The sequence below is a fragment of the Meles meles genome, chromosome 11 (assembly GCF_922984935.1).
Source record: "Meles meles chromosome 11, mMelMel3.1 paternal haplotype, whole genome shotgun sequence".
NCBI lineage: Eukaryota > Metazoa > Chordata > Mammalia > Carnivora > Mustelidae > Meles > Meles meles.
The window spans coordinates 89,501,565-89,645,743 of record NC_060076.1 but is presented as its reverse complement, the minus strand read 5'-3'; the positions used below and the strand labels follow the sequence as shown (position 1 = coordinate 89,645,743).

Genomic DNA, 144,179 nt, shown 5'->3' with positions numbered 1-144,179 from the left:
TGTCAGCTGTGGTAATGGCATTCTCGTCATGGATGAATATAGCCATTCCTGGAAGGTGTTTACTGACACACGTGAGGGGGAATTGATATTACTTGCCTTAAGCTCTGAAGCTGTCACCATGACAGCCGAACCATGGCCGTGTGTATTTGGGGTTCACTATTCTCTGTGTACATTTTTTGTTTCATAGTAAGAAGGTATTTAATAATCAAAAAACAAAAAGGCACGCCTACCTCTGTGACAGTCTGTGGGACAAAAGAAAATTCAGTAGGTCAATGAGATCGTTTTCAGCTTTGATGGGAAACACCCACAACCGGTAAGGGACTTCCATCAGGGTTAAGTCAAGACCCAATGTCCCCCTCACAAACCCCACTGCATTGTGTTTATCTGTCTCAGAAGGCCAGGGCGCCGCCTGCCTGGTTAGGACTGGATTCCGTGCCTCCAACCACCTCCAGTGGGACGCCCTATAAACAACTTACAGTTCGCCTAGGAACTTCACCCATGAATCCAGGTGGCTGGCCGCAGCGGGTTCCATCAGCTCTAAGCTGGGGTCAGGCACCTGTTCAAACCCAAGTGTTTTCCCCAAACGCCAGGAAAGACAGGCTCACTAGACGCAGAAGGCTCTGCAACATGAAAGATGCTCACCCTCTTTCATAACAGAATGCAAATGAAAACACAGTGAGATTTCCAGGTTGCGGAAAATCAGAGCAACCAAAAACATACTCGCTAAAGATGTAGGGACATGGATACTTTACTAGTGGGAGTGTAACCTGGAACCTGGATAATTTGGCAGCATCTAGTACAATTACAAACACATACGCCCTTTCGCCCAGGAATTCCGCTTCATATGAATTTATCCTGCTCACACTTGCTCCCACCTTAAGCAACATGTGTCTGTTACTCATTGTCACGTTGCTTGTACTGGTAGATGATTTGGAACTGAAACACCTACCAGAAGGAGAGTGTTAAATAAATTATGCGACAGCCACACACAACAGAATAATATGTAACTTTTTAAAAATGGAATCACGTCTATAATTATATCAAACCACCCCCAAGACATATTAAGTGAGGAGGGAAAAGCAAAACAGAGAAAGCAACCCTGTATATAGTACGCAATCATTTGTGTAGAGAATGGAAAAGGAATACCTCTGCTTGTGTATACAGAGAAGCTTCTAGAAGAATGCCCAACACATGAATGGTGTTGGTTGCCTTCAGGCTGCTGCCAGGAGGGAGAATTTTCTCTTGACTCTTGAGCTCTGTGATGTGTAAATATGACCTGTTCAAAAAGTAGAGATACAGTTAATTTCCTAACAACATAAAGCAAAAAGGAATCAGTTGACTTTCAAACCAGACTTCAGGCAAACAGTAGGGACTTGGATTCAGGGTGAGGCAGGGGCAGCGAGCGGGAAGACGTGCTGGAATGTGGGCCACCAGGCAGCAGACATCACAAAACACGGCTCAGGCTCCCTGTAGTGGCAAAACAGAATCCGTTTTAAATCAAATTAAAGTCAAGTCCATGTCGGGGCGCCCAGCTGGCTCAGTGAGTGAAGCTTAGTCTCGGGGCCATGAGTTCAAGCCCCACGTTGCGTGTCCAGATTACTTCAAAAAAAAACTAAAAATTAAGCCAAATCCCGGAGGCTGGTCCAATGATCCCAGTTCCATCCTCCACGGAGGCTGAAGTCTTCAGATGAGGTGGTCTCCAAAACCCAGGGGCTCTGGAGGCAGTCGTGGCCCGTCAATGCCCCAAAGCCCCCCGAAGTCCGTGCAAGCACCGGCAGAGCCCCCCAAGGGCCAGGTTCCATGCTACGGCTCTCAGGGAAAGAGGTCTCGTCCCCACCAGCCAGCTGTGTCACTGGAGGGAGGCACACGGGGACTCCGGGCATGGTGCTGGGCGGACCCTCATGTAAAGAACAAATTGTGAAACCACGAGCAGTGGGTTCAAACACAGACAGTACCTGTTTCTTTTTTTTTTTTTTAATCTATAAAACACAGACCTGTAAAAAAAAAAAATAGTAATTGGGAAAAAATACAGTATCCATCAGTGAAGCTGTTGTGAGTCCATGCACGTAAAAGAGTTAAAGTAAAGGTTAGCTATCCTGATCGGGAAGGAAAAGATGCAACTTGGAAATACTTAAAAGCCAGAATATCAGGGCACCTGGTGGGGGGCTCAGTCTGTAAGGCAACTGCGTTCAACTCAGGTCATGGTCTCAGGGTCCTGGGATCGAGCCCCACATCGGGCTCTCTGCTCAGCGAGGAGCCTGCTTCTCCCTCTCCCTCTGCTGCTTCCCCTGTCAAATAAATAAATAAAATCTTTAACAATTAAAAAAAAAAAAAGCCAGAGTATCCTGAGCATCCATTCTGCCCGGAGCAACCAGTCATCATCCCGCATGGGCCAGCAGACCTGTGACCCACACCCGGGGACCACTCTGAAGGCAGACAGGGTGTGGGACCTTGGAGCTGAGGGGGTGCCGAGGCTCATCGTGTGTCCCCTTTAGTGCTCACCGTGTGTGTCTCTCTGCTCCTTCCCGGACACACAGACAACCGTCATTCCCATCCCCTTCCCTTAAGTGAGGCCCCGCGGGCCGATCCAGCCAGTGAAAGCGAGCAGAGGCAGGTCAGGAAAAGCCCTTCTTTCTGCTCCCTCCTCTCCTGCCACAAAAGCCACGTGTTGAGACGGCAGAGCCACGGAGCGAAAGAACCTGAACCCGTGCGTCTCTACCCGTAGAGCCCATGGATCCAGCCTCGGAAATTCCAGAGTCTGCTGCTGCGGTGTCCCCGAGACCAACCTGACTGAGCGGGACCCCAGCCCCTCGCGGCTCGGAGGCTTACAGAATGTGTTTGCTTTCAGAGGGAATTTGATCAATGAGGTGTGGTGACACCGGTTTGCTGGTGAGCTCTCCGGCTGACCAGAGCTCGCAGGCTGTTGGTGGTACGTGTCATTTGCTCGGGGAAACGAGATCTTTCAAAACACTGGGTCTGCAGTGGCACGTGGTTGACAAAACAGAACTTTGGGTACAAAAAAACAACAACAACACAGTGTTGGGAAACATGGATTTACCTCCCTGTCATTTTATCCTATTTATTTAACTGACCTCTACACCCAATGTGGGGCTCGAACTCATGACCCTGTGATCAACACTTGCATGCTCCTCTGCCCAAGTCAGCCAGGGGTCCCACTTCCCTCTCGTTTTAGAGGTGAAAACAGAGACCCAGAGGAAGGGGTCAGGGATTTGTGCCACATCACAGCTCAGCCTTCTGAAGAGCAGGTTACCAGGTCAAAAGTGGGGGGTCGGAGAGACAGAGCCCCCCACCCCCAGAGGCACCGAGTCAGGGCCACAGTCACTCAGGGCTGCACGACCAAAGAAAACTCCTCCCCACCTAGAGCAGGATTTAGGATCACAATGTTGTCAATGAGTTGGTCCCAAATTCAGTTACAGGAACCAGGCACAAGTCAGTGAGCCCATCAGGGGACCCTAACCAGTTTGCTTCCATGCGAAATTGCCAGATCTCCCACTTTTGCCAGGAGAGCCCTAAACCCCAGCGTATAGGGGAGATCTGCCGGTTCTTCAGTGTTGGCAGTCAGCTGAAATGAAAGTAAAAACTCTATACTGGTCAGACAAAATACATCGGAGGGCTGCCGAGGCCTTCAGTCCATCGAGTCAAGGCTCTGACTGTTCTGTTTCCTTGACTGTAGAGACAGGACCACAGCCATGGCCACGGGCAGGCCACAGGAGCCCTGTTCTCCAGGTAGGGTCACCAGATTTAGCAAAGGGACACAGAAGACACTCAATCCCATTGGACTTCGGACAAACAATGAATAATTTTTAGTACAAGTATGGATAGGCAATACTTAAATTGCAGAATAGAAATATGGCCCAGGCAATACTCACAGTATAATATTGTCTGGGACACACTTAGAATCTAGACCGTGCGTACGTGTATATGCCAACATAGATACTGATACAAGTATCTCTGGGAAATACTTATGCTAAAAAAAATTACTCACTGTTTATGTGAAATTCCATTTTAACAGGTATACTGTACCCGGTGCCTGACCAAGGAAGCTCATCAGTGAGCTTTCCCTTCTCTGGTCTCGGTTGTCCCAGAAATCTGAAAAATAAAGTAGACTTAATCCCAGCCACACCGACACCCTCCCATGAGCAAGTGGGGACCTTGACCGCTGGATCTGGCTGTCTGGTCAGCAAGCTGAATTCTGTCCAGGTGACAGGCCTTCAGGTCACAGTGGGCACGTCGCTTTTTCCCTTGGATCCCCTGGGAGACAAGCCCACTGCTCATGGGTACGTTGTGTCTGCCATGAGGACTGAAGCAGGATGCCTGGAATTCCAATACACAGGTTTGCTCACCTCTACTGCCCTCTTCTGCCTAAGTCCTGGCAGGGGGGCCGGTGGTGCTGTGGAGTTCCGCTGGGGCTGTTCTAGTCTCCCCCTCCTACCCCCACAACCCCGAGAGAGAGCTCAGAAACCACCATCCTCCCTCCTTACCGTGAACCTCATTGTCTGACACTGTGCACGGTCAGGAAGGAAAAATTTTTCCTCTACCCTCTTATGTTCAGTAACCGGGGGTCTGCAGATTAAACTAACGAAAGGCAGATTAAGAGGAGAAAAGGCACATAATTTTAATTGCTATTTACATGCATGTCAAAAAATACACGCATGTCAGTTCACAGAAAACAAATGAAACTTGAAGAAGTGGTTAGGCTTGGGGCTTATATGCCTTTTTATAAGCGGAAAGAAAGAGGATTTGTGTGTCAAAGTTAATAAATTGCAGGGAAGTGACTAGGACGTACATAGGGGAAACTAACGGAAGACAAGGGCTATGTTTATGCAAGCTCATCTGGGTGTTGATTCCCTAATTGCAGTGATAAGAGGCGCTGTTCTATCCCTGAGACAGGGCAGCCAACTCCTTCGAAGGGAAATGTATGCCCTGCTTTTAGGCAGATACGGGGAGGGCAAAGAACTCCTCCTGCATCTGTTGATTCTCAGTTGCCTTCAGCTCAGTATAATCCTTGCACCAAAGTGGCCTATCCGGGGTGACACACTCTGATCCCCTTTGCCATCTCGCTCCAGGGAGGAGCTGGGTGGATGCCGCTGCTGGTCCAGAAGCCAAGCAGAGGTCCCAGACACTACCACCACCAGCCCCACACTCTGGCACAGACCACGGACCTTCCACAGTTCAGCAGGGTCTTCACTGCACACCTAAATGGGCAGGGGCCCTGTTCTGTCCCAGAGGGTCTCCATCTTCATTGCCTCCTTCCTCCTCTTCCTCCTGCCTACAAGGAGCAGAGGGAACCGTTGATCGCATCTGTTTTACTCCCACTGGCCTCCAGGGGGCAGCAGAGCTGGGAAGAACATTCATCAGTGCAGGCAGTGGGTGGCGGTGGGTTCAGCGAGCTGTCCTTGACCGAGGGACAGGGAAGGTCCTGGTTGTTCCACGGCCCCAGACTGCAGCCACAGCCGCATTTCCCATCTCCGGGGAAAACCAGGGAGCTTGGCAAAGAAAGGAACAGGAGCTCTAAAACCCCCTACAAACTCCGGCAGGGCGGGGGTGTTTGGGGGGGGGGTTGCTGACTGACCCTGTCTGTAGAGCAGGCAACACTTGATAATCCGGGTTGTGAGTTCAAGCCCCAGGCTGGGTGCAGAGCCTACTTAAAACAATTTCTTAAAAATAAAACCCCTGCGGGGCGCCTGGGTGGCTCAGTCAGTTAAGCATCTGCCTTCCCCGCAGGTCATGATCTTGGGGTCCTGGAATCAAGCCCCACATCGGCCTTATGCTCAGCGGGGAGCCTGCTGCTCCCACTCCCTCTGCCCCTCCCCCACTGCTCCAGCATGTGCTCCCTCTCTCTCTGATAAAAATAAAGTCTTTAAAAATAAAGACATAAACAATGAAATAAATAAAACCCTGTGAACCCCAAGCCCATAGAATGAATCCAAAGGAGTGAGCCCCACATCCACCGCTTCCTGGTAATTTTCCCTGGATAACTTACTTCCTTGCTTCCCCACCCATCAAAGGGGGCTAGGACGACTACTGACCTGATTTGGTTATTGACGGATGAAATGAGCTAATAGATGTTAATCATCATGCAGAAAAATGGCTAAAACAGAGTAAGTACTTTCGAGAGTGTACTTTATGAATGATCGCTCCTGTGTCCCTCTTAACTCCCAACTATTTCAAAATACTGGATTCTGGGTAGCATTTTTGGTTTTGGTTTTGGTTTTGTTTTTTGAGAGATAGAGCAGGAGGCAGGCAGAGGGAGGGGGAAGGAGAGTATGGGGAGGAAGCAGAGGGAAAGAGAGAGAGAGCGTGGGGGGGGCGGGCAGAGGGAGACAGAGAGAATCTCAAGCAGGCTCCACACCCAGTCTGGAGCCTGATGTGGGGCTCAGTCTTATGACCCAAAATCATGACCCGAGCTAAAATCGAGAGTCAGGTGCTTAACCAACTGAGCCACCCAGACACCCTCTGTTTTTAATAAGTTAATTGGCATTTGGATTGGCTCTAGATGTATTTTAAACTAATTAGTAGCATCTAACAGGTACTTTGAATTGTTAATTTGAATAAATCATGTTGGATTAACAATATTTTCTCTATGGGTATAAACAGATTTTTGGAACACGTTTCTGACATATGCACAGGGGACTCTGGGAAATCAAATAGTCCATTTAACAGGGAGCTAGACACACATCATGCTCAATTGCCAATTTTTAAAACCCGACATATAACATCTTTAAGACTAAACCACAAGACGCAGGTTTCTCGAAGAAGCAGGGTGTGCAGTGAACCCTGGACGTGACCGCATTGGAGAGAGGCAGCCGGGCTGGTTCTCAGAGCGGCCCTGAAGACAGAAGCTGCATCTCTCCCGGCTTGCTGCCAGCATTTTCATTCATCGGCTTTCGTTTCCCTACACTGTTGCTTATTCAGGCAGCCCCAAATGACATCTGTCTGCGGGGCTGCTGGTGGCCTGAGCTAATTTCAGAACCGGGACAACCACTGAGACGTCCTGGGGTCTGAATGGAGGCTGAGATACATGCCAGCAGTAGGATAACCCAATAAAGGCTCATTCTCCTTCCTCTCTGACATCTTCCTTCCTTCCTTTCTTTCTTATTGTTTTGTTTTGTTTTGTTTTGAAGATACTTATTTTGGGAGAGGGGAGAGAAAGTACTATGGGGAAGGGGCAGGGGAAGAGAGTGAGAGAGAGTGAGTGAGAGTGAGAGAGAGTCTCAAGCAGACTCCCAACTGAGCGTGGAGCCCGATGTGAGGCTCGATCCCCGGACCCCGGAGATCATGACCTGAGCTGAAATCAAGAGTCTGATGCTTAACCAACTGAGCCACCCAAGCACCCCTCACATCTCCCTTTCTAATCTCAAATGCAGCGAGCAGGATTTTTTCACACTTTAAATGACCTCCTAGTTCCTGAACAGGGACAGGCTGAGGGAGATGCTATGGCAAAGACATCAGTAGCGTCCACAGCTAATTCTTCGAATGCTCAGGCTGTTCACCTGCAACTCATTCACTCTTTTCCATTCTCCCTACTTGTCCCCAGGGTGCCCGCTACGCTTGACTCTACCTTCATGCTAAGTAGAAAAAGGCACCTCCCAAAACAGCCCCCTTTCTGCTCTGGCCAATCAGAAAAGAGCATGCATTCCAGAGCTGAATCCCCCCTTGCCCTCTTAGCCAAATCTCTGGTGCGACACACAAAAGGCACAACCACCCATGGCAGCCAACGTCACCGTGTGCTCCCTGGAGGCAGAAGCCAGCAAGGAAGGCCAGGGCCGGCTCAGGGAGTCAGGAGTGGCTGGTGAGCCAGAGCCCACGCGGATCGCCATAGTGGTCCTGGGTCCCAAGTCCCACCCACCAACCCTCTCTCCAGAGAAGACATCCCACATCTGGTTCCACCCGCGGTAGCTGGGAGAATCTGAGGTTCCTTCTCCCCAAAGGACCTTCCATAGACCTTTGCAATCTTTCATTTACATTGCAGTGTAGGGGCACCTGGGTGGCAGCATCCAGGTCTTGATCTCAAGGTTGTGAGTTCAAGCCCTGCACTGGGCTCCACACTGGGTGTGGAGCTCACTTTAAAATAGAAGAAGAAGAAAGAGGAGGAGGAGGAGGAGAAACAAGAAGAGGAAGAGGAAGGAGAAGGAGAAGTTGTTGTTGTTGAGGTTGTTGCAGTGTAAGTAAGTATGAGGTCAGGCTCTAAAACAACCAAGCAGCAGCTCAGGTCGTCTGGAGGTATCATTTTTCTGCGACTGCTAAATTTACTTTTGGTTCAGTGCGGTGGCTTTGCCCATGGGACATATGAAACTCTTGACACAGTCTAACAACCCCCACTGACTCTCAGAATCCAATCGCTAAAAAATCTCCAATGTAATTTGAGGAAAGCCACGACCCTTTTCATGGACCCTTCACACTGAAATCGCAGATGACACGGTGGGGACACTAAAGGCACCTCACCGAACCGACCACCGGCAAGAGGCAAGATGGCCCCTTGCAAGCCTCTGCCCTCGGAGATTGGACTTTGGGGAGGATGCACGCGGAGATGATTTTTTTTTCCGGTCATGACAACGTTCGGTCCCGCATAAGAAATGAAATTGAAGCATTGATCTTATTCTTCAAGTAGAGGATTGCTTCAATATGAAAATTAGCATATAAATTTAGCATCCATCTTATTTTCAACTCACTTCTGCTGAGTAAATGCGCATATAAAGAATGAGTGGCTGAAACAGTACGCCCTGAAATCAAGTCCATTTTTCAAACATGTCAGATCAGAGGCAGCCAGGGCCTGTTTTCTGGGGACCCAACACATGTTCCCAGGGTGCCCCCCTTCCCATCGCCCTGCACCAACCCATACACAGGGCCACTTGCGGACCTCGGACAATGAGTCCCGAAAGAGCAGACCCCATAACACATGACTGCTCCTTCTCTGAATTTTAAATGTTCTCAGGCTCTTAGAAGTCTGCAGTTAAATCCAACAGCCTGGACCAGGGGATCCAGAATCCCTGCCCCCTCTCCCGGTCCCTGTCACCTGTCCAGGCACTCTGCTATTAATTTCAACCACAGCCACGTACCCAGCTAAGAAATGCCTTGCTTCTAGAAACGTCTGTGCAACTACTTTTGTTTTTCCCATCATCAAGAGCACTGATTTTTCACAGGAGGACATCACCTCACACCTGTTAGAACGGCTATTACCAAAAAGACAAGAGAAACTAAGTGCTGGCAAGAATGAGAAGAGAAGGAAGTCCTTGAGTGGCTCCGCTGCTGAAGCCTCTGCCTTCGGCTCAGGTCCTTATCCTGGGGTCCTGGGATCAAGCCCCACATCAGGCTCCCTGCTCAGAAGGAGGCTGCTTCTCCCTCTCCCTCTGCCCCTCCCCCGACTCATGCTCGCTCTCTCTGAAACAAATGAACAAAGTATTTTCAAAAAAATAAAAATAAAAATTTTAAAAACAGAGCCCTTGTGCAACACTAGTAATTTGCAAACTGCTGCAGTGTCTCTGGCAAACAGGACGGAAGCTCCTCACAAAACGAGAAACAGAGCTGCCCTATGATCCCGCAAAGGCCCTTGAGGGTATATTTCTGGAGAAGATGAAGTCAGCATCTCGATCGCCACTCCCTGGTCCCTGAAGCATTTTTCACAATAGCCAAGACATGGAAACAACCAAAGTGTCCCTCACTAGACCCAGAGATAAAGCAAATGTCACATACTAACCGAAATACGCCAGTCACACCAGGACAAGTACTGTGGGATCTCGCTTTTACATGGAACCTAAAAATCCAAACTCACGGAACCAGAGTAGAACCATGCTTGCCAGGGACCGAGAGAGGGAAATGGGGACATGTGGTTCAAAGGAAACAAACTTGTAAGATGAGAAAGTTCTGGATATCCGAGTTACCATATGTTGACTATAGCTATTGTACACTTGGAAGGTACCAAGAGAACAAGACAGAGATGGTCTCACCACACACCCCAAACACACACACACACACACACACACACACACACACGTAACCTTCGTTACATGGAAATCATTCTGCAACATGTACACCAGTCAAATTGTCAGCTCGTGAACTTGACACAATGTTGTATGCCGATTCTATCTTAGTCAAACCGGGAGGGCGGGGGGAGGGAATTATTAATGTTTCTTACAACTCAGAGCTCCAGCTCCGGAGCGAAGCCAATTTCCAGGTGTCACTAGTAAACTTGGAATCAGGGCACACCAGAAGGGCCGCCAGCACTGGGAAATCCCGGAGCCTTAAGCGGCAGTCTCCCTGAGGGAAAGCAGAGTGTATTTGTGCGAAGATCAGGTGCTTTGCCCATCAGAAGTTTCCAAAAACAGGCACTTCTGATCCCAGATGTGTCCTCAAGTCCAAGTTAACCTTGGCCCCGAAGTTCCTTGAACTCCATGGAGGGCAGGGGTGAAGGACGCAGGCATTCGACCTCTCCCTCTGCCCCTTTAGGGCGCACGGACCTGAGAAGAAAACCTAAGGATGGGATGTTTTCCCGTCGCTGTGATTTAAGACACACCTGGGGAGGACGATAGAAATGGAGGTGCTGAGGCTCTCCGAGACCCTGAATTCGACAAGCAGGACTCAGGAATCTAAACTAGAAGGGGAAGACTAGGGGCGTGGGGAGCACACTTGCAGACAAACCTATAAAAGGTGACTGGCCCCTTCACACTCCCATTGTCGATGAACAAAGCATTTAAGACCAGCTTCTGGCCGGTTCTCACTAGCAGGGGAGGCAGGAGGCCTGGTTTCCTGTGCATTATCAAGCCATCGGCCAAGCACCCCAGAAGGAGCTGGCTGATTTGTTTCTCTTGTATGTGAAGGAGTAACTGAGCGCCCCTGGGCTACGGGTCAGAGCAGGGTGGTCTTCGAGAGCGGAGCTAGAATCTGAGAGGGGGCTCAGGCGACAGGACGGCGACTGTGGGACGCAGGATGCAGGATCTGAACCGATTTCGCCCATCTGACCCCCGACCACACTTACCCCCCAAAACAAGTAGGTCCTGCTTCAGAAGACTGTACAAGGATCGAACATACCTGCACTAGCCTAGGAGGTGGCTGCCTTACAGGTAACCCCACGCTGCCGGCCATTGTCAGAAGGAGTCAGTACGTTTGGCCATCTGTTGGGGGCGGGGCAATCGCGCTGGAGAGACACTGCACCTTAGGGCGAGGGCTGCTCAATCCGGGACCTTCACCCTGAAGAAGGAACAGCTGCGGACAGATTTTAGCCCCATTGGCTCAAGGGGACCTGTTACTGCAGTTGCGTGGGTTTTTTTGTTTTTTTTAAAGATTTTATCTATCCACTTGACAGATCACAAGCAGGCAGAGAGACAGGCAGAGAAGGAGGGAAGCAGGCTCCCTGCTGAGCAGAGAGCCCGATGTGAGGCTCAATCCCAGGACCCTGAGATCATGACCTGAGTCGAAGGCAGAGGCCCAACCCACTGAGCCACCCACGCGGCCCCGCTGTTGCTTGTTAAGTGAATGCAGGTAAGCGTTTCAGAGGAACACACCTTGGGAAATACGCTTGGCCTGGGTAGGCCCAGGCATCAGCCCATCACCAGGACATATAAACTGTCCCAGACAACAGGGGTCCAACTGTTTTCTTCTTCACTCCCTCACTTTCTTCCTTGACACATACGCTAATGTTAAGATACAACCCAAACAACAAGAGTATGTACTTTTAAACTCCCTGGTAGGGACCCATGTCCTTGAAATACATGTTAGTCCAAGAAACATAAGATTTTTCCCATCAGAGATTCTCATTCCCAAAGTGTTCCATAGAAATAGAGATGAGATGGGTTTTTGTGTGTTTTTTTTTTTTTTTTTTTTTTTTTTTTGTCCTAAGTATCTTTTTTATCCCTCGGGGACCCCTTCCAGGAGTGGCTGGCCCCTGATAGGAGCTCCTGTCCCCCAGTTGCGGGAGAAACTTAGGCCAAGAGGACCTGCCCTCCTCCCTTCCAGACTGGAGAGCCCTTCCGACTCCATCTGGCCTTGGGAACTCTTTCTTCATCCTTATTTCCTTCTCCTTCCACTTTTGTAAGTTTGTTGTCTGACTTAAGCAGTCATCTTTGCTTTCAGGCACTTTGAAGAACAGACGTAGCGAGAGAAGTGGCTATTGTGGGCACCACTGAGTATTATTGTTTGAAAACTCTCTTTTTAAAATATCTGATCAAGAATGCAAAAGCTAGTGAGCTCAATTAAAAGCAATCATCGCTCTCACTTACCAAGTGCTTTCTCTGTGTCGGGCACAGTGCTAAGTACTCCTCCCGTTGCAAATTGTTTCATTTTTACTTTTTCTTGAATGGGACGCTCCATTATCATCCCTGCTTACCTCGGACTCACGGACAGGTGACTTGGGTAACAGCAGACAAAAAGCATTCTCTTACGCATGGAACGTGGGAGGAGCGGAGGGACTGCTGACTGAGCTCTATTCTTAAACAAGAAATCCTCCGTCTTTCTGAACACAGCCCCCAAACTGTCATTCATATTTCTCAAGGAATGTTCCCATTCACCAGACCCCTTGACCCCCCACCCCCACCCCGATCCATGCGCTAGGAAGCAGCTTTTACATCAGATTTCTCTCTTTAGAGATCCTCTCTCCACAAGCAGAAATGACATCAACGAAGATGGTCTCCTTAGTTTATTTTTTTTTTCCTAGAGCCCTCAGCATGCTACATTCACCTGACAAAGCTTAACCTTGTGTTCATTTCACAATACATTTCATGCAGTTCACAGCTGGGATGGGCTTTACACGGACAGCACGCATGTTTCAGTTCAGCCATGTGGAAAGAAGAATTCTTAATGGAGTTTGTCTCTGAAAACTGTCCGAGCTTACATAAGCCTGTGAGCGGTTCTCTCCCTCCTGAAGGGCAGCGTCTCTCTAAAATGCAAGAAGGAATTTTAGCATAAGAACAGAAGGTCCATTTGCAACCGAAATCGCTTGCTTCCGTTTTTACAGATCCTGAGGAATCCTCTCACAAAACCGCATTCAAGTATACTGTTTTGTCGGACGTTCCGGGTTCGAGTTTGGGAGCAAAGCTGACCTCCAGCTTTCCCTCCCCTTGCGCTGGACCCGGCTTTCCAAAGACTACTCTTAGCATCAGACTCTCTTTGACAATAAACATTCAGCAGTAAAGCCACAGAGCAGAGCTATTTGGCATTTTTTTCCAATGAAGTGCAAGAAATTAAATAAGTTATGCTTTTTATTGCTAAGGTATAGAATCAAGCACAGTCACGTTGTCGAACAGAAGGAAAGGGTGGACACAGGGCCCGGGGTTCGAATGCACAGAAAACGTCACCTGGTCACGCCGCCCCGCAGGGAGCGGCCTTTAGGAGGACGTGTTGAGTATTCTAGAGTCTGAGGAGTCGGACCTCTCGTCATAGTCCTCCTCGGTGTAGAGGGGCTGCTTGGCCACGATCGGGCAGCCGTCGTCGGGGATGGAGATGCGGGGGTCGTCGGGGGCGCGCGCGGGGAGGACGGGCGAGCTCCGGAAGACGCCGGCCGAGTTGGCGGGGAAGGGGCCCACGTACTGGGACCTCAGCTGGTGCTGCTGCAGGGTCATGGTGTTCCACAGGGTCACGTCGTTGGGCAAAAAGGGGCTCGACTGGTTCCTGGCCAAAGTATTGCGCAGCATCAGCGGGTAGCGGGGCGGCTGGGGGAAAGGGTGCTGCAGGGGCACGGCCAAGGGCGTGGGGACGACGTGACTGGAGTCGGCGGAAAACCTCAGCGCGTCCGGGACCCTGAAGGCCGAGCCCACGGACCACTTGGAGGGGGAGATGGGGTAGGAGCTCAGGCTGTGTTCGAAGATGTGGCCGTTGGAGGGCAGCACCAGCCCCTCGGGCTCCGCGGCGCGGTCCGCCGCGGGGGCGACAGAGGAGCGGCTGGACAGCAGGACCTCCACGGCGCTCACCAGGTCCCCGCCGCAGCCCTTCAGGATGAGCTCCAGCACCGTGGGCTTCTGGGCCGGGAAGATCTTTTTCAACACTTCCAGGGGCGGCCGGTTGGCCTTCAAGCTGAAGGGCAGGGACACAGTCCCGGAGGGGCCCTCGATCAGCAGGTGGTTCTGCTCCCCGTGGTACTTGGGGCTGTCCGGGCGGCTCTCCGGGTTGCCTCCGTCTTTAGGCACCGCGTAGCCCGCCTCGTCCACGGACACGATCTCGGGGCTCTCCGGGGTGAAGCAGCCCTTGCTTTTGGCCACATCTGGGGAGCTCCTCTGGTCCGCGTCTTTGTCGCTGAAGGTCTCGGTGTTGTCGGCCGAGCTGCTGTCCCCCAGCCGTTCTTCCGTCAAGTCTGAAAACCAGAGAACAGCTGGGTTAATCCTGTCCCGGGGTGCGTGACAAGGAACAGGTGTGCTGGGCGAGAGCCGCACACAGGCCGTCTGGAAGGGCGGACACCACTGGGTGAGTGTCAACACACTGGAAGCCTTTATCTTTCCTTTTATTTTCTTTCTTTCTTTTTTTCTTTAAAGTCATCACTACACGGAACGTGAAGCTTGAACTCATGACCCTGAGATCAAGAGTCACAGGCTCTAGGACTGAGCCACGCAGGTGCCCCCTGTTCTGAAAGCCTTTAAGAAGAATCCAAACCACCTCATTGGCCAATGTGGGGGGAAGGGGTAGACTACATAAAAGTCTAGAAATTGGAGTGATTTCTCAGACTGATGTGCACAGAGAGGCTTGCCTTGAACACAGAACAGGGATACGGTACCTATAACCATAAAAGCTGTAGCTGTTATAGCAGTCACGATCCAAATAGGGACCTCTGTAGGGTTAGGGATCAACGCAGCCCAGGGAAGAATGGGAAAATGAGCTCAGGTTTGTCTTCTGGTTCCTTTTCTGCAAACGAGGTGGCTGGTGTTACCTGGGGACATCAGCAGGAGGTGCAGGACCCACATATCCATAGAAGGGGGTTTTCATATTTTAAATCCATTTCCTAGGGGCGCTTGGGTGGCTCAGTGGGTTAAAGCCTCTGCCTTCGGCGGCTCAGGTCATGATCCCAGAGTCCTGGGATCGAGCCCTGCATCGGGCTCCCTGCTCATCGGGCTCTCTGCTCAGCAGGGAGTCTGCTTCCTCCTCTCTCTCTGCCTGCCTCTCTGTCTAGTTGTGATCTCTGTCTGTCAAATAAAATCTTTTTAAAAAATAAATAAATCCATTTCCCATAGGCAGATTTTGCATTACACAGGTCTTGTGAACTAGTCCTATGTTTCTTCGGATTACCAAGTACAATAACTAATCAGTAGAAGTGCCAGAAAGAGGCCTCTCTCTCTTCACTGACATCTTTCTTACAAAGCCACTCCAGGGAGTGACAGACCTGACCGTCCCGCACCTTGCACTAGGGGTCAAGCAAAACCAGCTGTGAATTCTGAATGGCAGGGCAGGTCACAGGACAGGGAGGAAATGGCTGGAGAGATCTGTCAAATTGCACAGGGGCATGACCCACCCATGAAACAAGGAGCCCATAACTCCAGGACCGTGAGGGTAAAGAGGAAAACCATTTCATGAACTGTTATATTAGTAAGGTTCATGGAAAGGATTGAAAGACACCTTCTTGAATGATACCAAAAGGTTCCCAAGATTTCGGGGAAGATTTGCTGGGAACTAGAACAGCTCCAAATTTAGCGTTAGGACCTAAGACATTGCCCCCCAAAGGGCTGGAATCACAGCGCCAAGCAGGCAGAAGGGAGTAGCCTGGATTTGCTTGCAGTAGGAAATGCCAACAGACCTTTCTAATGAAAGGACGTATTCTTTACTAGCACGCTAGATGCAAGTAGATTTTTATCCTTTTGAAAACACGGACTGGCTGTCTCTACTCAGAGCCAGTGTAACTGATCTAAAGATGAAAATTATTAATGACCCAGTTGTCAGGTTGTAAACAATTGGTCTGCCTGTGTTTTCTACAGCCCAGCCTGAATGGCTTCCTTGTCGCCTTCTCTGTGGGCACACCTGACTGTACTTAGAAAGCCAGCGGTGACATTTCATCACTGCAGCTCCAAAAATCTCCCTCCTCCAATGTGTTGTTGTTTGTTTCAAAAGCCTTAAACAAAGGCCCATTTAGGAACATTCTCCTCATGTGGGATTTATCTTCAATATAAAGGAAAAACAAAATGTTGATTCTTCACAAAGCAACCGGTATGTGTCTGGCAACGTAAATGCATTTTAAAACAGGCTTAAACTCTTATCAGTATGACCTGCAGTCTTAAGTCCGATATAAATTCACACTTAACCCAAATCTGCATTTTAAGTAAACTACTGCTTTTTCCAATACGAGGTTTCTACGCAGGGGTCATCCGTGGCCCACACATACAAAGCCAACTTAGCTTTCTGCAACACCTCTGGGACGTGCTCAAGACCTATTTTTGTAAGAGAAGTTTGCCCTCTTCCCTCCTGCAACTCCCCAGGACAGGGGACCCTGATGCCATCTCCTCAGTGCACGGGTATTTGTTCTTAATCCAAGAGAGAAAAGCCACAACAAAAAAGCTTCTACCGATTCACATTCTAATAGGCAGATCTATCGACACTTTCCTGACTCGTGACCAGTCCATACCGCCTAGCGCTTACTCGATTATTAAACACTGGAAAATGAGTGGACAGGGACCATGTGTTCGCCCAGCACTGGCCTCAACACACAACTGGACTTCACCCCCTCCTCAGTGGAGCCTCGGAAAACAAGTCAAAGACACGCCCCAGGTAAATAGTAAAGTAAAATTGTGCTTTAAATACTGTGTACCTCTAAGTGGGGTTTTATATACATTTTAACTTTTTATTTATATATATTTATTATATAAATGATATATATTTATGTATTTATATATAATTTATGTAATAAATTTATTATATAAATATATATATATTTAACTTTAGCTTTCTTTACCTAGTCTTATCAGTATCAAGTATTTGCATCCCTGTAACATGCAAGATACTGAGGGGAACAGAAAAAAAGGAGGTGAAAAATACCAGGAAGTCTAAGACTTCCTCGTTGGGCAGAGGAGATACACGTACAAGGAGAAAGGCAAACACAGCCAGGAACGAACTTGTTTCCTATCCAGCACGATACGTACTGTACACAAAGGCTCATCGTAGCATCACCCACAGTAGCCAAAAGGTGGGAGCAACTCAGGTGTCCACGGATGGACAGACGGACAGAGAAAACGTGGTACGTATATACAGCGGAATATTATTCAGTCTCAAAGTGGGATGAAATTCTGACCCATGTTATGATGGCGATGATCCTTGAGAACACGCGAAGTGAAGTCAGTCACAGAGGACGATATTCTAGGATTCCACTTAGACGAGGTCCCTAGAACAGACAAACTCACGGAGACAGAAAGTGGAATGATTGTTAGCAGGGGCGGGAGTGGGCGGGGAAGAGGGACTGGGACTTACTGTGTCCCAGGTATGGGGCTTTGCGACCATGAGAAAGTTCTGGAAATGGACAATGGTGGCGGCACAACACTGTGAATGTACTTAACGCCCTTATGTTGTGCCCGAAAAATGGTTAAAATGGTCAATTTTATCGTATGTATATTTTACCACAATTAAAAACAAGAGAGAGAGAAAGAAATAGGACACACAGTGTCGCCGCAGTGTAAGAGAGGGTGACATTTTTTTGGAAAGCAAGAGAAACAACTGGTTCTTCTAGGAAATAAAAGGTACGTAAGTACAGCCAGGAAGCTCAAAACCTAGCTGGTTTCTAAATGAGGGAACCTAAAAATGGCTTCCTATGCTAAAAGATAATTTTTCCCAGGGTGTCTGGCCGGCTCAGCCTGGGGAGCACTCGACTCCTGATCTCCAGGTTCAAGCCTCACGTTAAGGGTAGAGTTTACCTTAAAAATAAAATGAAATATAATATAATATAATATAATGTAATTTTTCCCACCCCGGATGAGCTGCCAAATGGAAAATAAGTTTTCCATTTGTGGAACACGTGTTGAGTCTATCACCAAATTCACTGTTCCACAGAACATGCCAGGCTCCAGAAGAAAGTGATTCCAAGAGCAGAGGTTTGGCCAGACAGGAGCTGGAGAATGATGTTCTGGCAAATCGGACACATCCGTCATTTTTTCGAAATGGCCAAGGATACACTATCCCAGTCTCCTGGATCCTGGGTGACAGGTCGCTGAATCTGACAACGCCAGATTCCACCTTGGTACCTGTGTTCCTGTTCTGCAGAAGAGGCCACAGGACAATCGCATATGGGCCAGCTTGTTCACCAGCTGGGAACCCCCAGCCTGCAAAAAAACCCCTGCCTGTCTGACTTTCTTGGTTCCCAGTTGCCCCCTCTACAGTGGCATGCGGGAGCAGCACGTGCTTCTGGCTGCTTCTCTGGGCGTGGTGCTGACTCATCCAAGCTCTCTTCTCAGGTTTCAGTCAGGCTGGCCTCTCCAGCTCGGTGTCCAGGCTAGGGCCACAGGGTGAAGAAAGCGAACAGGGTGTCCTAGGAATCAAATCTACAGATTCAGGACATTCCAAGCACCTGAGCTCAGTACTCTCCATACCACCTTCAGAGGGAGGACAGGAGACCTTTGAAAATAAATTCTTGCCCCAGACTGTAGGGGGAGCAGAATCCCTGTCCCCAGCCCAGGCTGTTGGGGTTGCAAACCTGGGCAAGAGCAGACTAGCTTCTCACCTTGTGCCAAGAATCCTTCCTCACCACCACCATTTCTGAAGGGCAGAGCGTGGAGCCCGTGCGATTTTGTGGCACGACCCACTAGTGGTTGACCTGTTGGACCTAAGCTAGATGCACTGTACATTATTCTACAAATACAGACTTTCACAAGTAATTATAGAGGGTGGGTTTTGAGCCCAGCGATAACGTGTAATTTAATAACAGGTGTTGCTTTACATCTCTAGGGGTTTTTTCCCCACCAAATGAACTTTATTAAATGTTCATGTTGGTTTAAAACACAAAGGCCTTTCTAGATACAGAACTGTGACATTGCCAACCAACAGAATGAAAAGGGAAATGGTCCCCCAGACCCTTTACCTTCTTTGTTCTTGAAACTGACACACTAATTCCTAGAACATAGAGAGTAAGAATATACTCCAATGGATAACATTTTTACCCCTAGAATATGAGTGCAGATACCCAGACCTTCTACCCAAAAAGTAGAAAGAAACCAATTTCGTGGGAAATTCCAAATCCCCTACTGAAAGTGATACAGTCTGCTGTTTCTCAGGTTTAAACATCCTGGAATTTGAAAAATCTTACTACTCACTCTTCAAGTTCATATTTTTCATGATGGAGACATATTCCTAGCCACCCAGGAACTAAACCCTTCACTCAGGTCAAAGTATGTAAAAGAAGGAGATACTTGATTAAGAAGGAAACTTTTTCTATCAACAATAGTACCAACTTCAGAAAATACATACATCAGCCTGAAGATAGCTATAAGACTTCTTTTCCCTTTCACTACTGACTTTAACAAGGGAGAGAAACTTAACACTCAGGCAAAAGTAACTTCCAATCTAAAACTACAGTTTGCAAAATCTTTCCTCCTTTAGAGGACGTTTTTATGCGAAAATGTAGTCACGTATTTAAAAAACAAACAAACCTAGGTATTCTTTTCAAATATTTTGGGGAAGCCTACCACATATGTGGAATAAATATACACATAAAAATGGAGAATCTTTCAGATGTGAATGTGGTGGGTTTTATCCATTCTATTCAATCATATCTGCAAAACCCAGGGGTGCCTGGGTGGCTCAGTGAGTTAAAGCCTCTGCCTTGGGCTCAGGTCATGATCTCAGGGTCCTGGGATCAAGCCCCTCCCCTCCCCATCAGGCTCTCTGCTCAGCAGGGAACCTGCTTCCCTTCTCTGCCTGACCCTGCCTACTTGTGATCTCTGTCAAATAAATAAAATCTTTAAAAAAAACCCAAAATATTATCTTGAACGAAAATACAAAAGCATTGGTATAGAGAGGAATGTTTCCTAGTACAAAAGTCACTGAACTTTATTTTTTCCTTCTGAAATCATGTCCCACAGTTTGGAACATGGATTGGATGTCCTCTACTGTTGACGAGCTTTGGGGACACACCTTTAACTGTTCGCTGATGGGTGGTTTTCCAAGCACACAAATCTTACGGCAATGACAGGAAGGAGCCCAAGCAGGACGGTGCTTCTAGAAGAGACCAATGCCCCGTCAGAACGCTAACCGGAGACACACTTTTTCACATTTTCTGTTATCTTTATCTCGCAATGGAAGTGCTGACTCATTAAAAACACCCTGAGAGGCTGAAAATCTTAAGTACAACAGGGAATGAGTATCAATGGAAAATCTTTTTCTTCCTGGGTTGAGGGGTGGGGGGACTTGTGAAAAGTACAAAGTTGTCATGCTTTGCTTTTTAAAAAATCTTTAACAACACGGGATGTTTCCTCAGGATCAATATTTGGGGAAGAGGAACATTGGTATAGAAAAGTCAGACCTTAAGGAAATGAGACTTGCAACTGTGGACTTTGTAGGTCTTGCAAAAATTGAGTTTTGACCCCTTCGGTGACTCAGGAGCACTTTTCAAGAAGCAGGAGGAAAATGATCTATAAATCTCCAAGTTTATTCGGAACTGATAAAAATTCAGCTGGCTCTTCATTCATCCATCCATTTAACAAAAACCCTTACATCTCTTACTACGTGCGCAGGCAACGTATTATGTAAGATGAGACAGAGCTGATCAAAACATTGTGAGACGCTCACAGTATAAATCTTCTTCTGCAAAATTTCCACGTTATCTGCGTGGTTGGTCAAATTTTACATTGAAACACAGCCAGTAACTCAAAAGCCAGCAGCTGGGCAGACTACGGCGTATTCACAGAGTTCATACTGCTGTAAACATTCCCGTGTAGAGACAATGGTTGTAACAAACACACATAGTGAACTAATAAAAGCATAAACGGTGAGGGGGGGGAGCAGAAGCCTAATCCCAGCATCATGAAATGTACTCCTGCCTAGTCCTTGCCATCCAACAAAGAAATTAGAGATTCAGTATAGAACTGACCCATTCTGAACGTTCCGTTTTCCATAATACTGGTAAGTCGGTAGTTGATTGTGCTCAGTTTTAAAATAGCTTTTTAAGGATAAAATCAAAAGGGAACAAAAACCCATACAGGTTTTCCTTTCCCGTTAGTTTCTTTGGAGAAGTCTGCGGCGCTTGGACAAGCCTGTGGGACTGGAGAGTGACAGATGTAATCCCAGGGTGAAGGACCTGGGACGACCCGACCCGCTGTTCACTAGTCAGGCCCTGATCTCTGCCAAGAGCACGCACGGGAGCCTAGTTCGAGGCCCACGTGGGACGCGGCATGGAAATCCAGAGACCTGAGGTACCAGAGCAGGTTAAAAAGCCAAAGAAAGGAGGAAAACAAGAGGGGAGGAAGAGAGGACGAGAGGGAGAGGGGAGGCAGGCAAGCAGGCAGGCAAACAGATTAGGAGCTCCAACCTCCACACACACCTGTCAGGAAGGAGAGCAACATTTCCAGAATGGGGCTCCAACTCCTCCAGGGACCTTGATTTATGAAGATGTACTCACTTTCTCTCTGTAAAGCCGTTAGCAGAAAGTGCTGACTGGCGGCAGGAAGAATTTCTCATCAGTGCTCTTTGATTGTATTTTGCAAACAAAATGCCTGTTGCTTGGTAACATTTCACTTGAGCCTGACCTTCCCCGAAAGTTATTGCTATCGGATTCGATTTACACTGTCCTCCTGTGATTACTGTAATCTTTTAAACCCGGGAGCTCATCCATCAGGGACAAGAAAAGTTGGTTGTGTAAGTCCAGAGCCCGGCTATCCGCCAGATTTATAACCCGAGGAGCGAGCTGGGGTGGGGGGTTCGCTCCCCGCTGGCAGTGGCCCTGCGGTTCCCAGACGCGGACAACGCGCTCCTCTTCCCTGCCAGCTCTGTCCTGGTGCCGCCAGAGGGACAGGAGGGCCCCCAAGGACAGCAAGAAGCTGGTGGACGCACTGGAGCCACCCCACCCCCAGGGGCACTCTTCGGGGTGACTGGGGCGAGGGAGGGGGAATTGCCTGGGCCTAGGGTTGCCTGACAAAAGGGCAGGACGCCCAGTTAAATTTGAACTTCAGATGCTAATGGAAGTTTTTCAGTCGAAGTGTGCCCCGGGCAATAGTGACATCCTATTTTTGGTTTGCCTGAGTGCACGCTTTTGTGGCCCGTCTGGCAGCCCACCGTAGTCCGGGCGGCAGCAGGGAGGGAGCGGGAAGGGCGCGGAGGGGCCGCCTGCTTCTCCCCCGGCAGCGCGCAGCAACCGGGCCCTGCCCTCGCGGCCCCCGGGAGCCCGGAGGGAGCCCAAGGTGCGGCTGGCCTGGGAGCCGGCCCGAGCCGCCACCTGCAGTGTCCCCGGGACCCGGACCGGGTGGTAGGGGACAGCGGCCCAGGGCGGCCGTGCAGCCGCCGCCGCGCACACCTTTCCTGGGGTGCCCGTTCCGCTGCCCTCTGAGAGGAAAGCGCAGGCATGGGTGCCGCGGGGGGGGGGGGGACCCCTCCCGGACGCTGCCCCGGGCCCACCGCCTGCAAGTGCATGCCCCCCCCCCCCCCGCCAGCTGTGCGCCCTGCGTTTTCCTCCACACCCCCCTACCCCCCCCCCATCCCCGGGGAAAGGTTTGCGAGGGACCAGGACTAGGGGACCGCTAGATCCTCTGTACTGGGTCCGTGTTCCTGTTTCAAAGGGCAACTGTGAGTCAGGCTCCTCGCCCCAGGTCAAGCCTTCCTAAATAACCAGAGGGTCGCCCCCCCCCCCCCCCCCCGTCCCGCTTTTATTTAAATTCATAACTACGCTTGACGAATGACTTTGAAGCTTTTCCCTCTTTCTTCCTTTTCTTTTAGCCTATGATCACCAGAGTTTCCTATTCTGGCCTGGACCAGTGGTGGGGCAACAATCGTCACACTCGCAGGTGCATCAGTGTCTTCTTCAAATACATACATAAATAAATAAATAAAGTAAAATTAAATATTAGGAAGCAGATGGGACAGGACTCAATCAACCTGGGGCAAAAACACACAGAGCCAGCATTAAATTGCTAAGAGGAGCCCAGCAAGAGGTAAAATTATATAAAGACAGTTTTCCACACTGTCCTTTTCTCCCTACAGATCTCCAGTTTGCTCCTTTTCAGGAGAAACACACAGAAAAGGAGCTCCTTCTGTCCTATCCGATCCTGTTCTGCTCCTAACCAAATATGCTGTTTTTGATTTCTATTTCCTTTAAGAGCATTTCAAAGAACCTGTACAGCTACTTATTGTGTAGACAAATGGAGGAAGACTCGATAGCCACAGGTCTTTCCTTGCGCAGCCCTGGGGGGACCCAGGACGCGTTCCTGGGGAAAAGCTGGGGTGGGGGAAGGGAGGAGAACACAGGAATGTAACTTAAGCCCCTCACCTTGGTCATGACCCTTAACTTGCCTCAGCTCTGGAGCCCAAGTCCTGAAAGGCTGGCTTGGCTGGTTGAAGCTGCTGACTCAGATACACTAAGAGCTGAAGAAGGTTCACACTTCCCACGATCTTTTCATGGGAGGGGGGCAGGGGGAGAGGGTGAAGAGGACGAAGAGGGAATTTAGGAGAATGAGTGAGTCAGTGGTACAAAGAAGCTTAAATTAGAATTTGGGGCTCAATCAAAACCGAATGCCATGAGGTCAGTCCTAAACGATAATCAAGGAGCATGGGAAATGCACACCCAGAAGGAAAAAAGAAGCTCCAGTCTGGAACTGGAGGTCGTAAGGTTAGAGTATGCAAAGTCTCCCGAAGGCCATGGCCATATTGACAGGGGTGCTCAGCGTTCTCCACTGTTAGATACAATAACCCCCATCCCTTTGAAGAATCTGAAGCGGAATTTGGGGATAGAGATTTCTTTCAGCAACACAACTGAATTGTGGTGTGACCGTGTGACTCCCCCAACGGATGTTTTTCTTCCAGCAGTGCCCAAGAAACATACACTTCTCTAGGGACAGCGGGTTCCTCAAAGATTTCTGGAGAGGGAGAGACTCCTGAGTTTGTGCACCTGTGTTTGTACCCAACAGCAAAAAAGCCTCCATAGCTATGGAGTCCATAGCTATGCACTAAAGAGGCCCTTTGCAAAAAGAACCAGCGGCATTTTTGGCACAGATATCACAACAAACACATGCCTATAATGCACCAGGAGACATGGAGATGCCTAATGGTCTGTGAACTTAAAGTACACATGGACCTACTGTTCCAACAGAGCGTCTCTTAGTTCTCTAAATGCAGAGAGCTACTTGTCCAGGAGTATCCGGTAGGCTGCGGAATTCGCATAGTATGTTACTTACAAATACATTACAAGAAGAGCCGCAAAAAAGCATGATACAAACAGCAACCGGTCTCCACACTAGACAGTTTCCCCTAACTTAAACACCAAATGGGCTTCCTCCATATGAAGCAGTGAAGAGAACGGGTCCCTCTGTGCGCTTGCTTTCCTCATGGGAAGCATGCTCTGTTCTTCTCCTGCCTCCTCCCGCCTGTGGATTGGTGATCGGCTGCTTTTTAAAAGCATGGAACGATGGGGTCGAACCCGTTGAAAGAAGAGAGCAAAAGTTATATAAATGAATGTCGAAGCATGGAGGAGTGAGGAGTTGGAAACTGGGCTTTTAGTTCCTGATGTCTCAGGTGCCCCAAAGCCTGGTCTCCTTTTCAATTACTTGTTTTCAATTCGGAAGGCTCAGGCTATCCCCAAATAATTGGTTTGGAGGAAGAGGGAGTGCGCCAGGGCTGGTTTCTCCAGTTGAAATCCGTCTCCCTCTTTGACTCCCCCAAAGCTCACTACTGCCTGCCTGCCTTCCTGCTCTCATGACCCCTCCTCCCCCGGTTGTTTTGGTTTTGCGACTCTTTAGAAGCCTTCAACTCTGGCTGTCCTGAAGACCTGACCCGTTTGAAGCCCACAGGGTGTGAAAGAATCCCCTTTGGACACAGACTCCAGAACCCAATGCCCCTGGGGTGCCCCCGGGGCAGAGGGCCACTGCAAAATCCTACCAAGGGGGCGGACTTGCTGACTCCTGCCTGGCTGCTGGGGAAACGGAGACAGGGAAACTGGAAACGGAAAGGTTAAGAAAAGTTACTGGCATGGGTCAACTTCTAGAACTGTGACACAACCCTCCTGGTTACTTGTCCTAACTTAAAGGAGAAAAGCAAAAAGAACCTTTGTGACCCTTCTTTCTCCCTGCCCCCCCTGCCTCTGTGGCATATGCATAAATACAAAGAGAGGAGACGGACAAAAGATCGCCAAGGCATGGGGGATGGGGGCTGCTCCTTACTCGCACTTATGTTTATACCCTACTTTGGATTAAATATCCGCAAAATCCAAGTTCAGCAAACTGTCCTCTGTCCACTAATGCCCAGTCCTCCTCTTCACATAGATATTATCCGGGCTTCAAGCCTGCGGAGCGTAGCTGAGCAACAGGACAGCCGACAGACCTGTGCCAGCCAGGCCGCCGATCCACTCACCAGTGAGTCTGCCCCTGAATGCGTCTCTCCAGAAGCCAAGGGCAATGTCCTTTTGGGGAGAAAGGTGGTGTAGCCAGAAGCTCTATCAGAGGTCCACCTACAAGAGGCCTCTGGCCCTCCCAGGGCCTGCGCTTGACAAATTTCAGTATAGCCCCTACTCCCCTTCCTGGGAAGACGTGCTTTTTACCTGTGTACACTTGGTCGGGTCCAAGGGAAACATCAAACACGTGTCCACTGAACTCGAAGAGCCTAAAATCACAGGAGCACTTGCGCTGGGCAGGACAGCAAGCTAGAGATGCCCCAAGAGGAAAGAGGCTCAGCTGGGCTCGAGGCCCGGAGACAGGAAGCAGATGGAAGCAGGGAGGTGGGGTGTGGGAATATGTCCACCTCCAGGACCCCCCAGACCCCCCTCTCTACAGTAGCCCCTCAGAGGAGGAGACGACTGAAGGGGAGGTAAGAGAGCCCTCGCTCCCCATCTGCCGCGTGGCAGCAAGAGGCCCACAAGGCCCCGAGAATGGCGAACCCGGAAAAGGGCTGGACAGAGTTGTTCTTCTCCGCCGGAGGACAAGTTGTATTTGTACTTCTTTAGACCAAAGAGACCGCTGAGGGCAGCCTGAGGAACTGTGTTCAAAGATCTGAGATCTCTAAGAGCTGGGTGCACTGGATTAGGGGTCCCCCATACCAGTTCAGGAAGCTTTCTGGTGCATTTCTCTGAGCTTCTAAATAGGGCTTCCTTCCACGCATCACAAGAAGCTGGAAGCCATAGTCCGTGCCTTACTAGAAAGGCTTGGGGTTCACTCCAACTTCCTGGGGCCCGAGAAGCAGGCCCAGCTCGGACTCGGCCAAACCTTGGCCTAGGCTAGAGTGACCTGCCCCTGTCTGTCCCAACCTCCCAAGGCAAGGCCCACTATGGCCGCAGCCAGAAAAGCCCGGCCGCGCCGTGGGCTGTGTGCCCGCGTGGGTTTTAACTTGGTCCTGCTTGGACCTCTTTATTTACCAGCGGCGGCCGCCACGTTCCCCCGGGAAAGGCGTTCGGCGAGCCCGGCGCCCAGTCCCGTCCCCCGTTTGCCTCGCGCGAGGCGCCTTGCCGGCGGGTGCCTGGGCTGTGCCGGCTGCGGGTCGAACCGAAGGCCGGCCTGCGCCCGGACAGTGAGAACCGGCTCGGTGAGAGCTGGGCGGTAAGGCCTGAACACTTCCCGCGGGCCTCCCGGCCAAAGCCGCCGCGGCCGCTGCAAAGTTTTCGCCGACGCGCCGCGCCCGGCTCCCGCCCCGCAGACACTCTTACCTGGCTTGGCGAGGGGCGCCTGCAACGCCCCGGCCTGGGGCTCCGCTGCCCAGCGCAGCGCGGCGGCCGCGGCCAGCTCGGCGGCGGGCCGCGGTGGCGGCGGCGGCGGCTGAGACGGCTGCGAGGTCGGCGGCGGCTGCGGGGCGGCGGCGGCGTCCCCCGGCGGCGGGGGTCCGGGCAGGGCGCGCAGCGAGTCCGGGATGAGGCTCTCGAGGCTCTCGTTGGCCTGCTGCCGGCGCAGCGCCACCTGCGCGGCCATGACCCGCTGCCGCTCGATGATGAGGATGCACTTCTCGCAGGTGCAGTCCTTGAAGCGGCAGTAGCGCTTGTGGCCCTTGAGCCAGGACAGCACGCCGTGATTGCGGCAGCGCGCGCACTTGGGCGTGCGCTGCAAGGGCGCCCGCGGCGGCTGCGACACCGGGCCGCCCATGTACAGGTAGGGGGAGCCGTAGCCGTTCATGTCCCGGGCTCCAGGGAGAGCAGGCGGGCTGGCTGCGGCAGCGGGCCAGGGGGCGCTGGACCGCGGGGCAGCGAGGCCGGCTCCGGGGCGGCCGGCGGGAGGAGCGCTCCTCGGTCCCGCAGCCCCGGCGGCCGCGTGCGCTCCGAGACGGCGGAAGGGGCAGCCGCCGTCTTCACGGATCCCGCGGCGCCCGCAGCCTCAGCCTCCCAAGGGTGCTCGGCAAAACCACGCGCGTCGCGCCTCCGTCAGCGGCTGCCTCGGCCGGCACGTCCTCCCTCGCCGAGACGCTGCGGCGGCTGCGGGGAGCCGGCGGGAGCTCTGGCTACGGTCTGAGCCAGCTGGTCTGCAGCTCCCGCGCGCGCAGGCCGGCCGCAGCACCTCCTCCGCCGCCCTCCCCCCACTGCTCCTCCCTCCCACTGCCACCCCCACCCCCGGGGTCCCGATCTCCTTGCGCTCCCCACTCTCCACCCCACTCCACGCCTTCCTCCTTCCTTTCCGCTCGCGCCCCCAGAGTCCCCTGCACTTCACCTTCCTTGCCACCTGCAGCCAGGCCCCTCTGGCGGGGGCGCTCACGGCCCCCTGCTCCAAGCTGCCTACGCTGTGCCGGACCGCGGCGCTCCGGGACACCGCGGTGCCCTCGGGGCGGGTTAGAGGTGGAGCAGCCGCGGTGAGGGTGGGGGTGCCCGTAGGCCAGTGAGCTGGCGGCTCCCCTTCGTCCCCCCCCCCCCACCTCCCCCCTCGCCCCGCAGGCCTGCTCCGGCGGCACTCAGCCCGAGGCCGCTTTCAAGCCCACGCTTGGCCGCAGGGAGGGCTCCTCGAGCTCCGGAGCCTATCCGAGCGTTCTGGGTGCGCTCGGGACTTGGCAGGAGCCGAGAGGGTTTTAAATTGGGGCGAGTCCGGCCGTGCGGCCGCTGGCAGGTAGCATTGGGTTAGGGCGGTGGAATTGGTTCGGGAAATTTTGGTTTTCTTGATTTCCTTTCGCAGCATTTTTTTTCCTCTTTTGCTGCTGTGGAATAAAATGAATGTTGATGAAAACCTGCTGGCCCAAGGATGACAACCCATTTTGCAGGCTATTTCAAAAAAAAAAACAAAAAAAAACAAACCAGTCCTCCCTCTCTGGCGTTTGACTCTGTTTCTCTACCCTCCTCCCCAGGTTTTAGTAAAAAACAGCTTCTGTCCTGAAAGGGCCGAAAGTGCTCTTGTATAAGATTTGCTTAAGAGCGGGGTCTAACCCTTCCGAGAACCGACGGAGGGGCCACGTTCGCGCCCCACGAGTTAGCGGATGTGAGAATCCCCGCTCCGCTCTGCCCAACAGCCACAATGCCACCAAACCCAGGTCTGGAGTCACCTCATTCAAACCCCCGCAGACTCAGTGATTGAGTTAGGATAAGAGATGGGGCCGTTCTCCCCTCCCCCCACCCCAGCGTCTTTGGCTGGGACTGGAGGAGCGCCCGTGCACTCGGGGGCCGCATCACACTGTTGAAGCTTTTACCGGCGTGTCTCTGATCTACTGGTACCTGTTTGGCCTAATGCAGACGCCGGCAATGCACCGAGAAGCCTAAGCAAACACAAACACACGCAAGTAAACAAAGAAACAAACAAAAACAGGAGGGTGAGGCGGTGCAGGGAGCACAAAGGTTCCGTGCTAAGCGGGGGGGAGACGGCATTCCCGAGCCTTCTTTCCGCAGGCTCCTGAGAGGACACTCAGCTCATCTCTTGGAGGTCGGGGAGTCGAATTCGAGGCGAGTCGTCAGCAATGGCCAACCCTTCGGCGGCACAGCGCCCCTTGTCCCCTCGGGGAGGCCGTTTTTCTCTGCACTGCCCTGAAAGCAAACAAGCAACAGGAAAATGTCCCTCTGTGTTTGCTGTGAATTCAAGGAAAGCGTCCCCAGGCGTCCTGGCGGCCAACCCTCCGCCCATAGAGTGATTCCGGAGAAGGGAGGAGGATTATAAAGGGAACCCGGTTGGGTGCGTTTCCCTTGAAGCCCTTAGCCGTCCTTCTTTTCAGACTAGTCCTGGAGTTGGGGATCGCTGGATGCTAGCTTGCTGGTGGGGCGTGGGCAGGAAGCCCTGATGCTAGAGTACTACCCCTGGGAGGCTTCCCCCCAAAGCTGCGTCAGCGCAGACCCCTCGGGCGCCTCTCTCCCCCATCCCCCACCTCAAGCCCTCTGCTTCCAACCTTCGCTAGGAAAACAAACCCTAAAACTCTAGCTAGAAGGAACTTCATAAGCTCTCCGGATTGGAGGCAGAAGTCACCGGAACCCCTGGGGGCCGGGGGCTGGGAAGTGGGATGTTGGCAGTCCCTTCAGGTACAGACAAGGAGGGTCTAAAATGAAACTGAACCTGGGAACTTTCGCGCGGAAATCTCCGGGTCTCTTGGGAGTGCAGAGACCGGGGACTCTTTTCAGACAGGACTCCCAATTTTCTCCAAATGATCAGGGTAACTAGGGAGTATAAATAACTTGGGAGGAAAGGATTTTTTTTTTTTTTTAAGGAAATGAACAGCTCTCAAAACGGATTTTTTTGGGGGGGATCATTCCCACTACCAAGGAGACCTTCTTTCCTCCTTCAGTCACCTAGCCACCCGATCCCTTTGCCACTCGAACAGTCTGGCATTATTTGGTCCGGGGCCCCGTTTCACTCCAGTGCACATCGGGGACTGAGACCTAAATACTCATTTGATATAGCGCAATAATCCTTTTCTCATATTTGATGGGAATGTTTTCCATATCCCAGTATTTGACAACATCTCCCTATAGGAACAGGTTTGTATTTATGTTGGTAAAATGTCCCCTGCCTCCAAGTCTATTGTAACCCAACACCTGACAACCCCGAGTCCCATTTCTGTTTGCAGAAAGGGTTTATTCAAGCACATAATGGGATCCCAGCAGAAAGCCTTTCAGAACAAGGGGCTATGGTAAACTTCACCACATGAACTCCGTTTCCAGGGCTATTAAGCTTTTAATTGGAAAATAGCAGAGGAAATTTCAAGGTGACTATAACGTGTTAGCAGTTAGTGCAGAGAAGAAAAGCCCAAGCGGGAATGAATGTAGAAAGCATATGGTCTGAATCACGTTTAGGAGGAGCGGCCTGTTCTCCTCAAGTCCCCGCCACTACGCACTTACGGGAAAAATCATCAAAGAAATTGGAAAGGGTGGGAGGAGGATTACAAGTAAATGTAACCTCACTCGATTGGATCCACTCCTGTGCGGCTCTGGGTGGTGCATCCGCTCAAACCACAATTAACTACGTAGAACTGTGACAGTTATTAACAGCGGAAGGTGAAAGACAATGCGCGTACGCCACTCTTTCTCTTGGCGCACAGTCTCGTGGTGTGTGTATTTAAAAGCTGGGAATGCAGACGCCCTAGCTGAGAAGCCAAGGATGTTCTGACTCCAAGTCCAGGAGTCCTGGGGGACGTTCCTCCCCGCAAAACAAAACGAAACAAAACAAAAAAACAAAACAAAGAAAAAACCCCACTTAATCAAAAGGACAGTTTCACATTGTCCCGGATGTAGAATGCGGCAGGAAATTTTCTGCTTTGCTGGCTTCTCATGGAGGGGGAGGTCAGGGTTCTTACTTTCCGTTTTAATCGCGACCACGGTGACGCTGGAGGCCGGGGCGTGCAGAAAGCCCGGCGCATGCAGGAAAATGAGCCGCCTCTGCCCGAGCGTGAACTTCTCGGCTCTCATCCCGTCCGCGCCCCTAGGCATTGCTCTCTCTGGCCAGCTTCAAACTGAAAGTGGGGAACGAATGTCCGGTGAGGCGGTGGGGCAACCAGCAATTGATTCTTGAGGTGACAATAATGCCCTTGTTCTCCCTCAATTAAATGGGCAGGGACTCCTGCGCAGCTCCCACAGCATCCCCGTAGCCAATCTCTGGGGCGCAGGGTCGAGGGCAACCGCCAGGCGCGGCCTGGGGCGGGGTGGTGATGTTGAATGAACACGTCTGGCGGGCCTGGAGACAGGGCCGGGCACAAGGAGAGTTAAGGACGGTCCTGTCCCCACACCATTTTGGCATTGGACAGCCTGAGGATCCTTACGGGCCAAGGCTTTCTTAAGTTAATGGGGCGTAGACGTGCCTTCAGGCCCTGTGCAGACGGCAGGTGCTACTGCTGGCTCGGCGCTTCACGTTCTCGAACTTTCGAAACCAGCAGGGGCTCATGCCTGGGCGCCAGCGCTCCCACTCGCGCAGGTGCCTCAGACCCCGTCCAAACACTAGGCCGTGCCGCCGCCATCCTTTCGGGGTGCACTGGGGGGTGTCGCTCCAGCTTTGCTGCATCCGAGGGCGGAGCGCCCACCTCTGACCCGAGCTTCGCAGGGGGGAGAGGAAACGCGCGTCCTCAGGGCGCTCCCCAGGGGGCCAGACCCCGGCCCGCTTCCCCAGGAGGCCCCGGGTAAGGCCTCTCCCTCCTCGCGGGCGCGCCGGGGATGGGGCTCCCGGGCCCGGCCTGACCCACCCCGCCGGGCAGCAGGGCCCGGGGCGCCCTTGGGGCGCCGCTGCCGTCCCTACAGCACTTTGTCGACGGCTCGCGGTGGGCGGCCTGCAAACCCATGTCCTCCCCAAAGGAAATGGGAGCAGCGCGGGCCGAGGACATTCTAAAGATGTTCCCCCGCGCCTTCAGCATTCGAAACAACACGGAAAGGCCGGGGAAATCTTTTGAGGTACTCTGAGCAACACCGAAGGGGCAAGGAAAGTTTCTTTTCACCCGTGCTCGCTCTCGGGGCCTTGGTTCACTTCTTCCCCAGGACCAGCTGCTCTGCCAGGACACCCTTCTCCCCCCGACTCCCCTCTCGCCCCGCGGCCCCAGAACTAGGTCCCGCTGTGGGGGAAGCGCGCGGCGGCGCGGGATTCCGGGAAAGACGCCCCAGGGCTCGGGGATAGCGGGAAACGGCGGGCGCCACCCGCGCCCCAGGGGCCCTGGCGGCGAACTCCACGCACGGAAGGCCGACCAGAGGCGAGAGAGTAACACTGGGAGGCCGGGGGTGGCGGCCTCGTAGGGCGCCCCACACCCGGGCCTAGGCCAGGACGCGCGGCTCTCACCGCCGGCTTCGGAGCCTCCTGGGCGGGGCGACTTCCGGGGCACTTGGGGCTCCGCCCACCCAGCCAGCGCCCCGCCCGCTGCGCTCTTCGCCCCGCCCACCCGCTCCGGCTGCTCGCCTGCCGGCGGGGCCGCCTCTCCGAACCCGTGGAAAGTTAGCGGAGTGTTTTGCGGTAGAGAAGGGAGGGAAGTGGATGAAGTAGCGGCTGAGCGAGATCGCTCGCGTTTCTGTGAAGGGGCGGCCGGCGTGGGGCTGAGCGGGCAGCCGCAGGGCTCAGGCCGCGTCCGCGTGGGTGCGCGCAGAGCGGGAAGGAGGGCGAGGGCCCCGCGCCGAGGCCCGGGCAAACTTCCCGTACCGGCAGCCGGCAGACAGGGCCGAGAAAAATCCCTCTCTTTCCACCCGCTGCCTTCAGGCAGTTTTTGAGTCGCATGGGCCTTTCCACAAAGCTCTTTTAATACAACTTGATGCAGAACGTCAAAATGCGGGGCCGTGTGCGTATACGTGTGAGCCCGGTCCGGCTCCGAGGTTCCCGGGAAGCGGAGAGGGGCTCGGTTTTTAGGCGTGCGCAGCGATCTAGGACCCACGAGGTGCGAGGGAAACAGCGATGAAGGCTGGGCGGGTCTGGCTCACGCCCCTGCCCCGAACTGCGGTTTCCTGTGTGGGTTTCGGAGGGAGCCCCCGCTATGAAGGTGGCAGTAGGGACGTGATAGCGAGGAAGCAGTGTCATCAGGGTCGCCCCGGGCTTGTAAGGCAGCTTTCTCTGGTGCCCTAGTCCTGCAGCTCATTAGGATGAGTGCAGGGGGCACCGGAGTGGGGCGCCGCAGGTAGTGGGGGGGCGGTCGCCCTCGCCCGAAGCCCCTGCAGAAGCCCGAGGTGGCCTTGGGGAAAAGCGCGCGTTTCGCTTTTCCACTGCCCCACGTCGCGTGGCGGCAGCTTACCCAGCTCCCAGGAGGGTTAGGCTCGGCGAGCCTGCCTCGGTTTCCCCGCGATGAAGCAGCAGAAATGCCTGGAAAGGTTCAGGTCTGTCCCGAGCCACCGCCAGACGCACAGGGGATGCCCGACATGACCACACTTGCACACGCGTGTTGGGCACACTCGTACACCGCACACTCCATGGATATCACCTGCACGAGGAAGCGGCCTTGCCGTTACTCTCCGTACAAAAGGGTCAAAGCTTTAGAAAAGTGATTTAAATACCTGTATTCACATAGGTTTAAAACGCAGCCACGGGGGGGCCTTCTTTCTTTGCTCTACCTCGTGTTCAGAATTTGCCAAGTTCCTAACGCGGAGCGCATGCTGGGCCAGCCTGACTCCCTCCCTAGCAGTCAGAAATTAACACCACCAGGGGAGTAGTGGACCTGGGGCCCCGGCCTGGCCCTCCTGGGGGCAGGGTAGTGCAGGGTTCTGAGCCAGATTCAGCACTGGGCGCTGCAGGCCAGAGAGGCCTCTCTAAAGACAGGAGCTGCCCACCCGACCTGATCCCGAGGCTTGGAAACCGGAGCCCGGCCCAGGGTAGAGTGGGGTGGGCACCGGGGCCTAGAATAGGCTGGGCCATGTCTTGGACAGCGCTCTGGCCATGTTTCCCCAGGCTTCCCTGGCTTTTCAGAAACGCAGGGGCACTTAAGGGGCAGCCTCCACGAACCCCACGGAGGGGGTGTGTCCAGCTTCTCCAACAAAACCACCCCGCAAAATCCATGTGTTGGGGTCCGTCCTCTCTAGAATGGCTGAACTGGAAGAGTCCTGGATCTGCAGAAGCCAGGATTATTTTAAAAAATGTAGGGGGCCCGGGCCGTGGGCAGCAAGGGCACAAGGTATCTTCAACTTGGGAAAAGCCACCATGAAGGCCTTGGGAGGCGGTGACTGCGCCGCCAGGTCCCTTCCTGGCGCGCCCAGCAACCTCCTGGCGAAGCCTTCACAATAGCTACAGCCGCCCCGAAGGGCACACGGCCCGCAGTAGCAGCGGCCTGACAAGTATGATAAAATGATCTTCCTTAACTAAACTCGTAAAGCACTGGGCAATAAAACTCAATCTTCTGTAAAATCCAATTAAGTCATTATCTGACTGATTGTATCTTTAATTGAAAACAGAAGTGACAGTAAATTTCTGTGATATATCAGGATCAATCGATACCACTATACGATTCAGCCCCAAGAAGTGATTTATAATGTCAAACCTATATAGGTAACTCCACATTATTCTCTCTAAAACCACTGGTGGATGAAATTAAGAGTAAGTGCATTTAATAAAAAACAAGATGGTCAGGTTATTGATTACAACAGACGGGGGTGAAATCAAATAGATGTTTTCAAAGCACAGACCGAAGAAAATACAAGTAATTTCTTTTTTCCTGTTTAATACCACTCACCAAATATACACACAAGGAAATTCAGTCATCAATAACATTTTTATTTCAGGTACAGCTGCAACTACACAGAACAATGAATTTTTTTCCGACTAGTTTCATTTCAGGATGGCTTCTGTTACATAAGGAAGTACTCCACAAGCAATTTTTAACAAAATAATGAACTCAGAAATCCGTAGTAACTTTTAAAGATGTACTTATTTTCAAATCAGATTACAACCTAAGGTTACAAAATAGTCTAGATTGCATCCATTTTTTTCCCCTGTAGTAGAAAGAATGTGTAGGATAAACTCTATTATTCTAGAAACAAACCCAGGAATTCTGTATTGCTGAGGTTACTTGAAATTGCTTTGTTTTGAAATTACACCCTTTACAGAAAATGTAGTGGTATGTCTTTTTCCGACTGTATTTCAATCATGTTTTTGAGTTGGGAGGATGGAGGAGGATGGATTTTCCAACAGCAACACAAACATACAGTATTTCCAATTACTCTGACCTTCTACAGATTTCTAGAACGATCACTAGGTTTGCGCTCTTCTTCTCACTGGTCAGGTATCTGGTTAAATTTATATTTTTGCGGTTTTATTAAAATACTAAAATAGAAACGTCTAAGGCACCTAAGATTTCATTTTAAAACCAGAAGTAATATCTAATTATGACACATTTAGATGCAAAAGTACTCCCTGACTTTAGTGAATTATTGTATTTTTTGAAAACTACATGTAAACCAGAATCATAAAAAAAAAGGGGGGGGGGGAATACTACTATTTAACTCCGTGAGCAAAGCACTTAGTTCTTGCAGATGGTACTCAAGGATCCTAAACTACTCCAAATGTATTTTAGCCTCTGGGCTAAGCTCTAAGGAGTATAAACCAAACATGCTCTCAACAGTTAAGTCGACATGAGTCAAGGCAAAATATTAACAACAAACCCCGTGTCTAAATGGAATAAGCCTGCTATTCCAAGTGAAGGAAACAGCCAAAGGCACCAGGCATCATTTACTCGTCCTCTTCGATGACGGGAGTGACGGTGAAGTTGCTGGGCTCGGAGGCAGACTCACATTCAAGCACTCCCTTTGTGCTCTCGTTACTAATAGGAGAGCTGCTGGAGAGGGAAACCAAGCCAGAATCTTGACTGCTGGGCGGCGAGAATACTGGGATGTGGGGAGAGACAGGGAGGGAGAAGAGTATGTTAAAAGTGGCTAGTCTTTCCGCATTCAGTATTCAATTAGGTTCCAACAAAGATAGAGGCACTGTGCATTTCTATTCTGAGTTGAAAGTGTTGTTCTAGGCACTCATTAAAAACCCCAATGTTTCTTTAGGAAACACACACACACACACACACATAGTATTTCTGCACAATATCTATTCAGTTATCTGAGTTGAAGGGGAAAGTTAGGTGGCAGAGTTCTGAATTTACGTGCATAAAGAGGAAAATTTAAAAAAAAAAAAGTCTTTTCCCCCTTCCCCCGCTGCAGAAACTATTTCCTCCCTTCACTGAACCCCTCCCCTTTATGTAAAGGATGCTAATAGAACTTGTCTTGTCAAATGATCCCTCTGACAAATTACCCCAAGCAAGGCTCCATGCATGTGTTTCCACCCTTTAACAGGTAACCCTAAATTTTCTAACATGTAGCCAGCGAAGGTGATAGATTAATATACCTGGTATTTCTCTTGGACTTATGGGGCCAAACACTTGCTATTTACATAACTTTTGAAAACTAAAGAGTTTTTTTAATATAAAAAGTTAAAGGAATACCTTCACTAAAATAGGAGTCAGGTAGAGATTTTAAAAGCAAATCTATGAACGTAAAACTCTACTAGGACCTGACATTAAATATGAAGGATGATAATGTGCTGAGCAATTTCTGCAACCTTACCAGCCACAGTAGATACAAAATTTAAGCAAAAGGGTCTCTGACCTTCTTAACCTTAGCCGAGTTCAGACCCACCCCCAGAACTCCCTTCCTGCCTAGAGTGAATGTAATTAAGGGGAAGCTGCAGTGGTAATTTCTCTCCTCATTAACTTCCTGATTGGTTTCAGCCTCAGGATTCTGCCGGGCAGTAGTTTGTCACCAATTCCAAATGGCCAATCGTTAATACTAATGTTTGTGTAACTAACTGCCAGCATCTGCCACGGCTTCTTGTACAACAATAATGGTGAAAGGGTACATTAGTGCTCCTGTGTTAATTCAGCCTGTGTTCATCAATAGGGAAATCTATGATGTAATTAGCAAAATGCACTGGGAGCTGAGTGCTGGAGTCATTTGTAGAGAACTAAATCATAGTAGAAGCTGTACCGGGTCCTGATGTGTTTGCCATCAATACTTATTATGTTTGGGATTTAATAAGGTATATTACCATGCTGAAAAGAGACCTTTTTACAAGAGAACACTATTTACGCTTGTTATGGGTTTGGAAAAGGTTTGCTGCAGCTAGTGGAACCACACAGAACTAAAAGAACAGAGCTGGGATTTAAGAGGCAGACCTTGAACCACACCACTAGACCAACTTATTTCAGAAAGCCCCTTTCTTTTCATGTGACATACAGATGGACAGACAGAAGGACGGAGAGTTTTATATGACTACCTCAAATACCACCAATAAGGAAAGGCACAGATCTGAGAACTTAGTGAGTAAATCTGAGAAACAAGGCAATTTCCTGACCAGCAACTATCTTTGATATTGATAGTATTTGTTTAGTCACTTAAATCAAAAGCAAGAGTAAAAGTGTGTAAGCTCCTTTTTTAAAAAATTTTTTTAAAGTAGAACACCGTTAAATGTACTTCACAGACACCAAACAGCGTACACATGCTTATATAAATACATATGGCAACCAAAAACCCCCGTGAACCTATAAAATCTGAAGCCTTCATCTTATTGCAGTTCATAAAGGCTAAATTCAAATTTTCTATGGATGCAAAGTTCCCTGCAAATCCAAGATGATTTATGAATGGCGCTGTGTGCCCAGAATGCTACACACACACACACACACACACACACACACACACACACACACACAGGTTTTCCAAAGTCAGCAGACTTTGCTCTGACATCTTGTCCCCTACACAGATCTGGACAGCTAAGAGCCAACTGCAGAGTCCGCGGGCTGATCAGCCCACTGCCCCATCCCACCTCAAACCAGTGACAGAAGGTCCTCTGTCAGGAGCAATGGGGACAGGAGGGAGCCTTTACTGCCTACTTCCTGCGTGCCACAAACCTTAACGAAGTATGTAATGCTCCAACCATTCACTGGAAGAATTATTCTCAAGGGGTGACACAGGGGACCCTCTGGAAGCTGAAGGGCAGTGTGGCACCAGCCAGCCTGACCCACGGTCTCACTCTCCCTGCACTGTCCCCCACCCTTGGGCATCATATTTAGTGACTGGCCATGGAAATGTCCTAGTCTCTGAGTTTAAGGAGGCAAAATACCTGACCCTTGTCAGACTCAGGCAGCAGCTAGGAAGGGGTCAGTGAGTGCTCCCCTGACATGTCCTGGGCCCCCAGTCTGCCTCCTGCCTTCCGTCAGCGGACCTAGGGGTGCCCCCTCCCCATTACTCCCCGCCCTACACCATCCACTCACAGTTAACTGATCTGTGACCGAAAAGGGGAAGGGCAGGAATTCTGCAAAAGGAAGAAATCAGGGGGTAGCCCCCTTTGCCCTCAGTTGCCTTGTGGGTGTTTTCTTGGGAAGTACTCCTGAGACTCCGGCTCCAGAGACACAACAGGGTGTCACCTGCACAGACGGGGGCAGGGCTGCAGCCGCCTTCACGCGTGACTGCACTCCAGAGAAGATGCAAATAAATGAACGCAACCTGTTTTGAAAAATGCCAGTGTTTTTCACTATCTCTCTATGTTGTCTATGTTATTCTTACTTTTGTCGAGGCTTAGCAGCGTCTTTGCAAAGGGGGCTGCCGAAGTTCCGGACAGTATTTACTGAACTTAGTTTGTGTGGCCCCTCCCAACAGTAGTTACAGTCAAGATTTCCTCAGCGTTCTCTTGGGAGGAAAATGTCCAAACCCTATTTTACTGCCACCCTCAAAAGGACCCTCTCCATTTTAATGCAGCTTCATTAAATGTTGTTGGGGGAAGAGTAATCATTGACCACTGTAAGTTATTTTATACCGATTAAAAATTCAAAAGTCAGAATTATCTTTTCTGCCTTTTGATTTGATTCTAATGAGCCTGACACAAGGCTAATTTCAACTCAAAATGTTCCCCTTAATTATTTGTGGAAATGCTAATGCCTTGTGTCAGTGGGACTGTGAGAAAAGGTGCACTGTTGGTAGCACTAGAAATCGGTTCAGTCCTTCTGGACAGCAATCTAGGGACATGTAATAAGAACCGTAAAACTGTTCATCCCCTCTGACCTGGTAATTCCACTCTGGGGAATAAGCCCAAAGAAAGAAAGAATGATTGGCCCAGCGATGCTCCGCACACAACTATTTGCATCACTGAAGATGTCAGTGCTGTGCTCCAGTGCTGGGGGGTGGGGGTGGGGCTGGGGGGCAGCTGGGCTTGGGCTGGGGGCTGAGGGGGGAAGCAGCAAGCATTCACAGGCAATAAACAATTCAGGATTCTGCTACCCTTCCATCAATCATGGACAGGCTCCCAGCATTTCCCAGCATTTCCAGAAACTGAAGAAATGACTTCTGGACACCGAAGTGGGGACTAAAAATTAAGAAACAGAAAAACTTGCCCATTTGATTTTTTTGTGTGGGTTCCAATGAAAAGTGGGCAAACCTCTTCCAGGCTGACCCTTGAATGAACCAGCAAGCCCAGTATCTGTTTTCTCTCAAGTAGCCTGTCTGTCTAAAAAGCTAAAGGGGCTTTTACACTTATTTAAAAACAAACAAAAAAATCTTATACATAATCACTCTAACCAGTGCTGAGGGAAAAAAATTAAAGATGATTGCAGCGATACTATCTATCTTACTGCACTCCCCTCCCCCCCCAAAAAAACCCACCTCACAAAAAAACAAAACAAAAACCACTCTAACTGCTAAATCTTTCAACATCGCAAAGACCCCTGACTTTTAACTTGAATGATCTGTTGGAAGTCAGTGGGCTGGAACGAATAATTCTCCTCCAGTGATGTGAGAAAACAGGATATTCATGCTTGAGAAAAATTTTCTTCCTCTCTCTGTTAAACGCTGTTAAACGCCCACTAAGAAACCATTTAAAAATAAGAATATGAGCGGCACTCCTCAATTGTTAGCGGCTCCACGCCTCCGTGTGGACAGGAAGAAAACAAAAGTGCCGGCTTCTGGTCTCCTGAGTTTGCAGGCCTCAGTCTGATGAAAAGCTAACGAAAATTTCTCAAACAACAAATTCTTCCGCTCCGTGCTAACTGTCGTGTTTGGAAATAAAATCACGTCCAATCAACACCACTTAGCAGATATGTGAGGTTTCACAATGGGGCTCTTTTCCACAGAGGCACTGCTGCCCTTCTCACTCACGTCTAAAATAATTAGGATTATCGGAGCCGTCCAAAGCTTGGCAGGTTCAGTCTGTACTTTCAAACAGCATTAATTCTTGGCACTCGGAACAAGGGATAAAAGGTAAAGATATGAATGGAGATCTTTATTCAACCCGATCTATCACGGATTAGCTCATTCTTTTCCAGTTCATGCCTGCACTCTAGTTAAGGGCAGGGCTAAGCTGTAACTGATGTAATTAGAAACCACAAGCTGAGAAAAATAGCCCTTTATTAATCCCCCCCTTTACTATCTATTTGCTAAAAAAAAAAAAATATATATATATATATATATATATAATCTTTGAAACAATTGAATGTGTATTTCCTCCACCTACATGTACTGAAAGGGCAGTGGCAAAGTGACAAAGAGGGGGCTGTTAGGATTATGTTCTTGCAAACACATCTTCGGGGCAGCGGTAAAATCCAGCCCCCATTTTGAGAGGGGCCAGCTCTGCGCTCTGTGCGCTGTGGAGAGAAGTGGCCCAGCCCCGGAGGGGGGTCACTGAGGCAGGAAGCAGGCGCACAGCAGTCCTTCTCCCCAACAACCGCACCGCCAGGGCGGCAAGGGAGGGCCACTGCTAAAAACTAAGTGACCTCGCAGGAGAAAGAGCGTTATTTATGCACTAGTAACAGTACCCCTCCCCCTAAACTTCGTGTCTAACACGGATCCACGAATCACAAAGTCAACACCAGGACAACTCTTTGGTTCTCAAAATCAGCAGGAGCGGATCAGGCAGCCTGCGGAAGTGCGGTGCAGAAGCCTGGGGCGGGCTCACAGCCTGGCCTGCCTGTGGCTGCAGCGCACTGGCCTACTGCTCCAGGAAGTCGGGGACAACACACCAAAAGCACTCCCCTACCGACCTACACAGTCCAACAGAAAGGGAAGAATCCTTTCTGGATTGTTTTAATGTAGCGCACAAAAAAGGAAAAGCCAGGGGCGCCTGGGTGGCTCCGTCGGTCAGGCGTCTGCCTTCGGCCCGGGTCTTGATCCCAGAGTCCTGGAATCGAGTCGCACATTGGGCTTCCTGCTAAGCAGGAAGTCGGCTTCACCCTTTGACCCTCCCCCATCTCATGCTCTCTCTCACTCTCTCTCTGAATAAATAAAATCTTTAGGGAAAAAAAAAAATAGAAAGAAAGGAAAAGCGAGAAGGGACACCATTCAGCCTCTCACCCTCCACCCCCAACCTGGGACCCAGGTAGAACCCTCTGGGGCCAGAAGCCCTCCTCAGCTCCCCCCCGCCACCCCCTACAGGACAGACACTCCTGAACTAAGGCATGGCAGCCTCATGGGGCCCCCCATTCCTTGCTTATTTCTTAGAGGGGGGTCAGAAAACTGGAGTGTCAAAACAAGCCCATGAATAAGCAAAGCGACCCGACCACAGCCCATCCTGATGGGTGCTCAGTGTCTCCAAGGACCTTCCTGCTCACTTCCCTCAAGCCCCCACCCATCAGCAGTGGTGATATTGCTGGTGGCTCCCTGACCCCGAAGTGAAGAGACGTCTCTCCCTGACTCCTTCGTTCCTGATCTCTCTGAAGGGAGCAAGTGTGCACATGAGGGGTTCACACGTCATGATGGGCCCACAGACTTCTCTCACCCTGGGAGGCAGCATCTGGGGAGATACACCACCCAAACGTTCATGCTGCCTCACTGGGTTTTCACCAAAATATACGCAGTCTTAAAACCTACATATACCGTGGCTTTCACTCCTCTTAGGTAACAACACCCTGAGACAAATCCTCACGCTGGCCAACTCTGCTCTACTCTGCCCTTCAGTGAACCAGACACTAGGCTGACTCTGAAGAAATCCCCTGTATTACCTGGGGGATGGACATAAGCATCCTTGCCTTGGTTTCCCCATTGTGACATGAGGCTAACCACAGGCCACTGTGCTAATTAGTGAGTAACAGTAATTAGTTTCCTTATTCCATTGGTCAGCAGTCTACGTCTCGGTGTGTTAAAGTTAGAAAGTTCTTGCTTTTGAAGGTGTAGGATGTCAAGGGGGATTTGGTACAAGGTCTGCTCACACATACACGTGCCTTCCTCAGAGAGGGGAATGAGGAACACACCTGTACTTTACAGGGCCTAGAGCCTAGCCGGGGTGTCTCAACCAACCTAATCCTCACTTGGACAATAGGCCCCTTGTGACATAAGCTCTTGGGGGTGTGTGTAACAGGATGGCTGGTGTCAAATCAAAATCAAATAGCAGAACGTCTGTGGGCATGCTTTATAAACTGTACAAAAAATAGTGTTATCATCCAACAATCAAGGAAACCATCCCTTTAGACAGTAGTATCCGGAAGCAGGAAGACTCTCTTATGTTTCAGCCTAAGTTTGTCGAAGAGGTGGGGACTCTGGGAAGTAGTGGGCAGAGGCAGTCATGCTCCAGAAGTAAGGTCTCCCCATTTCCAGTCCACAGTGACTGGGTGCCTGGAGCCCTGAGAATGGAGGCTTGCTGGGGCAGCCTGAGCTGATCTGCAGACAAAGACAACAGGACACAGCCAGGGGAACGTGTGCAGGCGTGGTCATTTCCACACCCTATCCATGCCTCAGTGTTCCTGTCTGTAAAATGGGAACAGAGTAGAGCACTTAGTTCTACATACACTGGTGGGGCCCCGTAAAGCCCGATGCAGCTGAAAAGCCCACATTCAAAACACATAATGTGTCCCCATTTGGTGATCCGCACGTGGGGCCTGGCCACAGCAGCACCTTGGCACTGTCTAGGCTCTGCCCCTAGAACCACCTCCCAGCCCCCAGCCTCCTCCCTGCTGCCCTCAGACGCCTCTAAGAGAATGTTCCAGAAGACTGTGGGATCTGCCATCAGACAGAGTCTGGGTTTCTTTAATTGTCAGAGGATTTGTAAAGAATAATCATGTGTCTCACAAAGCTGCTCTAGGATTGAGATGACATATGACAAAACAGCTGGTAGACTTGAAGACTCTACACACTTGTCAGTCATTACACCCCACACTGAGCCTGAAAACTTCAGAAAAAGTGAGTCTATGTACGCCACTATCTACACAGAACGAAGAAATCAGTAAGATTTGTGGTAACACTGGTTGAGAAAGGAAAAAAAAAATGACATCACAGGGTTGCCTGGGTGGCTCAGTGGGTTAAAGCCTCTGCCTTCAGCTCAGGTCATGATCCCAGGGTCCTGGGATCGAGTCCCACATCGGGCTCTCTGCTCCACAGGGAGCCTGCTTCCTCCTCTCTCTCTGCCTGCCTCTCTGCCTACTTGAGATCTCTGTCTGTCAAATAAATAAAATTAAATTAAAATGACATCACAGGTCAAACTGAATGTTCTCAGATGGGGTTCAATTCTGATGTTCAAGGAAAGGGGACTTGTATTTTGTTCATTTTTTTTGTTTGTTTTAAGATTTTATTTATTTAAGGGGCGCCTGGGTGGCTCAGTGGATTAAGCCGCTGCCTTCGGCTCGGGTCATGATCTCAGGGTCTTGGGATCGAGCCCCGCATCCGGCTCTCTGCTCAGCAGGGAGCCTGTTTCCTCCTCTCTCTCTGTCTGCCTCTCTGCCTACTTGTGATCTCTCTCTCTGTCAAATAAATAAATAAAATCTTAAAAAAAAAAAAAAAAGATTTTATTTATTTAAGATAGAGCAAGAGAGAGAGAGCTCATGGCAGAGGGAGAAGCCAGATCCCCAACACGGGACTTGATCCCAGGACATGGGGATCATGACCTGAGCCGAAGGCCGATGCTTCATGACTGAGCCACCCAGGTGCCCTCTTTATTCATCCTTCTTTACACATCTGAAGACTGACAGTTAAAACAAATTCCAAGTTGAAAGCCGAGCCTGTTAGTCTGTGCCTTCTATAGCGCCAAGCTCCCAAGCTCGTTCCAGAGTCACAAGTAACATTTCCCAAGGTTGCGCCCAGGGGCCAGAAATGGGCTCAGCCAGCGGAGCCCTCAGGCCTCCTCGTGGCAGAAACAGGAAGTCAGCCTACAAGCTGGAAGACAAACATCTGGGAAACTGAAACAGGACAGCTACCATCTGTGCTCTAGCACTGTGCAGGGCACACAGCGGGTGTTTAATAAGGGATGAACGTGTGGGAAAGACCATGGCAGTCCGTCTTCGCAGGATGTGGCATAACCAGAGGACAGAGCTCACCCACACACCAGCAGGAGAGTCGCAGGCCTACTGCCAGTCTGGGGAACTAGAGCGTGCACGGGTTTTAGGTGCTTCCGTCTGTCTGTCCTGCAGAGACTCGAAGCAAAGCTGGGGCACACACGCTTCTGCAGAGAGAAGTCGCAGCAAACACACCCTGGGCCAGGCGGCGGACCTGGGATCTCAGCCTGGGCCAGGCCCAAAAAGCCTGGCTCCTGGGGAGCACATGGGACCCTGCTCCCCAGGGACTCTGCAATGCCAACAAGGGCTCGGGTCCACGAGCAGTGCCTGACCGGTGGAGGGGGTGGGGTGGGAAACACGCAGCAGCAGCAGCAAACACAGTTCAAACACGCCCATGATGGCATCTCAGAAACTAAAGCTGACCCGGCAAGCAGGATGCTTGAAAGTCATCTCTGGAGTTGATTTCCCATTCGATTCTGGGACCTGAGAAAATGGCAGGAATCAAACCCAGGACGCAGGCTGTGTGTGGCATCGATCATGCTAAAAAAAACTGGCCTGGCTCTGTCCAGATGCTCTGTAGCAAGAGAAGCATTTCACGGAGCCCTGCAGTTTTCTGTGCACTGAGAAGGAGAAAGGGTCACAGATGTTTCGGCCTTAAAGGATAATACGAGGCACCTTGTGAAGGCTGAGAAAAAGGATGCGAGTTTTGGAGGCAACACCTCTGCCAGGAGGGCAGGTCACAAGGAAGCAGAGTCCAGCACTGGAAGGAGCTCGTTTTCTGGCTAATCCACCAGCCTGAGGCCGCCTTTCACTTTGGAATCCTATCGTCTTCCATAAAACACGCTCTTTTACAAAACAGTTTAGATAATGTAGTTTTAGCCACATGCTTTTATTTTTAAATTTTTCTTATTAAAATTCTTATTAAAATTTAAAAATTTTATTGTACTTATTCATTTGAGAGCGAGCGAGCGAGAGAGAGCACGAGCAGAGGAAAGGGGGCAGAGGGAGAGACTTCACCCAGAACAGGGTGCCTGACACGGGCCGGGCTCCATCCATGACCTGAAGATCACGACCTGAGCCAAAGGCAGACACTTAGCCAACTGAACCACCCAGGAACCCCTAGCCACATGGTTTTAAAGAAGTTCTTCATTTAGAGATATCCTGACACTTTGCCTTTGAAATGGATATAAGAGAAAGTCTGTGAACCATTTCTCAAATAAAAGTCATATAAAATTTGCAGCTTGTAATTCAAAAGTAAATACTGTGCCCCAAATGCTGTGTTATAAACAGGGCAGAGGGTGGTGTTGGGTAAATTATTTCATCCTTACTACCAGGGGACTCAGTCCTTCAAAGGCAAATACATAGCCTCAGGCTATGTATTTACTGAGGCCTGATAGCCTCTGTATTGGCTATCATCCCAGGCCAGCTTTTCATTCTCCTTCCTAGCTAGCATTACAGGAAATCGAAGACCAGTAATTATTAATATTTTCCTCTGATACAGAATAAGGAAGTAGATGCCAGGATGCATCTAAAAAAATACACCAGAGGAAATCAATCAGGATAGAAAATTCCAGGCATTTCCGGACAGGAGGACACATGCCTGCTCAGAGCCACACAAGCTACTTTACCACCTGAATACAACACAGCCATCACGGATGGACAGTAAGTTCGGGTTACAGGAGCAAAAACACACTATTTTGGAAAGGTTCATGCTAAGGGTGAAGAGAAATAACAAAATAATAGAACAAACTGTACATTTTTCCAAAAGACAATTTCTATACCAACCCTAAGACCCCAAAATCTAAAGGAAAAAAAAAAGGAAATTCAATATACATATTTCCTTTTTTTTTTTTTTTAAAGATTTTATTTACTTATTTGACACAGAGAGACACAGCAAGAGAGGGAACACAAGCAGCGAGAGTGGGAGAGGGAGAAGAAGGTTTCTTGCGGAGCAGGGAGCCTGATGCGGGGCTAGATATAGGGCTCGATTCCAGGATGCAGGGATCATGACCTGAGCTGAGGATAGATGCTTAACCACTGAGCCACCCAGGTGCCCCTCAATATATGTATCTCTGAATTATCTCTGAAAGTAAAGTACCACCTTTTCATTTAGCCCGCAGGAAAGGACTTCCATCCTTTCTGTGGGTCCAGTTAATCTGTGAGTGACAGAAGGCATTCAGGGAGCACAATGGCGCCTTCTCCCCTCCAGATGTCTGTGATATGTTTTAAGTGTTTCAGGAGAGAAGAGTTCATGATTGGACAAGGATTTTAGTTTCCCTTCAAGAAAACAGTTTCCTGGGGCGCCTGGGTGGCTTAAAGCCTCTGCCTTCCGCTCAGGTCACGATCCCAGGGTCCTGGGATCAAGCCCTGCATCGGGCTCTCTGCTCATCCGGGAGCCTGCCTACGCCCCCTGCCTGCCTCTCTGCCTACTTGTGATCTTTGTCTGTCAAATAAATAAATAAAATCTTTAAAAAAGAAAGAAAGAAAACATTTTCCTTTTTCTCCTCAACTGCATCCCATCTGAAGCCAAAGTTGATAGCAGCCCGTGCTTGGGGGCTCCACAGAACGACCCCCTCCAGCCCCTTGGAGTGAGATGCTCCTGCCCAGGGACAGCTCCTGCTGGTCCACTGAGGACAGCTCGGAACTGAAGGAAACCAACCCTGGCAAGTAGTTACCAAAGCACGAGATAAATTGTTACTTCACTCTTCCTTACTCTGGTCAACAGGTTGGTTTCCCTTTCAGGATTTAGTTTTTGGGTTTGAATTTTTTTATTGTGGTGAAACACATGGAACACAAAGCATATCATTTTCACCATTTTTAAGTGTACAGCTGAGGGGTATTAAGTTTAGACATGTTGTTATGCACCTGCCATCTCCAGAGCTTTTTCATCTTCCCAAACGGAAACTCCATACCTGCTCACCAGGAACGGTCCTTTCCCTCCTCCCTCAGCCCTGGGGAGCCATCCTTCTGTCTGTCTCTGTGAATGTGACAACTCCAGGAAGCTCCCATCAGTGGGGTCATGCAGTATTTGTCCTTTCGCAACTGACTGCTTATTTCAGTATGCATCGTGTCCTCAAGTTTCATCCATGTTGTAGCATGGGGCAGGATTCCCTTCCTTTTGAAGGCTGAATAATATTCCATGGTATGTAGACACCACACTTTGTTTACCCGTTCGTTTATCACTGGATGTGCGGGTTGTGTGTGCCTCTGGCTACTGTGAATAATGCTGGTGTGATCGGTGGTGTTCAAATTATCTGTTCAATTCCCTGTTCATAGTTCTTTGGGGTACAACCCCAGAAGTGGGATTGCTGGACTATATAGTAATTTTATATTCAGTTTTTTGAGGAATTGCTAGACCGTTTTCCACAGCAGCTACACTGTCTGACATTCCCACCAGCAATGCACAGGGGTTCCAATTTCTCTGTATCCTTGCTAACACTATTTTCTGTTTGAATAATAGCCATCCTGAGGGGGACTTGGTCTTTTTTTTTTTTTAAAGATTTATTTGAGAGATAGCGAGCACAAGCGAGCACAAGTGAGAGAACAGAGGGAAAGGGAGAATCTCAGGCAGACTCCCGGCTGAGCATGGAGCCCGCTATGGGCCTCAATCTCATGACCCTCCCATCACAACCTGAGCTTAAGAGCCAGCCGCTTAACTGACTGTGCCACTCAGGGACCCCTGGTCTTTTTTCTATTACTCCCTTCCCTCAGTCTCTCCCCACACTTCTTAATGCCGACTTACTGTCCTGTCTCCACTGTACTACCACCAAACGTGACTGAAGAACTGCCCTCCATGTCTACCTGCTGGGTTACCCCTGGCAAACTGGTGGCCGTCTTATTCCCAGGCAAGTTTTCTTCAGGTCACCCATGACGTGCTGATCTCCGCAGCCCAGGGATGCTCCGGTCATCCTTCCTCCCTCAGGGGCACTAGACACTTAACCCTGCCCCTTCCCCTTCCCCTTCCACTGTGGCTCTCCCAGCTTTCTCTGCCTTCCATCTCTTCTCTAGCCTCTACCCTTCAGGCTTTCTCCAAACTGCATGCTTTGTCTCCCCCTTTCCACACAAACTTTAAATATCACCTTCTTGCAAATGACTTCAATTTTTATCTCTTGCCCTGATTTCTGAGAACTACTTCCGTATTTTCAGTATCTGCTGGACATCTCTACCTCATTAACTCCCTGCAGTGTAAATTCACTATGTTTAAAAGTAAACCCACCATCTTTCTCCACAGAGTAAACCCAACCCTGTTCTCTTGGGTCCTGAGCCCACCCACTTCACCTGCTGTGGCTCCAAGCCTCAGGATTACTTTAGGAAACTTCTCCCACCATCTTCCTCCCACCTCTAAGCACTGGAAAAGTCCTGCTCATGTGAGCCCCATGGAGCTCTTCCACGGATCTCTCCTTTCCATGACCCCATCTCTCCACTCCCCAGACTGGAACCCGCGCTCATCACCTTGCAGCTGATCTGCTAGCGTCTGGTTGTCCTGCTCAGGCCTCTCGCTTGCACTTCACCCAGGATGGCCCCTGTGTTTCCAGAGGCCCATCTCCTTTCCCCAGTCAACACCTCACGTGGTATCTGGAAACGTCCAAACCTGCTGGCCTGGCATCTGAGGAGCAGGCGGATTCCCCACATGCCCCCTGCACTGGAACCGTGTTCCAGACTTCTCCCGCTCTCTGCCCTGGAGCAGACCCAGGAGCATTGGATACGAGCTCGTGCTGATCCCACGGTCCCCCAATCTCCACACGTCAAACCCAGTTCAAAGCCACTTCCCTGGTCGCTCTCAGCAGAAACGATGCCCAGGCTACTTCGTTGTGGCCTTTCATGTGGTTCTGTCACTTCCACTTTCCTCTCCCCTTCCACAAAACGGACCCAACAACTCTCCCCATAGAATAGGGTAAGAGGCGCCTGGCTGGCTGGCTCAGTGGGTTGAGCATCTGACTCTTGATATTGGCTCAAGTCTTGACCTCGGGGTTGTGAGTCTGAGTCCCATGTTGGGCTCTGTGCTGGGCATGGAACCTAGTTTAAAAAAAAAAAAAGAACAGGAACAGGGTAGGATTCCACTTCGTATTTGTCTCTGGGGCCCTTTGGTGACCACCATTTAAAGGCCTTACATCTGGTAAGTACTCAACAAACAGTGGTTGATGAAGAAATGAGAGAATGAATAATTCACTGGTTAAAGCCAGCTGAGCTGTTTCCTGGACCCCAAGCAGTCGTGACTGGCACGAGAACAATGACCGAGAGGCAGCTGTCAAGGACAAGGGCAAAGGGATGGCCGCCGGCCCCACATCCAGGAAGGGGACGGGATTCCAAGGGAGCTGGGAGTCCAATTATAGATGTGACAGTGAACCCGAACCCTCAAGAAAAGTTCAGCATCCTGAAGGCAAGAAAGAAGAGAATCCATTTATAAACCTCCCTGCTGTCAGATGGTGGGAGGCAGGAACTTTGGCAACAGCAGGAGAAATGATCAGTCATTTGGGAAATTCATTTCTGCGAAACAGCTGATTTCTTGAGGATGGAGATTTAATGAGGCATCATAAATCAACTTTTTCTTTTTGCGGGGGGTGGGGGGGAATTGGGAGGTTGGGAGGGAACAGAGGGAGAAGGAGAGAGTATTTTAAGCAGGTCCAGCCCAATGCAGGGCTCAATCGTATGACCTGAGCCGAAATCCAGAGTCAGATCCTCATCAACTGTGCGACCCAGGCGCCATGTATCTACTCAGTCCTGGACACCGCCACTTTACTCTGGACACTAACCGAGATATCAGAACGATGAAACTGGAGGACAGGAAGGCATATGGGCACTTGTTTTCTCTGCAGTGAAAGAACCTTATAAAACTACTATCTTCAACAAGTAGGTAATGTGGTGCCATCAGGTAGGTTTTGGAAAGACTGCTTTTATTATCGACTGACTAAGATGTGAACACCACAAAAAATCGGCTTCATTCAACAGACCTACAGAGAACCTGGGCCTCAACATCCCTCACAAGCGGCCCTGACACACCCACAGGGGCCAGTGTGCAAAGCCAGGCTCGGCTAATCTCAGAGATGTCAATCTTCCAAACCTGGATGTCTTGGAGATTCAAGTCTGTAGTCTATCAGAATGACAACTAAGAGAAAAAAAAACCTTTCAGCTTAAAAAAAAAATGATCAACAAGAAGCATATAAATTTCACTGACTCCAAGTAACCCACAGGGCAGCATTTGGTCACAATATAATTGATTTCACCCTTAATGCTACTGTTGAAAGTCTTTAAATGCCCCAGCACTGACTCCAGCCCACACACTCCTCCTTGAGCCCCCATTCCAAGTAGATCAGGTATTTTCACACTTGGTTCATCTTCAGTGAAGACTGTAATTAAATCTTTAATTTGAAAACAAGAGTGAAAGTCCAGCACTCTGCATTATAAGCTGCCCTGGGAGCTTGGAGCAAAGAACAATCAGATAACGAATGGTGACCTCAGCTCCTTCAAGCTCAAGTAATTTGCTAATTTCAGAAGGTACCAGCTCATCTCAGTAGTGACCAATTTACACGTGGAAGTGCTTTCCACAGTTACCTGGCCAGCCTCCTGGGAATCAGGAACGTTATTTAAATTGCATAAACTGTCAAGTTTATGTGCTGCCTGGCCTTTTGATGACACCATCATTGTTAAAGCGTAAGTTTCAGAACACGTTTTATTTCACATCCAAGGGGTAGGAAGAGTTCTGTTAGGGAGCTGGGTGTTCTCAGGAATGGAACGACTCCTGGTCCTTTTTACTTCCTCACCCACCTCCAGAACTTGCTGAAACTCTTCTTAAGCAGAAGGCAAGGCAGTGTGGTGCAAACCGGTTACCTAATTCTTAGAGTATTTATAAGCATCTGCTCTGTGCCCTGCATGGCAGTAGCCACAGGGAATAGGGCCGTGAATAAAACCAGTCTCTGTTCTCATAAGGAAACCGCCAGGCACACCTGTAACCAGAGACACCTGGGACCGGATTCCAGCTGGGTCACTTACTGGGGATGTGACCGTGGGAATAATGCGACAGCTCTGAACCTCGACTCCTTATCATGCATTAATGAAAAACAATAATGTTAAAGCTGTTGCAATTAAAAAGAAAACATACCAAGTACTGGGTCGACATGAGTGTCCTCCCTCCCCTTGTTCCTCTCCGTAGTAAGAGAGCAGATAATCAGTACGGGCTGCAGGTGTACACTGAGGCATGTGAAGCAGAATCCGGAGGAAGGCGGTGTTCTCTTCTCCATTCTGCTCGTCTGAACCTTTGTGTGTTTCTCACCTGCTTGCACGTCTTCTCTGTTGTTAGGAATCTGTGGGCCCTGCCCCCTTCCCCGGTCTCCCCTCTGCCACATCACCCCTTTACCTCAACCCGCTCCAGAAACAGTTCTAGTCATTCAGGAACCACTTGGAGCTCTTGACAAAAAGCTCCCAATTAAATTATGAGGTAAATGCAAGCTTCATGCTTTGACCCTCTTGTCAGTGTTTTCATTTTCTTGACACTGCAGGGATGCCATCTGGGGACAGGGGAAATTTCTCGACTGCTGCCTATATGGCTCAATACCCAGAATGTACTGCTGTCAACTGGGTACATCTTGAGTGCCGCTTCGACTAGGTCAGGGTTTCGTACTGTGCCGCAAAGACGCTCTTGCTGAGCCAGGTTCTGGCCCGGCTGTGGCCCCTCCGGGCACGGAGTCACAGCCTTTAGAGTGTCTAGGGTGAGACACTCTCCTGCTGATAATCAGCTTCCCTTCCTGGAGCTTAACGAGAAAGAAGTCCTACGGCAAACCAGAAAACCATTGGTATTTTAAGAATCGAAGTTACAAGACAATTGCTTTCCACTAAAAGTAACTTTTCTAGCACTTCACAGACACACCAGAATCCTAATGAAGTACGCGTCGGACACTGAATAAAATGAACTTCTAATTATTTTTGTTAGGAAGTGGTGTTAGTTTTCACACTAAAGCAGGGAGAACTGAGAGAAAAGGAAAAGACACAAATATTAACATTAGCTAACTGGTGGCTTGGGAGGTAAGGGGGGAATTTATCAAGCTAAATCAAGGTCATCCATTTATGTAAAAGTACTTAGAAGCTTCTGCGTCAAAATAAGCTATCAAATGCCAAAGGACTTAAGTTTGTTAAATGTGTTTAACAAACACATTATTTTTGTAATAATAAAAAGTGCTATAAAAAGGCAGAAAGGAAGGATAAGAGGAAATGAAAGAAGACAGAGGCCATGCTGGAAACCCAGCCCCACCCCCGCGTGAACCGTAGGAGGGAGCTCCTTAATGAGCACAGGCCGTGGACACCGGGAGATGAAGCAGGGATTCTGAGGAAGGCTGGACCCCCAGCCTCAGGCACGGGCTGAGTGCTGACCTAGGTAAGCAGGCCTGTGAAATGAGCCTCAGCCCACATTATTTATTAGTATAATTATTAATAATAATCGCTATCATTCACTGAGGCCCTATCGTGTTCCAGGCTGTACTTTGCTTATCATCTGAACAAAACACCCTTTGGGGAGGTGGGTAGTAATAACCTCACTGGGCACATTTTACAAACTGAGGCCCAGAGATGGTGATTAACATCCAAGGTCACACAAGGGTGGAGTGTCAGAGCTAGAAAGTCCTCAGGCCTTGAATGGGGACTGACTACCGCAAGGCCACAGCACCCGACCAGCGGTTTGCTGTCTCTGCCCGCCCACTGCAGACTGCACCCGGGGGCCCTCTGCCTGCCAGCCATCCCCTTCTACATCGTCACAAAGTTGTTGCCTGAGTTCCTCCCCAGAAAGCCACAGTTTTCCCCAAAGAGACACCTCTGATGTCCAAGCATCACCTGAGCTGGAGCTCTGCCTTCTGAAAATGAATCCAATTAGCAATAATCGCGCCTCGGATAAACCTCATTGGCTACGATACTGCCACTGCGCAAAGCTCTGAAAATGAATCCAGGAAGAGGTAGCTACCCCGGGGACCCCAATTCCCGCATTTTAAAAATCTGTTTTCCAAGCAAAAGAGATTTCAGGAATCCATCAGGCGATTTGGTGGAGTGAAGGGTTGGGGACAATTTACCTGTTTGCGGCTGATTGTCAGATGCTGGGTGTTTCAGAAAATGAAGTAGGAATCACTTGGCAGAACCCTGCATTCTCTTCCAAGGCCACCTCCTGCTGAGAGCCTTGTGGGCCCCAAGCAGCGGAGCCGGAGGGGACAGTATGCCCTGGGCCAGCAGGGAGGCCGCCAGGGGCCATGGAGTGAGCACTGACTTCTACCAAGATCCCCGGCACCTGGGAGGAGAGTCTGACAAAGAACCTTAGGATCTGGGAATCTGAGAGCTATCAGACCCTGATGTGTCCAAAAAGTGTTCAAAGGATCTTATTTTTCCCAAGTTACATGTGTCTCGGGAGAGGAGAGGAAAGGGGGACAACAGACCCTTCCTAGTGTAAACGCTTGCTTTCCCCCGCCTCCAATCTAAGAGCACGTCGACCGCTCGGCAAAGCACACATACGAGCAAGCAGGGGTAGACAGGCGCCAAGGCAGGACACACCCCCACAGAACTCACGGTCCCAGCATGCTCCCCAAGCACGGACAGGCACAAAACAGCCCAATTCTGGGCAGATCCACAGAGGTGAGTGCTCAGGGTAGATAAGTAATTCTCTAGTTCCAACCCTCATGAGCTTTTGTGAAGTCAGGATGGTGACAGGGAAAAATGAAGCACCTCACGGTCAGCAGTATCAAGGCTCCTGATACATCTAACAGAAGTGCCACAGCGCCTGACCGGGACGAGCGGGCAAAACCTATCCATCAATGAAACTCACCCAGAGTTCAGGTCCTGCTCTGATCAGAGACCAGAGAGTCAGGAAATGGTTCATGGTACAATAATTCACTCCTGGATTCACACAACATCTGTCCTTAAGAGCAGGTCATCTATGGGGCCTCCGTTTCCATATCTTTAAAGTTTGGAGGTTGGGCTCACTGACTTGGGCCTTTTCTCCCAGAATGAAAATTCTGTGTTATGATTCCCATTGTGCTACCATTTCTCAAATCTGTTTCCTTTAAGCTCTAAAGGGTTAAGTGCCCACTCAAAGTCAGTTAACCGAGTACAAAACAGAGCTGGGGAGTTTAACATCAAGAGGTTACTTCCAAAGCAAGGAATTAAGACCTTTTCTCCCCTAATAAAGACATGAATATTTTCTGTCAATAATGGATGAAGAAGTTCTTTCCAATCGCTGGGATCTGACCATTAAAGGAGATGTTCAATCTCTCCAACCTTGTGCTGCTAAAGAAAGCGGCTTCAGGTGACAGGTGACAGTGTCTACCTCAGAATCAAACAATGATCATGTTATGATGACTCGGTGGAAACCGCATCAACTAATTTCTTCACAACCGGTCTCCTAACACTACTGGTTCTTCGGTACCCTGATGGACGGACTCAGTCTGTGAATCCAGTTCTCGAGGAGTGTCAACCGCTGCTCTTGTGGGACTCTCAGCTGTTGTCCACATGACCTCTTGGGCCTGGACACACACCCCTTAGCTCAGCGAGGATGTATCCTCAGCCTCTCCTACAAAGGAGACCGTGCATTTTCAGCTGCACTGAAAACACAGTTGTCTCTATACCACGTCAGCAAGAAGGCAGGTGGGATCACTTCCTCCTTCCTGTATTTTGGGCTGCCTATTAGACTGGGACCTCTAATGACAAGAAAGCAGCCACAGAGACAAAAATTGCTAGGGTCTTTACAAGCACTTCTGCTTGTCCCGGAGCTGGTGTTCTTATGCGACACTGACTGGGATTAGGAGCAAGCTGGCCGTAGACAGACCACATAGATGGGTTTGTCCTGGGATCTGTCACCTGCTCTTGTCCCTTCCCTGCAGGGAGAGGAGGAACAAAACCATCTGGTCAAACTGGCACCTCAGGTGTTGCCCAGATGCTAGACAAGAGCACCCCCTTCCTGCCAGGCCACTCAAGAGGGGCTCCGGTTCTGTGATGGAAATGAAAAGCCACCACTCGGCTCCATTCTCCACCCACCAGAGTGACCAAAATATGAATGTTAATAGTATCATGCTAGCAAAAGTTTGGGGGAAGCAGCCTCCTCATACAGTGCCGCTAGTGAACCAGCACTGCTCAGTGTGGCAGTTAATGGGACAGCATTTAATACAACCTGAGATGTAGGATTTCTTTGAAACGCCCCTTCTTAGTATCTCCCCGGAAAAACTGCAGCATGTGTGTCTAAGGTTCTGCAACACTGGTACCAAACAGCACGGCTGTCAATCGACAGAGAAGTTAACCAGTCAACTGTGGTCCATCTAAACCGTAGAACTGCATGTGCCAGTTAAAGAAAATAAAGCAGGCGTGCTGGGGTGGCCCCGTCGGTTCAGCACCCAACTCCTGGTTTTTGGCTCAGGTCACGAACTCAGGGCTTGTGAGACTGAGCTCCATGCTGCGCTCTGTACTAGGCGTGGACCCCGCTCACGATTTCTCCCTCTCCCTCTCCCCCTGCCCTTGCTCATGCACATGCTCTCTCTAAATAAATAAAATCTTAAAACAAAAAGAATACAGCAGATTGACATGAACCAACATGAAAGATCTCTAAGGCCAACTGTTGATTGAAAAAAATAGATGTTAGCAACAATGCCTTTGCTACAACCCACTTATCTTAAGAAGCCAAGCAAACTGCGTATTTCTACAGAGACTGTATCTGCACTGACTGAATTCACAGCTCAAAGTCTGGAAAGACATACAGTTAAGAATTTAGCTTTTCAGGCAACTGTTAAAATAAATGAGGAAAAAGATCACAACACAGCACACACGCTGAGACTACAACTGGCTGAAGAATATGTGTATTTAAAAAAAAAGACAACTTACAAGTCACAGACAAAATAAAAACATCAGTGTTTTGTTCATTTAGGAAAAAAATAAACTTATTTTATTTGTTCTCTCAGAACCATGTTCTGAGAAACCACAGTTTTCCAAGTTATTTTTAACTGCTTTCTTTTGAATCTGACTTAAAAAGGTAGTTTTTAGATGAATAAAGCATGAAACATAGCTGCGTGGCAAGTTCCATCTTGATGGAAGAATGAAATGCCTGATTGCAAACTATTTTGAAAGAAAAAACATCTACCTAGAGAGTCTAGTGATGATGTTCTTGTGAGCCATTTGAACCCATTTTGATTTTTGGAAATGCTACTTCACACAAGGACTAATATGCTGACAAAATCTGCAGCGTGTCATTATCACCAATTTGTTGTAAAACAGCAGGTCTTCATCCAACAATTCTAGGTAGTTCCTTTGGTTAAGCCGGTCATTTGGGAAAGTGTGCTTTAGGCAACTAGAGCTACTAAAGTATCTTGTTAACTTAATAACCTTCTAAAACACCATTTTATACACTTCCAAAAGCAAACGAGGGACTAGAATAAAAAATATACCGTGATATCTATGTTTGAGACATTATAGAATACTAACACTTTATGACACATTCCTTATTATTGTAAGAGTGATACTATAATACAGACACAAATAAAATGTTTGGAATAAAGTCAAATTTAAAGCATGCTAAAAACCCAGATGCCTGAATCAGACTTGGCTCCATGGACACAAAAGATGCAGTGACTTATGAACAAGTGATTTGAGATTCAGGGGCAAAGATTCTGTCCTCAAAATATACCCGCTACCCACAGACTGAAATACCTGAAATGCCACCATTAGAGATTCACTTCTTCAGAAAAAACTCTGATGTCCCCTGAAAATGCAAATAATCAGGAGAACTAAGACATAAACTGATATTACTGTACCATGTTATTTATCAGACTGTTTTCTCTCAAAAGAGGAGGGCCACAGGGGAGCAGGCCCCCCAACATAAGAACAAGGCCTAGATGTGTGTGTGCCCGGACTCTGTGAAGAAGTTGGATAGGATGTTGAAAGCCAACCCTACTAATCCCTCCATTTCTGTCCTGGAATTGGTCCTGCCTACAACACTGTCAACTGTAATCTTTCTAAGAATTTTGGCAGGCACAAACTCCATCAGGAACATAGAATTAAGAGCGTGGAGTTTCTAGGAAATCAGTAATAGTAACTACAATTTACTGAGCACTGGCCATATGCCATATGTGATAGTAATCCTTTGTCATACATTACTGTGTTCGATTCACACTAAAAAAAACTTAACGAGATGCATGCTCTCACCTGCAACTTACAGGTATAAAAACTGAAGTTCAAAGGAAGGAAGACACCTGTCCAGGGTCGTATGGCACTAAGTGACAACCCAGGTCAGGATGACACCAAACTCAATGCTCCATTATTCAATCGTGCCTCACAGCCACCCCCAAAAAATTACAAAGGAAAAGAAAGTAATTTCACCATGAATTCCAGTTGACCCCCCCAAACCAACCACCTTCTCTGAATGGTCACTCACACTTTTAATCTTTCTTTGAATACATATATTTTGGTTAAGAAAGATTAAAAGAGCTTCTTTCCCATGGTGCCTTTCCTGCCTTTCTTACCACAATAAATCATCTCTAGAATAGGATAATTCATCAGTAAGTTGGAAGTTGCTGATAAATCTTCAACATGTTAATTTCAACCAGTCTTTCCAGTCCCTTTCCCTGGTTGAAGTTCCCAGGTGGGAAGGAAGGCCGTTTGGCCATGGGCCATGGATCCCACCATCCCAGTGACTTCTGGACTTTAAGGAAATAAAAATAATTCACACTACTCAAATCCAGGAAATAAGGGTCAGGCAGCTATGTGTTACTTTCATGGAAAACAGAGCTAGATTAATTCGTTGTCCTATGTGAGCTGAAATGAGATTCCTATAAACAAACAGAACTAAACGCCTCTGGTACCTGACTTACACCCACACAACTTCATGTTGGCTTTTAATCCTTCCCTCACTCTTCCTCCTTGCAACTACCACACAATATACCATAGCACACCGGTCCTTGTTGTTTTGAGTTCTGGTCTTCAGTAGAACCCAAGTTGAGACAGACTTTCTTTATATTCCACCAGGTGTGAACCCGAAAGACAGTTCTGAGTTCAAATCCCGACTCTGCCATTCATTGGCCCCAACTTTTTAAAGATTTTTATTTGAGAGCAAGAGAGAGAGAGAGCGCGTGCAAAAGTGGGGGCCAAGGGAGTGGGTAGAGGGAGAGAGAGAAGCAGACTCCTGCCAGCAGGGAGTCTGACATGGGACTCCATCCTAGGATCCTGCGGTCATGACCTGAACTAAAAAGGCAGACATTTAACTGACTGAGCCACCCAGGTGGCCCCCCCGGCCTCATTCTTTGGGAAAATGACTTCTTGAAGGCTGTTGGCTTTATTACCACAAATACCCATACATATTTTTTGGTTGGGATTAAAAGAAAAATCTGGAAATAATTTCAAAAATCTCTTTAAGAACTTGAGTTGTGTCAACCAAAACCTATGCATAAACAAATAAACTTGTATGATAGTGCTAGAAATGACCAATAAAAACTGTGAATCTTTGAGAGATCTGACCATGAACACAAGAAACATACAAAGAGACAGTAGTGTTTTTAAAAATTTAAAAAATCATTTTCATATCATTGTTTCATCCTATCAGCTTATGACAACCGTGATGCAAGGAACATGAGAACATGATAAGAATACTACAAAAGGAGGCGCCTGGGTGGCTCAGTCAGTTAGGCATCTGCCTTTAGCTCAGATCATGATCCCGGGGTCCTGGGATCGAGCCCCACATTGGGCTCTCTGCTCAGCAGGCGGCCTGCTTCTCCCTCTCCCTCTGCCTGCTGTGCCCCACTGCTTGCCACTCTCCTTGCCTGTGCTCATACTGTCTTTCTCTCAAATAAATAAAATCTTAAAAAAAAAACCACAAAAAAGGAAAGTAGGTTGAACTCACTTAAGTACAGAAGTCCTAAAGTGAACCCAACAAAATGCATTAAAAAGATGACCAAGTAAGATTTATTCTAGGAATATAAGGATGATTTTATATTTGGAAACCCATTAGTGTGACTTACTACACTAGAGAGAAAAATCACATGGTTATTTTGATGGATGCCAAAAAGACATGTGATATAAAGGTAGAGCCCACTCTTGTAGGTATTCATGGGCATTACCACAGCACACACTGGAGAGGGAAAGAACAGAAAATATGTAAATCTATATGAAAGAAACGAAAAACCTTCACTCTGAAACTTCTGCTTTCCTGTATTTCCTGATTTCTGTATTATTTGATTTTCCCCCCAATGATCTTGTACTGCTTTTTGTAAAAATAATAATACTAATGGCCCCTCGAACCAGGAGTTATGCAGAGAAAAACCCAAAGCCATCTTCAGGCAGTTGTGGTCTGTAGTTAAGTGCCAATAAAGAAATAATAAAGTTCAAAGAACGAATGAGGAGAATATTAACAGACAGTGGTGCTTGGATGGTTCAGTCGGTTAAGTGTCTGCCTTTCCTTCAGATCATGATCCCAAGGTTGTGGGACAGAGTCATGCATCAGACTCCCTGCTCAGTGGGGAGTGTCCTTCTCTCTCAGCCCCTCCCCTGATCATGCGCTCTCTCTCTCTCTGACCAAAAAAAAAAAAAAAAAAAAAAAAAAAAAAGGAAAAAATCATTAAAAAAAAAAGAATTATTAACAGAATAGGAATAACTATTTTCAGCATGTGTGTAGAAGTTTCCTTCTCCAGGGACCAGGGAAAACTAACTGTTGCAATTCATTTTGGAACACATCGTGACCTAGGAGTTCCAGAACAGCTACTTCAAGAAGAGAATTCAGCCAATGAAGGTGCTCCCGGACATGGGACAACATGGGAGGTAGTTCCACAACAATGAGCAATTAAAAGGAAGTCCTTGGTAGCCTGTGGCTCAGCGGGTTAAAGCCTCTGCCTTCGGCTCAGGTCATGATCCCAGGGTCCTGGGATTGAGCCCCACATCCGGCTCTCTGCTCCGCAGGGAGCCTGCTTCCTCCTCTCTCTCTGCCTACCTCTCTGCCTAGTTGTGATTTCTCTCTGTCAAATAAATAAAATATTAAAAAAAAAAAAAAAAGAAAGATCTTGAACCATCCAGGACATTCATATGAGCAGGAGAAAGGTCAGGATCTGGCAGTTAAGGAAACAAAAAGTATTTTTAGGGGAAAGGGTCCATGAGGGACCCACATGACTGTGGGATCACTGATGTCCTGGGGGCATCCCTAGACTGCAGGGGCAGCCCAATCAGGGAGGGGTTTAGGGTGGGGGTTAGTTAGAATGCCACCCAGGAACCGACAACACCACCGCCCCTCCTCTCCCAGATCAAGGACTGCCTCTGACCTTGGCCTAAACTTAGACTGTTACATGACTCTATAAATATATATTTCTAAAAAAGATTATTATTTTTTTTTTTTTAGAGAGAGAGAGAAAGCATGTGTGAATGGGGGAAGGGCAGAGGGAGAGAGAGAACCCTGAAGCAGATACCCCAAGGCATGTGCAGCCTAAGATCATGACCTGAGCCGAAACCAAAAGTGAGCTGCCCAACAGACTGAGCCCCGCAGGAGCCCGATCCTGTGAATGTATTGGATGCCACTGAATTATATATTTTAAAACGGCCAATTTTGTGTTATATATGTGTTTAGCATCATAAGAAAAAGTATAATCACAAATAAACGATAACTAGTGCGTCACTGAGACAGGCGTTGCTGACACGGCCCAGCAAGTTCTATGGAAGAGGTAAATGGAAGAAGACAGTGGCCCAACCGAAAAGAAAACCGAAGAGAAGGAAGACAAGCAAAGGAGACGATAAGACGGTTCTTTCAGCTGCACCGACCGAGAGGAGGGCTCACAGAGCCAGAGCCGGCACCAGCACACCCGCCGAGTCTGCAGCTCCACCACGAAGGGCCGGAACTCCGATCACCTGAATTTGCAAAAGGACTGAACGCAGCCCTCTAAACAGGCTTCTCTGCGACCTAGGTAAGTAAGAACCAGGTAGCCTGTGCCCTTCATACAGGAAGTCGTGCCCAGCAACCCAAGGTGAGAAATGCGTTTTCCAAAGCATGGTTCTTTTGCCCAGGAAGGTCTGGGGTGAGACAGCACTCCCTCTTCCCGGGGCCCGTGCACCACTGGCTCACGGAGGCACTGGTCTGAGCAAGGCTGACACCCACAGCGGGAACAGTTACCATCAAGTGTTCCCAGCCCTGAGAATGATTTGGGGATAATTTCACTTGCTGCACGGGGTCCCTTTCCTACCTATCAATACCCAGAACAATGCACAATAAACCGCCCTGGTTTAACAGCAGCAAAGTGCTACTCACAGGATTAAAAAATGAGCAAATCATTTGCCTCCATTTCCTGGAGACAAACATTCGGTTTAATAAGTAAACAAAAAGTCATTTATACTGAGAAGACCACTCGCGTGGATATGAACAGTTCTGATTTACTCCAACGGGTCTGGAGGGGGTGTCATTTATTTCAGTCCACTTAGTGCTGTAACAACTGCTTTTCAAAAACCGACATTGATTCATGAAAATGAACGTACGGAGTCTCTTTGCAGCATAAACCCCGACAGCCTCAGGCGACAGAAATGTAGTACAAGGCGCTGGAGGCCGGGCTGAGGACGCGAGCAATTACGCCGGTATTTAACACAATCTACTGCTCATCAGAAAAGCGCTTAGCACAGGAGTCAGACCCAGACAGCCACTTAACTGTCCCCTCCAGCGATTACACTCTCTCAACCCAAGAGTGTGTCAAATTAAAACAACTACACATTGACTTTTCGCTTCTGTAGACATTAAGGGGTGATTGACAGCTTCTGCCTGCCGCCAGCCAGGCGTTAGCACCCGCCCTTCTGGCTTCTCTGCTCTGCACTGTTTCCTTAGGAAGATCCCCACGGAATGCCAGCGGGTTTCAGGGCTTTCCCCCCAGGAGCTCAGCTAAGGAGGGTCTACCATCTCTTACATAGGAAAGGCTTCAGATGACCTTAAGAAACTGGGCACTTTAAAATTTAGTATTTGTCACTATCCTTTACGAGAGTTCTACACACTTCCCTTTAGGAAAATGGAAAAAGAGCCAGTCTTTTTACCCACACCACTATTCTCACTGCTCTACTGTGATCCTGGTTTTGGAAGGATTCCCTTCTCTTATCTTATTCTCATTTCACAACTCTAAGAGGTAGAAAAAAGGTATAGTTGAAATAGCAGGTAAAGTAAACAAAAGTAAAAAAAAAAATAAGTAAGAAGATCTATTTGCCGCCGATATCCTGGTGAATCGGCAACTGGCAACTTGACAGGCGTGTTCTGCGCCGTCAACACAGAAGGCCTAATGTTCTCTGATGATCACAGAAAAAGGCCACAGACAAGTGTGGAGCATTAACCCTTCTGATACTTTTCCCTCTTGGTGCCAAGACCATTCAAAGGGCGAAAAGAGTCTTCGATAAGGGAAAACTGGATATCCACTGGCAAACGAGTGAAGTCAGACTCTTCCTTACCTTATACAAAACTTAACTCAAGATCGATCAAAGACCTGAATGTCCCAGCTCAAAGCCCAGTACTCTTAGAAGAAACCATGGGGGGTGGGAGCTTCAGGATGTTAGATTTGGCAATGGCTTCTTGGTCACGACCCCAAAAGCATATGCAACGGAAAAAAAAGATAAACTGGATTTCATCATGATAACATATGTCTTTTTTGTATCAAAGGATACAACATATAATCCACAGCGTGAAACTCACAGAAGGGGAAATCGTATTTGTAAATGGTACCTCTGACTGGGGATCCAAGCCACTTGTCCCCTCCTGCTTTTTTTTTTTTTTTAAAGATTTTACTCATTTATTTGACAGAGATCACAAGTAGGCAGAGAGGCAGGCAGAGAAAGAGAGGAGGAAGCAGGCTCCCTGCTGAGCAGAGAGCCCCATGCGGGGCTCGATCCCAGGACCCTGGGATCATGACCTGAGCCAAAGGCAGAGGCTTTAACCCACTGAGCCACCCAGGCACTCCACCCCCCCTGCTTTTAATGCAGGAATCCTTGGTGAGTCCCCAAAGACTCACATGTTCAAATCCCGCCCCATGGCCAGAAAACAACTTTTCCACCCATTCTTATTTTTTTTTTTTAAAGATTTATTTATTTGACAGATAGAGATTACAAGTAGGCAGAGAGGCAGGCAGAGAGAGAGAGGAGGAGGAAGCGGGCTCCCTGCTAAGCAGAGAGCCCGATGTGGGGCTCGATCCCAGGACCCTAGGATCATGACCTGAGCTGAAGGCAGAGGCTTTAATCCGCTGAGCCACCCAGGCGCCCCTCCACCCATTCTTGGACTGAGATCAACCAAGTTCTAGTCTACTCACTCGCTTTCACCTATTTAAAGTTAAAAGTGTGCAACACAGGTGAATCAGTATTTGATTATTCTTCCCCTAATTAGTCCTCCTCAACCCCACAGGTGATCTGAAGAAAGGCTGATGTTGCCACAAAAGTTAGGCTTCTACTACCTTTGCTGAATATTTATTTATTTATTTATTTAAAAATTATCTCTACGCTCAATGTGGAGCTCAAACTCAGGAACCTGAGATCAAGAGTCACACTCTCTTCTGACTCAGCCATCCAGGCACCCAAAAAGTTACCTTTGAAATGGTGTTTGTTGGACTTGTGTTATTCCTTTGTCTCAGGTTTAAACACCACGCTGCCCCTTCCATAACAAAATAGCCCCCACTTGTCCCAGATGGAACGATGTTCAAGAGAACACCTATGGTGACAGACAGGTCTTATTTCTGCATTATCCAACGTGGCAGCCACTAGCCACACATGGTTGCCGAGCACTAGGAATGTGGCTACTGTGCCCGAAGAACTCGATTTTAGATTTTTAGTTCATTGAAGCTGAAATGGCCCTATGTACCAGGAAGCTTCGATTAGATAGTTTAGGCCTCAGAGAGCAGGCTGAAAGCAAGAGTTGCAATGCTGACAGTCTGAGGTTGGACAGAGAGACATGGAGGCAGGAGACAGGCCAGGCTGTGTCACTTAGTGTCTACTGAGAAGATTACTGTGTTGTAAGATCAGGTCAGTGATTTTTGCTCTACCTGCCCATGGATTCACAGAAAGATACTCGGTCTTTGTCCCTGGTTCCTTACACAGGGCTCCTAAAAGCCCTGGCACTTGAGTGATAAAGGGTGACGGAAGCTTCTTTGATTCTAATAAGGTGGCGCTTGGTGGCCCCTAGACAGCTTTGGGATGGGGGCTGAGCACCAGAGAGAACCAGCCTTAGTTAGACGTTAGGAAATTCTAGCCATACCCCATTCAACATCCAGGGAGGAGAGAGGCACCAATGGCCAGTGAGATACCAATCATGCCTCACGGTGAAGCCTCCGTAATGACAGCATTCAGAGAGCCTCTAGGTTAGTGAACACATCAAAGTGCTGGGGGGGGGGGGGTTGCGTGCCCCTGAAAAGAACATGGAATCTCTCCTCCCACTCCCCATTCTTTGTCCTATGCATGTCTTCCACTTGGTCCTTATGGAGTCACATCCTTTATATTACACCAGTAACGATCCTGTGTGTGAAGGCCCCAAAATCTCACTTGCTGGGAAAATAAGCAAAGACTAATTTTGTAGGATCACCCCGGCTTGAGTTGTTTAAGGTCATCCAGAGCACTATAAGGGCAAAGAGGACAATGAATCAGAAATTATTTTCCCAAAAGTCAGAAATAGGAAAAAAAAAAAGAAGTAAGTAACCAAATTCTAGGGGGGAAAATGTGGGAAAGAAGAGCAACAATGTGGAAAAGAAGTGCCCCGGGTGAGTGGGGTGTGCATGACCATGGAGCTCTCCATCTCTGCACAACACCCCTGGCTCTGGGAATCTGACTGTTAGACGAGGGCCTGCCATGGGCTGGGCTCAGCATGTCGGTCTGGAAGGTGAACAAGCAGTCAGTAAATTCCACACATTCCACACGTGACTAGGAGCACACTGGCTCATCAGGTCTCAGCATCCTTCTGTGTCCCAAGAACCTTGGCCAGAGGAGGAGACAGACAGACACTGAACTCTTCAACAGTGTCACAGTCCCCCAAAGTCCTATATGAACCCCCTAGTCCCCCAAGGAGACTGCACTGGAAACTGGGCCCTTAGGGAGATTAAGTGAATTCAAATGAGGTCATCTGGGTAGAGCCTGGTTGGATAGGACCAGTGTTCTAAGAGCAAGACGGGGGGGGGGGGGGCACCCAGTTCGGGGGGAGGGCTCAGTCAGTTAAGCATCTGACTCTGGATTTTGGCTCAGGTCACCATCTCAGGGTTGAGCCCCAGTAAGGCCTCTGTGCTCAGGGGGAGTCTGCTGGAGCTTCTGTCCCTTTGCCCCTCCCCTCTACTCACGCACGCACTCTCACACACTCACGTGCACACGCGCGCTCTCTCAAATGAATAAACCTTAAAAGAAGAAGAAGAAAGGCAAAGGAGATGAAAGCTCTTTCTGTTTCTGACTCTGCCAAGAGAAAGGCTATGTGAGGTCACAGCGAGGCAGTGGCTCTACCTGCAACCGCACCTTGACCTGAGGCTTCCAACTTCCAGAACTGGGAGAAAATCAATGTGCTGTTTAAGCCGCCCAGTGTGTGCTCTGCTACGGCAGCCCGAGCAGAAAAATGTAAGTAATGTCAGCACAGAACAGGAAAACAGCACAGCCCTGCTTGTTCAACGTCTGTGCGCATGAGCTCCTCTCCTTCCACACAGTAGTCGGCTCTACTCATTACAGGAATTCATGTGTCGAGATGGAAGACTGGAGATTTACCAAAGTAAGACTACACACATATTTCACCTTGAGAATCTTGTGGTTTCACAGTTTCTGCTGGGCCTTGCAATACTTTTCCAGCAAAATAAACCCAATGGAATACTATTTTGCCACAGAAGGAATGAAGCACGGTTGTGTGGAACAATGTGGATGAACCTCAAAAATGTACTACTAAGAGAAAAAAGCCAGACGGGAATGGTCACATAGGATTCCATTTCTATAAAATGTCTAGAAGGGGCCAATCCACAGAGACAGAAAATAGAACGGTAGCTTCCAGGGGCTGGGAGAGAGGTGCAAAAGGAGGAGTGACTGCGTTTGGGGAACCCTTACGGGACGATGGAAATATTTCTGGGATTAGGCTGTGGTGATGGTTGCACAATTTTGTCAATAAACTAAAAACCACTGAACTGTATGCTTTAAGGAGATGAATTTTATGGTGTGTGAACTATGTATCAATGAAGCTGTTATAAGCAAACAAATAAATCAAGCCCCATGCCACCTCTGTAAGCATGTAAGTAACAAAGGCAAAACATGCCCAGACAGGACTGTGTATCTGCCCACACAGTTTGGCTCTAACCCTGGTTTCTCTAACTGAAGAAGACTACCTCTCCCTTGGGTTTCAAAAAGACCTCGACCAAGTCCCACGTAAGAGCAAGGCAGCCGGCCACATGGCTACACCCTTACAGAGCGCAGAGAGGGAAGGCTGTTCTCTGTGGACACGAAGGGAAAGGCATGAGTCTCCAGGATCTGCTGACATTTAAGGGTGACTGTCCCACGCTCCCTACCGTGTTCATATCCTAGGCATGACGCCGGTCCACGGAGAGCTGGCTCTCCAGTTTAGTACCTGTGTACTGACCGAGCCGTCAGCTTCCATCCTGGTGGGGGTTCAGGATGGGGACTCAGAGGACCCGGTCCTGCTAAGGATTTCCAGAGTCACTGTTCAGCCTGGAGAAGTTGTATGAGGACAGAACTGAACCAAATGCACAGAGAGTATAAATATCCATTTTGATTCTGAGCAGCAGTGGGTTAAATTTTGTTTGCTGCTATATTAATGGATCTAACCCATAAAACATGAAAAAAGAAATGTGTGGACCCATGAATTACCCAAACGGAGGAAGAAACACTGAGAAAGCCATGAGTGGCTTTAACCAAAATAAGAAACCCCTCCAAGCATCATCAGCCCACCTGTTGTATGATTTTGACAGAAACACAAATGAAGCAACTCTTTAAAACTGCTGAATATGCGTCCAGAAAGTATTGCTGTCTTCTGTCCACATTTTATTTTTGTCTTTTACCCTATGGCCTTAAAATGGTAGTTCAGAGAAGACTTGAATGGAGTATAAAATCGCCATATTTCCAAATAAAAACACAGGACTCTACGATTTAAATTTCAGACCAAATAAATAATTTTTAGCATAATAAGATACTGTGGACATAATTATATGAAAATAGTCGTTTGGGGATTTATCTGAAATCGAACTCTCGCTGGCCATCTCGTGTCTGATGGCACAGCCCTCCCAGAACAGGCACATCCGGCTGACTCGGGTCCCTTCTCTCCCTGCCCTGGCGGCGGAGCCAATGGAAGGCTCTGGCCCCTGTCCCATCTCTAGAGGCCAGCACCATAAGCCTGCAGTTGTGTCCTGTGCCGCTCCAGGAAGCTGGAAGTGGCACCGTTAATCAATCTCCAGTAAGAAGACACTGCAACTAAGAGGGAACAGCCAGAAAAAGAGCAGAGGGCAATGACGGGAGGGCTGTGTGCCCTAGACTTGCTGTAAATGGGGGAGAAACCCCGGATTCATTGTAGCACCAGACACGAAAGGGCCACAAAATGGTTCTCCTGACTTCCTGCTACACTGAAGAGAGGATTTAAAAATAAGTGTTAAGAAGATGACTGTGGGGCTGCAGGGCCTGAATATTATTTTTTATGGAGCTCATTTTTAATATCAACACTTTTAGGGTGAATGTAAATAAACCTGATCATGCAATAAATTCAGTGTGCTCTTTTATTTTGCAGATTTAAGTTAAAATACCATAAATCTTTTCTTGGAAGCAGCATCCTTCAAGATAACAGAGGCAGCACCCAGATTTTGATACCCACTGAAAAAACAATAAATAAACAACTGACTTTGGAGACCTCCCCAAATGCATCCACTCGGCTGACAGGCGAGGCGCTCGACAGCGGGTCGGATGGTCCTGCGGGGTTTCTTCACTTTGCCCTATATCACAGGGATCGTTCCCGCGCACCACAACAATCCCGGGAGAGAGGGTTCCCTGGCTTTGCAAGAAAGGATGGTAAAAATGACCACTGCACACGGAGCAGAAGCAAACCCACTCCTACGATGAAATAACCATCCACTCTAGTTCCCCCCGAAGAGGCCGGTTACACCGATTTCAATGAACCACCATTGGGCGGCACATAAATGCCGGCTGCCATTCTTCACAGCTGAAGCCCGGCTGGAAGCTGACCTCAGCATATACGGTGTACCCGTGTATATGTGCAAGGTGGGAAGTATATGCCCGTATATAAATACATATAAAGCTAACTTTCAGTGTTCGGAAAACAAAAGCTATCCCCATATAACAGCCAAATTCTGACATAACTCAATTTGGACACCTCATCTGGTGTGCACTGCACTCATTCCCAGTGTAAACCCCACCGCGCCGGGCAGTGATATACTGTAATGTCACGGCGCAATCTGGATTTACTATAAAGGGCCGCGGACGAGCTTCAGAGCAGTAAACATTGCGGCGAGGTGTATTTCACACTGAGCTGGTTTTTATGAAGAACACTTCACCGCCCAGGCACGGCACCTGGATGATGGATGGTGAAAGATGCATGACAAGCTTCATCATTGTTTGTAAATCTTAACTGTTCCTGCTCACTAACTCTGGAGGCAATTTTCAAAGACAGCGGCCGACAGAAGGACAGCACAGCTCTCCTGAAGGTTATTCAAGTTGTACTTGGCCAGGGCCGGGCCTCTGAGGAGCCAAGGAGGGAAAATAAACTCCTGAGTTGAGTCACACTGCGACCGAAGAGCATGGCCGAGGCCCAGCCGACTCAGAGCGAGATGAAGAAGCCTCCTGCATGAGGATATGCATTGTTCCAACCAGAGCGGCCACTGTCGCATCCAAGTTAATGCCCGTGGGGACGCTGCCATTCAAGAATTAGAAATGGTCCCTCAGTGAGTAACAGAATCGGCAAACTCGCTGTGTGATGTGCCCACAAATTTCAGGTTCCCTGCACTGATCAGGCAGGCTGGGGGCCAGACATCACACCTGAACTCCAGCGAGACAAGATCACACAGGCACCCCCGGGCAAGCACTGACCCCCAGTAACTGTGTGCAACTTCATTACATCAGGACATGGAGGCACTCCCAGGAGTGTGGTTTCCAGAGCTCACACTCGGTATGCTGCTCTAGACGGTCTTCTTTAGCTCAAAGGAAAACCCTTGCAAAGGCCTTGAGTTTTTCAAGAATAAGTTAAAGATGTAAAAGCAACCTCATAATAAGACAGTGATAGACTAGGCAGAACATAAAATACTGCCTCAAAAATTATCTGGGGAAAACAAACAGGCCTTTTATTCATCCTAATTTCTTTTTCATTTTTTAAGGATTCATTTATTTGAGGAGAGAGACAGGAAGCAGTGAGGGGCAGAGGGAGAGAGAATCCTCAAACAGACTTTCCACTGAACACAGAGCCTGACACGGGGCTCGATCTCATGACCCTGGGATCATGACCCGAGCTGAAATCACGAGTCAGACACTTAACTGACTGAGCCATCCAGGCCCCCCTCACCCTAATTTTAAAATAACACAGAATAGCCACAGAAAATAAAAACGACTATAGGAAAATAGTTAATTGTATTTCTATTTACACTTATAATTTCCAAGCTGGTAACTATTTAAATTTATTTATTTATTAATTAAAATTAAGTTATTTAATTTTCTAACGTCTGCTTCATCAAATATTAACACTCTCTCCTGTTAAATACAAAGAAAATGCACATATAACCACAAAATTAAAACTTGACTTCGCTGTATTAAGTCATAAAGATGTTCTGAAGTTTATATTAAGTTTTGGGAAGAGCACTGTGAATACGACGCCTGATGAGCTGGTGGGTTTTTTCAAGGCTGCTTTTCAGGGGTTTTTTTGTTTTTGCTTTTTCTGTGACACCAGCACACTATAGAAAGGCAACCCCAGAAGGCGTATTTCTGCAGGATACATATGTTAAAGGAGTAGTTTCTAGAATTTTATCATTACAGAAGAGTTAATATCACACGTATATCTTCAGACGCAGCAGAATGAATCCAAACCCCCAATCACAGCCATCATTTCCTTGAAAATACTTCATACACAAGAACGCCAGTCTGTTGCCCATGAGGCCTTAGACAAGCTAAGTAAGGCATTACTGGGCCTCAGTTTCTCTATCTGCCTCTTGGAAATGAGGACCTTTCTCCTCTCATTGTCTCTGTGCCTCAATGTTCTCATCCATAAAATGGGATAATTGTGCTACTACTATTAAGGACTAAATGAGTTATCCCCACTGAGTGCACAGAACCTTGTCTTACAGACACCGTAAGAGCTACCTGTTTGTGAGGAGAGGAAAAGGAAGGGAGGGAAGAGAAATCACAGGATACACCAGCAAAAAGAATGCCCAGGGGAGTGGTTGGGAGACCAGAGTTCCTATGCTGGCTCCTGTTCCCCAGCACCAGCAGTAAGGCTCAGAGATGTCACGGCACTCCGCCTGCAACTTCCCCACCCTGCCCCGGCCTCTCTGGTTAGTGTGCTTTGTAAGGAAGCCCCACTGGACCTTGCTCATAGGGCTGTGTTATTTGTCAAAAACCAGTATATGCAAAGAAGGAAGTCTTTAAAATTTGAGTTTTCCAAAGGGAATATACAGAATATTCTGATTCTGATATGGATCCAGGATATGCGGTAGCTTATGTCTGCCATGTCTGCTTTATTTCCATGCCTGTTTTGCTGGAACTCCAGACTCTGGGCCAGTGAGGCACAGTAGGAAGGATCCAAGGTTTCTTATTCATTCAACAACCATACACCATCCCAGGAGCCCTCTGGGAACACAGCAGGATGAGTGCCCCTGGCACCTGGCAAGGTGCAAAGCTGAACAAACATGATTCCCGCCCTGCGTGTCCGACCACAGCTCGAAGACTCTCGCAGAAGGGCTGAACCTCGTCCTTATGTGAGCCTGAGCCCCCTCACGTGGGCCCCCGGGCAGTGCTAGCTCTTTCCAGACTGGTGGTGGCCTTGTCGAAGGGCAGTGTTTTACACACAAGGCATGCTAGGGGCCCGACCAGTCTCAATCTTCCCACAGTTTGCCTTGTACGGTGCTCTTCTCATGGAGGGAGAGAAAGAGGTTTGAAGGAACAAGGGAAATCAAACGGCATTTCAGCTCGCCTTCAGTGCTATTTTTCAGCCACGAGGGGACCCGCTGGTGTCCTTCCACACTCCTCTTCCCCCATTCCCTCTGCTTTACTTAGCAAACACACCGCATGTAACATGTTAAGAGTACGCCTCCACAGCCGCCTGTTGCTTATTATATGCTTAAACTGATTATACTTCATCTTCCTCACTCGAAGACCACAATGTCTAGCTAATTTCAAAATCCCAATACACATATGATTAGTTTCAAACAGGGCCCCGTAGGGCTAAAAACAGGCCATCCTTAAGGGCTGTGGTATCATTTGCACAGCCCCCTGCCAGGCACTGGCAGGAAGAGAAAGATGTGTAAGACGTGGTGGCAGGTCTTCAAATGGAAATAAGGGAGTTGACAACTTCTGCCATGGCTTTTTTACGTAGCTTTTATGTAAAAAATTTTTTGACCCATATGTAATAGGTAAGGCTGTTGTTTTCTTTCAACTTTCCAGATAAGGGAAGTGAGTGAGGCTGGAAGAGACGAAGCGAGCACGTTACAGTCAGGCCCAGTGCTGGGGATCTGGGCCGGAGCTCCTCTCCTGGGGTGGGACCCATCGCCTTGCAAGCAGTGGCCTCCATGGTCATTGCCAATGAATCCCCCACTTACCTCTCTGTTCAAAGCTGGAGCTGAGGGCGCCTGGATGGCTCAGTCGGTTAAGCGGCTGCCTTCGGCTCAGGTCATGATCCCAGAGTCCTGGAATCGAGTCCCATATCAGGCTCCCTGCTCAGCGGGGAGCCTGCTTCTCCCTCTGCCCCTCCCCCCACTTGTGCACATGCAGCGTGCTCACTCTTTCTCTCTCTCTAAAAAGTAAAAAAAAATATAAAGAAATAAAAGCTACACCTGAAAATAACAAGGTCACTAAGGAAGACAGGTTTAGCAGTCAAGTGCTTTTCTTTGAAATTTAACCCATTTCCTGAAGAGTCTGACCTCCCTCAAATCATGTCCTAAAGAGAAGTTTAAGCTCAACATTCTATAAATGTTGTATAAAACATATTCAGCTTTCCTTAAAGCAGAAGAAGAAAAAGGTCAGTGTTTTTCTCCCCTGTAGGCCTGCCATATGCTTCAGAGAATATACACAAAAAAGGGAGCCCTCGGATTCTTTGGTCTGCTCTCCTTCCTGTCTGAGCAGGACTCTAAAACATTTCCAGAACATCTTTCTCCCTGACAAGAAGAACTGCCTGAAATGTCAACACACCCCTTACAGAAAGGAATGGTGGAAGTATGTACAGTATTTTGCCATCTCTTGCCATATTTGGTGATTTATAGAGCTTGTTCCCATATGGGACATGATTTCAGCCTCACAGTACCTACCTCCTCACCCTGCGTGAAGCGGTGAGGAAAGTAAGGGTCTCAGAGAAGAGTCTCATACTCCCAGGGCTACACAGTCGGGGAGCGGTGGCTCCACTCAGATGCTAAGCACAGAATGCTTCTACCACCCCAGCCAGGGGCGCTGGCAGAAGGTCACCTCACCTCACCAAAGGGCAGTTCTGGCCTCCTGGATTGTGAGCGAGGGGGACCTGTGGGTGGTTCCCACAGGGAGCGTGTGCCTCACTGCTCTCACCTGCAAAACTAGATGGATGGTCCCATATGCGGCACGAAGCAAATCCATTCCACGGAGGGAAAGCTTAGCCATTTAGTCGTGGCAATTCCGGGGGGGGGGGGGGGGCGGGTAGCATAGGCCGTCAGTGAAATCAGGCACTTCCAGATTCATTGGCTATACAAAATTGCTAATGTTGCATGGATTCGAAAAGCCATGTTTGGGAACACATGCGCTTCTGCAAGCTGCCCAGACATCACAGAAAGAGCACAAGCCCTTCAACTCAGAGAGGCCCTTCCGTTGACTTGGGCCATCTGACCTTTGGAGAAAACATAAATGCTCTGTACCCTGCTTCTTGGAGCTGCAGACATCCTATGTATGCTAAATGAGTAATACAGGAACAGCTCATAATACATAACGAGCACCTCAGACGGGTGCTTCTGGCTTCTAGCAAGAGCAGAGGTTGAATGTAAAGGGAGGGTGAGTTTGCACAGGGGCCTGCGGCTCTATGCATGCTGGAAAGGGCCAAAGACGGCAAAGAAACCGGCTGCACCAGCTCTAACGTTCAAACTGAGACTGCAGGATAAAGAGACGAAAAGATCAAAAGATGCTCGTCTTTCTCATTTTAAATTGAAACCTTTTCCCAGGTGCTGGCCAGCCAAGTACCCTCCAAGAACTTCTATGCAAGAATTCAACATGTAGAGAAAGATGCTTGTTTGTGACATGAAATGCCGCCCACCTGTTAACATGGGTGTATCTGTTAACACAGAGGCATGGCTGTGGAGATACCCCTCCTTACCCCGAGTGAAGAAGCCTCATTTCCAGGGTGCTCCGACCACCACTTTGTGAACAGGCATCTGTTACTATAAAGAGGCCAGATTCATGTGTAAGCCAGCCTTCCGTGCGTGCACTAGGATCAGTGCTTCTCAAGCTATCTGTGGGGAGGGACCTGCTTTGTTTTGTTTAAAATTTTAAGACTTATGTTTAAGTAATCACTATATGCAACATGGAGCTCGAACCCACAGCCCCAAGATCAAGAGTTGCAATGCTGTACCCAATGAGTCAGCCAGGCACTCCTAGAATTTTTTTTTGTTTCCAATCCACCAAGGTCTCCTACTTTCATAGGATACAACAAAAGTGAATTACTAGAATCATAATTTAAAAAATGGCAAGTAACATGAGATGGCTAAGGAAATAGGAAGCCTCACACACTGGCGGGAATGTATAATGGTGCGGGCACTACAGAGAATAGTCTGGTAGTTCCTCAAAAAGTTAAACACAGAATTACCATACAACCCTGCAATTCTGCTGCTGGTATGCTCACAGAAGAAACGAGCACAGCTCTCCAAACGGAGAACATGAAAGTTCACAGCATAGCTATTCACAATAGCCAATAAAAGGTTCAAATAATATAAATATTTATTGACTGAAGAACAAAAAAGCAAGATGTTTGGTTTATCCACAACAATGGAATCTTAGTGGGCCATAAAAAGGAGTTCAGTACTCATACTTGCTACAACCTGGAGGAAGCTCAAAAACGTTATGCTCAGTGAAAGAAGCCAGTCACAAAAGGCCACATATTATAGGACTCCATTCACAGAAAACATCCAGAATAGGCAAGTCTATTAAGACAGAAAGCCAATCAGTGGCTGTCAGGGGCTGGGGGAAAGGAGAGTAGGGAATGACCGCTTAGGTACGCAGTTTCCTTTTTGGGTGACGAAAATGCCTGTGAACTAGATTAGGTCACGGCTGCCCAGCACTGCAAAGGTCCGAGTGCTGCTTAACTGCACGCTTAAAATGGTTAACGGTTCATCTTATGACAGGTGGATTTTATCATGATAAAAAAAGGAATTCCTAGAAAAATGAAAGAGAAAAAAATATTCAAACCCCAATTTTCAAATTAGATTCAATACACCTTAAATCATGGTGTCAATCTGTTAGTAAGTTTTCCTTTATGTTTAGTTCTTTACTCACTTCCTCTTTAGACCACTAATGAAGCACCCACACGCCCCCATGCCGGGGCCCGCTGCCTGGACCCTGACTAGTCTTGCTTACTCAGCACCCCCGCTAGTGTCCCCAACACTGTTGACCCCTACCCCACACAGCCTGTGGGGCAAACCTTCCCTCTACTGGACCACTCCCAACAGCATACAAACCTACTGCGCTATCTCCTTCCTTTGAAAAAGAGGAAAAGATCTTCCTTGAACTCGGCTCCCCTCCAGCTGCTGCCCCATTTCATGACTCCCCCTTACAGCAAAACTCCTTGAAGAAGTATCTGTGCCCCGGCCCCTACCTTCTCTCCCACACACTCCCAAACGCAGCCAGGCTTTCGCTCCCCCGTCCGCACCCAAATGGCCACCTGTCCAGATTCCTCCATCATTCCTACCGTACAATAGTCGGTGGTTGATTCTAGCCCTCTTCTCATCTGACCTATCGGCTTCTTTGGCTATGTTCACTGAAATGTTTTCTTTGCTCAGCTTGCAAGACAACATGTCCCATTAGCTCTCCTCCTACCCCGCCGGCCGCTCCTCGTCACTTTAACCTTTGCTGGTCCTCCTCAACTGTGACACATGTCCAGACCCCAGGGGGCCCTGGGGCTCAATCTTTGGTTCTTCATTCTCCACCATCTACACTCAATTCCCCAGGGGCTCTCACCAGACTGGCTTCAACTAACATCTATGCACTGGACTCTTGAGCTTCCATTTCTAGCAAGGATGTCTCCTCTCAACCTGAAACAGACTTTACACATCCATTCGTATTTGATGACCCACTTGGAGGACTCATGAACATCTCCAAGTTCATGTGCAAACTCCTAATTCCCAAAAACCAGTCCCCATCCCACCATGGTCTTCTTTACCTCAATAAATAGAAACTCCAATTTTCTACTTGGTGAGGTCAAAAACGAGAGTCATCCCCTCACTTCTCCCTGACTGGCACATCCCAAATCCATCAGCAAATCGTGTTGGTTCTACCTTCAAAGCAGATCTAGAATTAAACTGCCTGTCAGTACCACCACACTCCTACCCTCCCTAGGTCACCGCCACCTTTTTGCAACGATTACTCAATGCCTTCTACTGGACTCCTTGCCTCCACCGTGCATTCCTACAGTCTGGTCTTACACAGCAGCCAGAGTGAGCTTCCAAATGCTCAGGACAGACAAGTCTCCCCGGCTGCCCCTTTGTTGGAAAGCCTGCAATGGCTTCTCATGTCACTTGAAATAAAAGCCAAAGTGCTTGCAATGTTCTACAGAGTGCTACATGACTGGGCCTCCTTGTCTCTCTGATCTACCTCCTGACACTTTTCAGGATATGGAAGGGGGAGGAAATGCCTCCGAGCCTCTTTACGAAGGAGAACATTAAGTAGTGACACAGCAAAAGGACTTTCCCTGGAATCCCTATGACATTCTATTTGCATGTTGCCATCTTCTGCAAAAGCAGAGGAAGACTGAGCCGGGACTCCTTTCTTGACATGGTAAAGACAGGTTAAACTTCTCTTAAAAGAAAGTGAAGAAATACTGATTTAATGGACAAATTTGTACTTTAAAGAAAACATTAAGCCCATGGAAAAACATTGTTTTTCAAATTACCTGCAAGTCCCCACTTAGATCTTCCAATCATAACTTATTTATTAAAACACAACCAACCCAAGGATCTCAACCCAAACCTGATGGAAGTGGCCAGTCTCTGTCACCTTGTCACAGGTGAATATACTGCTGTCCCTCTCCCTACCCACTGAGCCCTGCCACCAGCCTCAGCCCCACTCAACACAAGGGCCTCTGCTGTCCCCAACTGCCTACTTGTGTCAATGCTGATGGTAAAACTGAGGATCCAATGCTCCAAGAGATGACCCCGGAGGTGTCCCTTTGACCCCCAAACACAACTTCCTCTTCCCTTCCCACTTGCTCTGTAAACATTCCATGTAACACAGAAGTCCCATCATGCATTTGGAAGTCGTAAATCCACATTTCTTTAAACAATTAGCTGCTATTTGGATTTTCTATTTATTCATATTCTCCTCCATGGCAATTCGAAAGTAGACATTATGGAGTTCCACTAACAGCTCTTCCTAGCTAACTCCCTCAGGTGTGAGGCTAGTAGTGAGGGAGAGGGGCACCAGGAGGGTAAGCCTGAGGCCTCCTCACACTTTCAAACACACGTATCACCAGCGAAAATGTAAGCAATCCTCACTGCTATTCGCCCTGTCTTTCCTGGTGAGCACTGGTGCAGCCGGTCCTTTCTGTCCTGGACTGTAGCCTCTTTCCTTCTGAGCCTTTCCTGCCATAAATTCAAATGCCTCCTGCTCCTCTTATATCTGTCCTTCTCTGCTCTAATAAATTTCCTCTTATCTTTTTATCTTACTGCCCTGCTCTGAATTTACACCTTTCTCTCAAGAATGTGAGTGCTTCTGGAAATATTCCATTATTCCTGGAGCAAGAAGCTCAGGCAATTTCTTCCTGAAAGAAGGTTTCACTCCTAATTTTCTGTATGAACAAACGTTTCCTTAACTGCTTCATCGCTACATTTGGCACTAACTCCACAGACAATGGGTTAGGGTCCTGACCCTCTAGGCTGGTGTTTCTCCACAGAGTAGCAAGCTCACCTAAAAAATCATTCATTCATTCGCTCAACCAATAAATAACAAATAAAAGGCATCATAACATGTAAAAAGGTAACTAAGATGTGTTCTTTGTCCCGAAAGCGCTTAAAAGCCAGATAAAGACACAGAATCAAAGACAGTGTGAAAGAAGGACTGCATCGGCACACATTCTATGGTATGAATATTTATCATACGGAGCTGTGCTTGTCCATTCCTGACAATAAATGGTCATTAATGAAAGTCAAAGTGCAATCAATGACGGGCACTTCAGCCCCTCTACAGTTCAAACGGATCCATTCCCTTGTCCTCTACGCTCTGCATTAATGAAATCCTCTATTTCATTTCAGTATGGCAAATAAAGCATAACATGCCCAGCTTTTTTAGACTCTCTTATTCTGAATTTGGAAATCAAAGCATGGTTTTGATTCTCGTTGTCTAAACGCCTGCTTTACAAAGAAACAAGTTCTCCGTAGAGTGTCAACTTACTCAGAGAACAAACCTCTTCCTATTTACTGCAGGCCAAGGGCCAACCCTCAGTTTACTAGCAGGTCACACACTATTGCCCTGATTCCTACTTACAGCCTTGACTGTAATCTTCTCACTTTCCTTGATCGAAAGATAAAGCTTAAATATGAAGAATTTAAAAATGGGGCCTACAAACACAGCAGTCATAAAAGACCTGCCCATCCCCACAGTGTAAATGCTGGGGAGAAGGTTAAAACTGAAGTTGAGGAATTGTGTATTTCAAACCGCTTTGGTTCATTAAACAGTCATTTTTTATTTTAAAGCTATTACATCAGAGTTATTTGCATTGCTACTGCATAAACTCTGAGATCTATTATATTCAAAAATGTTTTATTAAGTTATTTCATTTCTTCCCCCAAAAGATGAATATGCCTTCAATTTTAAAATGGAAAAGTTTTCAATACAGTACAAGTATTCAATACAGAGAAATTCACCTCACCAAAAATATCAGGGTTTGAGCCACATTTTCCTCTGAACCTGTATTTCATAGTGCTCCTCCTGAAAATACAGGGTTTTTTTTGGTTCTGATGGGAGTCTCTCATTTTATTCTTGTCATTCCAGGTAGTCAGAAAAGACGTGGTATTAAAGTGAAAGCATTCCTTAACGAGATACCCTCAAGGATGCTCACAGAGGAGTCACATGGCAAGCTCCCATAAGCTCCTGACTTGCAAGACCTTGGAGAGGTCTAGGGACCCAGCATCGGCCACTCATCCTCCCTCCACCCCAATCCAAACTGTGCATCCAGACACCTACCACTGGCTTTGGCTTCTGAGTAAGAGGGGCCATCCTCGAAAGTGAAGATCTGGGACACGCTCTGGCCCAGGTAGGAGGGAGGCGGGTAGTAAGAATGCATCCTGTACTGGGAACTCACGGCGTGGCGGTTCTCCGGGTTTTTCATCTGCTTGAGAAAAAAAAAAGGAATGCACTGAGCCCAAAGTTGCATTTTACAATGATTACAAGAACTGCCTGACTTTTTTTTTTTTTTAAAGATTTTATTTATTCATTTGACAGAGAGAGATCACAAGTAGGCAGAGAGGCAGGCAGAGAGAATGAGAGGGAAGCAGGCTCCCCGCTGAGCAGAGAGCCCGATGCGGGACTCGATCCCAGGACCCCAAGATCATGACCTGAGCCGAAGGCAGCGGCCTAAACCACTGAGCCACCCAGGCGCCCAAGAACTGCCTGACTTTGTAAGAGAACAGGCTGTTGCTGTTGCAAGTTACTTTCGACCGTGAAAATGCACACCCCCCCCCAGCACAATGACCCTAGAAACTCTAACTGTGCATCCGTTAGGTGACTCTTCTATCTTGGGGTCCTTACTGAAGCACTCCTGAAGCCCCATTTGGTACGTGATACTCAGTTAACAAGCACTAAGGGACACAGCAATAGAGGAACAACACGGCCCAGGAGCCAACACGTCGCCTCAGCTCTGTCTAGTTACTTAAGCCATAAGCAAGTTATTTGCTTCCTCACTTTCCCTCACGCGTAAAACAGGCATCTCTTTTGTTATCTCACTGTGTTCATATAAAAAAGAACATTTAAAAAAAGACAACACGCAAAGCTTGTGTAAGGGTAAGCTGTTGCCATTTGTGCAATGACGTGCCCGATACTGTCCTCAACGTCTCTCCCCAGGCCCCTTCCATGCTCTCACTATAGCAAAAAACCCAAGTCTGGGATCTCCACTTCCCAGACCCTCTTGTCACCAGGGTCCTGAGGTGATGTGGATTCTGCAAACAGGATATGCAGGGAGACATTGAAGGCTGACTTTGCGGTCATGTAGACACAAGACTGGCAAATGAGACTCTGTCTTTGGGACACTGGGGCAGCTTTTATGTGTGGAGCAGCTCTCCATTGCTTCCTGACCTCTCATTTAAAGGTAAGGTGATGTGACCTGAAGACTTAGAAGCCCCCCACCCACTTCCGCAAAGTTGCAGAGCTGTTTTACTTCCTGCATGACTCCCGGCACAGACACTGAGCACATGATCCTGTCTTCCCAGCAAGAACAGCTAGACTTCAATTATTTATATGACATTAAAAAAATATATATTATTTATTTATTTGACAGAGAGAGATCACAAGTAGGCAGAGAGGCAGGCAGAGAGAGGAAGGGAAGCAGGCTCCCTGCTGAGCAGAGAGCCCCATGCGGGGCTCGATGCCATGATCTTGGGATCATGACCTGAGCTGAAGGCAGAGGGTTTAACCCACTGAGCCACCCAGGTCCCCCTATTTATACTACATTTTAAAAATTAAATTTAAATGGTATTAACTTTGTTTAAAAATTCAATTTAAGGGAATGTTCAGGAAAAATCAATTCAGTCTGAGAATTAAAGAGTAAGTTCAAAATCGTGTTTTTCAATCAAATAACGCTACTTGATTAAGAAACTCGTACTAACATGACAGAAGCTGGCAGGGCAAATTTACATACTGGGCTTTGCCAAGATTATCTATGAATATTAAATTTTGGACAATTTTCCAATGACTACAGGCCTGTATTTTTTTCAACCCTCGCAAGTGCTCCCCAGCACAAATGAATGCTGTGATGGGTGGATTACTTCTTCTTGGCAAAACAGACAACTGTATTCCAATTGATTATTTTCTCTCAATTGAAGTTTATCTGGCAAGCTTCTTTTATCCTTCCTACTCTGTTTTCTGAAGCATATTAATTGGTACCTCTTCCAGCTCAATCACACCATTTTCATCTCCTATCGTCACATAAATCCTTATTAAATAAGAGGCTGAGCACGTTATACTTGGAAGTAGCCAAAAGGGAAAACCTGCCTGCCCATAATGAAGAACCCCAGGTCAGAAGAGCCATTAAGGAGCCATGAAATCACTGAGGAGGGTAGGGACCACTTAATTGCACAGAAGCCAATATCGGTTAGACCAGTGCCTCCCAAGACTCTCTCAATATGTATGCAAATGGACTGGGGCTAAGCAGATTCTGATTCAGTTAAGTGTGTGGTAGGGCCTCAGTCTGGCAGAGTCCCAGGAGATGCTGATCCTACTGGCTCAAAAACCTCATGCTGGTGACAAGGGAGTAGAGTAAATGATCCTTCCTCTCATACGTCACACCTTCAGGGCCCCACAACCAAAATGGACCTTCTAAAAAACTCTTTTGATCCATTGTTCATCACTGCCAACTTTCCACCTAAATGGAGTAAATAGCATTGTAATTTTTCATGATTTTTCCTGTTATACATGAGATTCCTCAGAGCTAAAGGAATTTTCTCAGAGGTCTGCCACGATCTAAGACCAAACTCCAACTCTCTTCAAATGAAAGAGCCATTGCTGCCTCTACAGACCTCCCTGAAGTCCCCGGCAGTCTACGTAATGAACTTTGAGCGAGAAGCCAACTGTCAGCTCTAACACCCACAACATCGCAACACAAATGGTGAGGCTTCCCTGCTACCCACAGCAGGTGCTAGGCTGGTCACATCTTCTGGTTTGACATCTGCAAGTCAGTTCTTCAAGAAAAATGCTTTTCAATGTTCTGTGTACAAGTAAACTGACAGGTTTTAAGACCTGCAGGCTCTGCAAAATGCTAGATTTTTTTTTCTTTAACTCTGAATTTGTGTAAAGTCTCTTTTCAAAATGATGAAAAATGTTCACTATGAGTCCAGAGCAGAGATCAGCAAACGTTTTTGGTAAACAGCCAAACAGGAAATAGTTTAGGCTTTTCCACCCACAGGGTCTCTTGACAATCGGTAAATGAATGGGCATGGCTATGTTCCAATAAAACTTTATGTATAAAAAAGGTACACTGGTTCACCACCTTCACTCTCACTGGAGGAAAGGGAGGAGATCACCCAGCACTCAGGCCTGGGCTCCACCACTAGAGTGTCTGATTTCAGTGGTCTGGGAGGTGGTCTGGCCCTGGGCTATTTCAAAGCTCCCCAGGTAACTGCATATGGTACATCATTAGTTTTTGTTGTAGTGTTCAGCGATTCGTTAGTTGCATATAACACCCCGTGCTCAACCCAATAGGTGCTCTCCCTAATAACCCCCACCCGGTCACCCCATCCCCCCACCCCTCCCTTCTGTAACCCTCAGTTTGTTTTCTGGACTCCCTCATGGTTTGTCCCCCTCTCTGATTTCTTCCCATTCAGTTTTCCGTTCTTTTCCCTATGATCCTCTGCACCATTTCTTATGTTCCACATATGAAGGAAACCATATCATAATTGTCCTTCTCTGCCTGACTTATTTCACTCAGCAGAATCCCCTCCAGTTCCATCCATGTGGACGCAATGGTGGGTATTCATCCTTTCTGATGGCTGCATAATATTCCACTATATATGGACCACATCTTCTTTATCCATTCCCCAGGTAATACCAATGTGACATCAAGATTGAGAGCCAGTGACCCAGTTGTACTGACATATTTCCACACCCCCAAGAAGTATGAAACCCCAAGGTCCCCAGTATTAACTAAAAAATGCAAAAGGTTAAGTCTGACAGACAGGTCAACTGCTGCCAATCTCAAGTTGTATTGTATTTGCAGAGATTCAAATAAACTGTAGAGTTTTTTCCTTTAAACTAAAGCTTACCAAAAAATAAACAATTTCAACCCATGCATGTTAATTTTTCCCTTTAATTCCTTCTATTTCTAGAAAGCATCATATAACAAGGATTATTTAGAAGTAAGAGTTGAGGGATTTGAACTCAACACTGAATTTCCCTAATGAATCCCAAGATCACTGAGCTACAAAAGACTTCGAGGAAAAGAAAAAGATAGGAAGGGTCAGACTCCAATTGAGGTTATTAAAATACAAATTTGCTGAAGCCATTTATCACATCAGCCACATTCAACTTGAAGAATAATCCACAAATAACCATCCATGTGATCACCTCGACTGAAGGATGGTTCTACACACCGCTGACTCTTCAACGACAGAGGACGGCATCGACGTCCCCATGCAGTCGAAAATCCACATGTAACTGCTGACGCTCCCAAAATTTAACTAGTAAATAACCTGCTGTTGACCGAAGTCTTACGGATAACATGGTAAATTAACACATACGAACAGTATTCTTAGAATGAACTAAGCTAGGGGGATAAAACGCTATTAAGAAAACATAAGGAAAAGAAAGTACATTTACAGAACTGTATTATACTGACTAGGAAAAAAATTCGCATGAAAGTGGACTCGTGCAGTTCATACCTTTTCCTTTCGAGGGTCAACCATAGCATTTCTAAGCACGTGTGTAAGTCTGTGAAATGTGAAGCTAGTATCAGATTGCGACTTGTTTAGGAAAAGGCATGGCAGAATGCAATTTCAAATGCTAGGTCCCTTCTAGTTACCTTCTAACCACCACCCCCCCAAAAAAACAAGAAACAAAAGCCACAGTCCTGGCTGCTTTTGGATTAGACAAATGGATAAACAAGGAAATGTTTGAAACTTGCTTTACTTGAAAGCAGTAGTACTTACTGGGGGCAGTGTGTCCCCTGGGAACATCTGGTGACTTGGGGAGACACTTCTGCCGGTCACAGCTGGGGGAGGGCAGGCGAAGGGTGTGCTATGGGCCTCTAGTGAGCAGAGACCGGGGGGATGCAATGCACAGGAAGGCCCCGCACAATAGGAACTAGCCAACCCAGCATTTCAAGAGTGCCAAGGTTGAGAAAACTTGCTTTAAACACCCCTAGTTCCTGCTTATGCTCAGCCCCTCACCTCTGGCTCAAGCGGCCAAGTTCTACTGAGGACAGAACTTGTACACAAATGAGAGGCAGTGTTCTATTCTGCTAAAAGGATCTAATTTTTCCCCTTTATGCAGGGAAGCCTTGTTTCTTTGCAAGATTTCATTTTTTTATTCCTTTAAATTAAACAAACGAACCAAGTAAAACCTAAAAACCCAGTATCCAGTGAATTATGATTCCCATTACTATTAGCATGTGGTAGCTGGCAAGCAAGAAACATGTTTTATAATCTTATTACCCACTCCAAGTCTCTGAACCAGAGTGTGACCCACAGATAGAAACTGGGCTGGTGGAGAATGTGCATGGTGTTAGTATTAATCCCAGAGGAACACCTAAGAGCTTTGGGTTTTCTTTTATTAAACTGTTGACATACAACACAATAAATCTGAACCACAGGTTTCTTTTTATATACCTTAGTCACTCTTTTTTATAGTTACAATAAAATCCCAACAAAACATAAAAATATAAGACCCTACTTCCTTAAAAAAAAAAAAAATCCTAAATACCATTCCCTGGTTGTCTGGGGGCAGTGGGGCCGGGAAGAGCGTGATCTTGCAGAGAACAGCCCGCCCCAACCAGGCTGAGAGGGGTTCGTGAAGACCAGACCGTGGACTAGCTCTTCACGGAGCCCTGCTCAGCTGCAAAGCAGGCTGGCCAGGAAAGGAAACAGACTTCTGGAGAACCGTTTGGGATAAAATTCCCAAGTGCAAACCCTGATATTAAAACGAATAGTAAGAAGATAACCTTGGCAATACCATGTGCTTTATAGTCCTTTAAGGCGCAAAAGCCACATTTGGGATGAACGTTTATGAACAGAAATGTTTTTCTGAAAAAAAGGCAAGGCTCTTCGCACGCTGTGGAATTCCAGTCTCCCGGTGAAATGATGAGTGAAGGTTGGAGGCTGATTTTCATCCTCATTAAAGGATTTCTGTGGCTTTAATAGAAGCTTCTTTTCAAACCCTCGATGGGATGCCTGCTCCCACGCTCACCTCACCACACACTGTGAGCCCTCCTCACCCAGACCTCACCTGCGCACGTGCTTTACCCAAAGGGCAAGTGCCCATTCACCTCCTGAAACACACGCCTCATTCATCCTCTGGGATGTCACACGTCACAGCTGGAAAAGATTCTTAATACACAAGCTGAAAATGATGGCTGTGACGTGCACATTTCAGAGATGACTGAAATGTTAACACGGCAAATGCTGACTCTTGGGACACAGCCCGTCCTCCCCCTTTTCCCTCCTTGTCCCTTGGGTCCTCTGGTGGTCAGCTTTCTCTAACCCAGCTTCCTTAATGTCCTCTGCTCTGCTCACCTTGCTTTCTCTCCAGGACTCATGTTACCGGGATGCCCTCCACACCCCTTCTCAGTGTGAGGAAGACAAGGGGACAGCACGTCGAGACTGGCCTTGTGTCACCTCGGGCCCTTGCAGGGCCCTTCCCAAAGCCTGGGTAGATCCGTCCAGTGAGCCATGGGGGAAGGGGCTGGCTTGGAAGGTCAGCTGAAGAAGCTATGTGCCCAAAAACGGAAGGGAGGCTCCTCAGAGAGGAGGTGGGAGAAAAAACAGAAGAGGATGGCCACGCAGTAGAGCAGGAAGGACAATCAGTTAAGCAATGACACCTCTATGACACCTGAAACTATGTGCCCTGCAATTCCCCAAGCTCCAGGAAGTCTGTGACAAGACAGGCAAATGCAACATGAGACCTGTGTGAGGGCCTTCTCAGAAAGAAAGGAAGGAAAGGAGCTCGATGTCAGGTCTGGATTCACACCAGCACAGACACAAAACACAGGAAAACAGCCGTTAAGATGCACCCCAAGATGCGTCACGGAACAATAAGCAAGTCGTCTGGAGATACAGAACCAACACAGACTGTGAGAACATACAGCAAGCCTCCCTCGACTCCCAGAAATCCCAGAGAAGGCACGAAGAGCCACGCCACTCCCACACACGCTTTAAGGAGTGGACACTCCAACGGGGATCAGGACAAGCACACTTGTCACTAGTCTGTTATGCTTGTCCTTATACAAAAAATTTAAATAGGATTATTTCTACGTTTTAAAAAACCCAAATTAATTTTTAACTTGTGCTGCTTGGTTGGTTGTTTTCATCATGTGCATCTATGGTGTTGAGGAACAGGGTTTACTCCTTAGACAGTATTTTCCAAAACGCAACGCTGTGACTGCAAGTGACCTAATTCAGCAGGTGGCGATCAGCATTTTAAAAAAGGCGGGTGGGGGGAGCGCTTGGGTGGCTCAGTGTTTAAGCGGCTGCCTTCAGCTCGGGTCATGATCCCAGGGTCCTGGGATCCAGCCCTGCATCAGGCTCCCTGTTCAGTGGGGAGTTTGCTTTCCCCTCTCCCACTCCCCCTGCTTACGTTCCCTCTTTCAGTGTCTCTGTCAAATGAAACTGAATAGAATAAAATAGAAGAAAAATCTGAACACTATGGTATGAGGGAGAACTGTTGTATGAAGTGTTTCATTTTGTGTTTGTATGTATGTGTAAACATGAACTCAATCACAATATAAAACATTAAGTTCTTACTCTGGATCTCTGTCTAAAATGTTTGAAAGACATTGGTATATAAATCTGGTAAAAAGAAGCAAGGACTTTCAAAAAACAGGTACACACAAGAAAAAAACCCATTTTATAAAATGGTTCCTTTTCTGGACCCTGGAAAGATTCAGATGCACTTCAGGGGGCTCGGGTGGCGGGTGGAGGGGGTCTGCCTGGCCACAGTCCCTGCTACAGCCAGTCCAGCGCCTCCCTCGTCTTCCCAAGCCATGTATCTCTGCTGGATTACCCAGCTCCTGGGTCAGTATTTCCATCTGTTTTGATTCACGAATCTAAACCACCTGAAGTTTTCCAGAGCTAGACAGAAAAGCAAGCGTCATTTACCTGAAAACTAACAGAAAACACAGCTTCAGCAAAGTAGCTGGTGGAAAAGGGTGTGGAAAGTCTGCATTTTTAGAATCGGGCTGATAACTCTCCAGACACAGGACTCCCCGTTTTGCCGAACATGGTGAGTCTCTGAAATCATTATAACCCCTCTTCAGCAAGGCGGTGGGGGTTTGTGACGGCGACTTTCTTAAAGTAACTTTCTTGAGAAAATGTTGGTTCTTGACCACAGGACTAATGGACTTTCAGAGGAGGAAAGGAAAGTAAAATTGAGTAAATTCATTGAGAGATGCTAGAGAGAACTGTCCTGTGCTCTCCTGGAGTCCTCACAGTGAACTAATCATTAACATAAGAAGAACCAACTGCTCAGGGGGATGAAGTAACCCGCTTCCACTCATAAAGAAATTAAACAGAGAAGCAGGATCCAAACAGAGCAAGTCCACCTTGGAAGCTTCTCCAGTAACCCTACCCGCGCTGCCCGCTGTAAGTGAAGATGTCTGCTGATTACAAAGACCTCCTCACTAACTTTGGCTTTTACCAGTGCCTCCGTGTTTTCCCTGCTTCAAGATCAAATAAGAAACTTTTGGTAGGGGTTGTGCGGAGGGGGACGTCGGAAAATGAGCCTATTATCACACATTTGGGAACTTTGATTTTAGGACCGAAAGCGTTAGAGGCATCCATATCTGTTCCCATCTTGATGGACAAACTTAATTAACCTTTGCTACTCTGTTCCAACCTACTGTTTTAGACAAAACTAGTGACCCACAAACAATATGTTACCATCAGAATCTCAACGGCTGTGACATCAAGAGATATAGCCCTGTCAGCACTATCGGGAAATAAGCCACTTGGATTAGCTGCTCTAAGAAATATGGATTATATTCATGTCACACATGAGCTGTCAGAAACATTAGGATACTTTTAGCATAAATCAGCAGTGTGAAGGGTATCTTATGAGTACTGAACATGACAGACTGCTCGGAGGGCAAGGTGAGACTGTCTGGGGCCCGCTTCTACACGTGAGCACACACACAGACACATACTTCACCTGAGCTGGTATGAAAAATTCAAATGCAGGCTGCTGAGGGGTGATGGGTACACCCAACTCCTGCTGGGTTAGCGGTATGGAAAGGCCACTCCAAGACTATGATGGACAGCCCACCTCTAAGTAACCAAAATGACACAAGAATGACCAGAAATCTGTTTCCCTAAAGTGTACAGAAGAGGGAGTGGCAGGTGAGGGGACAGGGGAGCCACAGAACCATGCTTAAGGACCATAAACTCTGAGATTTAAATTTGGTTAATCCTATGAAGACATGGGAGTCTCCACTTTCTCTAGTATAACCAGTCTTAGAAAACATCACCTAAGATATGTTACATCCTCTAAGATCTGATAAGACATATCCTAAGATATAAGAAAACATCATATAATACCTGTGAAGCCTTCTTGCAAGGAAAACCAAGAATGTGAGCTGCCCTACTAGGAAGGCAGAGATATAAGGGAATAGACATGCTCTCTGCAGTCAGGTAAACCTCGGCTAAAAGCCAAGCCCACGCTCAGCAACTGTGTGATCCTGGCAAGTTACTTCCTCTCCCTGAGTGTCCATTTTCTTACCCACAGAGGTGGTAGCAATCCCTGAGGGCTGCCTGTAGGGGGTGAACAGAACAGCAGATATGAAGTGCTCAGACTGTAAGCTGTTCAACACCTGTCCTACTGCACCTTCTCCATCCCTTCCTCCAACGGGGCCTCCCTCTGTGGGTGCACTGGCAGGACGGCAATGGTCACACTCCAGGACCCCTCTTTTGGGGTGCCCTTTCCTAGGTGTGCCAGGGGTCTGCTAACAAAGAGAGAGACAGACAAACTTTTTATCACATACATAAGTTTTTTAAGTATATGGACCTTTTGCTCGGAATCTGAAAGAAAACTCCCTTCTCTGAATTTTTTCTACTTTTCAAATCTTAAAAATTTGGAAACCCCACTCCAGATGCTACCCTGCCACTGTTAACATACGGAGTGAGAGAAGAATGTGCCTTCACGTTTTTTGGAGCTCATACTATTACTCAAGATGGGATTATTTCGTCCTCCTGCGTTCTCCCAGGACTGGCTGACAAGAATGACTAACTGCCAAAAAGAATGCTCATGAGAAGGAATGAGATGAAAAGACGTGAAAAATAAAATGAGGACATAATCCCCTTTTCCCAGTTTCTCTGACTTCTTATGAACCTGCTCCCCAGAGGCTGTGCATGACCAGGGTGATGCCCACAGTGCCCTGGGAGCAACCTGTCCTGGGGGTGCTCAGTATGGGGTCTACTCTCTGCAGAGAACGGTTAAAAATTAATAAAAGTCATGGGGCGCCTGGATGGATCAGTCGGTTAAGAACCCAACTGGATTTTTGGCTCAGGTCATGATCTCAAGGTTCGTGAGAGCCCATACTGGGATTTGTGCTCAGCAGGGAGTCTGCTTGAGATCCTCTCTCCCTGCCCCTATTCCCCCACCCCCAAGCCCTCTTACTCTAACATGACTTAAAAAAAGGCGGGGGGTAGTAAAACTCGTTTAAGTCAATCTGCTTTGAATTGTCACCATCCAGTGGCCGTTCTCAACAGTGATGAGACCCCGGCCTCGCCCCATCCCCGCACACCACTGCACAGGGTTGATGTCTCCACAGCCCTCCCCAGGAGAGCTCCAGGCTCAGTCACAGCAGCATCTGAGAATTCCATGTGTCCTCTGATTCTCCTGTAATCCACTTCTCTGCGACTTATCCCTGGGGGGGCGGGGGGTGAGCGAGGCTCGCACAGCACCAGGGGCAGGGCTGGTACTCAGTACATGAATGGTAATGATGAATGGGTTTCTCATACACCTCTGTAATACGGTGGAGATTTTTTGGGGGAAGATTTTATTTTTAAGTAACCTGTATACCCAACAACATGCGGCTCAAACTTACAACCTCAAGATCAAGAGTAACACATTCTACCAACAGAGCCGGCCAACCAGGTGCCCCAGAGATGTTTTGTGACCCCGTTCTTTCAACTTTTCTACTGTCATATTCCTGATACAGGTTTCTAAAAATAGGGCAAACCAGCCTCTCCCATGCATTCCCTTGATTACGGTCTTTATTTCAATTAATGAGGGACACTTAGCAAGCCATATAAAATGGGCGCTCAAGAAGTATGAGCCTCACCCAGCCATGTGCTTAAACACTCTGAAAAGCAGCTAATTTTGTATCACATTCACATATGCTAAGGAAAAAATGTAAGCTAAAAGGGCAAACATAAACAGGTAAGATTTTGGCCACCAGCCCAACCAAATCAAACCTGAAAGCTTTCAAGAACTGTGATCTAATTATCTGGTGTTCAAGCAGATTACAGAATCCCCAAATGACTGGATTCTTTACTAACCTGGTGCTATTGTGTCAGAGATCAGGTTGTGTAAAAATCTCGCAACAGACCGGTAATGTACTTCTTTCTGCTCCCGACTGAATACAGAGCAGTTCCCGGGGCACACCAGCCCTTTGCAGGGTTTTCCAGCTCCGTGCAGATGACACTGCGCTTGTGTTGGAGTGGACATGACCCTGCATGTACCAGAGTCCTCCCAGGTCCCTAAACACCTGAGGTTACACTCCACCGGGGCTGCCTGGATGCTGCCGGACTGCTCCCCGCAGGCTGATGAACAGCACCTCAGGATGTTCAGGGCCCAGCCCCTGGTCAACACCGCCTGCCCGCGGGGCCGGGTTTGCAGCGGCCGCTTCTACTTTCTTCTGTCATGGTGCACACCTGCACCAAAACACTTGGCATAAATGCCCACCCTGGGCCCCGCCGCCCTTAGGAGAGAACCCTCAGCCCACCTCTCACCATCTGTCTGGGGTCAGCTTCCGAAATGCCCACTGCCTCCCTCAGCTCTGTTCCAGGCCCAGAGCGCCACCCCCCTGCCAGTGGCACGGATTCCTTCCCACACTGCCCTCGCTGCAGCCTCAGAAGCGTGCGGGCCAACGAAGCCTTCATCATCTGGGGGACAAACCAGCAAGCCCTTCAAGAAGGAAGCAATAAACGCCAGATGCTGGCCGCCACGCCCATCGCTGGTGACTGCTGCGAGGCAGGGAGTGGGGGCTGCACTCATGCAGGCCTCAGGGCTCCTTGGTCCCTGGGGCCCGGTGGCCAACAGAAGCCCGCTGCCTGCCGGAGCAGGACTGTGCTGTGAAGGCCCCCGAGGGCCGGAGCCATCATCCTCTCCTTCCAAGAGAAGAATCTTGGGAGGAGGTATGCTTCAGAAAGGTATAAATGCGGCGAAGATCTGACAGGCCTCTGAAGGGGAAGTTCACAGCAAAGGCAAGGTGGCCCCAAACTTGGAGAAGCCGCATGCCTTCCCTTCTCTGGCTTTAAACTTCCTGAGGTCTGAGGGGACTTCTGTGTTTCCTTAAAGAGAAGATTCTCCGAGACTGACCCTCTGACCTGGCCGAGTCCTGAGTCCTCACCGAGCCACACAGCAGGGCCTACTTGGGGTTCATGGGAAGGAGTCCCACAAAACGCTGGGCATTTACAGAGCTGCCGCAGAAAGGAAGAACGAGACCAAACCATCCTGCCTGCAAAGAGGTAAGCAGCGTGTAAAGTGGACACAATCCCTGAAAGCAGCAGCAGAAGACCCAGGGAACCCTGCTGTTGTCATGGTGACACACAGTGACTGATGCAGAGGTTTCTAGACTCCCCTGGACTGCAGGCTAGTAAGATGGAGAAGAGACAGAGACGGGGAGGGACAGGGTGGTGCTGAGTGAGGGCATTTACACAAAAAGAAATCCTGCCACCTCACAGAATCATTTTATTTTCACAAAACGTTGGAGAGCATAGTCTCAATAAAAACAATTAAAAAAATGTTTTGTTAAAGTAAGCTCTTCACGGAGTGTGGGATTTGAACTCACGACCCTGAGATCAAGAGTTGCATGCTCTACCGGCTGAGCCAGCCAGGCGCCCCTAAAAGCAATTTTTTGAATTGAATAATTGAGCTTTATGAAAAATTCCCTTGTCGTCCTTTTCTCATTTCTCTGTAAAAACCAGCACAGGTAACAACAACCCTCACGGACAGTGAAGCACTAGACACATTCCCAGTGAAATAAGATGACTCTAATATCCGCGGCAGGTATCGGAACTGAATGATGCAACATATATGAGAACTGGGGGCTTCTGGGGGGAAACGGCAGTACCAACATTTTTTTGTGTCTATCCTGGATACCCCAAAACAAGCAACTACAAAATGATCAAAACTACAGATTTCACGCAAGTGGTCAGATACGAAATAAATATACCCCATCTCAGCAGGACCTGTCGTACTTTCAATCAACATAAACTTACATCTCTCTAATTCCCCTTTAAGAAACCAAATAAAGGTTGTTAGCACTAACAGCCTCAGGCAAATACTGACTCTATTGTAATTACCTTTTCCTAAGGAAAGAAACTGCTAGAAATATTTTAAATGGTATCTGCCCTCACAAACTCTCCTTGTGTGTGCTGGCAAAATTTGCCAGTTTTTCTTTCTTGAGAAAACAGGCAGTCAGCGTCCATCCGCCAACAGACAGTGGCCAAAACCCAGCTTGCTCTAAAAGGAGAAGTCTCAGCTAGTTTTACCGGCTGGCAGGGGACAGTTTGGAGCAGGCAGCCCCGGCAATCACAAGACTGTTTGGGGAGAGAGCCCCTGACCAAGGGTAGAGGGCCCAGTGCTGGGTCCTGGCTCCCCTGTACCCAGATGCATTCCACTGATCCCTTCGGCCTCCTCAGGTCAGACCTAACCTGGAATCTGAGGTGGCCAGATGTGCGTCACCCTGGCGTCCCTGATGGTACAGCTTGGTGGCCTGAGGCAAACAAAGAATGGATCTCAAGTCTGTTAAACCTTAAAAGCTGACGTGGATTTTGCATTCTACTTCCTTTTCTCTGACATACTGTTTCTTAGGTTTAAGAGTATTTTAAAATACTGACTGTTAATGAGAACTGTCTCCCTGGGAACAAGAGCCAGATTGAAGCCACCCGCACCCTCACCAGGCCCTCCTGTGGGACTTCTAGGAGATGGGGAGGGGCCGCCGGCTGCCCCCACATAGCGCAACCTCCAGAGGTCATTTCCTCTTAATCTTTTAGCTAACAGTTGTTCTGAGCAACTCGAATGAAAAGAGGAGGCAGTGTGAAAAGGGCCCCATCAGGCTGCTTGTTGTAGGACCTAGACCATCAAAGCGCAGGGGCTTCTGTAAGGCCCTGTGTGGCCCTGCTGCACCCCTGCCCATGGAAGGTGCTAGAGGGCCATCCCAGGAATGCTCACAAGGGGGGCACCTTCTTCGAGCTCCAAGCTCCAGATGCCGGAATCAGCTTTCCTTCCTTCTTGTAGCTCAGTTTCAAACACAGGGCTACTCAGATGACCCTCAAGTTCGTCTCTTTGTCCAGGTGACAACGGCAGGATTCCACCCCAAGACCTGCATTTTGCATGTTTGTCTGATTCAGTGGCGGGTGCCTACCACACAGCAGGCTCTCTGCGCCTGCTGAGCGAACACACCCAATGAGAGGCATCAGCATACACGGCCGTACCTAAGACACTTCAGACTGAGCCCAAAATAACCACCTGAATGAACGAAATCATCTGCGTTGCCACCGTGACCACACCAGAACTGTGTTCAAACGGGAGTCGGCCTGGGAGTCTACACATTGGTGTCCCCAGCTTCTGCAAAGCAATCCAGACGCCGCCTGCCAGAGGGACAGAAAGGAGACCCCAGGTACAGCTCTGAGTCCTCCTGTATTTATTTCTGCTCACTTGATATGTACCTCTCCCTTGTCAACCTGGTACAACATGTTTATTTAAGAGATAATGTTGCTGTGGAGGAGTGCACAAGGCAATAAACAGCTTTCGCAGGCAATTAAATGCAGAAGTGAAATTGAGCTGCTGGTCAGCGGAACCAGCCATTCATCGTGAGTCTGTTCCAGCGTCGCAAATGTTATTCCTGTTTCACAGCAGGACAGGAATCTGGGATTGGGCCACAAATCTCCAGAGGCTGGAGGCAGACCCTGAGGCGATTACAGCAGCTCTCAGCATGCAGGGCATGAACACAAAAGAGGCCTGAGATGCTGGAATGTTGACCTACTATGCAGCTCTATTTCTTTTAGTAGATTTTGCACTTAGTAGGTGCTCAATAAATATTTGTGGTTCGCTTGATTTTATAGGGAAACGTACCAGAAGCCTCAGTTTTACAATAAAAAGTCAATGATTTCTTTCTGCAAATAACTCAATGCCCTCCCTACCGATCTCTTAGAAGACTAGCTTTAAAAAAATGATGCTGATCTGCACTTCTGTCAGTTCTTTCTAGGAGTCAAAAAGTCATCTCTTTGTTGAGAAACGTGTCCTGCATCCTCAAAACATACTGATCCCCCACGCAGCAAGGGGAGGAGGATAACAAACAGAACGGTGGCTTGCTTTGGCGAGGAGTGAGGAAGGAAGTCAGCTCCTAGCAGCAGAGTCAAGAAGGTAGATAGAGAAGATGCTGCCAAAGGTTTGGGCCCTTGAGGCGGAGCCAGGGTCTGACCAAGAGAAGACGCAGACAGGAGAGGCTAACGTGGGGCTCTCCGGATGCACAGGTGGGACACCTTCCACAAAGGAGATGAAGAACATGACGACAGGCATGGGAGCACCTACATGCTGCCCTCCCCTGGGAAGCTTCCACCAGGAGGGCACAGGGCATGGCCCAAAGAACAGAGCCAGGGCACCTTCCTGAAACTGTGGGACCAGAGCTCAGATGGCTGTTCCATACATGCCTGCCCTAACAACTTGGTTTAAGAAGTGAGTCGTCCAGGGCACCTGGGTGGCTCAGTTATTAAGAGTCTATCTTCTGGGGGCGCCTGGGTGGCTCAGTGGGTTAAGCCTCTGCCTTCGGTTCAGGTCATGATCCCAGGGTCCTGGGATCAAGCCCCACATTGGGCTCTCTGCTCAGCGGGGAGCCTGCTTCCCCCCCTCTCTCTGCCTGCCTCTCTGCCTACTTGTGATCTCTGAATGTCAAATAAATAAAATTAAAAAAAAAAAAAAAAAGAGTCTATCTTCTGCTCAGGTCATGGTCCCAGGGTCCTGGGATCAAGCCGCACATCGGGCTCCCTGCTCAGCAGGAAGCCTGCTTCTCCCTCCCCCACTCTCCCTGCTTGTGTTCCCTCTCTCACTGTCTCTGTCAAATAAATAAATAAAATCTTAAAAAAAAAAGAGTGAACGATCCAGTTCTTATAAATAGCAGTAACGCTTACTACTTGTAAGTACTGCTTGAAGGTTGTTCACTATTTAATTAATACTTCTCTATAATTTACACATCTTAAATGTATGTTGCGTCATTATAATCATTGTCTACGCTTTCAGTTTTCTCTTTGCTAAGTGGAACACATTCTTTCTTCCCCAACCCTGATAAAAATTATTCCCAATACTTTCATACTTGGCCCCTACTCACATATCAGTCTTTTAACAGCAACTAAAATGTGCCTTATGTATCCTGTATCTTGTTACAGAGGGGATCTGAGATAACTAAGTAAAATACGTATGAACAGAAGACTAAAAATGGGTAGATTTAAAAAAAAATGCTTAATGAAAAAAAGTCACTGTGGTTCACACTGGCATGGCCCTTGGTGTGCCCAGAAGCTTCCCCACACAGTAATCTCCTCACTGCAGGTGCACTCCCACTGCGTATCCAGGCAACAATGAAGGCAGGGCTACACCCACTTCACAGACCGAAACACAGAGATTCAAAGGATGTTTTGTATTTTGCTCAAAGCTTCAAGAATAGTTGAATCACAAATTAGAAATGAATATAGATGTTTCAGCACGAGACTCCAGGTTCCTCTAATCCAACAGACCTAGCTGTCAGTCCGGCTTCTGCCATCACTGACTGTGGGTACAGAGTGAATCCCTTCTGCTCCGGACCTCAAATTTTCCCTGCAGCAGGATGGGCTGAACTGGAACCAAACAGGACCTGCTGCAGCCCTGATCGTCACTGGCCTGATGGTCACCTGCCACTCTGCAAACTGATGGCTTACATCTCTATAGGCTCTTGCATTTTAGATGTTAGGAGTTCATTTCCAAAAGAACTACTTTTTGTGGGCCTAACACCAAAGTTATAAGTCAAGCTTGTGTTTATATCTGGTTATAAGGTTAATCCAGACTCCTATGGCATCAGACTTAGAGGGAATGGAGAAGCCATATGGTCAAGTCCCCTTGTTGCAATCATTAGGATCATTTTCTAGGTTACAGACACATTGCAGGTGCGCCTAAATATGCATTACTGATAATCACAGTCGAAGGAAAGCTGTATGCAGAGTCCAAAAACAACTTTCAGACCGCAGGGAACTCAGCATATTTTAAACACTAACTGCCAAGATGGCATATTTCAGGAAAGTTTCAGAGGTCCCATTCTCAGCCATCTGAAGTAACCACACATCAACACTGCTCTAGAAGTTTCTGCCTAATTCCAACCTCCAGGAGTGAAGACAGAAAATCAGAAGAGCATTCCAAGAAGATCCCCAATGGCAAAGCACTTAGGTAGAAATTCTAAGCCCAAAAGAACTAAACAGGGTGGCCTTAAGGTTCATATTAATTGATGGTGGTTCCCGTGGCCCTGAGTTTTTGGCAGACCCAATGGTTAACTAGTGCTGAGAAACACTGTGGAGCCAGAACTCCAGCTCTCCTGTCTGGTGGCTATGTGACCTTGGCTAAGTCAGCCCTGAGTCTCAATGTCCTTCTCTGTAAAGAGGGGACAACATGGTCTGCTTCCTGAGGCCATGAGGAGGACTCACTGGCCAGCAAAGGCTGGCTGTTGTCACTGGTGCTCTTACTTACTAAGAGGAATGGGAATCAACTACAGCAGCGGAAAAGGACCTGGTTCTGCAAAATAATTTGTTATATGAGAATAGATTACAAATGGCGACCAGCTAGGAAAGAAAAAGTCTTAAGCCCAGCCTCCTGGGAAAATAAACTCATATGCTACATGATGTCTTGGCATTTCTCCTGGGCAGCCAACCAGGGACACCTCTCTCCATAGGTGGTGGTGCAAGAGAAAGCACGAATAGCCTCAAAGCTGCCCGGCCCCACAGGACGAAGAAAGTTTGGGCCCGGTTCTTCCGCTGTGCTAGCCAGGCTGCAGGCACTTGCCCTCGGGGTACCCTCTCCTTGCACACAGCACCTGAGATGTCTCTCCAAGACCAGGCAAGGAAGACAGCAGAGAGAGCCTGTCTCCTCCTGCCTGTCCCTGGAAGGGAGGGACTTGGCAAGAGTCTTCCAAGGAAATCCAAGACCTCTGCCACCCCCTTCCCAGGTTTTCCAGGTGGAGTAAGAAGAAACATCAGGGTATCGAGCGTCATATGCTGCTGCCATCTTACGCCTGCTGAACGGATCTGATGAAGTAGATGTTGGACTTCGCTCTAAAGCTGACCGTGAGCTCGCAGGCTTTCTATCAGAACACACGGAAGATGTTTTTGCTCATCCGTTTTCTCATAAGCAACAGGTTCACCTTCCTACTTTATCCTTAAAGCCTGGAAGTAGGCAGGAAACCAGGACACTTCAGTAGTAGGCCCTGCTTCCCCGGAATCCACAGGCTGCACTGTGTTTTGTTTCGTTGTGGTTATTTTTTCAGAATTACAAGATACTTCTTTCTCCTTCCAGAGAAGAGAGTCTCTGATAGAAATCAACCTAACACCTGCCCACAGTAATGAGTCCAGCCGGTATGTGGAGAGGCTTGCAGGCTCCAGGCTGACTGATCCATAAATCACTGCATTTCCTCTACCTTGCGTTACTCTGAGTTCACACCCCCACAGGCTGTGAGGTCTCGTCTTAAAAAGTATGATTCTAAAAAATAAAATGTGGGGAGAACATGAAAATGTGTAGCTCAGCGGATTACAGCAGACATACTGATGGGCTGAAGAAGTCTGATCCCGAAGTGTAATGAGAGAATCCACAAAGTGGGGAAGCGTGAATATTAAGAACTTCCCCACACCTAAAAAATGCAAAACAGAATAGAATTGCTCAGAGGAAAAGTTCAACTCACATTTTTTTAAGGTGCACATAAGAACGTCACAGATTTGCCCTAAACTCCCAAATACGTCTGTCCATTGTGCTGGAAGCCCCACTAACAAAGCCTGAACATGGTAAACATACCCCAAACACGTTCTCCCACCATCTTAACACGGAGGTCAGAGGGGGGGCTTGGTGGGGGTGAGTGTCAGACTTGTGTGTCCACACTCCTGCGGCATGGGGACGCAGCCTGGGAATGCTTTCCCTGCCTCCACCTGCCTCACACATACTCCAGGATCGAAATGGTGAAAGCTGAAGGAGCATGACAGCTTCTGGAACAACACTCCTTTCCTGACAATGCAAAACGCTTTCTTTTACCTGAGATGTTAATTTTTTTTTCCACTTTTTAAATTTCTTTTCAGCTTAACAGTACTCATTGTTTTTGCACCACACCCAGTGCTCCATGCAATACGTGCCCTCCCTATTACCCACCACCTGGTTCCCCAACCTTCCACCCACCGCCCCTTCAAAACCCTCAGGTTGTTTTTCAGAGTCCATAGTCTCTCATGGTTCATCTCCCCTTCCAATTTCCCTCAACTCCCTTCTCCTCTCCATCTCCCCATGTCCTCCATGTTATTTGTTATGCTCCACAAATAAGTGAGACCATACGATACTTGACTCTCTCTGCTTGACTTATTTCACTCAGCATAATGTCTCTTTCACCGTACACAAAGATAAACTCGAAAGGGATAAAAGACCTCAACGTGAGACAGGAATCCATCAGAATCCTAGAGAAGAACATAGGCAGAAACCTCTTCGATATCAGCCACAGCAACTTCTTTCAAGATTTGTCTCCAAAGGCAAAGGAAACAAAAGCGAAAATGAACTTTTGGGACTTCATCAAGATCAAAAGCTTCTGCACAGCAAAGGAAACAGACAACAAAACAAAGAGGCAACCCACGGAATGGGAGAAGATATTTGCAAATGACAGTACAGACAAAAGGTTGATATCCAGGATCTATAAAGAACTCCTCAAACTCAACACACACAAAACAGATAATCATATCAAAAAATGGGCAGAAGATATGAACATTCGACGGACGAATGGATAAGGAAGATGTGGTCCATATACACGATGGAGTATTATGCCTCCATCAGAAAGGATGAATACCCAACTTTTGTAGCAACATGGGCGGGACTGGAAGAGATGTTAATTTAAAAGTTCTTGGTTAGGGGCACCTCGATGGCTCAGTCGTTAATTAAGTGTCTGCCTTTGGCTCAGGTCATGATCCCAGGGTCCTGGGATCAAGCCCCCCATTGGGCTCCCTGCTCAGTGGGAAGCCTACTTCTCCCTCTCCCATTCCCCCTGCTTGTGTTCCCTCTCTAGCTGTCTCTCTGTGTTAATTAAATAAATAAAATCTTTAAAAAAAAAAAAGTTCTTGGTTGTACACTGAGTATGACTGATGATCTTCATTTCCAACTTAAAAAAAAAAAAACCCCAACAATTTGGCCCAGAATGACAATGACCTAGTTCCTTTTCTTACCTTGCTTCCTTCCACGGAAACGTACAGATGATAATACTTCTCCCTCCTGAGGTGCTGATTCATCACTAACGTTACTGCCAGCCAGAAGGCTGCACCCACCATGTTCTAACATAGAAAGTGGGGATGAGCCTGGAGGAGGAGAGACCTCACACAGTGAACCCCTTGTGAATCTGACTCTACCCAATGGGGTCTTTATGTAAAATGATAGTGAAAAATGAGAAAAGTAAAATTTCAAATGCAAACGTATACAAGCATACTCCTTTACAATCCCTGCAGCCAACCTCTGGGGTTACATCATGGGAGAGTGAACCCCTCTCCACAGCACTGGCATAACGTGTACACACATGTGTGAGCTGGTCATGGGTACGTCTCTGTGCGCTCTCGACACATCCAGTCGCTCTGGGTAATGCCTTACCTGCCACTGGTTTCCTGTCTGCCCAGGCACATAAGGTGCTGGGAGACTCCGAAGGCTGTTCTTCACGGGGGACCCGCCAAGGGGGCTTCCCACGTCCCCAGAAGCGGAATCCGCAGCCAAGGCCATGGAGTACTGCGGGTAGTTGTACAGATTGTTGTAGTAAGGAAACAGAGACGGCTGGTAGAAGCTGCTGTAGTAGGTGGAGTCAGACACCAGGTCAGGTGTGTTCTCCACGTGCCCTCTGCTGGTGACAGCAGGAATATCCTGGATGACCATGCGTCCCTCTAGAAAGACAAAAAAGACCATACAGTATTAAATGCGGGAGTGGGGGTAGGGGGGTGGTCCACAAAACTTTAAGGTGAAACCCTGGTGACCTATGGCCTTCCTCATCTCCAAATGGGTAGGGGAAGGGTCTGGAACACGCTGCTTCCTCCTAGGGCTGAAATATAGGATAAGTGTCTAAGGCTGGCTGAACGAGTAACACAGCTGGGCGACCCTTGCTGGTCAGTTCTTTTTACTGAGAATACCAAAAACATTTTACTAACATAAAGCTTGACCAGATTTAACTTCTCCCCAGAGAATCCTATTCTAACATCAAGAAATTAGAGATCAACTCTAGTTAACTTGGCTGTCTGTATCATTTCTACAACAAAGTTAATTGTACTTCACTTTAAATAAACAGAAAAATCCCACTGCCCTAACTATGGTAGTCACACTGATATATCAAAGAGCCAAAGTGAAAGGCTAAGTGTTGAAGCAAACATTGTTTCCTTCACTTCCTTTCCACAGCTGATACTGTATCCTTCAGGAGTCTGGACAATGGTATGTACTAGGGTAGACAAACTTCTTCTGTAAAAGGTCAGTTCATAACTATTTCAGGCTTTGTGAGCCATTCAGCTGCAGAATATCCAGGTTGCTGAGTGGCTGTGTTGCAATAAAACTTTATTCACAAGCACAGACATTGGGCCGAAGCAACCTAAAGGCTACAGGTTCTCAACCCTGGGTCTAGATATTAAATTGTGTCCATGGCAATAAACAAGCAGAATTCTAAGTCATCTCTCCAAAGGACATCCGTTAAACAATGTTCAAAGAGTGGGTCCACGTGCCTGAAACGGCCGCAACTGTCAGGATGCCCCTTCCCAGGGAGTCTACAGTCAAGGGTGAAACACGTGACGGGATTACAAATAACAGCAAGGATGATTACACAGGAAGACCCAGAAACTTTTATGGAAACCCAAAGACTGGGAAGATGACCTACAGCCTAGAAAAGATTATAGAGATCTTGAAGAAAAAAAACCTGTATCCCAGCTTCCCTTTAATGGAGGAGCAGAAAGAGGTGGAAACAAGGACAAAAGACTGGGAGCAGGAAAGTGGGAGGGTTTGGGAGTGCTGGACAGAGCGGGGGGGTTGAACTGGGTGCAGGGAATGGGAAAAAGTGGATCTGGAGCGAGGGGTGGAGAAGCCTCTTCAGACCCTGCAGGGTACGGCAGGACCTCAGATGATTTCTGAGCCAGGAGCACATGGTCCGGTCTGTGTTGCAGAGTGATGTACCTGATGGCAGTCTTGGACAAGCAAAGGAAAGAGAACCCTGAAGTCTACAAACAGAAGTGAAGGACCCTGTGCCATGTGTGGGGAGACAGCTCAGCAGAACTGGAGGGGCGGTCTGGGGAGGGGAGAAGCCTGGTGTGGCAGGGAAGAGAGAGGTGGTGGGTTCTGCTGAATACAGGAGACGCTGGAGGCACATGCAGGCTACCGGGGAGGGCGAGAAAGTGCACTCCTGGCAGAGGGGAGGCTGACAGCAGGGATCCGGGCACCCAGGAGGTGCTGGCTCCCTCTGGGGAGAGGAGGAGGGAATTGTTAAAAAACAGTGTGTTCTGGGAGAAAAGAAGGGATGGGGGTAGAACTGGGAGAACGGAGGAAAGAACACAATGTCACACAGGCCAAAGTTGATGGGGATCCTGGAGGGGCCAGGATGCCTTGTCTTAACTGCAGCTAAGACATCAAGCAAATCAGTTCTGGAAAAGACCAACCGAGGACGACGAGGTAAGTCTTCAAGGCCTTGTGGTTTTTGCACAGTGGAAGGAGCAGGAGCTTCCAAGAGATCGAGGAGCAAGTAAACAATGAGACAGACCACATGAGCAGGCACAGAGCCTTGTCTTCACCTGAGTGCTGGTCCAGCAAGCAAGCAGCATGCTTCTGGGCTCACCTGCGCATCCCCGTACCTAGCGCAGGTCACGCAGTGGTCAGTATTTGCAGAAAGGATCAAGGCATAATGGTTTTCCGAGTAGCAAGGCATCAAAATAAATGTGAGGAAGACAGAGAAGCTCCTAATAAGATGTTATCTCATTTTTAAACTGCAGAGAAGGGTTGAGCATAGATAAGTGGGAAGAAGACAATGGACAGAAATTCCCCAAAGAAGTCAACACATGGCCCAGAGCAGAGATGCTCAGATGTCCACTGGCTAAATGTGGAAGGGGAAAAAGAAAACATAAAAAAGGTACAAGTTCTGTTTTACAACCTCATTTTCAAGTCAGTGCTAACGTCTCTTTTCTCTCAAAGAACACCAAATCCACCCCTTAAGCTCATGCCAATGTTCTGTCAAGCCGCTTGTTATTATAAATCTTCCCTTTCTTCTCTCTTCCCAGATGGTGAGATGAGAAATTCCAATTCTGTTATTCTACACTGCATCGAGAGAAGACCCATGCCTATTCTCTCCTCCTGAACTCGCCTACTTTTTCTTATTTTAAACACCAAACTCATGCCGTAACAGGTGGTTTTCAGTAGCTAATTCAAGTGTTTAGTGTTGTGTCTTCATTGTTTTCCTGATTAAATGAGCAATTTAAGTTTTGCAAAAATGACAAATTGTATGGATATTTAAATCAGAGAAGAAATGAATGACATATATTTTTTAAAATTTTTTCCTTAAATTCGATTTAGTTAACATATAGCATATCATTAGTTTCAGGGGTAGAATTTAGTGATTTATCAGTTGGGTGTAACGTCCAGTGCCCATTACATCACACGCCCTTCTTAACGCCCATCACCCAGTCACCCCAGCCTCTCCACCCACCTCTCCTCCAGCAATCCTCAGTCTGTTTCCTAGAGTTAAAAGAGTCTCATATGGTTAGTCTCCCTCTCTATTTTTATCTTATTTTTCCTTCCTTTCCCCCATGTTCATCTCTTTTGTTTCTTAAATTCCACATGAGTGAAATCATATGGTATGTGTCTTTCTCTGACTGACTTATTTTGCTTAGCATAATACCTTCTAGGTTCCATCCATGTCATTGCAAATGGCAAGATTCCATTATTTTTGATGGCTGCATAGTATTCCACTGTATGTATGTATGTATGTATGTCCGTACATACATATGTGTATGTATATGTGTATATATACCACATTTTCTTTATCTGTTAATGGACATCTGGGCTCTTTTCACAGTTTGGCTATTATGGACATTGCTCTATAAACATTGGGGTGCACGTGACTCTTTGAGTCACTATGTTTGTATCCTCTGGGATACAAGAATAAACACCTAGTAGTGCAGTGACTGACGTAGGAAAGTTTTATTTTTAACTTTCTGAGGAACTTCCATACTCTTTTCCAGAGTGGCTACCTCCGTTTGCATCCCCACCACAGTGTTGGAGGGTCCCCTTTCTCTGCATCTGTTAGTTTCCTGAGTTGTTCATTTTAGTCATTCTGACTAGTGGGAGGTATTATCAGTTTTGATTTGTATTTTCCCAATGCCAAGCGATGCTGAGCATTTTTTCATGTATCTGTTGGCCATTTGTATGTCTTCTTTGGAGAAATGTCTGTTCATGTCTTCTGCCCATTTCCTGACAGGATTTTTTGGTTTTTGGGTGTTGAGTTTGGTAAGTTCTTTATAGGTTTTGGATTCTAAGCCCTTTATCCAATATATCATGAATGACATAGTCTTAACCACTCAGTCACAAGCAGTGATGTGACAACCATACACAGTCTCAGACATTTAGGATGGCATTTTAGATGTTCATCTGCGTCCCTGCAGTGAGAAAAACTGGATACCCCTTATGACCTGCCCTTCAAAAGCAAGGGTCTCAATACAGAAAACAAAGTACTTTAGTGGGTAAAGACTTAAATAGAATCCCAAGAACACTAGCATTCTACAGACACGGGTTCATGAATTTCTGCCTCACAACTTAGTCAGGACCTTTTAGCAGGTCTCAGCTCTATCCAGCAACAAAATGGTGCTGGTAATAATTCTCAAGGCAACAAGAGGATGGCCTGAACAAACTTCACAGTGAACCTCAAATGATATGCTATGTCAGGTCAGAGCAAGGATTTGCTTTGTTAAAGCGGACTGTCATTAGCTAATGATGCCATCACTTTCCCATCCACCCATATTTTATTTCTTCTTTCAAATTATAAATTAAGATACATGTTGGAAAAGCTTCATTTCATACCAGTATTTAAATAATAAAAATCATTTGAGCTCTTTAAGAAGAGATGCCTCACTATTTTCCAATCCTAAAATGTTTAATTACTCTTAAGTGACATTTTAGGGATGCCTGGGTGGCTCAGTCAGTTAGGCATCCAACTCTTGATGTGGTTCTGGTCATGATCTCAGAGTTGTGAGAGGTTGGGCATGGAGCCTGCTTAGGTTTCTTTCTTTCCCTCTCCCTTTGCCCCTCATCCACCACTCTCTCTCCCCCTCTCTTAGAGAAAAAAAACAAAAAGTGACACTTTAAAAAGCTCTAGGGACACGTGGAACTACCAAACGCTATATCTTATAAATCACACATTTCATTTTCAAGTTCATAGCAAAACTCTTGGTCAGTGTTAAAAACAGCTTGATGACTCCAGCCTTTATGCACGTGCTACTAGTACATGGAAATTTCCCAAGGTTGAAATAAACACATACAGCAGACGTCTAATCCAGCGGCGCTCAGAGTGTGGTCCTCTCACTGGCAGCATCTGCACCACCTGGGCACTTGTAGAAATGCACAGTCTCGGACCCCACCACAGACCCACCGAATCAGAAACTGAAGGTTGGGCCCAGCAATCTTGAGCTTTAACAAAGCCCTCAGGAGGCTCTGATGCACTCAAAGATCGAGAATCACTGGTCTATTTTAAAGATTCAAAGCAACTACTCCATAGGCTATCCCTAAAAATGTGACCCCTGACTGCATTACTGTGACACTCCTCACTGGCTATCAAGTAAGAGCAAGCAAATCAGTACAACTCCCACCAAAATCTCTGCAGAGCTCTGACTGCAGGTGGAGTGTGTGCTGCTGCCGAATGGTTCCGATCCTCTCAGCCTACACCCAGCCTTTCTTCATGTATTCTAATCATAAAAGCTTAACTCGACTATTTGAGCATCTATCCCCTTTGGAAAACTTTAATATCCTTTTTTTTTTTTAAGATTTTTAAAATTTATTTATTTGACAGACGGAGATCACAAGTAGGCAGAGAGGCAGGCAGAGAGAGAGGAAGGGAAGCAGGCTCCCCGCTGAGCAGAGAGCCCGATGCGGGGCTTGATCCCAGGACGCTGGGATCATGACCTGAGCCTAAGGCAGAGGCTTTAACCCACTGAGCCACCCAGGCGCCCCATGGAAAACTTTAATATTCTACATAGGGAGGGGCACCTGGGTGGCTTAGTGGGTTAAAGCCTCTGCCTTCAGCTCAGGTCATGATCCCAGGGTCCTGGGATCGAGCCCTGCATCAGGCTCTCTGCTCTGCGGGGACCTGCTCCCCACCCCGCCTCTGCCTGCCTCTCTGCCTACTTGTGATCTCTATTTGTTAAATAAATAAATAAAATCTTAAAAAAAAAATTCTACATAGGGCTTCTGGAAAAGTCAAGAGGAGCAGGTAATATAAAAATCATTTATTCTTGACCTTAAGTTATATTTTTGTATTTATATTTGATTCATTCATTGGTTATCCTAGAACTATGTTCAAAGGTTTGCTTTAGTTGTAAAAGGCACAAAGAAATATTCAGGGGTGCCTGGGTGGTTCAGTAGGTTAAAGCCTCTGCCTTCAGCTCGGGTCATGATCCCAGGGTCCTGGGATCGAGCCCCGCGTTGGGCTCTCTGCTCCTCGGAGAGCCTGCTTCCTCCTCTCTCTCTACCTGCCTCTCTGCTTACTTGAGATCTCTGTCTGTCAAATAAAACAAATAAAATCTTTAAAAAAAAAAAAAAGAACTATTCAAAATGTTACATTTCTTCTTAAGAGTGTGCCATCTAGGGGTGCCTGCGTGGTTCAGTCAGTTAAGCATCTGCCTTCAGCTCAGGTCATGATCTCAGTGTCCTGGGATCGAGCCCCATGTTGGACTCCCTGCTCAACAAACAGGGAGTCTCCCTATCCCTCCGCCCTTTCCATCCCCCACTCGTGCTCTCTTTCACCTTCTCTTTCTCAAATAAAATCTTAAAAAAAAAAAAGAATGTGCCATCTACTTGGGAAAATAAGCACAGATTGAGAAATCTACAAAGCATTGAACTCATTGCCACAATGACAGTATAGGCAGATGTCACCATCAGCAAAAGTAGTGGAGATGGGAGTCAGGATGGGGATTTAGACAAGATGGCATGGGGACACACTCGAAGGAGAATGACAGTAACAGGGTCATGGGATGGAGCCCCACATCAGGCTCCCTGCTCAGCGGGAGGCCTGCTTCTCCCTCTCCCACTCCTCCTGCTTGTGTTCACTCTCTTGCTGTGTTTCTATCAAATAAATAAAATCTTTAAAAAAAAGTTTATGAAAGGTGGTCTAAGCACAAACAACAGATCTATGAGGATAAGGAGGCAGGAGAATGGACTACACTAGAATCGTTTCTTCTGAATAGATGGCCTAGAAGTTAGGCTATGCTAGACTTTTTAAATAGTCAGGGCCTGGAGAGGTAACTATGAGCTTGTACAGGGAGGCTGCAGTAATGCACGGAAATCCCTGGCTCGTCTGTGCTGTGGGCACTCCCATCAAACGACCAAGTTACACTGCCGACACCTGGCACCCCGGGAAGCCACCCAGAGCCCCAGTCAGATGCTTGTTCTGCTGCCGAGTGATCATGTGACACTCCAGCCTGTGAAGAGCAGAGCTCTCACCCAGACTGGGCAAGAGTAAGAACAGAAGCAGGACATGCCAGCTCTCCAACCTCTGCTCCAGCCTCATTCCCAAAAGAGTAACTAGAGACCTTGTCTTGAACGCTGGGACACCGTCGTCAAAGCTGGTCGGTTGGGCCAAGTGTCACTACTGATTGGCAATAAACCCAGAGGCAGAATTCTAACTCCTAAATCACAGAACTCATATAAACTACCCATGCACAATGTGAAATGTATATGTATGTATATATTCAAAAAGTGGTTCCCCATGTACGAACTCTTAATAGGTTATTCCTAACACTTTTCTGAGCCATAGGGGGAAAAAAGGAAACACTGGCAGCTGGCTCCACAGACTTGATCTCAGCGCTGCGCATTCCTCCTGCCCACCCCCATTCCTGACACACACTGTGATGGGGCATTTTAACTGCACGGCCAGGATGACGAAGCACAAAGACGGGAAACATCTTAATGAGTTTGCTGAAAATTCTTAAGCTGGGTCTTGGTTTGTTTTTCTAGAGTAAACATGGCCAAGATGACTTAAAATGGTATTAGTAATAACCAAAAACACAGCAGCTTGCGCTTTCCCAAGACAAGGTGGTAGCTTTTGTAACCAGCAGTCTCTTGTAAAAATTATCAACCTCTAGGTCCTCTGCCAAGATGGCAATGGAAGAATGAAGTCGGACGTTTTCAGGGCTGGTATTTATTACTGGTACGGTACTAATTTGTGCTAGAAGGAAAACAGGTCAGCAGGACTGGATTCAACAACTAAGAAAGCAAGAAGGAGCTAGAGGAGCATGTATCTGGAAAAATGACCAACGGCATCCGTCTGACAGAGACGTGTGCGGAAATATTGTCTGCAGACTGGGTCCCTTTTTATTGCCATGTTCGTGTTCGTAGCTCAGTACATTTACCTTCCACCCAGCCAGTTCTTTGATAACGCTTCCCAATGCCTCTGCTACTTTTTTTTTGCACTAACATATGCAGCGTGAAATATGATTCACTCCTTCATGAGAGATCGATACCCACTTGATAAATACCCGTATTGATCTTGCAGTGTTATATGCTGGTCTCCGAGCCCATGGCATATTAATAGTAGTTAACCAGTCATTCATTTCAAGGTATGTGAAGGCTTTTTTCCCTACTCTTCTCTAGTGTCAAGATTCTCAGAGTTGTTGCACTTTGAGTCCTTTACATTCAAACCAAGAGTCAGATTCCCTTTTCAATGACAATACCAAACCCCAGTTTCTAATATGAAAGATGGCACAGAAAACCAGAATTAACCATTTACAAACAATAAGACTACTTATGACTGGGGCGCCTGGGTGGCTCAGTGGGTTAAGCCTCTGCCTTCGGCTCAGGTCATGATCCCAGGGTCCTGGGATCGAGCCCCACATAGGGCTCTCTGCTCGGCAGGGAGCCTGCTTCCCTTCCTTTCTCTCTGTCTGCCTCTCTGCCTACTTGTGATATCTGTCAAAAAAAAAAAAAAAAAAAGACTACTTATGACTCACAGTGATCTCAGTTAATTTACTGAGAGTGGTTCATTTACATATAGCAGGGTTTTTTTTCTTTGTGATCCCATGCCTTGCATGGTCCCTGTCTTACTTAGCTTCTGGTTCTAAGAGTTACCCACCAGGCAAAATCGTTCACTGCTAAGTTTGAGATCTCAAAATTACCCGTCTAACATGTTGTGCTGAATATTAGGAGGATACAGAAAAAGTGTCAGCCATTTTCTCTACTTCCTTTTTTTTTTTAAGGAAAATTAAGGTCTTAAGACTGTGTTCAATGATCATCTGTCAGGGAACTGGGAAGACAACGGGGTTACCTCCCTGGGATAAGAAGGCTTCCTCAGCAACTGGCTTTTTTTTTTTTTTTTTTTTTTAACCTTTCTTGTCAGCAGGGCTACCACTAAGTCCAGATTATCAGCTCCTGGCATTTCCTAGACCTAGGAATAATGGAGAGACCGTAAGAGATGTTTCCGGTCTCTCCCCATCAAGGGGAGAAAGACACAGGGAGAACAGACATCCTGTGAGCTGACCTCTGGAACCTCTAAGCATGCTCACAATTTTAACACAAGCTTGCCATCCTGACAAAGGAATGGGTGCGTTTGCAGAGGGAGAGCAGAGCTGGCGCAGCGGGCAACCTAACCCTGGCGGGGGCCATGTGCCTACTGTTGCATAATAGGTGTCTGTGATGATGAACAAAGGCACCTTCCCCGGACGGAGACACAACTCATGTTCAACATAAGAAATTTCCTGTGCACAAGACAAACTGTGTGGGACCTCGGGGCACAAAGGCTTTGGTCCCTGGCACTGTGGGACTCACGGGGACAGTGTGAGACAAACACACAGCAGGGCAGACTGGCCAAGGCTGTGGGAAAACACAAAGCGTGCGAAGGGAGGGAGAGATGAAGTCCAGCCTTCCAAGTCCACGTTCTGCTGCTGCTGGCTCACTCACGTCACTCTTGTGCACAAAGCAGGGAATGTGCTTGAGCCAATTTCTCCTTTTTCCCAAGGCGTTTTTAAAAAATGTAATCTGGTCCTGGAGGAACTGCCAAGTTCAGTGTTCTTAGGGTGAAGGCTTTTCAAAACAAAACAAATCTGAAGTTGGTCTTTCAAGCCAGGACCAGGTCTGGTTCAAAGGTGTGTGGAGTATCAATGTGGGATGCAAATGGATCTGAAGAGACATACAGAGGGAGAGACAGAGGGAGAGAGAGACGGAGAAAGGGCGGAAGACACTGACTGATGAACATGACCACATCAGAGAAACCAAGCAGCAACTACAGGGGAAATGGAGAAAATATGGCCGCGCTGGGACCATTGAAAAGCCCCGGGAGTAACACATCCATTGTGTGTAGCAATCCCTGAACTTGGGCTTCAAGGACCTCCTGACCTCAAACTTTCTCTTGAGTTATGTTCTTCTTCCTAGCTGACCTCTTAACTCAGGGCAAAGACCCTGTGGGCAAAGCTTCCCTGGGATAGAATCTGACACTGACCCCCTCAAGCAACCAGGCTGCCCTGAGCCAGCAAGACCCCCAAGCGACTGACCACAAGACAATGCTTGACTTGACCTTCACTGCTCACCTGTGGCAACCCATCCTCTATTGCCCTGCATTTTCCTTTGGTAACCCTGGAAGTATTTTCAGTGCTTCAGGGACAGTCTTCGAGGCATTCTTCTGCTGTCTTCCAGGTGCTGGCCTCACTGAAAGAAATGCCTTTCTTGCTTCTCTTCCACTTGGCTCTCTGCGTGAGGATTTTTGACAGCACCAAGTGGTTGACCCTTGTCTGTCTGGGACCCCCAGAGCTGTCTGCTTCTGCATCCCCATGCCCCAGCTACAAGCTCAAGTGCTGGTCAGTCCATCCCTGCCTTCAAGGAGCTTCTCTCTATGGTGAGAAAGAGCTCCAAGGAGAAAGTAAAGGATCACAAAAGGTTTTCATAAAACAGTCTTAGAAAAATACATATAGGCCGCCTGGGGGGCTCAGTTCGTTAAGTAACTGCCTTCGGCTCAGGTCATGATCCTGGAGTTCTGGGATCGAGTCCCACATCGGGCTCCCAGTCCACAGGGAGTCTGCTTCTTCCTCTGACCCTCTCCCCTCTCGTGCTCTCTCTCACTCTCTCTCAAATGAATAAAATCTTTAAAAAATACATATATATACACACACACATATATGTACACACACATATACATACATATAAATACACACTCATACATACATATCCCTCCAGCAGGAGGAGAATGAGGGTGCTGCCGGCACAGGATGGAGTTCAGGCTCTCCTCCAAGGAGGAAATCCTAAGTGGAGCTGAAGACTGGCACCCCACAGCGCAGGCTTCCCCATGTGGTCCCAGAGAGCAGCTGATGGCATCACACAATGTTCCCCCCCACACAGGCACATCCACCTGTGTTCCCATTCCTGGGCTTCTGCTCTCCCTCCCCTGCTCTCTCTGCATGTTCCCCCTTCCACATCCCCTCCCTGTGTCCCTCAGAACTCCCTGGGGCTACCAGGAAAACTGCTGGCTGGCAGAGGGAAAGAGATATGGAGAAGATGCCATTTCTCTGACTTTGCTAGAAAATGTCTCATGCCACGAAAGTTTTCTCCCTTTTAGGCTAGCACAGAATTCCCTATCATTGGCAAGAGGCCAGAGACAGCATGCGTCTCTGTTGACATCGCCAGTGGGCCGGACGAGTAGGAGGGCCACCAACAGGCCCCCAGCCAGCCCGGGTTTCGGAGGGGATGGAGAAGAGAAGAGGGAGGTCCGGTGCTCTGTTCTGAAAGAGACCTTATAGGGAATCCCTTCCTCACTCTTTTTTGTATCCCTTGCACTGGGAAAACTTGGAAGTTAGGAGCGTTTGTGACAGACTGTGAACACAGATCTGTGTCTGCTCTGGAGTGTGTTCAACAATTTCAAACGCAGAGGCTTTGTCAGGCTCTCCCGCTTGGCCACCAAGGATGCCGGGCACCGGGGTGTCCGTCTGCAAGTTTGCTCCCGGCCAGCATCCTTTGGTTTAGGATCTAGATTCCTTCATAGCTTTCTCTTTAAAAATAAGATCACAGAGGGTGGTAGGTGAGAGATGGGCGGAATGGATGATGGGTCCCAAAGAGGGCACTTGCGATGAGCACTGGGTGTTGTCTGGAAGTGACGAATCGCTGAAATCTACTCCAGAAACCCAAACCACGCTGTTAACTAACCAGAATTTAAACGTGAAAAAATTACTGAAGCATAAACATAAGAAGGAGATCACAGGTGTTTCTGTCTTTGCTCCTGCAGGTCTCAGATGGTGATGGGGAGTTTGGACGTGGACACTTCAGTAAATGTGAAGAAATAAAACAACAGTTTCCTCTCATCACATTGTTTCACATGGCTTTTGCTCGGCTTGAGGTTCTGCCTGGTGCCCATGTCGCTTCAGTGAGCAATCTCTCGTGCACTGTGCTTCTGGTCTTCAGGAACGATCCCTGAGAAGGCCTGTCCCCCACCCCCACAGCCTGCCTCTCAGCCAGCTGTCACCCTTGGTGGCAGGGGTGGTCTGGGGGGAGAATGCCTTGGGGCCAGGCCACACCACAGCCGCTGTACACAGCAGCCTCCTGCGAAGACCGACCGCGGGCACCCACGGTGACGTCAGGACCAGCAGTCGGAGCCCAGCTCTAAACCCAGCACAGGCTGGCGTGTTTACGTCGAGAAGTCACACCTCACGTCTGACCACAGCAGTTCCACCAATGCAGAGGCCCCCAGCCACAGCTCCCTGTCAGGGGTCCACGAGGTCAAACCAGTTTCCACAGTAATATACAGCTGTCACTTGCCTTCTCCACTGCGGCGACTGTTGTGCGGGTGACGTGGAAACAGTGGTGGGGACATCAAGGCAGTCCTACCAAACCGCTCCAGGGCTCACTGGGTCCCTCACAGCAGTCCTCATTTGTAATTTTGTAAAATATTAAAGAATTTAAAAGTTTTTTATGTCATCTTACTTACGATGCCCTTGATGAAGCAGGAAAAAAAAAAGCCTTGATTGAATCTCTATCTTTGCCCGTCCCTTTTTAATATCCCGTGACAAAGTGGGAGGGATGCATAAAGCACTTCTCTGCGGCAAGCTGAGGGCGATGGTTTCCTTGAACGAGGTACTTTGTCCGAACGTCTGAATGAAGAGCTGGACGCTCGGCTTTTTTATGGAACACCATATATACTTGAAAGAATGATGACAAACTGGCTACTGGGGCTTGGGCACTTGGCACGGTCTTCAAAAGGAACAAAGCGAGCCTGTCACTTCAAGGAAAACAACCGACAGTATTTATTGCCCCAAAATCGAGCTTTCAAGTGAAAATCAGAATTTTTGGAAACTTACGTCTGCCACCATGCACTTGACAGCTTCCCGAATTCGAAGACTGTTTTGACAAGCTCAGTAGCGGTATTAACGAATGGCATTTTTCTGATATTTTGCAATGAAATAAGGCCTCTGGAAGATCTGTACAACTCAGTGAACTAGTATTTTCAAATGACCAATGAATGATGTTATAGAATAATGCATGGGTGGAAGGTCCATTTAAAGTGCAGGGTGGCAACTGCCTTGGCGGCTCAGTCCATTCAGCATCTGACACTTGATGTCGGCTCAGGTCATGATCTCGGGGTCATGACAAGGAGTCCTGTGTTGGGCTCTGCACTCAGCGGGGAGTCTGCTTGGGATTTTGTCTCTCTCTTGTCCCTCTTCCTCTACCCTTCCCTTCACCTGCACACGTGCACACCCACTCTCAAAATGAGTAAATCTTGAAGTAAGTAAATAACTAAAGTGCAAGATGGCCTGATGGGTTTTAATTTGGCAGAGGAAAAAAAGGCTCATTAGCATGGTTTCAGACGTTACCCTGCAACTAATCTTTAAGAAATTATCAGCAGGGCACCCGGCTGGCTCGGCGGGCTCAGACTCTTGGTTTCCGCTCAGGTCACGCTCTTGCAGTTGGGGAGATCCAGCCCTGCCTCCGGCTCTGAGCTCAGCGCAGAGTCCGCTTCAGGTTCTTGCTCTCCCTCTTGCTCATGCCATCACACCCTCTCTCCCTCTATGTCTCTCAAGTAAATAAGATATTTAAAAATAAACAAATAAATCATGTTTCAAGTTTTGGTCTGCTATCAGAAAACAGGCCCAAGGGTCTCAAGAGGCTATTCAAACACTACTCTCTGTTCTCCAAATATTTATCTATGTGAAACTGAATTTTCATGTATCTCAATCAAAACAAGCTGAAAAAGCAGATGATGGGAACTCAGCCACGTCTCACTAAGTCAGACTTAAAACAGTGTGCAAAAACGTTGAAACAATGGCATTCTCCTTACTAAGTTTTGTTTTGGAAAAATATACTTACTTTTTCATTAAAATAAGTTGCTTCTGCTAACAAGTAATAGATTTATTAAAGGAATTAACAAATATGTTTTTAATTTCTCGGTTTTGGGCTTTAAATCCATAAATGTTGAAAGATAGAACCCACATCCTTACAAGCTCCTTGAAGTCCTTGATTTTTTTTTTTTTTAATTTTATTTACTTGACAGACACAAGTAGGCAGAGAGGCAGGCAGAGAGAGAGGAAGGGAAGCAGGCTCCGTCCTGAGCAGAGAGCCCGATGCGGAGCTCAATTCCAGGACCCTGGGATCATGACCTGAGCCGAAGGCAGAGACTTTAACCCACTGGGCCATCTAGGCGCCCCGATCCTTGATGATTTTTAAGAGCGTGAAGAGATCCTTGCCTCTGAAGTGTTTGCAGACGTGAGTCTTCTCCTTCCAGGAGGACTGACTTCACAGCGACTGGAGTCCGGGGTCCCATCCTGAGCTTGCTGCCAAGTTAGCAGTTAGCAACGACTCCCAGGGGGCACCTCTGGCTCCGACCTTAAGCCAGAAACACTCCTTTCAGTGGAGCGGACCCTAACCACTGCCCCGTATGGCCAGACAGCAGCACTTCTGGGTGAGAGCACTGGCTCCCACGTCCAACTGCTCCATCAGATCTATGCTCTACTGCCCCAGAACCCAGGATCCAGGCACTGTGTGCTCTGCACCCCATGTCTCCGTGTAACGTGGGGATAAGGCTGCCACTGACACCAGAGAGGGCCCAGAAGGCTCCGACGCACTGTAAGTGCTCCAGAGATGTCGGCTATTATTCTCATCACCGTCACTACACAGTGGTGGCCTTCTCCGCCATCAAGCAAGAGAGCCACCAAATAATTCTGGAAAAAAAAAAATCCCCGTCACACAAGCTCATCTTTGGGGTACCACACAAGGGCCGCACTGCACCTGGCAGAGGCTTCTTGAACGCAAATGAACTTGGAAAGGAACAGAGTCCTCCGCGCCTGGCCTTCTCTGAGGTCAGACGGTAGCCTTGAGTGCAGGCGGTGTGGTATCACTCCCTAAAGTCATAATCAGGAAATGCGGGAACAATCTGTTTCTCCCACAAGGCAGTCATGACAGGGCTATTTTAAACGTCAAGTGCGAACCTAGAGCCAGGAAAGCAAACGAACTCTTCCCTGTGCACCTGCCACGGGCCTGAACCCATCTCGATCCAGCGAAGTGAATATAGCCGTGGGGGGTGGGGTGGGGAGCAGAGCTGACCCCTGCTTCCTGTCCCCAAACTCTCTCCCCTCAGCCCCACCGCCTCAAGTACTCAGTTCTGCTTCCGAGAAGCATAGCGACGTCGGTGCCGCTTCCCTAAAGTCAGTCACGGGTTTTATTTATTTGGGGGGACCGCTGCTGTTCCAAGGCTGAACTTTTAGCTTGCTATAAAGTTAATGTGCTATTCAATGTTCATTTCGGGCGAGACTGTGGGGCTGTGTATTTTCTGCCACCCCCAGAAGCCCATTATCTGTAATTGCCCATTACCATGCATAATTATTTCTCCCAGCCTGGTCCGTGACCTCCAGGGCTGCAGGCTGTGACAGCTAACCGCTCCGTCTCACCAAATTCGTGAAGGCAGCTCTCCTGACTCGTAGTACCTGCAAGGGGCTGTTCCCAGTCAACACCAGAAGCGTCCGCAGGCGCGCTTAGCTCGAATCGGCGACGTTTCGGATTTCTTCCCGATGCACCTTTCCCACCTCCATGGAGTCTTACCTCCCCAAGAACAACAGGAAAACAAAGCATAACCCACTCTCCACTTGTGTGGGAGCTGGTAACCCAAACCAGAATCATCTGCAGCCCTTCCTACTCCCTTTCCTTTGAAGTTGCCTATTTAGTTGTGTCACACTTTTTAAAGACCACTACTGGGAGAAGGTGGAGGTGAGGTTGGGCGGAACGTTAAGTCTTAAATTCAATATATATGCTCCCACATTTAGTGAGGGGTTTCATTTGTTTGCTTTTTGAGTAGGAAGAGGTGCTGTGTTCTAACAGACCTTGGGGATTCCATGTGCACTGAAGACATTACTTCTAGAATGGACATTCGGTCCCCCCACAGCGAGTCACTCTACAGCCATCCCACTTTCCAGCGTTAGCAGGGAATGGGCAGAAGGGACGGGACACTGGCTGCACGTGGCGCGGGGCCTGGGGGTGCGGCCATCCCTGGCACTTCCTCGGCTTCCCCACAAGGGCCTCCTTCCGGAGCCCCGCTGCACAGGGCTGGCCTGACAGTGGGAGATGCGCCTCTAAGCACGGACCCAGTTCACGCCAAGATCCGAAAGAGCAGCGCTGTTAGAAATGAGACCACTCAACGGCTGCGTGGCCACTCACGGCCGCACCCCCACGCTGTCCACCAGCACCTCCGAGATGTGCAGCCTGTCAGCGTTTGCCATCTTTATCCTCCCTCGGTCTTTCCTTCCTTTTCAATGAAGCCCCTCTAAACTTAACAGAAGTCAGTTCTAAGTATAAACCCCAGTCCATCCGCTCAACGCTCCTCATTACCAAAGCCAGGTCGGGTGAACTGAGAGAAGGAAGCCTAACAAGCTTTTCGTGGAGTTGGGCACCAGGGAAGCCTACGACGTAATTCTGCCCCTGTTCTGATGTCTGGAGAAGTAAGAGGGGTGAGTCTGAGCACGTGTGCACAACAGCGGCGGATAAGGCTGAGGCTCCCGCACTTGGCCACAGGCCTCATCGTTAGGGGAAAAGGAGGCCGTGTAGACTTGACCAGTGAATGTGCCAGGTTTAAAAAACATCTGTTGCTGCTGACAAAGAGTCAAGCCTGACAATTTCCTGGGGGAGCACATAAGTGACTGCTCGTGGTTTAAGTGCTGGCATGGCGGTGCATCAAACACAGAGTCTAGAGAGTTCTCAGCTTCCAAAGACAGAGACCTGGTCAGAACCTCATCTCACCCCACTGGGGAAGGTCGGGCAGGACAGCAGCTGAGAGCCGTGATCTGGTCTGAGGGCACCACACCGGTCTGAAGCCCCTAGCTTGTGGCTCTTCCGACTCCTCCCTGAGACATCTTGCCAGCCTCACTTCCCAGCTGCTGCCAACCCAGCTGCCACGCTGTTCTCCAAGTGTGCACGCAAGTCACCCAGACTTGCAGTGACCTCCTCGCAGCTAGGTGCGCCACCAAATGTGTCCCTAACCATAGGGACAGAAGGTCATGGCAAAAGACGGTGTACTTGGGACAACACCTGCCTCCCCGGTATGGGGGCCAGGACCCCCCCCCCCCCAGCCTCGGTGCAGTGAGACCTCATCACGCACAGAAAGCAAGCTCTGCCAGTCATCTTGCCCAAATGAGACTTCCATTGTGACAGTGCCCTTTCCTTCCTTCTTTCTGGCTGGAGAGAGAGGCTTCTGGCTTTTAGTAATAAGGGCAGAGACAGCATGTGCAAAGCCCAGAAGACTGAGACCGTGTGGGGTATGGACTTGTGCATTCAGACACACATGCACACGCACACATATACACACGTGCGTACACACCCACGCACAGATCCACATGCACACCCGTATCTGTACCCATGCATCAATCAACATCCTCATAGCAAAGAAAGGCAAATCTTAATTCCAGGAAAACCTTCCTCAGAGTTAGCCAGAATGCTATCCAGCAGCTAAGACACAGCAGGACGGGAGCTACGGAACTGGCCAGCTCTGCGCGCCTACAGGCACAGCCGCTCCCATCCACCTTTACCGTCCTGGCCGAGTTGTAAGACTCCTGTCCTACAACCCGTGTTGTAGGACTCCTGCGTGTCTGGAGCACTGGAGCTCTAACATGCTTTCAGAAACTCTGCTTCGCAGAGAGGTCTCCACTATCAAGAGCTGCCTGCCGCCACAGAAAGCACACTTAGCCCCTAGGAACATGTCTGCAGTGGGGTATAGCCCGGGGTCCGGCGGGAGGGGTGCACGCACTCTAACCCCGGGGGCCTGCACAGGGGGGGCTGTGTGCGGTGAAGGAGTCGGCCAACTCTGTGGGCAGCCCCTGCCGTCACCTGTGGCTGCGTCACCCACCCGCCTCAGCGAGGCCTCTCAAGGTTTATTCTGAGACCACTGGACTGACAAGGAAGAGAAGACGTTGTTGTCGTTGAATTCAACAATGAGACAAGATTAAGTAACTGAACAGCAACAAAAAACGCACACACTCCTAGAAACACATAGGTTATAAAACTAAGTTGTCCCCCAGCCCCAAGAAAAAAACGAGAGAAGAGACAGAGCCTCGAGCCCTACAGGGGTGCTCCTTCATCCTGGCCTAGACACCGACCAGAAAGGCAGCAGGAAGCCTGCTCTCCTGAGAAAAGGCTGCAGTGCTAGGACCGGATGATGTCACAGGAAGGATTCGCCAAGAAGTCAGCCAGAGAGGAGGAAAGAGAGCTCTTCTTTCGTCTGAGCTGAGCGGTCCCAGCCATTTGCCCCACTTAAGTGTAGTGGTAAGTCCACTCGTAAGAAAAAGCTTTCAAAACTCAAAATTCATTCGGGGCACCTGAAAGGCAGAGTCGGTTAAGTGTTCGACTCTTGATTATGGCTCAGGTCATGATCTTAGGGTCATGAGATCAAGCTCTGTGTCTGGCTCTGCCCTGGGTGTGGAGCTTGCTTGGGATTGTCTCTCTCTTTCTGTCCCTGTCCTCTGCCCACCCCTACATTCTCTCTTAAAAAGAAAAACAAAACCCCACCCAAACTCAAATTCATTCATTCATTCATTCATTCATTCATTCATTCAGTACAGCTGGCTGCTCTCCTGCTTATCTCCAAGGTAGGAAGGGTCACTTTACCATGACATTACCATGTGCACTGCAGGTGCCTTCGGGTCCAGCCTGAAACTAGAAAGCCCACTCGCTCCTAGTTTCCTTTACTGCAGCTTCCTTTACTGCAAGCCAAAACACGGACCATGCAGACCTGCCTGTACGACTGAAACAAACACTGCAGACAAGGAGAAAAGACTATTGAACAGTGCGACAGAAAGTACGACACCTGAGGTAGAAGTAAGACTAAAGCAGTAATAAGCAACAGATTATTAAATTCTCAGGGACTGGAAAACCAAAAGTAGGGAGGAGAAACAAAGTCACTGTAGATTAAATATAGTGAGTTTTAAGCCAATTATAAAAGATCAAAAAGAACATGAGAAGGGAGGAGTAGCCTTACAAGTAACCGAGATAGGAGACCTTGGGAGAAATATGACCAGAGTAAAATCATTACAGTTTACAGTAAAAGTAATCTAGGAATGACTTCAGAGAAAGAAATTCACTGGAGACCACTACTGGGTGAACAGCACGGGGACAGAAATCAAAACGCCCTTTTTTCAAAAAAGGCACACGACTCCAGAGGGAAGGTACCTCCTCTGTAGAACAAATAGGACTGGCAATATGGAAAGTATGAGTAAAAAATGTCAGGGCCATGAGCCACATTTTGGGTTTCTATGGCATCAACATCTGGCAAGGAAATTGGGCGCGAACTTCACCCAATGCCTGCGTGAACAAAGGGAAGAGGCAATGTTGTAGCATCGGCCGGCAGCGTCCTTGAAAGTCATCTACACTTGCTGTGTCGCCCCCAGTGAGAACCCGACACTGCCCTCTCTGACTAATGTCAATTGCCTCGAAAAGCCTCAATCCTTACTAACTCTCCCTTAACTAGCAGAACTAAGAAAAGAGCTGCTAATACAAATAATGCTAACTTTTAACTTTAATATCAGCTTTCATTTCTAGAATATCCTCCAATTTACCCATTGACATACAATCTTGCAGTTGCTACCTGCGAGAGCTCTGCACTGACCCTGAGGGGCTGAGAGAGCAGGAACCAGGGTGCCCTCTGGCAAGAGGAGTCACCTGCGGCTGAGCAGGGGCCTTGCACACCAGGGAATAGAGCAGCCACTGGAGTCCGGGATTCAACCCAAGCCTTCTGATTCCAGGTGTGGACCCCTCCACTGCCCCAAAAGCACAGGAAAAATTCTGACACCCAGTTCTTCGCCCTTGTTCTGAGTAGTTACTTCTGTGAGTTTTGTTTTGTTTAGCAATCATCAATACATTGGATACTACAAAGTATCAGAGCCAGAAAGCCAAAGGAGGCACAGAACCCGGCTTAGGGATCCCCAGGACAACAAGCACACAAGATTGAGGGTAACGCCTGCCTTACAAAATTTCTCTTTCTTGGGGTGCCTGGGTGGCTCAGTGGGTTAAAGCCTCTGCCTTCGGCTCAGGTCATGATCCCAGGGTCCTGCATGGGCTCTCTACTCAGCAGGGAGCCTGCTTCCCCCGCTCTCTCTGCCTGCCTCTCTGCCTACTTGTCATCTCTGTCTGCCAAATAAGCTGAGCACCCTGTCTACCCAGTGGATCCCAAACGACTCCTGTCACAACCAAGCACACAAGCCTGGGCTCTGAGTCCTAGACCTGGGTCAGAATCCTGACCCCAACACAGAATACACGTGTGATCCAGAGCGTATTACTGTGCCTCAGTTTCCTTCTAAGTGGAAGAAACAGTTCCTATTTTACCGAGTTGCTGTAGAGATTAAGTGAGAATATAAAGAACAAAGCAGCCAAGACCACAGCCAGCATGAGTCATAGCTCAGTAACTGAGAGCTGGTGGTAGCTTAAGGAATATCACTGTCACCACCTCTGAGCACACAAAGCCAAAGAGCTGGGAGTTAAAGCCCGCACTCAGAAGGTGAAGAACAAAAGCAATGTCCTCCCTTCTCATGGAAGAATCAGGAAAACGCTATTCACAATCGTGCGTGGATCCTCCGTTTCAGAAATCTCACTTATTCCTGCCATTCGGGTTCCTGGCAACACGGGCTAATGGGAGAATTACATTTCTCTGCTTAATCACCCTTGTAACGCATGGTCTTTCCGGGTCTACCCAATTTTCCCCTGCTCCTAGATGCAAGCTTGTGTTCCCTGTCAAACTCCTCTCCGCTGCTGTAAATAATCTCTCTCCCTCTTTTATATTACCTTTCAAATATTTATAGACTGTTATTCTCCTCCTCTCCAAGCCATACATCATTTTTGTTGTCCTTCCCCTGGATTCTCTCGAGTTTATCTACATCTTTTAGAGAAAAACAAACCCCAGGTGCTCCACGATGAAAACAGCACAGCCAGAGTGAACAACCTACACTGGTAAGGCCCCTTCCCGAGCCACAAGAAAATTCTTTGATGTGCTTCTTACTCCTTTTCTCCTGTAACTCCTAACTCCATCTCTCAGATAAACACTGAGGAACCGTGTGATAAGGGAAATGACCACCACCCTCTCCAAGAGGATGGCTGGGGCTCTAAGAGGTGGCAGCTCCCGGCTGGGATGCTGAGCGGCCCTCTCAGACAGGCTCAGACTCGCTAACGAGGAGCTGTGTGCTCCCGCTTTGATTCGCTCTTGCTCCCCCCCCGTCCACTGCCTTCCACACTCGTACATCAGAACAGTGTCCTTGATGCTTTCTTTGTTCTACCCCCAACAAAAACATCTGACACTGTATTTTCAAACAGTTTATTTTGTTTTCAAAAAACTGTTTATGTTCAACACAAGCCTGGGAGTGTTTTTAAAAATAAAAATTTCTCAGCCTGGGTGGCTCAGTCGGTTGAGCATCCAACTCGGGTTTCTGCTTAGGTCAAGATCTCCGGCTCCTGCGATCCAGCCGGGCATCAGGCTATGTGCTGAGCCCAGTCTGCTTGGGATTCTCTGCCTCGCCCTCTGCCCCCGCCCCACCTGCTCACTCATGCATGTGCTCTCTCTCAAATAATGAAATAAAAAACTCCTAAAACTAAACACAAATACTATCCTCATCACCAGGTAGACTCCACTTCAGTGGGGAACAGTGAGACTCCATGCAGCTCAGCCTTCTCACGCTTCGCCTGGAAGGCGGTGATGTCGGTGTCTCCTCCCCCCTGCCCCCAGCAAGTCTGGGCTGACACCCTCTGCTTCTTACGCTAACACATAGCACGCGTGACCCAAGGTTTCTAAAATGTTGTGCCTTCTGTCCAAACTGTGAAGGGCAACAAGATACTGTGGTGTTTTCCCTATTTTGCTGGCGGCAAGTTCCTTGTCTCTGACTCCTGAGTAATTTGTGTGGCGACACAGCATTCCTACACCCTTAGGAAGGATAAGAGAGGCTAACACTAAAGACCTAGATCAGTAAAAGTCATAAAACAAAGAAAAGAAAGGCCAAGAAAAGAAGGGGGAAGCTTATTCATATTCCAGTGTGAAGATACCATGTATTTACTGTGTGTTAGCGTGAAGGTGCACCCCTCAGTTGGAAGAACCAACATCGTTAAGATGTCCCTACTATCCAAAGAAATCTACAGATTCAGTGTAAGCCCTCTCAGGATACCAACAGCACTTTTGACACAACTAGCATAATTCTAAAATTTGTGGAACCACAGAAGACCCCAAATAGCCAAAACAATCCATCACAATCCCAAACTTCAACATATACTACAAAGCTGCGGTAACCAACACAGTCTGGTACTGGCGCAAACATGGTTGGAGATCAGTGGAGCAGAATAGAGAACCCAGAAATAGCCTCATGGTTATACTGTCAACCTTCTACAAAGCAGGAAAGAATACGCAATGGGAAAAGACAGCCTCTTCAAGAAATGGGGCTGGGGAAACCGGACCACTTCCTTACACCAAACTCAAAAACTCAAAATGGATTAAAGATCTAGATGTGAGACTTGAAACCATAAAAATCCTAGAAGAAAACAGTCATCTTTTTTATCTCAGCCTCATAGCAATATATTTATGGAGATGTCAAGGAAAACAAAAACAAAAATCAAGTACTGGCACCACAAAAAAAAAAAAATCTGCAAAGGAAACCATCAACAAAACAAAAACCCAACCTGAGAAGATATTTGCAAATGATATATCTGATAAGGGGCTGATATTCAAATTGTATAAAAAATGTATACAGCTTAACACTAAAAAACTCCAAATAATCTTATTTTAAAATGGAAGGAAGACTTCAAGACACTTTTCCAAAGAAGACATCCAGATGACAACACACACATGAAAAGATGCTCAACCTCACTCACCAAACCCACACAAGGTATCACTTCACATCTGCCAGAACAGCTAAACACAATCGACATCACAACACAACAACAAGTATTGGCAGGGAACCACTGCGCAGTCGGTGGGAATGCAAACTGGTGCAGCCACTCTGGAGAACAGCATGGAGATTCCTCAAAATATTAAAAACAGTATTACCATATGATCCAGTAATTCTGCTCCTGGATATTTACCCCCCCAAAAACAAATATACTAATTCAAAAAGATATATGAACCCCTTTGCTTATGGCAGCATTATTTACAATAGCCAAGATACAGAAACAACCCAAATGTCTACCGATAGATAAATGCATAAAGAAGAAGTGGTATATACACACAATAGAGGATTACTCAGCCATAATGAACCCTTGCCATCTGTAACACCACGGATGCGTCTAAAGCGTATAACGCTAAGTGCAATAGATCAGAAGGAGAAAAATAAATACCATATCATCTCACTCGTGGAATTTAAGAAACAAAACGAATGAGCAAAGGGGAAAAAAGAGAGAGAGAGACGCAAACCAAGGGATCTTAACTACAGAGAACATACGGTGGTTGCCAGAGGGGCGGGGGAGAAGTAGGAGAAGGGATGAAGAGTACACTCATGGTGAGGAACACTGAGTAATACGCAGAACTGCTGAATCATTACTCTGTACACCTGGGGCTAATATACAGTCCACGTTAATTATACTTGTTAATTATACTTGAATAATTGAATATACAGTTAATTATACTTGAACAAAAATTAAAAAAAAAAAACTTTTTAAAAGACGCATTCCTGAGATTCCTGGCACCTGGGGTGCAGGTGGGGTGGAGGGAAAGGTGAGGGGCTCCATAGTCTTCACCCAGAGACACAGTCCTTGTCCTGTCCATCCACGTGGCTTCACGCGCAGAAGAAACCAGCTCATGGCTCCAGAGCGGACCGAGGTACCGAGAGAGAGGACAGAGCAGTACCGAGGCTCACCCCTCCGCCCCCACATCGGTACCTGAGCCTTGAGTGCTAGGCATGTTTCTGTCTTCCTCAGGGCTGACAAAGACGTTCCATGCACGTTTCTAGGCAAGCACTGTAAATTGGGCAAGCATTACCATTTTCTCCACTTTACAAATGAGCAAACACAGGGAAGTGGACTGCTCAACCTCAGACAGGGGGCAGGTACCCAAGCCAGGCTTTGGACTCTGGGTTTTAGGTTCTTTCAATGACATGGAGCTTCCTCCCCAGGTGTGAAGTTAGGAGATACCAACAAAACTCTTTCCAGATGTCTTTGATCTCCAACACCTCTGACTGAGCTTCTGCTGCCGCGTACCCTTCTCGCAGGGAGGAACCCAGCATTGCCGTGTGGTGGCTAACATCTCACCCCCGGGGGAAGCAGGACACTGGGCACGTTCCACTCCAATCCAAGAAAGCACTAAGTATGGAACAGGTAATGTGCTTTGCAATTTCACCAAGTAACCCTGGTAATCATGAGATTAGTCTCCAGTAAGCAGAGTATCTGACTCGATGTACAGTAATCCCAATCCCCAGTCACAGCCATTCCAGTTTGTCACCCACCAGTCATACTGAGCCTGCCGGCCCACAACACTGGGCAGAACCATGAATGGTTTACTCCACTGGAGCCATTAGGTTAGCTCGAGATCTGCCCAAAGTTAAACTGAAACAAGGAGTCGAAGCTGAGAGAATAGGAAGAACACAGCGGATTTAGCTCTCTGCCATGGCCATTTTCACTTGGCAGATGGTCTGCTAATGGGGAACCAGAAGAGCTGCAGGCTTCCGCTCCTCAGCCTGAGCTCCAGAGAGTGCAGTGACCAGGGCTCAGTCCTCGGGCCCCTCCGCTCTGGTGTCTGTGCCCAGTTAATCCCATGGTTGAAACCCAGGCAGTCCAGAAGCTGGGAGTTGCCCCCCATAGCACAGCGGACCCATCTCCATAATACATGAGGAACTCCTAGGTGTGGGGGATTCAAAAGAGTAACAGGCAAAGGACATACACAGAAAAAATTAGAAACAGCCCTCAAACATATGAAGAGATGTTCAATTTCACTAACATCAAAAAAGAGTGATTACAAACCGTATTTTATTTCTATCTTTATATAACAATTACCACCATGTTAGCACCTTAAAACAACACAAATTTATTATGTTATAGCTCTGTGTGCCTAAAGTCTAATACAAGTCTCTAAAACGCACGGCATCAACAAGGCTGCATTCCCTTCTGGAGGCTCTGGGGGAGGGTCCAGTCCTTGCTCAATCAGGGAGCTGGAAGAAATCAGTTTCTTATACATACAGGACCGAGGCCCCTGTCCCTGCTGACTGAGGGTCATCTGAGGACTGTCCCAAGCTCCTAGAGGCCTCCTGCACTTTTTGGCTCAGGGCCCCTTCCTCTCTCTACCTTCAAAGCTAGCAGCAATGGGTCAAGGTTCCCGCTTCAAAACCCTCCTGCAGCTCCTTCCACTTGGCGTCTCGGAGTAGCCAGGAAGGATTTTCCAGTTCTATGAATCCACGCCATGAGAAGAGACCCACCTGGAAAAAAGCCAGGGCCAACTCCCCACCTCAAGGTCCTTGACACTTCATCACATTTACCATGGACGGGGACATCTTTGCAGGCACCAGGGACTGAGGTGGAGACATCTCTGGGGGGCCGTTGTTCTAATGACCACCCCAACATACAATGCTTCAACTTTCAGGCCAGGAAGCACTAAAGACAACCTTGTCCTGGCAATGCTGGGGCAGCCACTGTCTGCAGGCAGTGCTGGTGACAAGATCCCCTGAAGTTACACGTAAATTTACCTCCAAGAGAAACCTCCTGTCCCACCATTTCTTTCCACCTCTACTCCCACCACCCCAGGGCAAGCAGCTCTCCCTCTGCCTGGGCACCTGCACAGTCTTCCCTTTCATCTCTCATCCACTCCTCCCCTTCCATCTATACCCCAGGCCTCAGCAGAGAGACCTTTTGAGAAAGTAAATCAGATCATGCCATTCCCTGCTTCAACACTCCACTGACTTCCCACTGTACTTACAATAAAACCCAAACTCTCCCCCATCCTAGAACGACCCCCGAGACGTAGTCCCCAGTGCTGTCAGCCCCTGCTCCCAGCACACCGGCCTCCTCCCTATTTCAGGTGAGGTGTCCCTCCACTGTGCATTCAGCCTGGAAGCTCCAGACCTTGACCACCAAGGGCTCACGATCACTCAGGACTCTCTTTCGAGAGGCTCCCTTTCCTTAACTACCCTATCAAACAGCCACTGACCCTATGGACACATCTATCATATCATTTTGTCTTTCTTCATAGCTCTGACCACTTTCTGAAAATATCTTGTATTTGCTTATCAGTCACCCCTGCTGGTGATGTAAGACCCACAAGAGACACGTTTCACGTGCTGCTGTATCTCCAGGCCTGGAAAGGGGTCTGAAACAACAGTCACATGGTGAACATGTGTTGAATCAATGAAAAATAAGACAGAAAAGCAGACGGAAGAAAGGCAAGGAGGGAGGGAGGGGATCTTGTCCTGAAGGTAGACTCCCTAACCAAGATGAATTCAACTCAGTTCAGCAAACACTTAATGGTGTTTGATAAATTCAATCTGCTTCCCTGAATTTATTCATATGCTATGTTTTAGATAAACTCCAAAAACTCAGGACTAGAGTTAAGGGGTGGTGCAAAAATAGTAGCTTTGTAACTGCTGAAATCAAGAGTCATTTGTTAATATACAATGAACTGACACTGGATGGTTGAAACAATATTTAAAAGTTCTTACTGCTCGGGCGCCGGGGTGGCTCAGTGGGTGAAGGCCTCTGCCTTCGGCTCAGGTCATGATCCCAGGGTCCTGGGATCGAGCCTCACATTGGGTTCTCTGCTCTGCAGGGAGCCTGCTTCCCTCCTCTCTCTCTCTGCCTACTTGTGATCTCTGTCAAATAAATAAAATCTTAAAAAAAAAAAAAAAAGAATTCTTACTGCCAAGAAACATCAGAAAAGTCTGCTATAATACTGAGTGGCATCTGGGTGGCTCAGTCAGTTAAGCGTCTGCCTTCGGCTTGGGTTGTGATCCTGGGGTTCTGGGATCCTTGGATCTGAGCCCTGCATCAGGCTCCCTGTTCAGTGGGAGTCTGCTTCTCCCTCTCCCCCTGCCGCTCCCTCTGTTTGTGCTCTCTCATTCACTAGTTCTCTCAAATAAACAAATCTTTTAAAAAAATGAAAGAAGAATCTGCCATAATACTGAATCAATATTTTCTTTTGACAACTAACCAGCTACTTACACTGCACTTTCAGTTTCTTGTGCATTTTCTTCTGAAAGCAGGTCAGTAGGATCGTACAGTAAGACCTGAGTGATGACTGTGAAGTCCACAAGCAGACATAAGAGACTAAACTGGGGTTTGAAATGTTACTTAGTTCAGCAACAGGGATCAATATTTCTGTGATTTTTCTTAGGGGAGTCAAAAAGGTTGTCACACTGAATATTTTTGTAAGTTGAAAAATAAGAGAGGCTGAGCCAGAAACACAGATCTGTACTTACATGACTGAGTGTGACAACGACAGAAGGGACCGTGACAAGTCAAGACCCCACAAGACAGTGTCTGGAGCTGTGGGTCCCACAGGCATCCCTGCCCTGCTTCTCTTGCATCCGGGCACCACAGGGAGCAGCACTTGGAAGAGGCTCTGATGGGAGATTAGCGGGCAGAGGTACAGAATTTACAGTGTCCTGTAGGAGGCGCACTTCCCCGTGGCCCCCTCTCTACAAACCTCAATCCTTTGAGAAACTTCGGACCTCATTACCCTAGCGCTACAGGTGAGACCCACATCTAAAACAGACAGAGAAGTCAGCAATAAAGCAGAACTGGAGGGGCTGGGGAAAGGAGAGAGGAAGAGAAGGATGCTGACGGAGATAAAAGGGATCATCTTATCTCTGGGGAGTCTGCAGCTGATTTCAGAGGCTGAGAAGCTTTGGAGACAGCTCTGCTAGCAAAACAGGCTGTTCTGAGTCCAAAGCCAGTTCCTGAGAGGAGAGAATGGCGAGTTACTGCTTGGAGGGGAATATGCTTCCATTTGAGGAAGATGAAGAAAATCCCTGGTGTAGGAGGGTGCTGATGGCCGCACAACGGCACGGCTGCTTCGGCTTTAGAACGGCATGCCAACCGGTGGTTAAAATAGCCAGGTTTATGCTATGGATGTTATGACATGATAAAAATTTCACTTTTTTTTTTCAAGGAGACTCCATGCCCAGCGTGAAGCCCAGCGTGGGACTTGAACTCACAACCCTGAAATCAAGACCTGAGCTGAGGTTAAGAGTCAGAAGAATCAGGCACCCTGATGCAGTAAAATCTTTTAAAAGTTAGTTTGTAAAATGGCTGATGGGACTGAAGGCATCCACAAGACCCAAAGAACAGCTGAGTGGTGAGGGGGTGGTCCATGGACAGGATCCTTGAATCAGCAGATAACCAGGAATCCGTGGGATCCTGGGATCATGACTTGAGCTGAAGGCAGACGCTTCACTCACTGAGCCCCCCAGGTGCCCTAAAAGAGGAAACTTTTTTAAAGACTGAATGTTGATATATATCCAGGAATAACAAAACGCAAACCTAAAGAACCCTTCATGATGTAAACTTCTAATCTTCAGGGAGACTCTCACTGGGTATTATATCTGCAATATTTACTAGGATGAAAGCATCTTACCTTTTCTTTTTTTTTTTAAGATTTTTATTTATTTATTTGACAGATAGAGATCACAAGCAGGCAGAGAGGCTGGCAGAGAGAGAGGAAGGGAAGCAGGCTCCCCACTGAGCAGAGAGCCCGATGCGGGGCTCGATCCCAGGACCCTGAGATCACGACCCGAGCCGAAGGCAGAGGCTTCAACCCACTGAGCCACCCAGGTGCCCGGCATCTTACCTTTCAACTTAAAAAAACTAAAGTTTGAATTTTCTGGAATCCTTATACCTTGCTTATGGGAATGTAAAGAGTGCAGTTTCTTTGGAAAACAGTCTCAAAAGTTCCTCAAAGGTTAAAAAAACATAGAGTTACCCTATGATTCAGCAATTGGGACTCCTCGATATATAGCCAAGAGAATGTTCATACAAACACTGATACGTGGAGCCCAGGAGGCACAGTCGGTTGAGCATCTGACTCCTGGTTTCAGTTCAGGTCGTGATCTCAGGGTCATGAGATTGAGTCCCGAGTGAAGCTGTGCACTCAGCATGGAGTCTGCTTAAGACTCTCCCTCTCCCTCTACCCCTCCCTTAAGTAAGTAAGTAAAATAAGTAATAAGTAAATTAGTATTACTTGCTACTTAACTTACTTATTACTACTTAACAAGTAGTAATTTACTTAATTTTAAGTTTAAATTAAGTAGTAATATTTACTTAATAAGTAAATATTACTACTTAATAATAATTATTACTTATTACTAATTACTTAATAAGTAAAATCTTTTAAAAAAGGTATAAAAATGTGATAAAAGAATTATTCTTTTTTAAAATATTTTATTTATTTATTTGACACAGAGAGATGGCAAGAGAGGAAACACAAGCAGGGGGAGTGGGAGAGGGAGAAGCAGGCTTCCCACTAAGCAGGGAGCCCGGTATGGGGCTCGATCCCAGGACCCTGGGATCATGACCGGAGTGGCTCATGACACTTAAAGACCGAGCCACCCAGGTGCCCCAGAAGAATTACTCTTTTTTTTTTTAAAGATTTTATTTTATTTATTTGACAGAGAGAGAGACCACAAGTAGGCAGAGAGGCAGGCAGAGAGAGAGGAGGAAGCAGGCTCCCTGCGGAGCAGAGAGCCCGACGCGGGGCTCGATCCCAGGACCCTGAGATCATGACCTGAGCCGAAGGCAGCGGCTTAATCCACTGAGCCACCCAGGCGCCCCAGAAGAATTACTCTTAATAGCCAAAAAGTGTAAGCAACCCAAACGTCCATCAGTTGATGAAGAAAAAAAATAGGATGTATGCATATAATGAATTTTTTTTCTTAAGTAGGCTCCACTCCCAGTCTGGAGCCCAATGCAAGGCCTGAACTCATGAACTTGAGATCAAGACCTGAGCTGAGATCAAGAGCAGGACACTCAACTGACTGAGCCACCCAGGAGCCCCTGCATATGATGGAGTATTAAAGATTTTATTTATTTGAGGGGGAGAGAAAAAAGAGAGAGAGAGAGAGAGAGAGCGCACACGAGCAGCAGTGGGGGAGGCAGAGGGAGAGAGAGAGAATCTCAAGTAGACTCTGCACTAAGCATGAAGCCTGATTTGGGGGCTCGATCCCATGACCCCGAGAGCATGACCGAGCCAAAATCTAGAGTCAGACCCAGCTGACTGAGACTCCCAGACACCGCTACTGAGTATTAATTTTTAAAATGAGTAATAAATGCATGCTACAACATGGATATACCTCACTAACAACAGGAAAAGCAAAAGAAGCCAGATACAAAAGGTCACATATACAATTCCATTTATATGAGGGGTCCAGGTATATGAAATGTCCGGAGTGGGCAAATCTATGGCAACAGAAAATATATTAGAGGTTGCTGGGGTTGGTATGGGAAGGGGGTGCTCAGTGACTGCTAATGGGCACAGTTTCTTTTTAGGGGGAGACAAAAATGTTCCACAATTAGAGTCTACTGATAGTTGCACAACTCTGTGAATTTACAAAGAAAGAATAAGTCGCATATTTTGAATAGATGAATTGTATAATATGTAAATCACACTGTTCAATTACATTTGAGTTTATAGCATTTTGAAAATTCCAGAATACATTTTTTTTTTTAAATCACAAAACAAAACTAAAAAATGCACCTTGAACATCGATGAACTTACTCTCTGACCATCTGCAGATGGGCTCACAACAACTGGTCTAATGTTTTAAAACAACTTCCAATGTGACCATCGCTGTCCGCTCACTCAGCAAAAGTACACTGACCATTTACTGTAAAGCCGAGTACTGTCCTGTGCACGTGAACACAGTGATGAACAAAATGTTCTCCCTAAGACTGCATGTCCACAAGGGAGATACAGATGTAAACAGCGGGAAAACAGCAGGTAAATATTTTCATGTCTTTTGCAAATGCTGTTACCCAACTAATTTTTGGCTTTATTTAATTTTTGGTATTTATCTTTTTTAAACAAGATTTTATTATTTATTTGAGAAATAAATAAATGCGAGAAAGAAATTTAATAAATAATAATTTTGAGAAAGAAAATGCGAGCAAGGGGAGTGGCAGGAGAGGGAGACAGAATCTCAGACGGACTCCACGCCGCGCACGGAGCTCGACATGGGGCTCGACTCCAGGACCCTGAAGTCAGCACCTGAGCCTAAATCAAGAGTTGGAAGCCTGACTGAGCCACCCAGGCGCCCCCCCATACTTATCTTTGCGGCTCTAGATGTTTTCCAAATTTTCTTTTTAGCCGAAGTTAGATCAGAATGTTACTTCCTGTGTATTCTATTGCTACAACTGCTGTATGTAAATACTACCTACAGAGAATTTCCATCAGGCCAATTAATTGCCAGTATCTGACAAGGAAGTGAAGACTGCCCTTAAAATCAATAAAACTGAGTGAGATACTATCTAAAACAAGATATCAAATGATCAGAAGCATGACTCTGCAGGGTTTTTTTTAAATTCAAGCCTCCAACTGTTGCTTCAGTGTAAGGAGTTTTGTTTTGTTAGACAACCTGGAAATCTTTGACTCTGAAAGTAAAATTGGGAAAATAATGGAAAGTCTTCTTAAAAACAAACACCTACATTTTCTACTCCACTAGAAATTGTGAAGGTGATCTAAAAATCAGTGGAGGTCATCTAACGTATCAGTGGCCAGAATCCTCCAAAAATGAATTCTCAAAGCGATTTAGATAAAATACTTTGGGCGTTCATTTAAATGAAGTGCTTCTCTTGTACAATATTGGAAAACTGCAAAGATAAAAACTGAAATGTTATTTTAAATTTATCTAACCCCACCCAGGATTTTTAGGTCAGGGAAACGACTCTGTATAATACGATGATGGCGAATGTGAGTTGCACAGATCTGTGGAAACCCACAGAACGCGTCATCCTTACGTGTCCAAGAGCTGTCAGGAGGTGACGCTGTGTCAACACAGGTTCAACTGCGCCAGACATGCCACTCAGGTGGGGGACAGGGATAGCAAGGGAAGCTGTGCCTGTGTGGGGGAGGCGGCATATGGGAAATATCTGTACCTTCCTCTACATTCTGACATGAATCCAGAACCACTCTAAAGAATAGTTTAATTTTTGGGGCGCCTAGGTGGCTCAGTGGGTTAAAGCCTCTGCCTTCAGCTCAGGTCATGATCCCAGGGTCCTGGGATTGGAGCCCCACGTCGTGCTCTCTGCTCAGCAGGGAGCCTGCTTCCTCCTCTCTCTCTGCCTGCCTCTCTGCCTGCTTGTGATCTGTTAAATAAATAAATAAAATATTTTTTAAAAGGAATAGTTTATTTTTTAAAAGATTTATTTATTTATGGGGGCGGGTCAGAGGGTGAGGAGAGAGAGAGAATCCTCAGAGTCTACGCTGAGTGCAGAGCCCCATGTGGGGCTTGATGCAAGATCATGACCTGAGCCATTTCAAGAGTCAGACACTTAGCTGAATGAGCCACCCAGGTATCCCAAATGAAGTTTATTTTCTTTTTAAAAAAATCTATAAACTTGGAGCACCTGGCTGGCTAGTGGGGTAAGTGCCTTCAGCTCAGAGCATGATCTCAGGGTCATGGGATCGAGCCCCACATTGGGCTCCCTGCTCAGCGGGGAGTCTGCTTCTCCTTCTCCCTCTGCCTCTCCCCCTGCTTGTGTTCTCTCTCTCCCTTTCTCTCAAATAAATAAATAAAGTCTTTTTAAAAATCTATAAACTCAGTATCTTTAATTGTTCATTAGCGACCTGTCTTACCAGTAAAAACCACATGGGCACGGGACTCCATAAATTTTCAAACTGCCTCTTTTCATATCCATAAAGCACATACTAGTGCATTCCCTACCAGCCTGAGTGCTGTCTGTCTGTATGCTGACATGAGAAATTACTGCTAACGGGGAGACGCGAAGGGGGAGGTCCCGTCACTATCAGACACAGACCTGACTGACCCTTCTGACAGGGGCAAGGCGAGAGAGAGCGGGCACCGGCCCCAGGAGGCCGGGCTGCAGGAGGATGGCCAGAGACCGTAGGAGGCGGTTGGATGTGAGGGAGTGTGAATGTGAGTGTGTGTGGAAGTCCAGGGTGCTCCAGAAGGGAGGGCCTCAAGGGCGATAACATTCAGGTCCTTACTTACAAAGGGCGCACAGGCAGAAGCAAGCGCTCTACAATGCAACCCTTCATCTCTGCCAGCGGCCCGCGGAACAGGAGGGCCAGGAGCTACACCGACCTCAGCGGGAACAGCCGGTGAAAGCGCCTCTGGCTGGCTGCTGCGGTTGAAGAAGGCGAATAGCAAACAAAATAGAGGAACCCAGGTTTCAAAGTGGAAGAATGTCTGTGAGAGTCTTTTAAAGTCAGCAGACACTTTGGAAAATTAAAATATATCAATCTTTTGCCAAAATTCAAAATGTAAAGCCATGGAGATAATGCTGACATTGCTTTAATTTTATAATAAAAGAAGCTCACTTTTTTTTTTTGGATCCTACTAGTGTAAGAAATAGCAATGAACGGGGTACTGCTTCAGAAGGCTATTTCTTCCATGGTGATACCCACAGTCGTAGATGACAGCACCAGTAAGAATCATTCACACCCATCGTTCCAGGGATCTTTGGTCAGTGTTTTGTTCGATTTTAGTCAATCTCTGGTTAAGGATGGTAGAGATGTTAGGTACTTTACCCTACTCCGAGGAAGTCCGTTCTCCAATAAATGAAATGACAGCCTGGTAATAAACCCAATTTCCTTCACAGTGTCCTCAGCATTCAGCCAATAACCTCAGCAATAATTCTTGGGCACTTTTGGGAGCCAAAAGGAGATAATAAAGAAACTTCAAGGACATAAAAATCTACTGAATTTCACTAAACCACTGCCCTTGTAGACACTTAACATTAATGATTAGAAAGAGAAGGGGAGCAGCTTGCCCCGTATTTGCCAGGTGGGTAGGGCCCCCATCATCTGACCCCACCGACAGCTTTCACCCCTCCTAAATAATCTCAAGGCCTAGCCTTTCACATCCATATAATGGGATATTATCCCATTACAAAATTTCAAGCGATTTTAAGTGAAGGAAAAAACCCTAATCACACACCAGTGGGAACAGCACACTGCCATTATGTTCAATACATAAATAATCCACATATCTGCAAAAGCGACAGACACAGGAGCCTGTCCAGGACAGAAGGGACTTGCAGGCTGGAATTGGAAGGACAATCCCATTTCACATGATGTGTTATTTTAATAATCCCACACTCTGGAAATATAAGATTTACCTGTTAGCAGCAAACTATTTCCAGAAGTTGGGCCCCATGTGCTGCATGAAACTTGAAGGACACACTTCAGTCTGTCTTTTCTACCTCTCCACCTCACCACCTCCCTTTCTTTTCCTCCCTCTTACCCCCCCCCCTCTATTTATATAGTTTATTCTGTTGGCCCAATCTGGAATTATTGATCTCAACTCAAAAGGCTTGGTGCAAGTCCTGGGAGTGAGACCATGTATCTGTGGCTCCTGCCCTATGGCGGTGGGCAGGCAAGGGGAGAGCCCCCTGCCAGAGGCAGGCAAAGCCTCCAGAGCCTGGGAGCCCAGCACAGAGCTGGCTTCCATGTTCCCCTCCCTTTGAGTGCTGATTCAAGATTCCAAAATGACTACAGTCTACCAGCTCCAGAGGCAAAGAAAGGAATCTGGTCACATCCTCCTTGACCCTGAACCTTCTATCTTGCTCCCCTGCTGCTTCTTTTTGTTACTTTCCCTGTTGCCACTCTGAAATACTCTGCCCGGAGGCCTTTGTCACGCTGAACTCCATCTAGCCTGAGATCCCCATCCTGCTCTAAAGCTCTTAGCTTGGGGTAGATGATCCAACTGTGGCATCCCTTCCCGGGAGGCGGAATGCAGGATGGCAGGCTAAACCAGGTTCACCTATGAGGCCCCACACACTGCCCAGCTTGGACATTTATCCATCAGTGGTGGTTCATACCCTGTATTCCTCCCCAAGAAGCTCAGTGGCCACAGCCTTCGAGGACAACGGTGAATAGGAGGGACTTTTGCCCCTAATGCTGTTCTTATTTGCCAGGTGGCCCTAAAGCTCTTCTGAGGATTAAGCCACAGCCTCTGATTTTAATTGTCCATTACCGAAGGAAACAGGGCAACTGCTCCCACAGTCTCTCTCCACAGGCAGGTAAAATGGAAAATCCAGGGGCTTTGGGACCATACAGCCCTGGACTGAATCCCAGCTCAACTCAGCTTTATTTTGGGGCACCTTCCTTACCACTGGTTTTCTTATCTGCAAATGGGAATAGTTCCTACCTCATTTGTAAAAATCCAGTGAGTCACTCCCCTCTTTATTCCTTGGACACACCCCTTTCCCATTTCAGCCCTCCAGCTAAACCCACCAGACCAGCGGGGACCTGGTATTATTTGGTAATCAACCTTAAACACAGTGTATAATCTTGGAAGTGTAAAGATCTTATTTCTGATAGATATACTCCACCCTTTCTATCAAAGGGGAAGTTTGGAAAGCCTTATAAGCCTATGTTATAAGCAACAAAACAAAAAAAAACTGTGATTGTCCTTGATAACTACAGAACCTATTGGCCCAGCAACACACAGAGTGACAGGTACACACACACATATACCTACTTGCTGCCCAGGGACCAGGGTTCCATCCCTCACTGGCTTTCTTTGGTGCCTGCTAACCTTTACGTTCACTGTCATGGTCAAGACTCAGTCTTCAAAACCCTCAGAGACCTCCCCCTCATTTTTGATAAGAGAAAACAAAAGGCCCAGAGAGCTAAAGTCACTTGTTTAAAGTTGCACAGGGTGTGAGGGGCAGACAGCAGATTAACTGGTACCCAGCTGGTGGGCACAGCAAAGGGAGTAGTAACTCATGAAAACCTTGGTTAAGAGGAACCACACAGCGAGGCTGTATTTCATCCTCAGCAGACTCTGAAGATGTTCTGCAACTCTCCGCATGTGTTTTTAGGATGAAATACAGTGGACTACTGAACAACACAGACCTGAATTGCAAGGGTCGGCTTCCATGCTGATTTTTTCGATAAATACGGCAGTAGTGTTAATGTATTTTCTCCCCCCCTTATGATTTTCATCATAACATCACTCTCTAGCTTACCTGGTTCTAAGTTACAGTGTATAATACATGTAACATACAAAATTTCCATTAATCAACTGTTTTCTGTTATTCCTAAGGCTTTTAGTCAACAGTAGGCTATTGGCAGTTAAGTTTTTGGAGAGTCAAAAGTTAGCAGGTGCATTTCTGACTGCGCGGGGTGGGGGTGTTGTTCAAGGGTGAACAGTATGAGTATTTATTTGCCGACAGGATTTCACAGATCTCTGGTGCATTTCTTAGAACTCCTACATTCTAAGACCATTAAATGGAACTCCATGAAAAACAGAAACGCATACTTTCCAGTACTTTAAATAAATAGAACCTGAGCTAGATGTGCCTACAGGGCTCTTGAAACGTGCCTCGTGCAACTGAGGAGCTGAAGGTTTTAAATTTTTCAGCATTTTTTACAGTGGCATAATACACGTGACATAAAATTCACCAACTTACCCATTTTTAAATGCACCCTTCGGCGATAATGAGCACATTCACACTGTTGTGCAACCGTCGTCACACCATCCATCTCCACAGATCTTTTCATCTTGTAAACTGAGACTCTATCCCCAAGAAAAGGTAACTTTCCTTTCCCTCTGCCTGCCCCCCAGCCCCTGGCAACCACCATTGTACTTTCTGTCCCCGTGATCTTGATGACTTTAAGTAAGTAGGTAAAACCGTACAGTATTTGCCTTTTTCTTTTCTTCCTTTTTTTTTTTTTAGGTTTTATTTATTTATTTATTCGTCAGAGAGAAAGAGCGCACAAGCAGGTAGAGTGGCAGGCAGAGGCAGAGAGAGAAGCAGGCTCCCTGCCGAGCAAGGAGCCTGATGCGGGGCTCCATCCCAGGATCCTGGGATCATGACCTAAGCCGAAGGCAGCGGCTTAACCCACTGAGCCACCCAGGCATCTCAGTATCTGCCTTTCTGTGAGCAGCTTATTTCACTCAGCAGAATACCCTCAAGGTGATCCAACCTGCAGCATGTGGCAGGATTTCCTTTCTTTTGAAGGCTGAATAATATTCCACTGTATGGAGAGACCACATTTTGTTTATCTATTCGGCAGTCAGTGGACCCTCGGGTGGCTCCCACATTTTAGCTATTGTGAATGCTACTATCGACACGTGTGTACAAGTATCTCTATGAGACCCTGCTTTCAACTCTCTTGGGTAAACACCCAGAAGTGGAATTGCTGGTTGTCTGGTAATTCCGTATTTAGGTTTTGAGGAAGCGCCATATTTTTTCCTAAAGCAGCTGCGCCACTTTACATTTCCACAGAGAATGTGCAAAGGTTCTGATTTCTCCCGATCCTTGTCAATACTAATAATTTCTGGGGTTTTATTTCTTGTTGTTGTTTTTGATGGCAGCCATCCTAATGAGTGTGAAGTGGTATTTCACTGTAGTGCTGATTTGCATTTCTCTTGCGATCAGTAATACTAACCATACACCTTCTTTGGTTTGATGTTTTCATTTCATTTCACTGTAATGAGATTAAGCTCAAATGGCCATATGTGGCTAGGGGCTGCCATACTGGACAGTGCAGCTCTAGACCACACTGATTCTTAGGGTAATTTCAAGACCCAGAGCAGTAAGCACAAGGAGCTCTGGATGCCAATGGACCAATCAGATACTTTCTAGTTCTGTGGACCTAGCCAGTCACTTACACATCCAGTACCTCAGTCTTCACGTGTGTAAAATGGGGTTAGTACATCCAGATTGCTATATCTAAGAATGAAATGAATCAGCATGCATGTAGCTCCTGGTACAGTCTAAGCACACAGGAGAGAATCGAAGCTAATGGGACTTGCCTCTCCTCATTTCCCAGTTCCCACCAAAACTAGACACCTAGGAGCTGGCCTTTTCAGACACTTTTCCCAAACAGATTGCAGTCCTTTCCAGAGAAATGGACTTCCAGTCCTAAGAAACAAGGATCGTTAGCTCCCACCAAAAGAAACCCAAGATGGAGGGTGGACAGAAATGAAATCTGTAATCTCAGCCCTCTGATAATCAATGAGTCTGACTCTATCCAGATTCAGACTTAGCTAATAACCAACAAGAAAGTGAAGCTGCCAAACTTCCAAATCTAGAATTCCTGGCCATCTCCTTTGGGAAGCTCCCCAAAACAAACCTGCAGAGGGAAAACCCTTTAAGAAAACTCTGTAACGGGCATCTGGTTAGCTCAGCTGGTTAAGCGACAGCCTTCGGCTCAGGTCATGATCCTGGAGTCCTGGGATCGAGTCTCACATCGGGCTCCCTGCTTGGCACGGAGTCTGCTTCTCCCACTGACCTGCTTTCTCTCTCTCTCAAATAAATAAATAAAATCTTTATTTAAAAAAAAAAAGAAAAGGAAAGGAAAACTCTCTTAAGTCCTGAATGCGATGCGTGGCTCTGGACAGTCCTGAGACCATTTTTTGTGGCCAAGGCCCTTCTTCTGTCCTGGTTGGTGACCACCTGGGTGAACCCCAGACACCTTACCTGACGCCGCAGTGGTGGGGGTGCTGGCCGGCGCAGGCTGCGAGGGGCTGCTGCTCTCGGTCATCAGGCACGGGTTGCTACCATTGCTCTCTCTCTTGACAAGGAGCTCAGCAGCGCTGGGCAGCGGGATGGGGTGGCTGATCCCCAGTTCTTCCTCCTGGGCCTGCTGCCTTCTCAGGGCCACCTGGAAGCACAGGGCAGCAGGTCAGCCCCCCATAACCAGAATCACTTGCAGGGCTTTACCCAAACCCCCTGGATTCCCAGTCACCCCAGATAGGTGATGACCCCAGCTCATGATCCCTGAGCTCCAGGAGTAAGATCTGGGATTCTTTTACTCCTTTTGAATGCTTCCCAAGTCACCAGGATGTGCAGCCAAAGCTGAGAAATGGCTTCAAGCCCACAGTAGGTCAAAAAATGTCCCTTATACTAATGAGTATAGCAGGAAATAAGGCTGTCTGCAGAGAATGGGGAAAAGCTGTAGAGTCAGTCAAGCAGAGGAGTTCCATCTGAAGGGAAGTCAGCATTGACAGATTAGGAAGGAAGGGGAATGGGATCACTCACTCTTTTGGGCCACGCATTTATTTGTCAAAGGCTACTATATTGGGGCCAGTGGCCAGTAAGACACAGTAAAATTAGATTAGATCCCAAGGTAGTCACTGTTCAAAAGCAGTAAAGGAGGCAGGCACACATGCAAAGGCAACGCAACACAAAAATGTGGCAAAAACCACAGGAGAGGGACACCTCAATCTCACAGCAGGACTCTGGAGACAGAAATGGTTTTCAGGGTAAGAATCAGCCAGAAGAGGTACTGGAAGAGGGCCCTGAAGAATAGATTGAGTAACACGCACACAGGCAAGAATGAAGGAGCCCAACCCAGAACAAGGGAGCAAGGTGGGCAGGAAAGGCAGGGGCTGCTTAGGAAACCCTGCAGGGCCAGGCTCTCCGGAATGAGGGGAGCACGTAGAGCGGTAATGGGGGAAAGAGGTTGGAACAAGGTGTTGAAGTCCCTGGAGAAGGAAGAGGTTGCAGGTAGAAAGAAAGAGGAGGTCCTTCTTCTATGCCAGAAGGACGGAAGGAGCTGGAAGTGAGGGTATAAGGGACTTAAACTACCTAAGAGACTCCTCATGGTTCCTCTTCAACTTATCTGCTTTTAAATAACATTGTTAAAGGTTGCAAAGAAAAAAGTAAAAAAAAAGAAATTGTACTTTTGTCTACTACATGTAACAAAAAAGGAGACTTTCTATTGAAACTTGACTATTAGTGATAGTGAAATGAGAAAGTAAAACATCTGTAACTCAGAGGCCAAAACAGAAGCCAAAAGTTGAAATCAAAATGGCAAACCAGAAACACAATGACTATTTATTGTTTTAGGAAAATTGTAGTCCAAACTTAGCAAGCTGATTAACTTACAGCTGGATTTTTCTCATAACAAGAGTTTTCAACTTAAAAAACCATCCTTAAGTAATCAATTAACATTAAACGATTAATCACCGCTCTTGGATTTTTGATTATTAACCAAGTTTAGAAACAGAATATTAAGGATTTGATAAAAAAGAAATAGCAACAAAAAAAAATCCACAAATCTCTGAAGTATATCAGTGCATGCTTATGTCCCGATTCACACAAATTCCATGCACGCACAAAATGCACAGGACATTTATTATATGCGCCATAAACTAAGGACACTTTTATAAAGGCCTCTCAAGGATTTTAAAGGAAAGCTATTCAGTAAGGGAAGGTGGGGGCAACAGATTAAAATGCGAGTATTTTAGGGTCATATCGAAGATCAATTTCACACTATTTCGGAAAGAAAAAAATAGCCGCTACACAGAATTTTACAGGATTTCATCGAGCACCACACAAGACTTCCAGCGTGGAAAAGGTTGAATTTTCCTACTATTGAAGTAATCCTGAGTCGGTTTTGTTTTGAACATAGCAAGCGGCCTTTTTGGAAGTTGGTGCCCCCATTAATGAAGCTTATGCAAAATGAATGGCCCTACTTAAATACGTGTTTTTATTACATTTGGAGGAAAAGTCCCCTCCCAAGCATACATATTCTGCACTCAATATTTAAAACAACAACTCGATTTGCAGAAGATTTTTCCAGCTACAGATACAACTTCGGGGTCCCTAAGGCTTTTCCAGTAAACTCACTGTAATGCATTTTAACGCTACATCGGGGAAATCTTTTCACCCACTGCAGATGACGCCGCAAACCCAAGAAAAAGCAGCTGAATGCCCAGACTGCTCTTAAATCTGCGAAGCCAACATATATCCAATTTAAGACACATTTCTAAAAAATGAGACGCATATAAAAAGCATAATCTTCAAGCATTTACTCAGTCTTTATCAAACACTCTCATATGAATTATTTTCCACGGAGAATATTTACACGTTCCCAGTCCAAAGCAGCACATCCGTAGTAAACACCTCTTTGGCATCTTTTCATCTTAAATAAACTGCCTGAAAAGGATGCAACAAATTTTAGCTGGAAAGAATGTGTATTATTCTCTCCTAAAAAAATCCTTTCAGTTAAAAAAAAAAAAACAACTTAAAAAAAAATCCTTTCGGGACGCCAGACGACGTGGAGAATTTCGGCTTAAGACACTACGTGCCTGTCTTCCTCAGAACGTTTCTTTCCGTTCTTTTTTCTTTCTTTGCTTTTTAACACGACAGACAAGCCCTCCAACCCGTGCCATTTCCCCCCTCGCGCTTCCTTTTAAAGCTTGAACGCCGACGCCGACAAACCTGTACTCGAGGGAGTCGGGACGAGGAGCGGGAGCCGCAGAGCGAACGCCGTTCCCGTCGCGCTCAAAATGGCTGCAGCGCGCGGCGCGGACCCGCGGGCGGCGAGCTCGTAGCCCGCGCCGAGAGCTCCGCGGGGACCACGCGGCCTCCGCGCTCGCTGCCGCGACTTTTCCAGAAGCACCACGCGCCCCGCGCGGTACCCGGAAGAGCGGCGGCGGTGGTCCCCGCCAGTCGCCCGAGCGGGCGCCCTCCCGCACCTTCTGCAGTGTGAGCGCCAGTCTCTGCTTGGGGGCCGGGGTCCCAGGGCCTCCCGAGGCGGGGAGGGGCCCCCAACTTGCTCGGAGAGTGAGGTCCGGGATCCACGAGATGTCCTCCCCTCCCCCACCTCCCGCGCGCGCGACGGGGCGAACCCGGCAACTCTCCGCTCTGAAAGCGGTAGCTGAAGTCCTGGGGCCCTCGGAAGGCGCGAACCCTGCAACTCAGTGCTCTGAGAAAGCACCGGAGAGCCTCGCAATGCTGGGGACCTCCGAGGGCGCGAACCCCGCGATTCTGCTGGAGGGCGGGACCAGGGACTCCGCGCAACTTACTGCTCCGGAAACAGGAGCGGAGATCCTGGGGATGGATTCTCGGGATCTCCGACGGGGTGAACCCCCCCAACTCTCTGCTGGAGGGCGGGGTCAGGGATACCGGGACTCCCAACAGAGCGAACCCCGCAACTCTCTGCTCTGAGAGAGGGATCAGAGGTCTTGGGGAAACTCAAAGGGCCGGCCCCGCCACTCTGCCGAAGGTCGGGATCAGGGATCCCTCGGAGGCCGAGCAAACCCCGCAACCTTCCTGCTCTGCGGGCCGGATCCCAGAGGACCCCCGGCCCTGTGAGCCCCGCGTGGTGCAAAGCTGGCAGCCGCGGCCGTCGGCGAGCTCCCCCGCCGGTCTCCGGAAGCCGGCACCGCGTGGCGCCCGCCCGGCCCGAGGGACTTTAAGCTGGGGGCTGACGCTCGGTTCCCGGACGCCCGCACTCACCTGCGCGGCCATCACGCGCTGTCTCTCGGCGATCAGGTTGCACTTCTTGCACTGGCAGTCCCGCCACATGCAGAAGCGCTTGTGGCCCTTGAGCGGCGACGCGTAGCCGTGGTTCCTGCATCGCGCGCACTTGGGCAGCCGCGGGGACTTCTTGTTCCCGGAGCCCATGCCCGACGCCCCGGAGCCCGAGGGGCCGCTGCCTCCGCCGCTGCCGCCGGCGCTCGCGCCACCACTGCTCACGAGCAGCGCTCCAGCCGCTTTGCCGAAGCCCCCGGCCTTGCCCTGCGGGGGTGCCCCGGCGGCGTGCGGGGCCTCCGAAGAGGCAGAGGGCTTGCTGAACCCGTCGTCGTTGGGCATGGTGCCCTAGCGAGAAGTGCAAGGACCCGCCGGGCCCCTCTCGGGTCTGGAGACGGTGCAAGCGAAGAGCACGGACAACGGCGAGGCTCCCGCGGGGAAGGCCCAGAAGACGTGTGCGCTGCAGTCGGAGGTGCAGCCGCAGTGGCGCGGTCTGGACACGCAACGCCTAGACTGGTGGGGGGCTGTGCCCTTTCTTTTGGCGCGCGCGCCGCGCAGAACTTTTAGATACTTTTCAGAACGTTCCCGGGACTGCCTGGGCGGGAGAGAGCGCAAGGCAATGCGGCCACGCCCACCGCCCCCCAACTCCGGCCACGGCGTTCCAGCCGGGAGCCAGCTTGCACTGGCTGCAAACACTGAGGGCGTGGCTGCAGGTGGCTGCAACGCACCTCGAGGTGCAGAGCCACCAGGGACAGCGCGATCTCCGCGCTCCCCCAGGCGCCTGGGCCCGGCTGCGGAGCACGCTGCGCAGGGAGGGAGCTGAGCTCCTAGATCAGGAACGTAGCTGTGCACCTTCGTCCTGTAAACCCTGTGGGGTCCTTTAGCTCCCTTCCCCCATTCTCCACGTTAGCTCTGTAGGGCAGAGGTTGGCAGAAACCAATCCGAAAAGCGGATTCTCACTTAAGAGAAGGACGAGATTGGAGCCCTGAGAGTAGAAAATTCTCCGCCCTTAATCAGCACGTAAGACCCTCACTGTGGGGCTGAAGCGCACCCAAAATTGGGTCTTTCTGTGCACTCAGCCTTTAAAAAACCGCGCTGGGATGGGAGAGAAGTCGTACTTAACAAATGTAGACATTTATCAAAAATTCATCCCGCACTTAAGATCTGTGCATTCGCTGTGTGTAATTATACCTCTAAACACCGTGGGTGGTCTTACAGCCTTCCACCCACACCCCGACAACACCCACCCCTCTGAGCCTCTGTTCACATACAGGCAAATCCAGACCTAAGGCCGGCTGATCAGATCACTTTTCCTACACACCCACAATGTCCCTACAACACCAGCCCTTCCCATGTCTGGGTCTGCAGTAGCTTCCAACGGGGCTCCCTGTTTCTTTTTGTTTGTTTGTTTGCTTTTAAATTTTATTTATTTTACACAGAGAGATCACAAGTAGGAAGAGAGGCAGGCAGAGAAAGACGGGGAAGCAGGCTCCCCAGTGAGCAGAGAGCCGGATGCGAGGCTGGATCCCAGGACCCTGGGGATCATGACCGGAGCCAAAGGCAGAAGCTTTAACCCACTGAGCCACCCAGGCGCCCCGAGGCTCCCTGTTTCTTAATCTTCAGTATATTTCACATAAAACAGCAGCTGGCCCCTGCAATGGCTTGTGAAAAGCAAAAGTTAAAGACCCAAGGCTGTGTTTTAAAGGACTTCAGTGATCTTCTCTGAAGATCGCCACCCCCCCCCCCCCCTTTCTCAGCCTCACAGAGTTTCCAACAAGCTTGGAAGCTCTCACTGTTGGCCCTTTATCTGTTTTGTTCAGTGCCACTTCCATAACCTCGCCATGGCCCTTGTCCAGCCAGAGGGCTGCCCTAACACCTCTCCCCGACTCTCCCTGCTTTTCCCCAGCATTAGCTCTCAGGTTCCAAATTCCATGCCCCCAACCAGGGGGGTTAGGTCCGCAAAGGATGGAGGCCACCCCGCTTGGCTTCTCACCGAGATGATTACTGGCATTTCACTGAGCTCTGAAATCCTCCCACCTACTCTTTGCATTCTTATTCTGAAGCCCCCCTCACAGGCTTTTACCCCGAGCCTGCATTTTCGCCATTAGTATTCTCTGGCTGAAAATTATTTCCTAAAGAAGCTTCTAGCTTTACACAATACCCCATATCCTTACCACCAAGCCCAGTGAAGCTCTACTCTGGACGGAAGCCAGGATGCAACCATTTTTATCTCATTCTGGAATCTGTTAAATGATAACTACTATTTTGTTGAG

General features: G+C 48.0%; 2 protein-coding genes and 1 non-coding gene across 3 annotated transcripts; all 3 read right to left on the bottom strand.

Moving 5' to 3' along the window:
* Positions 1–12,770: 12,770 nt before the first annotated feature.
* On the bottom strand, positions 12,771–27,209 carry DMRT3 (doublesex and mab-3 related transcription factor 3). The gene is made up of 3 exons (XM_046023765.1): positions 26,750–27,209; positions 13,311–14,302; positions 12,771–12,892 (listed from the first exon to the last, which is right to left on the bottom strand). Exons 1-2 carry the CDS (start codon positions 27,207–27,209, stop codon positions 13,341–13,343), a joined length of 1,422 nt encoding a protein of 473 aa, XP_045879721.1. The 3' UTR covers positions 12,771–12,892; positions 13,311–13,340.
* Positions 27,210–35,612: 8,403 nt separating this feature from the next.
* Positions 35,613–142,248, bottom strand: DMRT1 (doublesex and mab-3 related transcription factor 1). Its single transcript, XM_046023105.1, has 5 exons — positions 141,892–142,248; positions 138,124–138,307; positions 99,487–99,770; positions 78,694–78,838; positions 35,613–35,767 (listed from the first exon to the last, which is right to left on the bottom strand). Exons 1-5 carry the CDS (start codon positions 142,246–142,248, stop codon positions 35,613–35,615), a joined length of 1,125 nt encoding a protein of 374 aa, XP_045879061.1.
* On the bottom strand, positions 52,946–53,089 carry LOC123953620. Its single transcript, XR_006820898.1, has one exon. It is a non-coding gene; the product is annotated as a U4 spliceosomal RNA (small nuclear RNA).
* Positions 142,249–144,179: the final 1,931 nt, after the last annotated feature.

What these genes read in the sequence shown, in the direction of transcription:
- DMRT3 (XM_046023765.1), bottom strand. Translation starts at nt 27,209, where the DNA reads ATGAACGGCTACGGCTCCCCCTACCTGTACATGGGCGGCCCGGTGTCG. An exon ending in GGCGCCCCTCGCCAAGCCAG is followed by an intron (nt 14,303 to 26,749) that starts GTAAGAGTGTCT and finishes TCTGGTTTTCAG; the next exon opens with ACTTGACGGAAGAACGGCTG.
- DMRT1 (XM_046023105.1), bottom strand. Translation starts at nt 142,248, where the DNA reads ATGCCCAACGACGACGGGTTCAGCAAGCCCTCTGCCTCTTCGGAGGCC. An exon ending in AGCGCGTGATGGCCGCGCAG is followed by an intron (nt 138,308 to 141,891) that starts GTGAGTGCGGGC and finishes CTGTGCTTCCAG; the next exon opens with GTGGCCCTGAGAAGGCAGCA. An exon ending in CCCCACCACTGCGGCGTCAG is followed by an intron (nt 99,771 to 138,123) that starts GTAAGGTGTCTG and finishes TTGTCTTTCTAG; the next exon opens with AGGGACGCATGGTCATCCAG.